The 111184-nt window shown below is 41.7% G+C and overlaps 3 protein-coding genes across 7 annotated transcripts; 1 reads left to right on the top strand and 2 right to left on the bottom strand.

The window, feature by feature from the left end:
* Positions 1 to 1340: 1340 nt before the first annotated feature.
* dennd5b (DENN/MADD domain containing 5B) lies at positions 1341 to 74751 on the bottom strand. 5 transcript variants are annotated; one of them, XM_070991961.1, is made up of 24 exons: positions 74412 to 74731; positions 46296 to 46355; positions 38755 to 38864; positions 35124 to 35817; positions 25464 to 25651; positions 21340 to 21930; positions 20357 to 20588; positions 17265 to 17415; positions 16950 to 17040; positions 16540 to 16650; positions 15499 to 15630; positions 15049 to 15201; positions 14596 to 14677; positions 14435 to 14516; positions 13440 to 13568; positions 12253 to 12374; positions 10206 to 10351; positions 8929 to 8970; positions 8133 to 8251; positions 7602 to 7789; positions 6510 to 6592; positions 5884 to 6010; positions 5350 to 5518; positions 1347 to 5134 (listed from the first exon to the last, which is right to left on the bottom strand). In XM_070991961.1, exons 1-24 carry the CDS (start codon positions 74518 to 74520, stop codon positions 4951 to 4953), a joined length of 4095 nt encoding a protein of 1364 aa, XP_070848062.1. In that variant the 5' UTR covers positions 74521 to 74731; the 3' UTR covers positions 1347 to 4950. The 5 variants fall into 5 exon arrangements, with proteins under 5 accessions (XP_070848066.1, XP_070848062.1, XP_070848063.1 ...); XM_070991962.1 differs by lacking the exon at positions 8929 to 8970; XM_070991963.1 differs by lacking the exon at positions 16540 to 16650.
* A 3284-nt stretch (positions 74752 to 78035) lies between these two features.
* Positions 78036 to 80100, bottom strand: LOC139350925 (THAP domain-containing protein 2-like). Its single transcript, XM_070992602.1, has 5 exons — positions 80012 to 80100; positions 79419 to 79523; positions 78878 to 79070; positions 78641 to 78730; positions 78036 to 78532 (listed from the first exon to the last, which is right to left on the bottom strand). Exons 1-5 carry the CDS (start codon positions 80098 to 80100, stop codon positions 78293 to 78295), a joined length of 717 nt encoding a protein of 238 aa, XP_070848703.1. The 3' UTR covers positions 78036 to 78292.
* Positions 80101 to 80186: 86 nt separating this feature from the next.
* Positions 80187 to 100813, top strand: ttll12 (tubulin tyrosine ligase-like family, member 12). The gene is made up of 14 exons (XM_070991973.1): positions 80187 to 80363; positions 81183 to 81337; positions 81683 to 81881; positions 82020 to 82179; positions 82828 to 82961; positions 85151 to 85227; positions 86072 to 86188; positions 94123 to 94317; positions 94450 to 94561; positions 97127 to 97278; positions 98003 to 98084; positions 98658 to 98726; positions 99207 to 99345; positions 100366 to 100813. Exons 1-14 carry the CDS (start codon positions 80223 to 80225, stop codon positions 100515 to 100517), a joined length of 1884 nt encoding a protein of 627 aa, XP_070848074.1. The 5' UTR covers positions 80187 to 80222; the 3' UTR covers positions 100518 to 100813.
* The last annotated feature ends 10371 nt before the right edge of the window (positions 100814 to 111184 follow it).

Raw genomic sequence — 111184 nt, 5'->3', positions numbered from 1 at the left:
ATGCCCAAATAAGGAATGATATTTACGCGGGAAAATGAGGTTGAGCTAGTTCCTATAGAGAAGGTGCGGGGCAGCTAGGCTGCTCTGAGGTAGCTCTGATTACACGTTTCATTTGATTCTTCTTACATTTAATTTAGCTTTATGAAGGATAGAATCCTTCATTGAATACAATGTCTTGTATACAGGAGAGCAACTGGTCTCCAGTATGTGAAATAATCTGAAGAGCTACTTGCAAGTTGTTGAAGAGATAAAAAAAAAAAAAAATCAAATCAAATCAAATCAAACCTAATAGAAAAGATATGATTAGATTAGAAAGATTACAAGTACCTAGTATATATATATATATATATATATATATATATATATATATATATATATATATATATATATATATATATATATATATATATATATATATATATATATATATATATATATCCATCCATCCATCCATCCATCCATTATCTATACCGCCTATCCCTTTCGGGGTTGTGGGGGGCTGGAGCCTATCCCAGCTACAATGGGCGAGAGGCGGGGTACACCCTGAACCGGTTGCCAGCCGATTGCAGGGCCACATGCAAGGACAAACAAACATTCACACTCACACCTACGGACAATTTAGAGTCATCAATTAACCTAATGAGCATGTTTTTGGTCTGTGGGAGGAAGCCGGAGTACCCAGAGAGAACCCATGCATGCACAGGAAGAACATGCAAACTTCACACAGAAAGGTCCGACCCGGGGATCGAAGCGGCGACCTTCTTGCTGTGAGGCACGCGCATCTTTGTCAGATTATACTGCTGAATTGATTTAATCAGAAAAAGCAATGCAATTTCCGCTGGATCTATTTGGAATATTGATCCCATCTTAATTTTTCAAAACATGACAGCCCAATTTGCAATGCTGTGTTCTTATTTGTGTGAACAAATACAAAAAGCCTCATGTTATACTAGTCTCTTTTACTTCTCATAACAAAAATGTTGAATAATTCATTCGTAATATTCAGTATAAAAAAAACCTTCTCCTTCCTACAGTGCTTCACTCACCCCCACCCCCCCACCCCCATCATTTGTATCTGTTAAAGAATATAAACACTGTCCCAAATGTATGCTGCTGAAGTTTGATCCATATGATGTAACTGCCTTTGCAAGAATAAGGGTGTCAGTCCTGATGCTATAACATGCAGGTTATGTAAGGGGCATACAGTGCTGAACAGGACAGGACCCTGCTGCTACACGTCTACATAGAGCTGGCTCAGATGAACCCTTATATATAAATTCAAGCCACATCAAAAGAAATATCACATATTATGCAGAAATATCACTCCAATTGTTCTATTTCTAAATTTATTTTGCATTTGAACCCAAAATGTGAGCTTGTGTAGGAAACTATTTTTCAACATTGTGTCTTTAGAAATTCATGCAGACCAAAAAAACCATATATTTCAGCTGCAGTTAAATGTACACATTCATATTTAAATATAATAATTTCAATGATGCCAGAGAACTAATATCTACTTTTCTGTGTATGATAACCATTTCCAAAAACATGTTTAAATAAACAAGGCCATTTATCACATGTGAAGCACACTTCCCATGTGAAATATTCCATTGTAATAATGTGAAAAGGGTGTGCTATTTTCACATATTTCACATGTGAAATGTCAAAGATCACATTTGAAAACATCAGTTTTACATATAATACCATCTGAGATACATGTTCACCTCCGATAAAATCACATACAGGCTTCTGGACATGCATGAGGTGTCATTTATGGACACAGACACAAACACCTTTAACACAGTGGGTGTTTTTATTGAAATAGGCAAAATAAATATCAGAGCAGAGCAGTCAGTCCACCACAGACATGACCCTCTATTTGTCTGGTGGTATTCTTTCCATCAGCATGACGTACAGCCACTGCTGTCATGGCTGTCAGTTGCATTTCCTGTTTGAGCACATCCACTCAGGATCGATAGCACTCGTCACAGGAGACGTTCATGTAACAAATCCACCCAGTAACCAAATTGTGCAGTAGTCTAAGGAGGGATCTCAATAGTCCACAAAGCATATCCCCCTGCAGAAGTCTGCCCCGTAGTCATCAGCAAAAAGAGTTTGTACATAAACAAATCCAGACGAGACAGAGGAATCTGTTCTTGTGCTTTGGAGCTGTGGATAGCCCTGTAGGTGAGGCATCGAGGGCACAGCAGCAGGAGCACAAGGGGTTAAAACGTGATAAAAATGCATGACGTGATAGTGGTTACAAGACATGAATGTTTCCAGTCCACAGGCTTCATCAACCTTAAAATACCAGTGCTGCTGTCAGCCTGCCATGGATTAATACTAAATTAATAAATACATGAAATCAAGACATTTGAAACAAACCATGACAGGCTGTGTCCTTCACAGACTCAATACTGGAGACAGCGAAAATACTACAGGGAACTGGGTTTACAAAGACGTCCACTTTTTGATCCCTCAAAACTCATCGAATTCATTACAGAAGCTCACAATAAATACAGCTCAGTGAATGTCAACATGCATGAATGAGAATATTTACACCATATCTCAGAGGGGATTCAATTAGATGGCGGTAAGTGGCAACAGTGGAAAATCTCATGCAGCAAAAGTTGAAGGGGGAATATCCATCAGAAGAGAAATAGTTTCCATCCATCTCTGTTGGCTGCTGCCTAAATAGAAGAAAAATATACACTTTGTCTGTGATTGATGGAGGAGGGCGTTGAATTCAATTCATTAATAACATAAATGCCAAGCAAGAGCTGTTCCTTCCTTTTTTACAGTATCTGATAGATGTCATGATGTGTCATGTAATATGCGGATTAAAATGCTACCACAGTTCTAAAAAAGTTGGGACGTTGGGTAAATCCTGATCGACCTACATTCAACTGAACACAGTACAAATACAAGGTATTTAACCAACGCTACCAGTTAAGTGTTTTCGGAATGTTGCTTTTTTGGATACTCAGTTGTTCAGAGATGTACTTTGTTTTTTCCTTTGGACAGAGCCAGGCTAGCTGTTTCCCCCTGTGGCTAGTCTTAATGCTAAGCTAGGCTAACCATGTCCTGACTCCATCAATCTTCTCATCTCACTTTTAGGAAGAAAGCTAACGAGTATGTTTCCCATAATGTTGAATACTTCTTTTAAAAACAAATTGAAAATTGCGTGCAGTGTATTGTGGGACACAAACACTCACAAAATGTAGCATTTGTTTATGTCACGCTGGGAAGCAGGATTAAAAAAAACAAGTCCATCATATGACATGAATGGTACATTATTACTGTGAAGTTATTTCTATGGAAGGATTCACTCAGTGTTTTCCAGAAGTAGATCTAAATGCATGTAGTTTACTCACTCCAAGCGTTCTGCTGTTAGCTATTCCAGTGTTAACTATGTTAACTTAGAGAAAGGAACATTTTGCTTGCTTGCATGAAAGTTCGTTCTTGACCTTTGGAATGACAGCTTGACAAAATAATCTTCACTCAAGGTTCACTTACTGCTTCCCACCAGAGCTTTCAACCTCTCCCATTTAAACCGTGTGATGACAGCTGTCAGCTTCATGCCAGCTGAGCACAATGCAGCTGAAAGCTCTGGGAAAAGCTGGTAAGTGCACCATGACTTCATATTACTTTGTTGTAGCTATTGCTGAAGTGACTATTGGCAAAGTGTTTGGAAATTACAGCTGAATGTGTATGTGTGAGGCATACATGAATCACACACACGCACGCACGCGCGCACGCACACACACTTACGCACTGTGTTACAGTGCACTGCAGAAGTCAGTAGATCACTTTGAAAATGCTAAATTGGAAGATATAAAAATAAATTGGCAAACACCCGCACACATGCACGCACACACACACCAGAGCACATAGATGCATGAAATATGACACAGTCAACCCCAAACACACGTGGACACAGCTGTTAACAGCCAGGCTGATGCCTGTCGTTGGGTAGGAATGTCCATGCAGTCACAGTTTAAGCTCCCTCTCTGAACCATGTCACTGAGATCAGCTTTTGTGTTCATCCACAGGCTAAGAGCAGAGAGAATGCCCAACAAAATCTAGCGAATTAAAAGAAAGAGAGGGATGGAGAGCGACTCCACAGCACTGCACTACGTGAGAGTCAGTAGGTTATGGAACAGAACTCCATCGCCGTCTGTCATAATCCTCGTTCCAGTGTGTCAGTGATCGCTCAGTTTTCCTGAGGTGGTCTCCTCTTTCCACATCCCACAGGCATGCTTGCTAATGCTAATGCTAACTAGAGTGTGGGGATAGTGGCATCATGACTGCCAGCTGCAGGTGAGGAAAGAGACTTTATCACACAGTTTATCTACTGAGGGAGGGCTACGCTACACAGCCAGTCCACAGGCAAATAAGTATGCTGCTGTTACTAAAACATTAAAGAACCACACCAGTGGTTCATTCACCCTGTTTATCTTCGTATCAGTGTGTATTACTGTCAGCAATTTTCCACAGTGTACTCAAATGTACTCAAAGTAGATTCCTAGTTTAATGATAAAGTGAAACCAGTGGCTAACTGGAAGGTAGAAAATCACCCAGAAAACAAAAAAAAACAAATGCATGTCCTGGAAAATTGAAATGTAATGTATTTGGGATTTGTAGTTACTGAAATAAAACATGATTAAGAACTGGTTGTAAATTAATTAGAAAAGGTCTTTCAGAACCACAGGTAGGGTGATAATACTGCATCCATGTTTATGGTTGATCCAAGCCTGGACTTCTCATATCAAGCAGTGGAATTTTTTATGGAATTTAGTTTTTATTTCTTGTCCCTCACGTCGTCCTTCCTTGTCCAATCCCAGAGCTAACTGGCTATAGGTTGAGCAGTTGGTGAAGTTGGCGGTAGTGAGGGGAGGCTTTGAAGGGAAATGTAGAGCGGAGTGAGGGCTCAGTGGTCCCTCTTCAGGGCTAAAGGTCGATGCCTTTGACCAGCGAGGCTTCCAGTGTGATGGGGAAGTCGTGGAGTGTCTCCAGGACTCCTATGAGGGCGTTGACAGTGGTGCGGTCTCTCAGCAGGGCCGTGTCCTCGTACATCCGCAGAATCACAGGGCACTCCACCAGCAGGGGGAGCCACTGGGGCAGCAGGCGATCCCTGCAGAACAAAGGGTAAGATGATGTTTCCACATCTGAGGCAGGACGGCTAAATCTGATACGGACCCTCAGTGCAATAAACAAACAGCTAGAAGAGCCACTTATTGTCTGGCAACATATTTCATATATTTCCAACCCGTGTTTGCTGTGAATACTACTGTATATACCCAGACGTCCAAGTTACATGAGTACCAGCACTGTTCTCCTGAAACTGACCTGGCTCCGAGGCAGACCAGCAGCTGGAACTTTCCATCCTTGCCGATGTTCCTGGGAGTGGAGTTGATTGCGTTGACGTAGTGACAGAGTGATTGACAGGTCATCCCCTCTGCGGTCTCCTGAAGGTCTCCCATCTGGTCAGCTGACTCCATGTAGGCAACAGCCTTCTCTGCAGAGGGAGGGGAGGACATTACAGTTTCCATTCACATCTCGACAGCCTGAGAGTGTTTACCAGCTCAATAAACTGCTGTAAATTAAGAATACTGAGCTTGAAACATATAGTGTTCTACAAATGTTCATTTTGCTTTTATATATATCTTTTCTGAAGACAAGCAGACATGTTTCAGTTGTAATACTATTTAATAACAAATAAACATTAATGTCACAAAAAACTGGGAAAAGTTGGAGCTCTATAAATATTCACAAAAGCTTCAAATCAAACTTCAATAAGTAAAATCTGATAAAGCCTAAAATGGGTGAAATTGAATAGTTCATCTCAGCGGCGGGTAGATGGCGCTGTCGCTCCACACTCACCCACAAAGTCCCACACAAACACAGTCTTCTGGAAGAGCCGGGCAGACTTGAAGCCGTGATGGAAGAACTGCTCCAGAGCTGCCACCAAGCTGCTCTCACCACAAAGCAGGACAGTCAGGCTGCCCCTCTGCATTAAGACAACGAGGACACAAAACATCAACACATGGAGGCCGCAGGGGACAGACGTCAACATGATGAAGGACAGCTGATCCTGCCTGCTCTCCAACCGTAGGTGCGTTTCCATCCACCTGTTTTTATGTGACTCTTCAATTTGAAAAAAAGAACTTTCTTCTGCAGATTTTCTGAAAATTCTGGTAAAATTTGCTTTCCATCTGGATGGAAACCTGACCTTTCAGGGCTGCGTGCATCACTTTATTCTCTCTCCATCAATCTAACAGAGGGCACTTAAAGTGTGCGGGATAAAACTGGCTGTTTCCCTTGTGGGGTCAGGAGGACTGCTATTGGACCAGTCATAAAATACCACTTTACTGACTCAAACATTAGAGACAGAGAGAATTTAATCCACACACTTTAGTGATGTGGAAGGTTCAGAGAAAGTTCAGCAGTGACAAAGTGAATAACAAATGAGTTTATTCACTTGAGTGAGAATGAGAACAGTCTCTTACCTCTTTCTCTGGCTTGTGGAAGTGTTTGACGATGTTGTTCACAGCCTCCCCGATGGCCTCTTGAATCTGGGCTGAAGTCGGTTCTGAAATCAAGAGAACAGCTGCATTAATAATGTACATAAGCACAGAAAAGTGTCATTAACACATTCTGAGTGTTACTGTTAACAGGGCCACACTTACATTAAGAACACTATGGTCACTTCCTTGGTATTGTTTCTAGGTTTTTTTGGGACATTTAATAACTTACACATGGTAGGTTCAGTTTACAGTTTGTTGACTTGGCCATAATTTAATTCTTGGCAGAGTGAGAGAGAGCTTTGAAATATCATGTCTGGAGTATTCTACTGGAATAATTAAAGTCACTACAGTGTTGAATTATTATTAATCAAACTATTCCATTTCAAAAAGAACTGATTACTAACATTTGCATTTAAAAGGTGGAGTAAAACATTTAAAATAACAAAAGTAATAAAAAGATAATGTAATTTGCCAATTAGTTCAGTTTCCTTATTGTTTTTAAAAGTCTACTTTTGATTATTTCGTTTACATATTTGTGCATTTACTACATTATCACATACCAAAAAGTCAAGTTTAAAAGCCTTAAAGAAAGAAAAAGTAGGTAAAAAGATATTATGATGATTTCCCTGTGTGTTTATTATTTAAAAGCTAATTTAACAAACATCATTAAAAAGTTTTTTAAAGTGTACTGAGCAAAGGTTTGTCTGGTGGCACACTCTGGATTGCATATTGAAACAAATTTTATGTTGGAAAATAAATCAGGAATGTCTCACAGGTCTGAATAATTTAAGAGTAATTTCCCACAATGTTTCCTGATAAGAACTGCGCGTACTGTAATTTGGGACTGATCATCAGGGAAAACAGTGACAAAATTCTCAGACAAAACTTGGTTAGTTGAGTTTTAAGCAGCTGTTCTTAGAATTACTGTTCCATTAAAAACGCACAGAAAATCCAATGTTGTAGTTACAAATAAGTGTGACTCTACAGCTGCCACGGCTGCAAATCACTTCACGTATGTTCCCCTGATCTGACCAGCTCCCCGCCCTGCACAGCTGCATCCTGACAGATACTGACTGTAACCTCGTCCAGACAGAGATGTGATGCTGATGCGTCTGGTCTGGGATGGCGAGCGCTGTAGCGGGGGAGTACGACAGCTTCTCCCAGAATCCTCATCTCCACAGGGCACCACCAGCTCACCAATCAGGACCCTCTCCAGGCTGCCGTCATCCACGCCTTTACCAAGCCACCGACCACACGGAAACCTGGAGGCGACGGAGACAACAAGGTGATGGATCTGTTTTAGTCTTACTGATTGATCACCTGTTTGCTTTCTTTTCCTTTTGTCCTCACTGTGTTTTCTCTGCAGGTTCTTGGAGACCTGCATGTAGCCAAGACACATACTGCTGATGTCTGATAAAAAGTTAGGGGATCACCATAGTCATAGAATGTATCTGGGAGCTTGAATATCTGCTGTAAATTTCATGCCAATCCATCTAATAACTGAATTTCCTAGAGGAAAGGTCAGATGTTTACCAATCTGGGCAACAGCAGTGGTCCGATCGACATTGCTGCTAGCCCGGCTAAGAATACACAGCCTCCACTCACCTGTAGGTGTGTCCTGTGATCTCATTGCGCACCATGACACAGTCCACCAGCCATTTAGCCAGAAGTCCAGCGTTATCGTGACCCAGCTGCACGGTGGTCAGCTTCCCCAGGTTCTGACACTAAACACAGACACACACAGTGGAGAGAAAGTCTAGTTGCTGCAAAGTATTTTGATGAATCTCATCCTGCAAAATCAAATCCTTCTTCCTATACTCTGAAGACTTCATCAGTGTACAAACACCTGATCCACAGCACAGCTACAAGCACCATTATTAGTGCTGCCATCTTCACATGAATGTAAAAATGCCTACTTCCAGATTGATTATACTTTACTGTCTTCAATTACTTTAATGTAATTATGTTTTTAAGCTTTTTGTCACAGTTCTCTGATTCTGCCTTCATCTTATTTCCCTGCTTAATTCATGGAAATCCATGGAAACAAGAATTAGTTGAATTAAATCCTTCATCCTTTGCTATCCGAGTACGACTGGGCTCAAGTTTCCATATTTGTGGAAATAATAGTTTTAAGTAATGCTAAGAATTACAATATAGGCATGAAATAAAACACAGAGCAGCATTTGGATTCAAAGGTGTGACTGTAACTGAATTACAGGTGGTGTTCCATTGTGAAAACACAGCAGGAGGATAGGCCAACTACGACCCTGTCCAAACTAAACGAGGCTGACTGCAGGACAACGGAGCCTACAGGGACACAGGCAGCAGGACAGCTAAAACAGAAGCATTTCAAAGAGACAGAGGGGCATGATGAGAACAGGGAGCAGGGGCTTCCTCTAACCTTGAACAAGGCGGAGATGTGCGTGTGAGGCCTGAAAGCAGACTGAGGGAGATGGAAACACTTGTTAAGACACAATGGATGGACAATAAAAATGGTGGGGTGACGATCTCAGAGGCACAACAAGAATATCATCCATCATGCAAACGGACCAAAACAAACAAACAAACAAACAAACAAACAAACAAACAAACAAACAGTGCAATCATGCAGTCAAACAGACATGAAGTGTGAGGAGGACAGCAGTAAGTTTGGAGCCTCATTCAAACTGCATTTACATCTTTCTGGGAGGTGTAGAGGAGTGATTTTAACATTTCCTGCTCTGGTCAGTGGTGTTGGCTGAATGTCTACCATGCATCAGTCTATCACATGTATCATTTTGCTATATTTAAAATGCTGTACAGTACAATAAGGACTTTACCAAGGAGCAGAGGGAATTTTAACCCCCCCTCGCTCTCTCATGTTTATCCTGTCCGAATAGGGCTTTAGTATCTTCTAATTAATGTCATCCTCTGTTTCAGCTCTTCAGGCTTAAAAGGCTGGGAGTGGTCCAAAATTTAAAGAAATGTGTAGCATTCAAGCAAGCAAGCAGCATTTAGAATATGCTTTGGAAATCTTTTTCATTGCAGACTATGACGTTGACCAAAGCTTCACATATAATCCAGACTAAAACAATGGTGGGGGGTGGGAGCATCTTTTCATGAATTTTGAGTTAGTCAGTATTCAGCAAGGTTTCTTGCTTTAAAAAAGGCATTCAGGATCAGAGATAGGGCTGATGACTGTGTGACTAATTAGGGTGGTTATTCGTGTTATTGATAGATACAAGTACAAGTAGTACTTTGTTCAGATTATACTGAAGGTAAATGAAAGGAGAACTAGTACATCATATTGGATGGAAGGAATGTATAGAAAGCAGCACAGCTAAGATCTGTGTATGCACTTGCTTTCACTCTGCTTCACTCAGATTTGGATGCAGGTATATACCTACATGCATGTATGTATGTATGTATGCATATGTGCTACAGATGATTCACCTTGTAATACCTGTTAATGACTAAAACAAGTATAACTACTTCTTAATATACATTCTGCTGGCATGCAGAGTGTGATGATACCACAGTGACAGAGGAGGTGAACAGAGGGAGAGTAACTGAAGATCATGCCTGAGTGCCCAACACACACAAACCCCCCCAACATCACTCAAACTACACTCAGCTCAGCAAATCACAGTGACTGACTGTGTGCTCAGCTCGTGAGAGGTCAAAGGGCACATTACTCACATCGAAGGTCATCTCCAGGACGTTCTTGGGGATCTGCATGATGCCTGAGTCTCCCAGCTCTCCTGACACACACACCCAGGGGTTGGAGGTGGTCATGGCGTTGCTCAGCTTCTTGATGGGGATGATGACGACTCTGTACGGGATCACTGCAGGGGAACACAACAAGTCAGTGCTGGAATGGAAAAATAAACACTAACGTGCTAATTAGACTCATTGCAGGTTATCTAACTGGGTCAATTTCATTCTGAAACCACAGATTCAGGGCAAGCACACTGCAGCAGAGAGGCAACAGAATAACAGATCAGATCGCACAGCAGCAGAGACTAGAAATCACCACCTGAGCACACCTCACACTGTACACTCACTGTACGCACACTGTACACGTCTGCATGTCTACAGTCATTCACCTGAAGAGGCTTAGCTGCTCTGTGTGCAAACACCAAGATGAATAATACAGTGTGTTTTAAATCTTTGATTAAATTGTACATAGACCCTCGTGGTTTATTCATACTAGCTCAGCCAGTCATTGATCCACAGTCAGCTTCATCCATCCTACAGCTGACATTAAGCGAATGACTCAGAAGACCAAGAAGACCAAGCAAGTAGTTTGAGTTTGAGAAACATGAAAGGCTTTAGATTAGGGCTGTCAAAAATATCATGTTATTAACGCATTAACGCAAGTCGATTTTAATGGTGTCATGTTTTTTTTATCGCGAGGTTAACGCTCTTTGTGACCTAGTGAACTTGTAGTTTTTTATAAGCTGTGGCCACCATGGACAAGAACAACTACAGGATCTGATTGTGAACCGGAAACAAAACAATAGGCACGCCCCATGCGCTTGTTTGGTCTTGCCTGCTCGCTAGCTGTAAAAGAGTAGCCTATACTGGTTTGTGTGGATGTCAAGTGCAAAACCTGAATTGGATGTGAACAAGATTCTGAATGTAAAGTTTAGTTTCAAAAAGTTGCCAGATGGGTCGACTGACAAGACCAAAGTTATCTGTGTGTATTGTTTGTGTGAACTGAATTATCAGCGTAGCACATCCAGTCTGAAATACCACTTGATGGCCAAACACACAGCTAATGCGAATTCTCTGCCGCCTCCTTGTTAAAACCAGGCGACAATGGATGGCTTTCGACAGAGGTGTATGGATGCTGTTATGTTCAGAGGAAACTTAAGAAAGGAAAGTTTAAGCCATGGTTTAACTGCACTATAGCCTGAGTCCTAGTTTACAATGACGTGCACTTTATAACTTTATTTTGGATCACCCTGTTTTGATCTCTTAGAAAGGCTTGTTGAAGGGGCTTTTTTGTGTTGTGTTGTTTATTATTTTGTCATCTGTTTATTGACAGTGTTAGATTGTGTGAGATTTGATGCATTCAAATGTGAATGACTGCTCAAAGTGAGAACGTTAGTGTGAAATATAACACTACACATTGTTTTCAATAAAAAAAACATTTGCACAAAGCAAGCCTGTCCACTTTTCCATGTTGATAAGAGTATTAAAATGATAATTCAAGGGACATTTAGAATAGATGAAAATGTGCGATTGATTTGCGATTAATCACGAGTTAACTATGACATTCATGAGATTAACTGCGATTAAATATTTTAATCAATTGACAGCACTACTTTAAATACTTCACAGGTGGGATGTGGTGCTTTATAGATGCCCCCATTCCACACGTTTACAAGCTACAACTTGTTTTTGTTCTTTTTTCCTAAATACCTTTTACTCATCAATTTCATTGCACAAACACAACTTTAACATGCTCTGCATTACAGAACTATTCGCCAGGGTCACTGTAGTTGAGTGAACACAACATTTATTCACACAATTTCTTGGCTTTAACTTCTAAATCAGAAGCTAAGATGAGTGGCTCCCCAGCTTTTGGGCTAGCTGCATTCAAAAATAACGTAGATTTTTTTAATGTTTGTTGTCAAAACTGAATAAAAATAAGAGCAAAACCTTTGTGAATTGCAAAGAAAAGAAAAAGCTTCGCTGTGGTTGAACAGAGGTCAGAGGTCATGTGCAGCTGAGAACTCACTGATGGTGGTGAAGACGCTGGTGAAGCAGAAGTAGTCGACGGCATTGAGAGAGAGCAGGTGGAAGAGGAACTGCTCCTTCTCCTCCTCACAGCGCAGGAAGGCGTACCGCTTGTACAACTTCCTGTAGACACAGCACACCACAGCTGGCTCAGGTCAGGCTCAAATACAGGAAAGTATCATCTCATGTTTGAATATGTTCAAACTCCTCTGTCTTTGAGACACAGAGAAGCCAGTCTGTGCCACTGATGACTTGAGACTGGACCAGAAAGAGGAAATGAACTATTCCTCCTTTCTAAACTGACTCCTAGCGTACTGCTCAGTGGCCGCAGTGTACTGTTGTATTAAGAAAACGTTGTGATAAAAAAGAATACTCCAAACCTGGCAGTATACTTTTAACAATCTTCTAATTATCTAATTATCTAATTTGCAAAACGGTGGATTTATGTCCTGACTGGAGCAGTTCGGATATGGGCTGCACTTTTCTACCTTAATGGACAAAGCACTTTATAATTGGTCTCATTAATAAAGTCTGTCTCTCTGTCTCTCTGTCACCCACCCACCCACCCACCCACACACACACACACACACACACACACACACACACACACACACACACACACACACACACACACACACACACACACACACACACACACACACACACACACACACACATATACACATACACACACACACACGCACACACCTCCATCTCCACACATCCGCCTCCTGAATGCGGTGCTCAGCTGAACTTCACTCATTTAATGTTGCACAGGACACTGAAGCTTGCAATGGGTCCTCAGCATTATGTAGTTGTTCACATCACCCCCCGCACTTCTCTTCCACTCTGTTTCTGTAATTTCAGTTCTTGAACTAGATAACTACATAAAGTGACACATCCTACTTGTAAAGATTTTTCATAAAGCATACACGTCACCTCTGTGTGGCCTGTCTACGATTGTTTTGGAGAGCAGCTTAAATGTGCACACCTACTGAACCTCCATTGGGTGGCAGCAGTGAGCACATTGCAGGCTGGTGAACCACAGTAAGACAAAGACGACGCCACACTCAAAAGCTTACTCAAAAGCAACACAAAAGTGATCTCACCTACCAAACGCACAGAGTGAGTGGGTGTGTGTGTGTGTGTGTGTGTGTGTGTGAGACATCTGATCACATGAGTGCTCACTTGGTTAAGGCTTGTCCAGACAGCAGCTGTTTGAGGTGCTGAGAGAGCACCTTCTTCTCCAGGGACAGACGGATCCAGGCTCTCGCTCGTCCCACATCTGTCTTTATCTCTGACATGCTCTGGATATGCCTGAAGAGACACATGATTGAGGGAAGGGAGATAAATGAAAGCTCATACAACCAGGCACACTGGCATAACAATCCAGTCTCAGTGCACTCTCAGGAGTTGAGTGATGAACTGCTGTAATTGACTTTTTGGTGTCCCCCACCTCCAGTAACTGGTCTGATCTGCCCTCACTTCAGTCAGTGTGTGTATGTGCAATCTGTCCTCTTTCCAGGCCTCTGTAGCACAGAGGAGGGTTTCTGGTGCAAGTCCTTATCAGCACAGTGGCTCAGTGGTTAGCACTGTTGCCTCACAGCAACAAGATTTGGTTTTGAATCCTGCTTAGGACAGGGTGCTTTCATGTGGAATTTGTATGTTCTCTCACCATCAAAAACATTGTTTGTTAGTTCTCCTGTCAGCCAGAACATTTGACCAAACCAAAGTTGGTGACTGTTGGGGCAGTGGAAAGACTAACTAATACAGTTTTGATGCATTTTATTTAGCTTCTGTCGAGTTTGAATGAAGTGTATCTTAAATGATCCACAAGGTAAAATGAATGGTTTTGTCAATGGAATCTGATGGCTTTGAGAAGAGAATATAACAGCTGTCTCTGGTTAGGGGGAAGTGTGGGCAAACTGCCCATTTGTTTTGGTCTGCAATGCTTTTGCTCTTGTGAAACATCTAGTGGAAATGAATGTCATATGTAGATTCTTTAAACAGTAAAGAACTCAGGAATGTGAGGTAGAGACGGGAGACAAATTAAAGGAACCATCTGGAGCATCCAGTGTGTTACTGCAGCTACTTTTGCAGGCCACTATCCAAGGACAAGTTATGGATTTCCAATGCCCACCTAATGAGACATTTTGCCATTACTAGAGGACAGCAGCACATACCTCATATCCTGTATGAGAGACACACGAAGAGACGGCATCGCTATGGAACAATCAGACTTCCTCCTCTCAGGAACATGTGACACTGTTGAGGAGAAACACAGGACATGGTGGCTTTGTTACACAGAAATGTGTGTGAGACAGTGCAGGGCAAACAGTGCTACCTGGTGACTCTGCCTGCTGCTGCTCTAGCTTCTCCTCTCGGGCCTGGTGGTGCAGCAGGTGGGACCACAGGGCCGACTTCCCCTGAGAGGTCAGAGAAGTGTGTGTCAGAGAACAAAAATCACAACACGCAAACACACACAAACATGCACATAAAGACAGCTCACTGATGAAGAGAGAGATTATACACGCACAAAGAGGATTTATCAGGCAATAACCTCTTAGCCTCAATATCCAATATGGTCATACCTGATGAACCACACATTGTGTTGACACTGACAGCACGAGCTGGTGTGTGCCATCAGATCTGCTTTATTAAAAATCTGTTTAGGAAATTTGTCATGCATGTGCACCAGTTTGTGACAGTGTGAGGCTTCACTTATGTTTCTCTGCGTGTTTCAATATTCCTCTGTGTGTGTGTGTGTGTGTGTGTCGGTGTGTGTGTGTGCCCTAACCTGCTTGACCTGCAGCCCATGGCTCCAGATCCTTTCCAGCAAGTCACACAGGCTGGCGATCAGAGTATTCTCCTCCAGTCCAGTGATGTTGGCCTCACCGTGGCCCAGCTCCACCGCCTCCCGGCCCATCTTTTCCACCAGCATACGCTTGGTCTGAACAAAAACACATCATTAGAACAATCACTAGGGATACTTGATACATTTGGTTTGAAGGTCTGTTTTTGTGCTACTTCCAGGTATTGGGCTGCTGGTGATTATCTAGAATAATTATTATTGTTTCTTTTGTTGAAGAATGCTGGTGTACTCTGGTACACAACATAATTCAACTGTTCAAATTAAATGTCAAACTGAGCGCTCTGAGAAAAGGTGTCAGGAGGTCAGTGAATGACTATATTAATATACCACAGCTCATTCCTCAGTGCAGGGGCATGCTGTGTGCGTATGTTTCACCTTCATGCGACACTCCTTAAGCAGCCCCTCCACAAACTTCCAGTTGGTCTGGGCGATGACAGCGGGAGACAGATCAGACAGTTTGGGTTGTCGAAGGTTCTTCCCCAGGCTGCGGGCCTCCTGCATGTACTTCTGAAGATCAAACAGAAGCAGTTAGCGAGAAGATGCACTCTAATCTATTCTTTACCACACACATGCTAATGGCTGAGACATTAAACCTCAGAGCAGACACACTCCTGCTGTAAGTTAACACCATGTGTTAAAAATGCTTGCTTCCATCTGACACAGATTTATCTGATTCAAGGAGTGGAGTCTGACTGTCTGATTTCCTGCTGTCACTACAAATGACATGCTTCATGATGACAAATAAAAACCACCAGCAACCTTTTTTTTAACATTATTTTTCTTCAGTGATGATAATTTAATTTAGGAGCAAAGCTCTGGGAAAAATTGTGTTTTCACTGGCATCATTACTAACAGCTCACAGTTTAAGAGCATTATTGTGATCGTGAACGTAGTGTAAAGTGAGAAGCTGTGAAAGTCCAACACTTCAAAGGACTGGATCTATGTGAGTTAACAGGAAAGGTGTGACACGGAGAGGAGTGAAAACCAGAAGGTGTATGTGTGTTGGGGTGTGTTGGGAGGAGCGCAGGGTTCCCACTGAAGCCATAGCTGAAGCACAGTTTTTCCATTTTCCATAGCTCAGAATGTTTGTCTAAAATACAAACTTTCTTTCTGCTCTGATTTTCCTCAAATCAGGACCAACTTCTTCATGGAAACAACTGGAAACAGCACAAAGCTAACATCAGATTTCGGACAGCGGCTCAATGCTTGTTTGCTGTAGAATTAATCACACTTGCAGTTACTATGGTAAAAATGAAACTTTAAATTCCCAAACTGAAAAGAATCAGTGGAAAGGAATAAGAGAAGAGCTGTTTCAGCAAAACAGTCAGAGCCTATTAACAGGAGGGAACCCTGCATAAGAACGTCAGGTGTCGGGTGGAGGTTGGGGTCCACAACACAGGCAGCTCCTCCACATACCAGACAGGATGCAGAGGCTGATTTTTTAGGCGGTTTGATAGGCGGAGGGGACGCATTGTCCCACTCCCAAAACGCCATGGAGTTCTGCAGGACCAGACAGCCCTCCACCTGCTGAAGAGGGGGAGGAAGAGGGGTACGACCCGAGCCCCGACCAACCAGCACAGGACACACGATCGAGCAGGAAAAAAAGAAGAATGGAAAAGAAAACAGGAGGCAGCATGCACGTGAAGAATGAAAAAGAAACAAGAAAGTTCAAACAGGAATTCAGCTGCAGAACAAAACTAAACAAAAAAGACACCATGAGACAAATGGAGAGACATGCTTGTACACTACATAATGTTAGACAACTGAGGAGGACACAGGGCCTTCAGAAGACAGGCTATGGGTTGATTGAGAGGACATTTTCAGACCTCTTTCAAGTCGTTGTCGAGGTTCAGATGCTCTGTTTGTTGTCTGTGGCGGTCTTTCCTCCGCTGAGTGGTTGCTGTCCTGTGAGACCACCTGCAGTTCAAACAATGTAATCACACTACTTTATAAAGGCTTTTAATACCATTCACAGAAACAGATTATCAAAGCAATGCTTTCTCCATCACCAATGTTTGATGCACCTTAAAAGAATAGCCCAACACGTGAAGCACCAGAGGAGAAATCAACCCAACAAGTGTGCAAAGTGTTGGTATTGAGTGCTGACTTCATCTGCTGCTTTCGCATGGGGGCTGACTCACTTGTTATTGGTCGGCCCTGTGTTGAGCACGTCGGCCTGCAGTTTGGGGAAGTATCCCTGCTCATATCTGCCCTGGCCAATCTTCATGTCCAGCAGGTGTGGGTGGATGGCAGTGTGGTCAATCTTCATCAGCCGCTGCTCAATGGTCTGAGCTGTGAGGGAGACACAATCCATTCTGAAGTGTCATAAACAAATCAACATTTGAGCACAGTTTTACTGCATACGTTGGGTTTTAATGCAGTCCATGCAGTCACAGAAAGTCAATGCTGATAAAAACTTAAAGGATAATTCCAAGAAATTTGGTCTAATCTTCTGTGTTTTATCCATCTTTTCTATCTGTCTGTCTGTCTATCTGTCTCATCAAAATAAGTAACCAAAGCTGAGATCTGAGATCATAGTAACATCACTCAACATTTCTATGTCAGATGCTTACCCAAACTGCATGTTGAACACGTGCATCATCTTCTCTTCCAAATAAGTAAAGGTCTAACAAGATAGTTTTTTTACAACATGATCATGTGACAGTTCATGTTTCCTGCACCAGCAGGTCTGTTTTCAGACATGTCGTCATGATCCTAGATCTCAGCAACTTGGTGAGTACAAGCAATGCTGTGCAAAATTCCAAATGTGAGACTGAAGGTGTAATAAACTGGAGCTATCCTTTGATTCGACTAAGATGGAAGCTGGTGTGAACACGGGAAAGAGGATGCTGTGGCAGAGTGCCGCAGCCATGGCTGATGAGGAGATGTAAAAATAAACATGTGTCACCTGTGAAGGATAACTAATGTGATTTGGAACATTTCAGCTGTAGTGTGTGAATGAAACCAGAGAGACACACATACATGTTAGGTTTTCATCCCTTTTAGGGACATCACATAGACTTACATTGAATTCCTTGAGACTTACCCTAACAATAACCATAACCACTACTTGGTTAACCTTAACCTTAACCTTTACCTTAACCTTAACCTTAACCTTAACCTTAACCTTAACCCAAGTCTTCACCCTAAAATTGAATGATTTACATTATGGGGACCTGCATTTTATTCATCACAAGTAAACACAAACACTCCCACACACACACACACACACACACACACACACACACACACACACACACACACACACACACACACACACACACACACACACACACACACACACACACACACACACACACACACACACACACATCCTAGCCTGGTGAAGGAAGCATAATATGCTCTAACAGCTGCTCATTTGCCAAGAAGAAAAAAAACTGGCTGGACTGCAAAACAGGTTGTTTACATCATAAATCAGAGATGAAGCATGGCGTTCTCTCATCTTTCTCTCTCTCGCTCCCTCTGGCCTTTCATCACTCCCTCTCTTGTCCCAGGAATCCACAAACACACTTCTTCTGTCATGCTCCTCAGTCCTTCACCTGCTTTATCTTCACCTCACGCAACAGCAAACAGTGCATTCTTATCGGTCTGTCAGTGTAACTGTGTTTGTTGTTAAACGGTCTGGGTTATGTTGCCCTGACGGAATACAGAACTTGTTTTGTGTCTGATTGAACTCCACCGACAGGAGATGCAGTATTAATCTCAGTGAGCCGTGAGCTGAGGCACCAGAGCGAGTGGCCACAGGGGAAGGCAGGTGAAAGGAAAGGCTGGCTATTGTCTAGGTAATTGTGTATGTGCATGCACCATCACACCCAAATGAGCTCACCTTCAGCAAGTAAAGCTTTACCTCAGCCCATTAAATGAATTAAACAGTGCCTGTCAAATTAGACGACATTCATGGATACAGACTAAAACAAAGGAGAGAGAGCAGGAAAGAACTCTGGGTGAAATGATAATTCTGATTGTTCTTACAGAAAAGAAGCCAAACTGGACGTTGATACAATCACTGTCTGTTTTGTCATCCAGAGCTAACAGCTGTTGATCTAAAGTTTAGACTAAGAGATCAGCGTCAACCATCATAACATCTCTCTGAAATATCAGTCCAAAAAGTTAATAAAGCTTCAGTATGTATTTATAATATTCCATAACGTCATATTCAGCAATTTTGTGTTCATTAGGCTTGATGGTCAACTTGACCCCTGTTGCTACAGTCAACACTGCAATATTTCAGACAGACAGTAGTTCACATTGGAAATACAAAGCACACACGGTGTATCTTGTAACAGTGTGCGTAGTTAAAGAAATTGTTCAACATATTTGCTCTCTTGCTAAGTGTGACATGAAAAACTCAGTATCATTCTCGTGTCTGTGGGTTAGAGTTATGCTAATCAATATTTCTATATTAACAATGGAAAAAGCCACTAATGTGAAAGATGTGGTGAACTCAGAAAAGCTACACCACCTTTGCAGTTCGCTCTTAGCTCACTGTTTCAATTTTACCAAACCAAATTTACTCTCTCACCGCTCTAATCAACATCATATCCACCTGCAACAGGCAGCTGTTGAGAGAAAAAAAAAGCTCTACCCAGCTAAACCCAATATTATCTGCCTAGCACCAGTTTCTTGATGAACAAGTTTAATACACTTGGCCTTGGTTATGACTTTGATATCAATTTTCTCAGCTCACTCTCAGAATGAAGAGTTTTATGAACATCAGTAAACCAAAAACAGGCATGTAGTCTTGAGAAAAAAGAAATGACCAAACAATCTTACAGAGTGTGTACTGTGCTATTGTGAGAGAGAGTGATGGATTGTTTGCAGTGTTGTGATGTAGAGAAATGAGAAGTGGGGTTTTCTGGTCACTGGGGAGAGCTGAGCTGCTTCCAGACGATAAATGAGAGACAAGAGGGAAAGGAGAAATGGAAGAAAAGGCGGAGAGATGGAAGCAGAGTGTCTATGTGTTTTTAAATTGCATGGTGCAGTGCAATTGTGTTTGACCTCGGTTAATGGAAGACTGGTATGCTTTGAAGGATGGACAGACACGTACAACATGCTGACCAATGAACTCCTTTTCTGCTGCCAATTAAAACTACAACTTGTCTGATGTGGATAAGCCTCTTCAACCACTTCTGTTCCAATTTTAATCATGTTGTCTGTGAAGAAATATGCACTCGATCATTTGACCATTCACACCTCTTCCTGCTGAGCTTACCAGACTCCTTGAGGATGGAGCACCTCTGGTAGCTGGAAGATCGGAGGCTGGGAGCGCGGACGTTGTAGAGGCGAGCTTTATCAATGCGAGCGTCAAAGACGCGGAGCTGCAGCTCCTTCTCCTCCCACTGGGACATGATCTTGTTGTCAATGAAGGTGGCGAACATCTGTGTCTCAATGAAGTGGGACAGGAAGGGCAGGTAGGGCTCTGGCTGGTCGGACAAGAACGAGGCCTGGAGCAAACATGAGTGTTAAGGCAAAGAAATATAGTGTGGTCAGTTTTCTAATGTTAGTCAGAGGGGCAGCCTGTTCAGTTTAACTACAGACAACATAGAAAAAAAACACCAAGCATTGACATCATTGTCATCATCTAATCAACATTTTCTGCTACTTCACTATAAATGTCTTTCAGAGAGGAGAAATGATTATGTTGACTGAACTGCCAGGCAACTTTTACTATGAAGCAGATATAGGAAGTTTGGGTATTTTAAATATTAACTGAGAAATAATGGCCTGTCCCAAATAAGTGTTATTTCACTTACACTGATGCAAATAACTGCTACATACTGAATTACATAACTGAATATATACACTACAAATTTTCATCTATTCACAGCAACAGACCTACTTTCAATCATTTGCAGTAGCTGACATTTTCAAAATTCACAAGAAACATGCTGCATGTTGAATGCAAACACTGTCATTGACAGCCCTGACACTGCTCTGAATGCAGGTCATAAGTCATCACACAGCACATAAAATGTCAAACTGAATTTGTTTCCAGTGTTGTATGCATCCACCCACTCAATCCAATTTCAACCTCATAGATCAATTCAGATGAGCAAGTCCCAGGTGTCCCTTTTTGCTCTGTCTCAGCATGGCCACAGTGTGTCTTTGAAAGGAACCTCGCTTTGGACTAAAATGGACCCATGGAAAAAAAAAAAGCCTACAAAGAACTCAATATGTTTGTGCTTGATTAGTCACCTTGTCAAAGTTGTGCATCTGCTCCCTGTTGGTCAGCCAGGACTCCAGGTCAGGGGCGCTCTGGATGACAAAGGCTTCGTAGTCTGCAAACATGGTTGTGAATCGGCTGGCGAACACCTCCCTCAGCTGGACGTTCAGCTTGGCGTTCTTTAGCTCCTCCTCTTCAGCTGCTGTCCGTTCCCCTTGCCCATCAGTACTCTGAGCTTTGACTCCGGCCCTCAGGGCGTCCACACGTGCCACCGTCACGCCAGTGCGCTTGGTCAGTGCCTGTAGTCTCTCCAGGGTGGCATTTCCCTGCAGTAGTTCCAGCACAGCCAGCTCCTCCCCTGCCAGGTTGCCATTACGCCCATCGTCTTCTAGCTGCCGGAGAGCAACGGTCTTACGCTCTCTACCAGGGGTGGAGGGGGTGCTGCCAGGAGTGCTGCCGGGACTGGTGCGGGTCCGTGGCGGGGCCCCTGTGTTGGCAGAAATGCCATAGCTAAGCAGCACTTCGCTGAGCTCCTGAATGAACTCTGTCTTGTTGGGGAAGTGGGGAAAGTCTTCTGGAAGCTCGATGTAGTGGTTATCAATGTCCACAAAACACAGGTTGGCCTGCAACAGAGAAAGGTATATTATATCTATATTATATTACAACAATATCACTCAGGATTAGACATGATTCCTATAATTGATATTATGCTGTGATTTATGGCACCACAAAAACAAAATCAAATCTCTACATCACAGACATGGCAATGTCCTTTGGGTGCTGCTGACAGCAGAAACAGGTGTACAGTGAGTCCAGAGCTAGAACAGGTATTATTGGGAGGCATATTGAGGACAGATTGGTCTTTAGGAGGTATAATGGGGCTGGGAGATGTAGAGTGTAGGGAATGTAGGTCAGTGTGTGATTGATAATAGCACATTGTGGGGGATCAACCTAAATCTGACATAATGGAGTTAGCATCACACCCTCATATGGGATTAAAGCAAAACCTCTGATAATACTAGAGCTCTAAACCACTCAAACCCACAGAAATGGATATAAATTCTATATTCAAAATAGAAGTGACAGAGGACCTCCAGATTGAAATTTGGAGGTCAGACCCAGCGTGTGGTGTGTTCATGTGCTGGTGGAATCTTCAACATCAAAATATGGGCTGCTAAACAGAGTGCTATACAATAGTTACATTGTCAGAACACTGAAGCCATTGGACATGGACATGGATAAAAAATAAAAACCAGTCCCACTGGAAAGCATGCACAAGGAGCTTCAGCTGTAATGTGGAGATTGAGTTGAAAGTGATCACATCCAAAATGTCAGTACTACTCTACAATTCCACTAGAATACTGTGTGAGCACTACCACAGCAAGTACAGTCACAGTTGAGGTAGGGTTAGTTAGTTTGGGTAAAAATTTTAATTGCTTTTCAAATAAATTTGACTAACTTGGAGGTTTGTTTGTCTGCTCATCTGACTGCTCATGTTTCTTGCCCAACTGGATCTATTTTCAGCAAGATCATAACATTCCCAGATCTCAGTTACTGACTTCAATCAGTTAATGAATCACCATTAAACTACAGAAATAAGGACCTTGTTAATAAACTAGAGCTACACATTTAAATATATTGAACACAGACAGCAATAGGGTTCAGACAAAATATGATATCTGCACCAGGTACCTCAGGGTTGTGCCTGAACACACATCAGGATGCCGCACATAGATGCATTTGCTGCTGTTACACCTTAACTCTTCCATAAAGAAGACTACTGTCATGTGCATCAAAGCTCTCAAATCTGGGTTTGGTGAAGCTCATAGTATACTTTCTACCTCTATGATCTATCTATATTGTTGTTGCAGCAAAATCCTACAAAGAATGCACACAAACACAACACAATTCACTAAAATGGCATGTGCAAAATAGCAAAAGATGGCTCTCTCAGGTTTGGATCTTTCCCTGCTGTGTGCTTTTGGGTGCAGGACTGAGTCATTGTGACTGTCTCAGTGATACAAACTCATCTGTGTCCAGTTAGATCTAAGTGCAGCTTATTGAGCCACTCAAGGACAGGAGGCCGTTCACTGATTTGGGAGATGATTTAAAAAAAAAGAAAAAAAGAAAAAGAACCCATGCAAAATCTGCATCTCACAAACATTTTTATCTCCACAAAGAATGGCCTAGTTTGGATCTAAAGCCTGCAAGGAATACTTGAACATACACAAGGAAAGAAAGCAGATAATAGTGCCACGCAATCCGCAATGCAATAACAAATGTTAACATTTGACATCAGCTAAAAAGAAGAAGACCAAGACTGAAGCGCAGGGTTCAAAAAGGCAAACCTTGTCTGGCATTAATTCCCCAATTAGATCCATATTTTCCCTCTCTCATCATCTCCTCCCTGTTTTGCTTTGAGACATTCTTTCATCATCAGTCCATTTCTGGGGCACTGCCACTTCAAAGGATCATTCAGAAACATAGGGAGATTCACTAGCCTAGCAGGGGGGAGCACCCCGTGTGGGGGAGAGGCAGACGGGCTTGTGGGTGCTCCATGGCGGCATCCAGAGCTGGCTGGGATAATTAGCATCCATACGGAATGTGCCGGATTAACGAGCGCTGGGAGTTGGGGGATGTAAGCAAAGCCGGAAGCCGGCAAGCCTGGATGTTCCGCTTTGTTGGGGCCTTATCTCACTTTACCACATGAATACACACACACATTAACTGCAACCCTGCACTGGGCTAAATACTGGTTTAAATCCAAAGCACATTCACCTCCTCGCTGTCTGACAAGTGTTTGGGCTAAAATAAAAAGGAGAAGAAGAAAGAAAGAAAAAAGCAGTGACTGAAATCCACTTCAGACTCACTTTGCCTTGAGGTGAATTTGTAGACGAACAATAGGTAATTCCCTGTCCTATTGTGTGTGTGTGTGTATGTGTGTAAGGTTGCTCAGAACAGAAAGGTGTTTTTTTGTAATTTCCTGTCTCTCTGAACAGGAGCCTGGTAGTCTGCCGGTGTGTGTGTGTGTGTGTGTGTGTGTGTGTGTGTGTGTGTGTGTGTGTGTGTGTGTGTGTGTGTGTGTGTGTGTGTGTGTGTGGTGCTGTTTTCAGTTTTGGCCTTGGACAATGTACTGTCAGCAGCAATGAGCACTAACCGCAAAGTGCAGCAGCTTGTACATACACACACTTACAGTAAATGTGTTTTACCACACTTGTGGGGTACTTTCCACTATAGTTTATACAGTCAACAAATCTTACCAGAATCTAAACGTAAGGCTCTAAACGTAAGGCAGACATTGCACCCTAAGTTTTACCCCTTAATCCCAGAGTCTGAATTTCTAAACATATCAAAGGCCTTTCACACTTGCTCACCTGAACCCCACTGAAAGCTCAGGGGTAACAGCCTCTTTTCAAACTTGTATTAACCCAAGGCCCAGGTTCAAGATTCAAATGTGAACATTACATTACATTACATACAGCACAGCATGTATACAAATGGGTGCAAATTAAAGGAAAAATCGCAACTAATGAGTGTAGAAGCATAAAAAAATGCAGAAGCTTCCACATTCGCACAGAACAAGGGCGCACGGAAAAGTCTAATGAGTCTGAAAATGATGTGAGTCTGTTCCGGGTTGTTCTGAAAGCCTCCTAAAGCTACAATTAAGACCCAGCAGGCTTCAGGGTTTTGTATTGTTATAGTTAACAGGTTTATTTAGACAGAGAGGAAACTTACCTGCCCTCCTTGTTTTGAAAAGTAGCTCAATGATGTGGCTTTTTCGTCGTTATTTGGAGATTAGCTACTCCTCCTCATCTGACTCATTTTGTACACTCGTTAAGATTTGGAGTCCCCTTAGTGATTATATCAGAAAGCAAATCAAGACGAAAAAAAAATAAAGGTTGTCTTTTCGTCTTTTTTTTTTTTTTTTAAACAGCTTGAAACTAAGTATTCATGTACAGACGTGTCCCTGAGTGTCTCGAGCTGAGAAACAAATTACTAATTAAGAGACGATTCTACTTTGTTATCCAAAGTAACATAGGAAGTCTCACCCTATTCAATGGCTTATTGTTTTCATTGTGGATAAAAACTGCTTTGAATTTTAAAAACACATTTCCCAAAGTGGATGTTTTGTCTCATACACAGGTTGGCTGTGTACCTCTTGAGGAAGCTCCAGTTTGGAGCGGTCGGCGCCCTCTTTGGACTGCAGACCCATCAGATAGGGGACAGGAGCGTCCAGGAAGTGGAGGAGAGAGGCGGGCAGGATGGGAACATAGACGTGCTGCCACTGGAAGGGAAACAGCAGGGTGGTGATCCCCTCAGCCACTGTCATCAGCCGCTGGTAGTCTGAGAGAAGGAAACATGATAATATGAGACAACCGACAAGCTCTCTTTGTTTCCTGTGGCTTCATCTTGTAGGAGGGAGGAAGACAAATCCCATAAAACACAGTGACAGTGCCCTATTACTGTGCACAGATGGAGGAGCTCTTTGATTAAAGGTCATAATGTTGAACCTGAATCCAACATCGCAGATACTTCTGACATATTGGAAGGAGACTGCTACATCACTCTGATCTCTTCTGATTCTGACAAACCAGATGAGCAATGAGGCATTTTAATGGTGGTTTCTAGAGTGATGAGCCTCTTTTTTTGTAATTCCATGCTTTGTGTGTTAGCGTCCTGAAGTTTCTGTACTGCACTTCCTAGTCAATTACCTGTTTAGTGTTCACACTGATATCTGTTTATTAAAAGAAGAAATTAGTATTACTTTTACAAAACACATTATCTAACAATATCCACTTTACTTTTAGGAAAAGCAGTAGTTAAGTGTTATTCTGTTTATTCTGATTGTTGAAGTGTGTTGGTTCCTGAAGGTGAATCTTAAAAACAACTGGTGACTGTTGTTTTAAGCCAACAAATAGTGTGTTTGTTGACATATTCAGGGATGAATAATAATAATAATTATCATTATACACTTTATTTATATAGCATGTTTCTTAACAACGTTACAAAGTGCTTCACAAAATAAAAATAAAATCAGATAAGGCAGATAAAACAATAAAAAAAGGACAAGGACATGAGCACAGGGAAATATAAAGACAATAAAATCAAGTGAATAATATCAAATAATTAGGAATTAAGAGGCATGGGAATTAATCCATATGTCAGTGAAGGAACTTGCCAATAGTGAAACAATGTGGCTCACTAGTGTGTGTTTAATAGTTTCTCTCAAGCTGAGAGAAAGAGAGGCAATGATCCATATTCAGATTATTACAGTACATTAAGGTCTTTCTACATTGTACAAGAAAATAAGTCAGTGATGTGTTTTCAATGAACTCTTCTACCATGCAAGTATGATTTTAATGCACTATATAGACCCTCAAACAGAGTAGAGGGAGACAGAGTGAGAGATTTATGAACTACATATACATATGTGAGAATCCTGCTGTGCAAGAGAGACTTTAATCAAGTGATTCAAATTGAATCTGAGAGTGAGTTAGGGTTCAGGACAAGAGGAATTACTTTCTGATGGATTCTTCTCAATTGCGTTTTCACATGTGGGTGTGTGTCTGAGAGCGCTGCCTCTGCTGTTCTCTAAAACAGATTAAGGCCAGTGGTTGCAGGCTGGCTTCAGTATTGAGTTCAGCACGTTTTTTCAGACGTTATTATGATGGCCAGAGTGAAAAAGCCTGCACAATCTCGAGGAAAGGGGAAAAAAGCAATAAAAAATAACATACCGTTATACCGATTTATTCAATCAGTGGTTCTCTTCTTCATGCACCCCCTCCCCCTTTGTCAATCCCTTTCATTCCATCTAGCTCAGTCATGTCATGCCCTCCTATCTATATGTTCACATACTGTATAGAATGTACGCACTTTCACTGAACATGCATTAGGCTCTCCACTGCCTTAACCACAGACTACACTGATTTATATTCAACAAGAGAAACTTGACGAGAAGCAGCCGCTGAAGAGAACGTATAAGTGTAAATGTAGTGTGTTAGTGTGTGCATGTTGTTCAAACAAACACCTAAAATTCATACAAAGCCCTGTGACTTTGTGACGCTGATAAGTGGGAAGAACACTTTTTATGCTTCACACTAACAAGATCAGATTCATAAATGCAGAGTACACACACACACACACACACACACACACACACACACACACACACACACACACACACACGCACACAAACACAAACACAAACACACACACACACAGTCCAGTAAATCACTGCTATCACTCGTTCTTTTCATTCATGTGTTTGAAGAAGTGACAAATGCGTGTGTGTATATCTATTACGGCCATTACACATATTTGCACTTGCACCTGCAGTGCGTCTCTGTTCAATGATTACCAGTGCTTGTAAAAAGGCCAAAGAACAAACAAGTCATTCAGTTCATGGATGGAGAGATGAATGATTGTATTCCATTTGTCTGCAGGCCATCTAGAAGCATCGGGCATGATGACAGACAAACAGGCAAGTTGTGACAGGAAAACAGAAAGTGAGTGTGTGTGTCAAATTTAACTGCTTCACTTCAACATGTTTTCTCACAGTATTCACATTTATGAAACTTTATGAACCCACTATCCAGTCAAATCATTTGTGTCCTGAAATCTTACCTAATGATTAAACAGGCTACATTAAAAGAGTGGTTATTGAAAGCTACAGATGCAGTTTGACTTCAGAGTTTGTTGCCTTTGACCTTCCTCCTGACATTTCAACCCCTAAACAGTGTCAATTCAGCATAACATCCACAGAAGCACTTAATCTACATAAAGGCTCTTAATGCCATGAGTGCATGACAACTTCCTCTAATACATACTGAGTGAACCTGTACAATCCTGTGTCAACATGCTAGTCAGCAGCCACACAACCACACACTTTCACTCCCACATGGCATAAAGTAGCCTGACTGAGAGTCTGAATAATATATGAAGGGAAACCAACAAAGATTTTACAACTCGACGGAGGACAACTGTACATGTACAATAAGACAGTGAGAACATTTTGGGGTTAACACATGCAAGGCAAACTACTGATTTGTCGCTCACTCTCACATTTAAATACCACCTACCTGTGGTACTTGAAGGCTTTCCCCTCTTTTTTTTTGGAGCCATGCTAGTTGTGTGGCTCCACTGTTGGCAATGTCAGTTACTTAGTTTCACCACCTTGGTCTGGACTGGCTATCCTGTTTACTTTTAATTAGTAAATATTAACATGCTAACATACTAATCTAAGAAAAACAAACAAACAAACAAAACAAGAAACAAACAAAACAAAAACATAAACATTATACCAGCTAAAAAGCACGTTACAGTAGCATGTTAGAATTCTGGCACTGGCATTAAGCTAATATATTTTATCATATTAGCATGATTAGGCTAACTATAGCCTCAGGGAGCTGCGAGCAGCTGCAGCACTTAAAGGACTGTCTATAACCTTCCCCAAAATGAACTGAAGTGTTTTCTGTATTGTATAAGAATGCAGAAATGTTGACAGTGAACATAATCCATCCAGCAAACACATCACCTACATTTTCCTGAATGTGTTTGGCTAAAACCTTTTAATAGTATAAATGTAAAAGCAACATCATCAGCTCAATATTTTAATTTTTCGAATACTCTGGTTCATGACCAAATACCTTGGAAATTATTTGCCATCAGCCTCAGCTGTATTTTGTGTTTAGCACCAATTAACAAATAATGCCAAAATTATCAAAATGAAAAATAAATAAATAAATAAATAAATGAATAAAATTCCAAATTATGATGATAACCATGGTTAACATGATACTGTGCCTGCTATCACCACGCTAGCAGTGTAATTGTGAGCATGTTAGCATTCTGATGTTAGCATTGAGCTCAGATATTTTTACCTTTACCACTACAAAAGATAGTATTCTGTACAAAAGCTCACAGAACTACTAGTGCGACTGTAGTTTTTTCAAGATGTGATGCATATCACTCTTTTTGTCCATCTTTCCATTTCACTGTTTGAACCACAGAATTTTACATCCATACTGCACAAAAAGAAGATAGGCCAATCAGAGCCATCTCACCTCTGTGTGTGTGTGTGAGTGTGAGTGTGTGTGTGTGTGTGTGTGTGTGTGTGTGTGTGTGTGTGTGTGTGTGGGCGTGAGTGTGTGTGTGTGTGTGTGTGTGTGTGTGTGTGTGTGTGTGTGTGTGTGTGTGTGGGCGTGAGTGTGAGTGTGTGTGTGTGTGTGTGTGTGTGTGTGTGTGTGTGTGTGTGTGTGTGTGTGTGTGTGTGGGCGTGAGTGTGAGTGTGTGTGTGTGTGTGTGTGTGTGTGTGTGTGTGTGTGTGTGTGTGTGTGTGTCCGTACTGTATGTTTAAGCGTCTATTTGCTTTCTGTCAAGTCTGAACAGGCTGAAAGTGTCTCCTACACGCCCTCTGTGGGAAACAGTGAAAGAATCTGGCTCAAACACTCCTGTTTCTCTTTTCATGTTACAGCAAATCCTTTCCTCGCCGTTCCTCTTCCCGCTCACATGACGCCAGGATAAGTTTAGCCTCTGCATCTCAGATGGCTTCATTAACACACTTGCTGTTATAACCTGACATGTCTCGAAAAGTGCTTCCTTTGTGCGATACTCTTTCACACCACATAAATTTCACCCTCTTCCCCTTCCTCACAATGACACACATCAAAGCTCACACAGCCAGGCCTCATGAGGAAAAACAAGCAGACGATGAAAAATGAGTCTAAAAGCGTCTATTTCTTTTCTTGTTGAACTTAGCTGAACTACAATGTAATTCGCCATTTTTATTACACATAGAAATAGCTAAAGGTGCTCCTTTCTGAGGGGTTGATTCATATTTGACAACATTTGCTGCACCGTCAAAGAAACTCCCTTTGAAATTATGACAAATACAAGTGCTGGGTGAGCAAGCATGCAATCATTTAAAAAGAAACAAATCTGATATGACAAAGTGTAGTGCTGCAGAAAGCCCCAGCAGAGACAGGGCTCAAGGATGCTGAAAAACAGGACGGGACATGTCATTGTGAAACTGTAACAGTGCATCAGGGACTGATAAACACGGCCAGCTCAGTCTCACAAGGGAAGAAGCTAGCTATCTGCGGTAAACAGCTGACATAAGGCAGTCTTCAAATGCACAGATGATAGACTTTAGTTTAGCTGCACCCTGACAATGTTATGATATAATAAAAGAGCCAGAAAATTGCTGTTTGGAGGGAAGATTACAAAGAAATCAAAATGAAAGAGGCTTAGAGAAGCATCTTATTCCATGAAAAATGAAAGAAAGACACCAAGAAATCACTCATTCTGTGTGAAACCATGGTCAACTATTGGGCAACACAAAAGCAAACCAGAACAACCTACAAAAATCGACTAAATCAAATAAACCTTGACTATGACACATTGACACGCCATGGGGAAAGACTGCCAATATATGACACCATATATGACTGTAGGTGAGTATCAGGAGTAGGGGTACTGCACTTTTGTAATCATGTGGTTAACACTGTAACACAGCCACCATTTGCTTTGGTTTAGGCACAAATACTACTTGGTATAGTTAAAGAAAAGATCACGTTTGGGTTAAAAACATTACTGCTATCTTGTGGCTGCGAGTGAGTGTGAAGAGTGAGAAGACAGCCATGCAGCAGGCTTTCATAAGGCTGGTCACTGATGTTAGGTGATATGGCAAAAAAGCTGACCTGGTTTCAACTTTTGCCACAACACAACCCAACGGCATCTAGAAAGATTCTGCATTGGCAAATCACATACATGCTGTCACACACTCCTGCTAGATTATGTGGCAACATTAATACTACATTTCTGTAATGTGCTCCCACCACCATAACCCCTTGTGTTGTTTTAGTGTGAAAACCTGACTCGCATTCTGCACTCCAGTTCACCCCAAAGATGTTGGAGGGGACTGAGTTCAGGGCTATGTACGGGCCAGTCAAGTTCCTCCATACCAAACTGGGAAAACCATTTCTTTATGGAGCTGGCTTTGCATATGAGAGCACCATCATGTCAACTTTAAAACAGGAAAGGGCCAAACACAAACTGTTCCACAATGTTGGATGCATGCTGTTGTCTACATACTGATTCACTGTATGCTGTAACATAAAGATTCCCCTTCACTGGAGATAATGTGCTTATCATGTACTTTTGGCCAAATAGTGTGCAGAAGCAGAAATTTAGCGAAACGTTCCTTTACATATCAGCTTCTATTGGAATTTATACACATACAGTATCAGTTGCCTCTGTGTAATGATTGGCTGTCAGGCTCAGAGACGGCTGCCAGGAATGTAAATTAACTACACTGATTCTCATATAATGACATTTCTACATGCCCCAAACCCACCCCCCACTGTGCCTAATGATTGGCGAAGGCACCCGCCTATCCCTACCTGTCACAGCCAATAGGTCTATGAGGAAAACAAGGAGGGGCTGAGGGTCTGATGATGCCTCTACCTGTCATGCTGTAGTTGCTTGCTGATTGATCAGAAGGAGTGTAGGACCATATGGTGAGGGAGAGTCTCATTAAGGGATGTTCTCCATCTTTTCCCTTCTATCATCTGCCTCCAGCAAAATGGCACTTCATGCAGGGCTTTTTCCCCTCATTATGAAGAAATTAGGGCTCACTTGGACAGACGTGTCAAGCAATCAGAGATCTGGCTGAATGCAAATGGTGATTCTCGATGACAAATGAAGACTTGAACAAAACAGGGATGGTTTCACTAGAGTGAGTTCTGGTTTTAATTGTTTTCTCCAGGAGCGATGGCCTTCGACACAGACAGTGATGAATAAAACAATGAGACCCATTTTTCATCAAAGGATGATGGGATGAGGGAGAAGAATGCATGGAGGTGGAGGGCCTACTTTGTTCTTGGTCCACAGTCACTGCGTTCAACTGTGCTTTGGACCCCAGACTCTTCAGCAACTTAAGTCATGTATCAAGCAAGAACAGGAAAAATAATTCACATTCCAAATTTCTGTCTTCATTTCCCAAACTGAGTGTTTTTAACAGAAAAAGTGATATGATATAGTGGTAAACATGACCCTGTCCCAATGTTTCTGAAAGGTGTTGCAAGCATCAAATTCAGAATGAGGGTAAAATGAGGCAGAATGAGGTATTTCTTTAAATGAAAATATCTGAGATGATGATTACTTTTACACTGACCTTTCACAGTTTCAGTGCAGTTCTTAACAGCAGTGCTCCAGTAGTACAGTATATCCTACTAGTCAAAACACAGTCTGTCCCCAAGCTGCCTTCTAATCTCAGCCTGTGGCCTACTGACAGACAAAACGCACTCCCTCTGAGCTGAGCCACTGCACTGCAGCACAGTACAGAGCAAGACAATCAGCCAATCAGATTACAGTGTCTAATCCTCAATCCATTTGGTATCACTACAAGCTGTGGCTCCAGTGACACACCTGGAGTGGATGAGTTGATCGACAGACACCATACAAATACTCCTGAACTCTTGGGAAAAAAGAGGGATTGATCTTAAGTAACAGACTGTAATCGACACTCATGTTCACTAACCTGGCCAGTCTGTGACACACTGAAAGACAGCATTTTATTGTCAATCTGCCGCTGTCTGTCTGTCTGTCTGTCTGTCTGTCTGCCTGCCTGCCTGCCTGCCTGCCTGCCTGCCTGCCTGCCTGCCTGCCTGCCTGCCTGCCTGCCTGCCTGTCTGTCTGCCTGCCTGCCTGCCTGCCTGCCTGCCTGCCTGCCTGTCTGCCTGCCTGCCTGCCTGCCTGTCTGCCTGCCTGTCTGTCTGTCTGTCTGTCTGTGTGAAAGTATCACTGTGTTCACTGAACTTCCACACCAGAAGAGCTCCTAGACTCATGGTCAGAACAGACGCCACTCAAATGTTTCTCAAAACTAAAAGGAAAACTAGTATAACATACAAACGAAATCAGACTGACAAAAGATGCTAGCCAAGCTGCACATACTGTACTGTTCTCATTTAGTTATCTGTGGTTATCAAGCCTGAATGTGGTGGTCTTGTTTTAGCTGGTGTGGGTTAGTGTGGGTGTTACTACACATACTTTCATCTGGTTAGTAGCTGTTGTCTAATTTGAGTACTAGATCCACGAGGGAGACTCGACAGACTGCTACGACCTACGAGGTGGGAGACACGTGCCAGACAAAGGTTATCAGTCAGTTTAAGAAAGCAGGTGACAGGAAAAATTATATTGTAAGAAAGTAATCAGCAAAGCATTGAACACAACTGTCCTTGAAAAGCTAAACTCATGCAAATGCAAACACTCTGTAAAATATAAAAACGATTATGAGATTCTCAATCTAAATTAAGACCTGTAGCAAGCCAGCCTCCTTAAATATGATCATAAATATTCTTACAAACACAACTGTGGTACAGGGTTTTACAGCTTAAGCTGTCAAAGTGACAACCATGCTTTCATTCATTGTGACGTTGTCCACATCACAATCCTGTTTGGGCAAATACGATGAAAGTCCTCATTCAAAGGACACAGTTTAAAATATCTTCCATCCGTAATTTCTGATTTCGAGTGAGTTATTTTACCCCTGTTTTAAATACATTTATTTATTTGTGGTGACCCGCCATTGACCCCCACATATTGACTTTTTATTTTCTAAATCTTTAATATGGGTAAAACTGTGTGTGCAGCACATTGATTTGTTCAGCCTGTTCGCTCTCTCCCTCACAAACACACTGACAACAGACCCATCTACAGTGTTTCCCACACACAGACTTTACTTGGGCTGCCCTGCTATATCACCGGCCACTGAAGCATATTTGCTGACCCATTTTAGCAGATACAAGATAAACAAACATGCTGCAGAGAAAGTGTTCCACACTGTGCTGCAGACTGGAGGAGGCACAGAGTGAAACTGAGAAAGAGTAGGCCAGAGGAATGTAGGACGAAAGGTGATCTCAGTCTGCAGAGTACTTCAAAGTGTTTGCTCTGTGTGTGAGGGTAATATGGAGCAGCACAAGCAGCACCAAACATACCCCTGTCTCACTGCAGCTGTGAATAATGGATGAATGGAAACCTAGAAGGAGGAAAATCTGATCGCTGTGCATCTGTTAGCTTCAAATGTAGCTGAAGCTTTAGCGCACTTCAGAGATTCTTCGTGATCACTTGAGACCATTTTCTCAATTTCTCTTTCTCTCTGAGTCACAAAGTTTTGATGGGACACTATGTAAGAGTTTTTCCTGCCTCACAGCAGAAATGTGCATAGAACAGAACAGCCTGCGTCTGGGTTTGAACAAAACTTACTCCCACTCCTACTCACATATGAACCACACTGAAAAATGGTGCTATGAAGGAAAGAGTTTCTTATTCTCTCATATGTTTTGTCTCCATTAGAAGTTTAGGTTTTAACTTTTCTCTTCAGCCGATCCCCCTGCTGAACTGAGGAGTGTGACTGAAGTGAATGAGGAAGCCTGTGTTTTTGGACTCCTGATCTGAGACTTATTCTAACATTGTACTCTTAGGGCAAATTTAAGACTTTTCCTTTTGCCTTCTTCTAGTTTCATTATCAGTGTTTTTCTTAGGTATTTACAGCATAGCTATGTGAAGTACTATGAATTGAAATTGGGCTTCATAAATACTAAGATAAGTGAACTTAATCAAGTCTTGCCTCTTCCAGTAAACAGAAGTGGCGCACTCTAAAAGAGGGAAAAGTCGTGAATGGATTTGAGATATGTGTATCACTGATGACTTTGTAGTGACAAATCCCTGATGAGTCAGATAGGTATGTTTGACAGGCATGCAAGTGTGTATCTGTCTGACTGGCTATGATCCTGACTTTATTCATGTGCATCCTTACCCTGCGAGTACAGGAGGATCTGCATCTCCAGCAGGGTGCAGGTGAACACCTGGACCAGGTTCTCCACTCCCAGCAGACTGAAGGCTTCTGCGAGGGGGAAGTCAGCCAGCGGCAGCTCCCCCAGCCCGGGCCTCTGGCAAACGATCGGCTCATATACACCATGAAACTTGAGCGAGCGTCCCGGAGCAGGCAGCGGCACCTCATACAGGATGTTGTGAACGTAGCTTTCCAGCGGCAGCGGTGGGGCAGTGGCTGCAGTAACAGCCCTGTGCAGCTGCGACAAGAAGCGGCGGCAGGCGTGCATGAAGGGCATAGGTGTGATCAGACACAAGGCCTTGGACACGTAGAGGGTGTCCCGTGTTGAGTCATAGCCACCCACCCTGCGAGAAGAGGATAAGGTGGATGACGAGGTGGGGGAGTCGGCCTCGTCTAAACTGCTGGCAAGAGAGTCCATGCTGGAGGAGGAGGAGGAGGAAGAGGAGGATGGGGGGTTGTTGGATGCGTGCTCTGCATTGTGCATCTGGTAGAGGGTCTGCATGGCAGAGCAGATCTGTGGGCTGGTCACCTCCTCATAGAAGGTGTGGACAAAGCCGTAGGTCCGAGAGCCATCCTCCTTTGTGATGATGAAGGAGTGGAACTGTGGATCACGCTGGTCTGCCTGTGTCCTGAACGACAGGCCTTTAGGCATACAGAGCTGCAGGGAGAAGAGAGGGAACAGGAGTCGATCAGCAGCGCAAGGAAGACGATTGTTAATTGTAGTTCTAAACCATTTTTTTTAATGATGACACCATCTTAAAAATTATTGAAGACATTTGACAGACAGCAGGATCAGTGTATAAGTGTATTTTTATGATTATCCAGATCTAGGCTTGCTACTGTTGTATGATCACCATTTTTTATTGAATGAACCAGCCGACATGGCCATCGGTAAGGCCAATGTGCTGTCATAGCTTAAAATAAGACGACTGTAATGACTGACTGCAATCGACCAAAACATTTTGGTCAGAATGAAGCTGATCACTGTACTGGTACAAAGATAATCCACTTGATTCAAGAATATTGTGATTTCTAACCTGACAAAAGATTTTTTACATTTTTTAAAACCACTATTTACAAGCTTAAATGATGCTAGGACTGATATTGATGGTGTGTGCTTGTGTGTGATGCCTTCACAGCCAAACTCTGAGCCAAATCCCCATAAGCTATGAACAGTAGTCAGCAGAAACCTGCAATAAATCTGACTTATTAGCCTCATTATGTTTATTTGGCTGCTGGGAGCTGAAGAGGAGCTGCTCTGTGCCAACACAAAAAACCATGCATTCAAGGTGTTTGTGCTCACTGCTCTGCAAACACATGCCACATACATATGTATGAGCTTCAGAGTCTGCAGACATGAAAAAACTCATACATTTACATTAATATGCTTGTTTTTACATTTATTTTTCCTTCAATAAGAGAAATTTGGAACATTTTACCCAGTTTTCCCAATTTGTTTTTATGAACAACAAATAAAAAACACACATGAAACCTGATTGGATTATGCACGAGTCATGTGTCTCACTAATTAGCACTGACAGATTGTCTCCCCTCTACACTCAGCCTGTGTCTGACATTAGTCATTACTCCAACCACATTCTTTATTGAGTTTCATTGTCTAGAAAACAATTACACTTCATGTGTTTCACCTCTCAGCACCGCTGAGCTGAGGTAAGTAATTAAATTAAACAGAGCGGTGAGAAACATGCTGTGAACCTCACACGATGATGCAGTGATCACAATCACTCAGCAACATTGGTGAGAAGCAACAACGTGACAGTCCAGGCATGATGAAGGAACACATGTATATTTGACCTCCATGATGCAGCAGTCACAGTACAAAATGACCTCATTCAGCTGTCTTCCTGTTTGTGTTGTTCATGTGAAAAAGGAACGGGGACAAGCAGCATAGGAGGTGAATATAATTAGCTGTTTACAGTGCAGGAAATCTGATGAGGCCTTAAACATGAAGAAGTTGTCAGCTTTATCGGTTGGTACAGAGCTTAACAGGAGCACTCAGTGTGGAGATGTGGCCGAACTTAAGGGGGAAAAGGAAAAGAAGATCATCCAGTGGAGAGATCTGAGCCATCAATGTGCTGTACACTTCAGATCTCACACAAACACAAACACGCACACACATCCGTGTGTGTTTGGTTGGGGCTGTTGGCATTTGAAAACAATCATCTCAGGAAGTAGGCTTACACTCCCCTAACCTCCTCGTCTCTCACCTCGCAGCAGGAGGAGGAGGAGGAGCTGGGATTCCTGAGAGGAGGAGAGGATGGTTGGATGACAGGCTGATGGAGGAATGGAGGAGGGGGAAGAGGGGGAAATGAGGGGCTGTGGAAGTCACGAGACAAAGAAAGAGAGAGAGAGAAATGATGCCGCTTCTACAACATGTCTCTCAACTGTCACCCTCAACAGCTCGCAATCATCTGGTGTCAGGTTTCAGACGCCGCACTGCTGCATAATGGCCCGTTTCCATGCCGACGTAAGGCGAGAGCCACACGTGAATTATTCAGCAGTGCTGACGCCAGGGCAGGTGGAAAAAATAGGTGGTGACCTTCCATCACGAGAGGCACCCAGAGCCCCCCCCCACCCAGACACACACACACACACACACACACACACACACACACACACACACACACACACACACACACACACACACACACACACACACACAGATAAAGCCTGTACATCCACATGGAACATTCACTCCCGTTGTTACTGTCAAGGTCACCGTGCTGATAGTCTCACATAGCCAGACATATCTCCACACTTCATTTTTGGACTGTGCCAGCGCTGGAGAAACGTTTGGCTGAAAACATTATCATTCTGGTATCAGAGAAAAACCATGCTCTGGGTTCTTTGTGTTTAAACAATGGATAGTCATTGGCACATCCAAACAACATAAAAGGCAGCAATGAAACCATGAGAAAAGGTCTGCAGACTTCTGCTCCTTTGAGCTACAGTGTGCAGACCTTTCTTTCATGTTTTCTTTGTATTTGAACCAATCACATTTGTCTTGACGTTTTGCTAACCCCTGGATGCAGTGATGGTGCCCATGCAAAATAGCGTGGGGGTAAACTTGTTTTGGCGGAACATTTGCGTGGGAGGCGAGCTCTGGTATTAAAACGGCTAACAAGAAGGGATGCAATGCTCCCCTGTGAGAAACTGCCTACCTAAATTTGCCTCTTAATCCACCTTTTATCCAGCTTCTTGACATGAAACATCTAAGTTGAGACAGCAAAATGGAAATAAGAAGATGTTGTCAATGCAGCCCTCCGTGCAAAGCGCTCTGGGTAATTGCAGACAAGATGGGAGAGGATTTATCATCGCTCAGTTACCCAGGATCCCTTGAGAAGGCACTGTGTGTCTTAATTCAGGGCCTCTGCTCAAACATGTGGTTGCTTCCTTAAGAGGTAGTGTCTTTTCCTCAAATTGCTAGTTTAAATAATCCAGTGTCCTCTGTTTTCACTCAATGATCCCACTCGTCTCTTCCTGCCCTGCTGGAGGTACTGTTGGACTCAGTTCATCCAGTTTAGTCTCAACCATCTACTCATTTTCCCCCCATTGCACCATACAATCCACCTACCATATTGACGGCATCCTGGTCGAAGGGGTTCCACTCCACGTTCTCAGGGTAGCGTGCCAGAACTTTGGACTTGAACGTCCTCTTCAGGGGACTCTGCTCAAAGTTTTCACCTGGACAGATGAGGAGACAGAGAGACAAAGGCAATGATGCAGCGGTAAAGACAGCAGTTCAGCTTCATGACTACCAGTTGATCATGTGATGTCTAACAACAAGCTTTAAACATCCACTTTTCCATGTTAATGCACAGTTTCTATCACTGTTGGGAAATTGAGATAACTCAAGCGTGCGTATGTTTCTGGATGTTGTGTAAGGGTCCCACAGAAAAACTATGAAAGAAACCAGGAAGCATGAAGCTGTGGGGGGTCGGGGTTGCTGGCTCGGTGGCTTCCACAGGGCCAGAAAAAGCAGCACTGAGAGGATGACCTCATGTACAGTATGTGTCACTCTGGATGGAGCTTTTCACTAACAGCCACTCTGACTGCATGCATGAGATTCCTCTTTGTCAGCAGCTGGACTGCTCTATGTTTCCCCCATGCCCCATATCAACACACACCTCACTGGACACACGCACACAAACACAGGTCTAATAAGCCTAAAGTAGCATGTCTGTTTCAGTCTGTTTCTCCCATATCTTCATTTGAAACATGTCATGTCTTGTAAATGATGTTGGAACGTTTTTAACCTCATCATTCCAGTTTTGTTAAATGTGTCACTTCTAATCCCGGGAACAGAGACAACATTATGTCTTTCCTTCAACCAAACAACGCGTGCAGTATTTCATGACGCAAGTGAAGTGCAAAGGTTATGGGACAGAAGGGGCCACAGACAGACTTCAGGGTGCCCCCCTGAGGATCAAATTATACTTTCTGTGACTGAGTAGCTTCGTCAACAACGTCACAGAGGATGTGAGACAAGCGAGAGAATCTGACAAGCTAGTCCTTTTGTTGAGGTTTTTGAAGTGTCCTAGATTCCACTGTGACACAGTACATGAGCTAAAATGACAAATTGTCATGCCTTAAGTTTACTTTTTTTCCAGGACTCCCATGTCTGCTGACATCATTTGCAACAAACAATTTTGACCTTAAATTATAGTGCCGCAGTTAGGCTAACAGGACTGAGAGTCTACAGCAATCCCAGACCTGCTAGCACACTCACAATAGCAATGCTAACATCATGATGTTTAGGCCGTGTTCATATCATGGATGGTAGAGGTGGGGAGGTGTGTTCATGTCATCAAAATGATTATATGACTGCAGAATTGGTTGTGTGAGGGTTAAAATACTGTAGATTAATACAGCAACACAATGATTTCATTTTGACCTGATAATGGTTCCAAATGAAAAGTCAAGGAATCAGCAAGGTGAGTTCAGTTCATTTAAAGGAGGACATAAATGTCTGCACCACATGTCATGACAATCCCTGCAAAAATGATGTGCAACAGCTTCCTCTGATGGTTTCCTACTCTATTATATTTCTATAGTATTTTGTATTGGATCTGTAGAGGATGTCAGGATGAAGCTTTTGTTGCAGGAAGGTCTGGAGGGATTTACACACTCCCTTCAACCTCGGCAAGAACAAAATACTGCAGCACACTCTTTAGCACTGTTTCACTTACAAAGTGTCACTGAAATAATTTTTTGTGTAAAAGACAGTTCTGCTCACATCACAGCTGCCAGCATTGGTGGATTTGAGGAACAATTTGCACACATACATGCACAGTGTCTGGGTTATGCATCTTACAGAATCCAGGCTTTGAATTAAATAAAATGCAGCGTTGAACTTCTTCTAGAAGAACACTGCATGCGTGTTCTTCGTCTTTGGCGTCCCTCCAGCTCGTGGGGTCCTAGGTGAGTGCCTAGCTCACCTATACCTCAACTGTCCTGTCTTCTCGCATCTATTGAGATTTCACTTTGCATGCATATGTGTCTGTGTGTGTGTGCTCATGTACTACTCACACTGTTGGGAAATAAATCTGTTGACACAATCACAATGTGGGGACTCACCTTCCTTAAGAGGGCAAAATGCAAGTCCCCATAACATGAATCATTACATTTTAGGGCGAAGACTTGGGTTAGTGGACAGGTCTCCAGGAACACTACTATATGTGTGTGTGTGTGTGTGTGTGTGTGTGTGTGTGTGTGTGTGTGTGTGAGAGAGAGAGAGAGAGAGCGTGCGTGCGTGCGTGCGTGTGTGTATGTGTGAGAAAGACAGTTGTCACAGCAGCATAGAAGACATATACTGTGTCTAATGTAGGCCAGATAACAGCTGCTCAGGACCCAACAGCCATCCACCAGAGCTGGTTATATGATCTACTTTCTCACTAGAAGAGAGGCTAATCTTGCAGCATAATTGCTTCACTTACTTTTCTCCACTGTGTTCTGGATATGCACCATTGAACTACAGTCACACTATTGCTCTTGCTGATTGAAAAGTACAAGCTTATTGTGCCGCTGGGCTTATTCTAAATCGGTCTGAATCACAGCGCCAGCAAAATTCTTTACATGTAAAATGGAAAGGCTGAGGAGAAATTGTCTGGAAAATTCAAACTGTTTCCCTCAGCTGTGTGGTGACAGGAGGGATTCACACAGGGGAGCCCAGAAAAAAGCACAAAAGATTCAGATTCAGATCAACTGTATTATTAGGGAATTCATTTGGTCTGGTGCTCCATGTTAAAAACAGCTTCAAATCCAACCTTCTGCGCACTTCACAGCAAACTGCTCATCTACTTGATCAGCAGAGCTGACCCCCTCATTTTCCAGCTCCTCCACTATGAGTTGAAGTTGGATGGTGTTGAATGTTCTCCTGAAGTCAATAAACACGATTTTCACAAGACTGTTTGCTTGTTCTAACAGTTCATAGTTAGACGATCAATAGCGCGTCCTTGATACCTCGTGAGACTCAATATGCAAATTTGGTAAGTGACTAGCAGGGGTGAGACAGAGAGGAGGTGTTCCTTCATGATTCACTCCAAGCATTTCATAGGGACCAACATACAGTAAGGGCTGCAGGGCGGAGGTCATTTGTTTCTTTTGGCCTGTTTTATTTGTGTACCGGGATAAACTTCCTCCATAAGTCTGGAATTATCCGACTCTTCAGCGACAGCTGGAACAGTTGCTGGAACTGTGATGAGCTGCTCTGCGTAAACCCTTGGGACCTTGCTTCTGTCACTGCTTCGACATGTTCCATGAAAATCAATATATCAACAGCTGGCGTACTGTCTGTACCGTCCAATGCTGCTTTCTGTTGCAACGAAAGTAAGGATATTATCAACAGTCTTGAGTTTTTTGGGTTTGTAGCCAGTAGTAGTTTGGAAGCATTGCTTCCTGCTTTCATTTTGTTCCACTTTGTAGACAGCCTTGCACAGTCTGATCCTGTCTTTCCTCTGTATGCGTTTCCTTTCCTCTTTGCTAGCTCCTGCCACAAATACTCATTCCCTGTGATTGAGGAAGCACTTTAATTCCTGGGTTACCCATGGTTTGTTGTTTGGAATGATGTTTACCATCTTCTTAGTGATAACAAGCTCCTCACAGAAACAAATGTAATCTGTGACTGACTGTGACTGTGCTGCCTCCTCTAGGTTAGCAGCGCTGTCCATCAGTGGACTCAAAGCAGTCCTGGAAGGACTCAGTAGCATCAGGAATCCAGCTCTTAATTTCCAGCCTTTTTTCCTTCTCCCATCTTCAAACCTCTGAGATGTGGTGGCAGCGCCTTGACACTTGACATGTGGCACATTGGTGATAAGATGGTAGGATTCCAGATAGACGGCTTGAATTAAAGTCTATCATAATGAGCTTTACTGCACTGGGTGATTCAGTCTTAGCCTGGGACATCAGGTCATAGACTGTGTTGGCTGCTGTACTTGTATCAGCAGATGGGGCTATGCAGAGAAGGACCAGCAGGACCTGGTTTATTTCCTGTGGCAGGTATTATGGCCATATTCTAAGAGCCAAGACTTCAATGTCTTTGGTGCAAATCATGTGGTTTGTTGAAATGTGGACTGGATTACAGTACTTCTCATTAAAGAACAGGTAAACTCATCCACTTTGCTCTTACCAGAGCTGGAGTTTTGGTTCATGTCTGTCTCCATAGTGGTGGAAGGGTCATGCTCCAGAAATGTTTTGGCAGCTGTAGATGTAGGTTTATATGTTTATTATGTTTTTTGTATATTTTGTATATATTACAGCTTTAGGAATCTTTTTTGTTTATTTGTTTTTTTAGAATGTCTCTTTTTTTGATTTTACAGGTATGTAAGTTTCCTGAAAAAAAATTATAAGGAAAATTTCATGCAATTTCTATATTCACCCCAGGGTCAATTTAAAATATCACAAAGAGACAAAGTGCTGCAGGACACTTCAGCAGGGAAAACACTGTCTGACTCAAAGGCTCAAACTTTTGACTGGTGAAATGCTGATGGAGCACTGACACTGGGGTCATATTATTGACTCTCTGTGGGCGATCAAATCTCACTACTCATTTACACACATTTCATTTCCTTTCAGTGACCAGATCTCAAACAGCTACAAGGTGGAGACAATCCTTCATTGATTTCAGATAAGTGAATGGGCTCTGTAACTGGGAGCACTGGAGTGTTAACTGGAGATAGTTTGGGCTTTTTTATGATTAAATGGAGGTCAAAAGGTTACTGATGAAGCGTGCATGATAAAGGAGGAAGGCCAGACTGATCGTTTTGAACGTTAAATGATTGATCATTCCAGGAACACCAATGCACATGGAAAGAAAGGCCTGGGAGAGGCTAAGAAAGGGAAAATCCTGCCATTTCCTGTTATTCAGGATGTTTTTATCTGTTGATAAATGTATTTATTTCAGTGTGCAGACGTGGGGTGTATTATATACAGACCTTTGAATGTGTATTTATTCTTGTGTTGTATAATATGCTTTGATTCTGTGCTTTCTATCTTGTAGAGTCACTGTGTGACTTCAGTTTGGAAAGGAACTGATGCTTTGATTTATCCTTATTCAATAAAGGAACATCATGTTACTCTTTGATGTGTATTTATATTTATATTGGATGTGTATTTTATATTTGGTCTATGGGAAACTGTCTATCTGATGATTGCAACACATCTAAAATCATAATTTATCTACAATGATTGAAATTAATTAAATTAATTCAAATTGAGATTAATGATGCTTATGTTTTGTGTTAATGTTTAAATAATGACAGTGGATCTAGTTGAATGTGATAGCAATGAGTAGTGGTCAGTGGAATAACTGTTGGTTTCCATTTGTGATGCTGCTGACTGAGATAAGGGATGAGATTAAATAGATCCTGGAACTTAGCCTGGTCTGGAGCAAGCTAGCTCCACAGAATAAATCTCCATGGTAACTTATCCCATAACATATCCCACTTTCCGCTATCCTGCTCTTGTGCAACCAGATCACGGATAAGTTGAGCCAGGATAACCAACATATCCCGGCTTAATCCCTTATCCTAGTTTTGTGCAACGGGCCCCAGGAAATAACGCTGTGGCTCGTTGTGTTTTTGGAAAACAATGGAGCTCTATGGCACAGAGGAATAAGATATACCATGCTTTGATACAAACACAATACTTGCTGGTGAGGTACATCCACTGTTCAGAGTGGATGAAAGGTTGAGAGGAAACGCCAGACGAATAATGAAAAGGTGACATTTAAGAAGAACAAAACAACTGACTGACTCCACTTCTCTGATCTGCATCTGTACACTCTACATCCCACTGTGCGTAACAGACGAGATGACATTTACAGCACCTGATAAAGCCCTGTTTCATTTATCTAAGCCTGTAGAAACAGCAGCACAATGGCCTCAAGTTGTTGTCAATGAATTCAGGAGGACATGCAGCAGACATACACTGGACCTCTCTGTCTATTTCTTTGTCTTTCTCACACACACACACACACACACACACACACACACACACACACACACACACACACACACACACACACACACACACACACACACACACACACACACACACACACACACACAGATCCAAATACAGTCAAACATACAGAATGATTTCACTACTTGGCTGTGTGAGGTCCAGGGTTTTGTGTCCTCTCTGCAGGCACAGGAAGATGACTGAAGCCCCCTGAGGCCCTTAACCATGACAAACATAAGGTGACAGGGAAGGGATGAAGGGAAGAAAAGACAAAGGAAAGAGAGAAGAGAAGAGAAGAGAAGAGAAGAGAAGAGAAGAGAAGAGAAGAGAAGAGAAGAGAAGAGAAGAGAAGAGAAGAGGCTTGCTTTGTTTCAGGCTCCATCCTCTACCTTTATTAACCTCCAAAACAAACGAGACAATAACCTGAAGGCGGGGAAATAGAGCGAATGAATTTCTTTCATCAGGGTTCTGAGGAGGAGAGGAGCGGTAAGGTAAAAATAGTCTGCAACAACCAGGGACAACAAGAGCGACTGATTTGGATAACAAGCTGAGAGAAAGTTGACCTGAACACTGCACAACAAAGAAAGGAAATGAGAGAGAGAGAGGAAGGCCAACGGGATGAATGGACTGAAGGCTGTAATCAGGTGGAGGTGGGAGAGGCGGGGGGATACACAGGGATCCATCGAGCACAGAGGTGTTGTCAGCCTTGCACAAACATAGCCTGACGCAATATCTCTATGGGGGAAAATGAATGGGGTTGGGTGGCAGGTTCAATTCTACTATTTCTGTAAATGTAATACTGGAAATAAATAAAGATATCAGAGTGTGTAAAAAGGTTGTTGCAGCAGATAGTATCAGGCACCATCTTCTTTATATCAGACAGTTAACACCAGCATTTCCACACTGGCATTTCTAACTATATATATGATAAGTTTATATATAACATGAAACTTAAACTGGGACTATACTCGATCACACTCGATCATCTGACATTCTCAGCTGCTTGCTGATTATTGCCGATTGCTTGGTGATGATGTCAGTTTCAGACTGGGTTCTGATAGCCAGTTCCATTCTGGATCCATTTAATCTGTGCAGTATGCTGAGAATGCTGATGTGACGTGACACTTTGGGCTGAAACATTTTCATATTCAGATCATCTGCCAGTTAATCAAGCTATTAATTGTTTTGATTGTACTTGAAATAATTATGGATAATATGTATATATCCAAAAGGACTCAATACTGTAACTGACTTTGATAAAATGCTGTAAAACTCCACCCTAAACGCTTTCATTTAACTAAATTGCAGGCAACCTTTCAGTTGTTGCAGGGGTGATTAAGAGTGCAACTGTAATGGCATTTAGCTACACTGCTGAGGAGCATGAATTGTAACCCAGGCCTTAGAAGATGGGGTTACAGGTTATAACATTTAAGTGTGGAAAAGTGTGATAACCACAGTCCATGTCTGAGGTGATTATGTGAAAATTATGTGAAACGTAATTTCTCCAGTGAAACCACTTTTGACCTGTAAATCTTCATATTAGATCACGTAGCTTACACGATGAAAGGGAGCGGCTGACTGACGAAAAGCAGGCGTGCATGCAGTGAGAGGTGTAGCACTCAGTTATGAAGGAGGTGAACAGTTGATGGTTTTTACCTGTGGCTGCAGCATCAGGATCCCTGCCATGGCGGTCTGCTTCTAGCCATTGGTACAAAGCTATGGACGAGCCACATGCAGGAAAAACATGGAGCAAAAAAAACAAAGAAAAAAGGAGGCAATGTCAAAACAAATGCACACAGAAGCAAATTAATCAATGAATGAGAATGAGGAAAGCATGAACGACATACAATATCAATGTCACAGCAGAGCATGGCATTTCAGACAGAACACACATGGACTTGAAAGTGATTATTAGCATATTGAAAGTTTAAATGGCCTGAGAAAGAGGCAAAAGCAAATGTCACAAAATGCAGACACTTGAAATGTGTTGTGGGCCATTGTTAAGTGTTATAAGACTTTTTAATAAGTGGGTAAAAAGTGCCATTAAAGCGGTGCAAGACCCACTGAAAATGTTGAAGCAGTGAGTGAAGTCATTGCTCGTGGTTTAATGTTAGTGAGCAGCAAACTCTTCTGAGTCAAACCAAGCAGCAGCATTTGCACACAGCGACAAACATTTTCAGGAGCAGCAAAACGCTGACATCATATTTAGATCTCAGTCAAACTCCACAGAAGCTGCAGAGATGATGTGTGTATCTTGTCTTAACATTTTTAATCCCTCCAGCACACAGTGGATATAAACTCATCCAGTGAAGTCAAACCTTGTTCAAATTCACAGAACTTTGTTTTAAATAAATAGTGGACAGTTCAAAGTTTTCAAAGATAATGAATATGTGAATTTGGGAAATATATGTCCAAAATGATGCATAAGACGGTATATTTTGTGCTCAGTAAAAAAACATAGATCTGATTTTTCAAACTAAAGGGGAATTTGGCAGCTAATGGATTAAAGGGGCCCTCCAGTGCTTCAGTGGTGCACCTCCATAAAGTTGGTGTACTAACATGAGACAGATAAGAGCAAAACGGCCAAAATCAAACCAGCAGATGCCTTACAGGGACTTTTAGTTCTTAGTACAGGTTTACCGTCCCATTATGCAACTCAACACCATCGTTTTGTTCTATCCTCCCTGCCCAGTGAAAGCCCACTCCTTTCAAAGCCCCAGTTCGTGAAACAGACTGTTTGCTAAGTGTGAATTTGTTGTCATTGAGCTCATGGTAAGATCAGACTTGACAAAGCTCCTCCTGAGCCACACAACACACAATCCGACTTTGACGGGTGAGTAGAACCTCTGGGATGACTAAAGTGACCTTGATGTGTGAAATCTGTGTTTTCCAGCTTAAAGACACTGTAACCATATTTAGTGTAAACTGATTTACACTGTGTACTATAAATGTCTAGACTACACCAGGATAAAACCAAGCTGATCTATCTGTTGATGAAGGTACTCTGTGAGCACACTGACAGTAGGTTAATCCCTGGGAGAGAAGTTCTGATCTTGTGGTTGGACTCACCAGACCCAAGATTAGCAGCCTTAATCAGCTGTCTCTCCCAAACACAAAACCCCCGAGGAAAAGCAGGGTGCCTTACAGTCACAATGCTGCTTGAGGTACCTTCGTCCAAAGTGCCTTGAGCACAGCATAGGGAGAAAGGAAGGAATCCTGGCAGTGTTTGCCATAATCTGTACAGGATTGTAACAGCCATGGTTCAGTGAAAAATGCTGAGCAAGGTCATCTCTAATGTTTGTGGTGTTGTTAATGGTGCAATAATGTGCACTCTAGCAGAAGCATGGATAGTATGGATAGTGTACTGTGGGTCTGTACAGACAAGCATGCACACATGCACGCATGCACACACACGCACGTACGCGCGCGTACACACACACACACACACACACACACACACACACACACACACACACACACACACACACACACACACACACACACACACACACACACACACACACACACACACACACAGATAGCAGGGGCTTGGATTTCACTGGATTTCAAGGTCATTATGTTGACACAAATGTTTTCATGCAGCTGGTAAATTCCTAAAATAGACTGAGAAGTGCAGACTGTCTATGAGTGTGTGTGGGCTGCTCTCTCTCTCTCTCTCTCTCTCTCTCTCTCTCTCTCTCTCTCTCTCTCTCTCTCTCTCTCTCTCTCTCTCTCTCTCTCTCTCTCTCTCTCTCTCTCTATCACACACACACACACACACACACACACACACACACACAGACAGGGACAGAACTCCATACTGCTGACCTTTATGACAGACAGACAGACAGACAGACAGACAGACAGACAGACAGACAGACAGACAGACAGACAGACAGACACACACACACACACACACACACACACACACACACACACACACACACACACACACACACACACACACACACACACACACACACACACACACACACACACACACACACACACACACACCTCCCTGTCAGTATTATGTAACTGTAGAACATTTATTAAGTGTGCTATCGCTGCAGTCCTCCTTGCTGTGGGCCTCTTACATCATTCTGCTCCTCATGTCTCAGACGGTGTCTCCTCTGGACAGTTTCTTCAATCAGCTCACTTACTATCAGTAAACATCTTCAGGAACTGCTGTTTGTTTCTCTGCCTGACACTGCAAGAAGTAGCACTGTGCTGTCATTTTTAAAGGTGAATTTAATTACAGATTTATGTTTTACTATTTACTCTTCACCATGCCCATGTTATATATGTACCGGATCTGCAGATTAGACTCTTTTCTTCTCTGTCTCTGAGTTGTTATATTGTTATAATAATCCAAGCACAATGCATGACAAAGTATACAACTGAAACCCTAAAAATGTGGCGCCCCCCTTCTTTCAGAGCAGCCCATCAGTGAAATAAATCCTCCAAAACAAGTGCAAAATGGTCAACAGGATTTTTATTATTTTTTTTTTTTTTAAATCATCTGGCTGAATGATGCTGCAGGTAAAAAAAGAGAAGAATCAGGAGAAAAAGAAAAGGAGAATCACTTGAATGCAACATGAGGCTGAACATGAACATTGCAGGTTAAAATGGAATCCATCAATGTGAACAAACAATTGCTATTATGTTCTGAGTTATTAGTCAACTACAAGCAAAACCCTATAATCCTTCTGATATTAACACTGATTTTCTGATAATATATTTCTTCCTATGAAATCTTGGATGTTGGAGAGTCCTTGAATGCACCACAGAGGAGTATTCCAAAAATGGTTCTTGCTTGAAACTGCAGCAGAGTCCTGCACCAGGTGTGTACCTGTGGGTGCAGACTGAGTTTACAAAGTTGGACGTGGCCCAGTACTAAATGAGACTTAAATGACAAAAAAAAAAGAATTTTTGCTGTGATGGATTCGATCAAAAGTGCTTTTCAGTCAAAAACTACAACATAATCCACTGGTATGGTACTTTTATTCCTCAAACCAAAGTATTTCTACAAAAGAGTGTATAGCCCCTTCTGCCCTGAGCTGTAGCAGGTACATGACGGACAGCCTCACATGGACAGATTCCATCAGTTTCATCATTGTGCACAGGACAGGTTATTTCTTTCTCTCGGCTGCTGACACCACGGCGCCTGGGACTGAACTGAAAGTCTCAGCAGTCTGTGAAATGAGGTGTCGATTGGTTCAAACGGTGAATAAGTCAGAAGTGAAGGAAACATTCAGCTGCTGAGTGAGAGGAAAACCACACACACAGCACTGCTGCTGTTATCTGCTTCTTTCAACAGTGCACCTCCGTCTGTTTGTATGCTGCCTCTTTACCCTCTTATCTGCTGATTTTCATACTTCAGATAAAATCGCACGTACGCACGCACGCACACACACACTGTGAAAAGATGCAAAAATACATTGCGGACATATTGGGGACCATGTAATCAATCTTCCTGCTTTAAAAGAGGTCTTGAACAAGCACACACTCACATCCATCGATGCTTCTATATATGGATAGCACAGAAGACCAATGTAGCAGTTTTGAGTGATTGCAATGATCAGAATGAGATCAATGAGCTTCAGTATTAAGCTGATTAGCTATTGGTTGGCATGCAAGGTGATGGATTTGCTATTGGTGGTGCTTAACATCCAAACAGCACTAATGTTACTTTGATATTCTTCCAGCTCAGTCCTACAAATCTATTTTACTGTGTGCAAAGGGATGAAATCTAATTTCGATAATAATGTCTCATTAATGTCATGTGCACAGCCAAACCAACAATGAATATACCCTATTAGCAGTATTATGAGTATATCACACTGTTGCACTGGGGAATGTGTCCCTCCATTACCATGAACACACACGCTGCAGTTTATCTTTGCTCAATCTCACACACACCCACCTGAAAATAGTTCCCAACAAATGCACTATTTCCTCCTATTTGAGCAACATTTGTGAAAAAGCGAGTGACAAGCTGTTAAAGGAAATTACTGAGCCTTTTTAAATGATAAAAATATACATTTGGGAATTTTTAAAGATTCAATCTTCAGTCCCATATTGAGAGATGGACTATTCAATGAACACATTGTTGGTTTTAGGGCTTTAACGCGAATAAACACAGTAAAATGGGAGAGAAGATTACAAATATATTATAGGAGAAACAGGAAAGATTTGACTTTTTCCTGAAAAGCACAAGCTGTATCAGAGCAGGATCTTCCCCAAGCAGCTCACTGTAGAGGAAACTAAAGCAATTATGTTGGTGAATCAGCGTTAACCCCACGACCCTCTGAGACCCTGTATTGATGCAGAGGATTGACTGTTTTCAGCCAGCTTTATATTTATAGTAATACACTCATTACTGCCCTCAGTCCACACTATAATTTCATTCCCTGGGCACCCAATTTAATCTGAGCTCTTTCTTCATTATGATGCAGTCTGTTCGACCAAGTGGTCTCCAACCTCATCCATTTAGCTTTAGCCCTGTTGTTGTTGTTTTCTTTGTTTTGTTTGTACTGCTCATTGTTGTGTGGTTTTCAATTCAACCAACACATAAGAAACAATTGTGATAATCTTAACCGGACTAACTAACTAACTAACTAACTAACTAACTAAACCACACAGCACTAAACTAAACACAAGACATCATAACAGGCGTTAGATCATTAGTCTCCATTAGTCGAGAAGTCAATAAAACATTGCTATCCTTAATTCTTTTATTAATGTACACATTTAAATGACAAGATAATTTAAGTGCGCATTTAAGTGGCATTTAAATAAAATTTGGTCATTGAAGAAAGTGATTAACGGTTTCAAATGGCTCTTATAATATATGGAATATTATTTCAGACATTGTTTAACCTTCTAGATTAAACTGTAAAAAACTGTTAACTATAGTCGACTGGGCTGCTCAGATTTTGTCTGTTAGAACAAGGCTTTTTTTTGCTTGTGCACTGTATGTGTTATGTTCAATATGACCTTTACTTTCTAATGGGATTACAGTGCAGAGATTAATGCAGCCGCACACACACACATTGGTCAAAATTCAGAGATCTGTCAAAACAGCTTTGCAACTGGACTGTCCTCAGGTCTCAGTGAACAGCTTAATATACTATGTCCTTATGTGGTCCAGTCAATATCAGGACAGAGTTGCATGTCTCTTAACAGAACAGAATTAACCCAGATAAAGCTGTCATCATCATAAAATTGTTACAAACCCAATGCTGTGAAATATCAATATACCTAACCAAATAATTTGAAATAATGTTACCACAAACTGTATGTAGCAGCAGACTACAGAGGAAAGAGAACAATAAACATACATAAACATGAGGGAGTGTCTACCTGCAGGCTTATTTTATGCTTAGAGGACATCACTTAAAGACATCTGCTGACATCCTTTTCACCACCAATTACAGACAAATATTTCATATTCAAAGGTGAGTTTCTCAAATCAGGTCCAGGAGGATGATTGTTGAACGTGGGAAGGATGAGACCATGTTCCCGCGTTCCTCAACAACATCGAGGTGTAAGTCTCTGGCTGCCATTGGATACTCTGGGACTGAGAAAGTAGCCAGCTGGAGCAGTTCTACCATTAGAAGTGAATGAGTGTGTTAAGAGTATGCGGGCTGTTTGGGCCGATGTGGACAGCCCTCACTGCTGCCTCCCAAATTGAATTGCAAAGCTGCAGCCGGGCAACAGTTCAGCAACAACAGATCAATGAAGCCTGTGAGTGTCTGCGTGCCTGCTCTGTCTCTACCTGGCTTTGTCTCTTCCTCTGCTGTTCTCTTACATAGTCTCGTTATAAATCATCACACTTCTCTCTTCCACTGGATACCACTTCACACCGATTGCTGTTAAATGAAGACATTTATCCAAAGAGCTTAATGCAGGATCTGTCATTAAATCCCAATCTCTAGAAAAAAATAATCTGTGAGAAAAACACACAGTGTGTTTTCAGTACAGCAGGGAAAACAAAAAAATGCAGACAATGATATTTTTATCATTATTTTGAATTATAATGTAAAGATTCAGCAGTGGCTTATTAGTTATAATTTTTACTCGAACAGTTAAGGCCCTCAAATGCTGGCATGTTGTCAACTAGAATTACTGCTTCGTGGTTGTATTCTTTCACCAGTCAATTTGCAGTGTGCATCCGTGTCTGTCCAGAATCAGGTGCAGTGAAATTGTTCTACATGGACATGCATGATTCCAGTGAATAATTTCCAGTGAAAAACATGCTTGCTGTCTTCAATTAGAGACTATTTTTACAGAGGACTGATAGAGAGCTTCATCGCTTGTTGCAACAATGATCATCTGCAACATCAGCGAAACCAATGAGCATGTGGGGGAGTAACAGTAACAGTGCTGTGTTTACATGATTGAGAAAGGGACGGCTAGACATACGGACTACCCAAAAACATAATGCTTTGGGCCACAGCTGTCACTGGTATAATAAAAAAAAAACAACAACAAACAAACAAACAAAAAAAACCTCAAATGGCAGTCATGATCCTTCATAAGACTGTTGATAGTTCCTGAACAACTTGTGCTCCTTCATACTGCACAACGCATGGACTGACTGCACACATGAAGGCACATTGTGGCATAGCTCAAGCACTTTTCTGTATTCTGTAGAATGAGTGTAGTCACATACCTGCAGAGTTAAACATTCTTGTAGCATTAGTTATTGCTCAGATCTGCAGTTAGAGGCTGCCAGCGCGCTGAGGACTGGCTCTCCAGTCTGTCTTTGTCTCATTCACACATTCAGGTGATGCTGTTCTAAATGACCTTTGAAGTTTTTCCACAAAGAAAAAGCAATGTCTGCACACAGTTTGACACTAATCATTCTCCATTTTTTTTAACTACCCGGGAAACCATACATACATAGTAAGCTGACTAGCATGTTACAGCTGATACAGAACAACTGGTGCACTAAGACATCCCAGGTACATGTTCAAGCAGCGTGGCTACGCAGTCAAAGTGTTGTGTTGCAGGCATCAAATTCAGAATGAGTCTATATTAAAAAATAATGACGCTTAGCAATTTGAACACTAAACATCTTGCCTTTTGTACTGTATTTCATTAATTATGGGCTGAGAATACTCAGCCCATAATTAAAATAATTGCATTCTGTTTTAATTTACATCTCCAGCAATCCACCTTTTTTCGGAAACATGGTTGCATCATGTGCCAGATCCTGCATTTATGTTTTGACATCATTCTCAGTATTCTCTTTGGATTAGTTGCTTGTAGTGTGAATGGTGAAACAGCCAGAGGTTGGTAAGTCTCCATTCTCTTAATCCTATCAAGTTAATTATTGAGCTTGTCAATCACATGTTTTATGTATTTAATGCAGCACCCAAATAAGAACTGGCCACGGCGCAGTGGTGGAAAGCAAATGAGTACATTTACTCAAGTGCTGGACTTAAGTACAAATATGGGGTATAATAGGTCACACACTGCATCATTAGAGCCACAAATCACTTCATGCACCTCTAATTACATGTTATTGGCCCCAGGAGGATGTCCTCAAAATACAAATACACTAGTATATGAATTCACAAACACAGTGTGAAGCAGCATCTCATTACACAAAATATGTTAAATCTCAGCACCTTACCAAGCACAAAAATGCCCAATTACAGCACACCCACACATATACACACTTATTAGGTTTTCATCACTTCTGGGGACATTACGTAGACTTAGATTTATTTCCTGGAGCGTTACCTTAACCATAACCATCGCCACTACTTGCTTAACCCTAACCTTAACCCAAGTCTTCACCGTAATATTTAATGATTTATATTAGGGGACCTGCATTTTGTCCCCACAAGTTAGGCAAGTCCCCAAAATGTGACTATGTGACACACACACACACACACACACACACACACACACACACACACACACACACACACACTGGCAGACAAATACAAGAAAGACGGAGCAACTAATTGTATGTTGGCTGCAGGCACTAATGCATAATGTATGTGGATCCTGTTGCCTTGTAAGGCCAGGTGATCAGACAGTCGGCTCTAGAAGAGTGTGTAAGAATCAGTGTGTGTGTGTGTGTGTGTGTGTGTGTGTGTGTGTGTGTGTGTGTGTGTGTGTGTGTGTGTGTGTGTGTGTGTGTGTGTGCGTGGACTCTGCAGTCAGGAAGCATGACTGACTGACTGACAGGCTTTGTTGCCCTGTTTCAAGGCCCTGCAGATCCACAGCAGTGTGTATGGGTATGCTTGTATGAGTCCTTTAGTAGCAGAGAGCAGACAGACAGAAGAGCAAACTGCAATCACCAGCCGACTGAGAGACGAGGTTGTCAGTGTTTCACCTGCAGCGTGAAGGTACAGACGTGTGTATTCAGGGCTTTGAAAGCAGGCCTGTGGTCCTGATCATTCACAGTCCCCTGGGCTTGCATGTCTCGTGTTACTTCAAATGCATCTGTCTGCACATATCCTGAATATCTGCTGAATACATTAAATCATACCCCTCAACGCACTGAGTCAGTCATGCGTGAAAGAAACGATGCATTCTGGGCACAAAGAGCATGTAGAGTACACACACTCACCACAAGAAGTGGCGTGGAAATATAGGCTCAACCAAACAAACAACGTCCTCATAAAGCACTCAGGTCTGCTTGGAATCTTAACAAGTAGAATCACATAACAGAATCACAGCAGACACAAACTGACCCATTAATCATTCATGTGCCATCAAGACAGATTTCACACATTTCTGTCCATGAGTCAGCAGAGAACATAAAACAAGCCTCTATACAAATATCTCAAACCAGCCTGAATCTTGACTATCACAGCCTAGAAACTGAAGCAGCAGAGGCCATCAGCATGTGTGGTAGGTCCCTTGAGTCATTCATCCATGATTAAGGCTGATACAGGATAATAGATTCATTGAAAGAGAGAATGGACCAATGAAATATTAGCTTTAATAATAATAAAAAAAAATAATAATAATAGTGTTGAGTGTCATTGACGGTGTTGTAAAAGCTAATCTAAAAAGGGTAAATGTAGAAGGCATTGAATTAGTGGGAGAAAACAATACTCATGTGAACAAGATGAACTCATTTTCCCAGGTTTTCCTCGTAGTGCAGCAGTTATGAAATATTTTTTTCGTGGCCAAAGTCTCCCTACAAGTCAGCAGGAGTTGATCTACTGCTCCCATAACATTCATAACACATTCCACCACCCAGTGCTCCACCAGCATCACCTGTTACAACTGGGCAGCCAGCCTGGACACACACACACACACACACACACACACACACACACACACACACACACACACACACACACACACACACACACACACACACACACACACACACACACACACACACACACACACACAAAGCATTCAAACAGCTCATATGTGCACAGAACACACTCAACCTTTTCGCTCTCTCTAAATGGAGCTAGCGCCCGCTGTGCCGAGCTGGCCTGCCAATGCCTGGCACTGGTTGGGTGGGAGCAGCACCCATCTGTCTCCTTGGCAACAGGTCAAGTAAAGATGGGGGGTTGTTGTTGTTAGGGTGTTGGGTGGTGAGGAGGTGGTGGTTAACACCTTCTAATCTCTTAATCATTATGAATTATCCTTACATGATGGGGATCAGGGCTGCAGGGGGCTAGGCTGAATCAGAATGAGAAAACTGTGTGTGTGTGTGTGTGTGTGTGTGTGTGTGTGTGTGTGTGTGTGTGTGTGTGTGTGTGTTACAATGGTCCAGTGTTCCAGTGCCTGGGCTAAGCTGGCCCTATTCAGCGCTGTATTGGCTGGCAGCAGGACGCTACTGTGGTGATGTCATCATCCTGTCATGCTGTCAAACACTGCTCTGTTCTTTTATTCACTTTAAGGTGGCGAGAAGAGAAAAGGAGTGATGAAGAGGGAGAGGAAAGGAGGAGGCTGGGGCAGGAGGTGTTGAGGGTGGCGGACTCATTTTCATTCAGGCACATGCTCTGGTTGCTCCCCTGGGTCCTTCCATCATGGGGGCTTTTGTGTCCCGCTCCATGACTCACTGTCAAGTGACTATTAGTAGATTAGCAGCTGCTGTTTATCTACACCTTGTTACGAGCTCTCCGAGAACTGGCTGATGAAAGGAGCACAGACAAGCCTCACTGCACTGAATGTCATCAGTGATGGACATGATGAAGGAGGCCGTAACTCATGCAGGATGATAATGCATTGTCTGCACTGAGGGATCTGGAGGGGAAAATGTGTCCCCACAAGTTGTGGTTGCCACAGTGGCGTAAGTCCAGAATTCTTTACTCATGACACAACCATGTCAGCAGGCAGGCTGCAAGTGAGACAAGAGCTCTGCTACGCCAACTAAAGCAATTAAAAGTGAAAACCAGCAATCCTCCTTTAAGATGTTGCACCCTGACATTCCCCCAAAACTGTTTTTTTTTTCTTTTTACCTGTAGGACTATTTATGCACCTAATGGTTTTGATGTGAGCTACAAAGATCTGGAAGTATCAGCTGTAGAGATGTCTTCCTCCTCTTGAATATAATGGAATGCATCACTGTGCAGAAGGAAGCGTGCATCTGCTCCCCTAACTTTAATCTGAGAGGTTTGTTTATAGCCAACTGACACAGGAGCTAATTTTACAGCTCAGCTAAGGAGGATACCAGGAATGTTGACATCTCACGCTGTCACAGGCACGAGCCTAACCTTCATGAGTAGATGCATGCTTCCTTTGGCTCAGCAATACGAGTGGCAGGTGTATTTTGGTAGAGAGAAAAGCTGACAGCAATCTTGAGTAATCGGGTCATGATTTCTGGAGACATGTTGAGTTTTTCGAATGTATTTTTTGGTGCTTTGACCTGAGTGCCATCTACTTCCATCATATTGAAGAAAAGTAAAACATCTGGGGCTGTAGTACATATTTTTGAAAGGGACATAATGAGTTAACTAGGTCTGTAACTTGTTCATTGTCTGTTTTGCCTTCCACCAGTTATTCTGTCTGTCCCTCACACTCATTTTAAACAGGCACAACATATGTAGCTGTCTGAACTGTTGTATGTGTGTCTGTGTACGTGTGTGTCAGCAAATGGCAGCTGTCCTCACAGCAGCTGTAAGGCTATAAGGAGGTGGTGATGGTGATGTGCCTGATGGGAATGAGTCACAAAAGATAAGTTCATTATTAGTGCAGCCTGGTGTGTCTGTCAGGTCTCATCTGGCTTTACTGCATGCATGATGACTTTTGAAAGTTCATTTAGTTTCATCCAGATGTTTCCGGAGGAGGCTAGAAAGTAGACTAGCAGAATGTCTTGTGGCTCTAGCGTTTAGGTGTCGATACTGTAAATTCTCAAATACTGGACGGGGTCATTATTTACCTCATTCCATTTTATGTAAAACAGGTTTATTGGTCTTTAGTTCTCATTTTTCCTGTTTTATGAGTAGATTTGTTGTTCTCATCTGTTCCAATTTTCTTTGAACAAAAACGCTGTCCACTCACTAATTAATTCCAGTCTGTTCTCTTTATTGTTTTTTGTTTGGTGTTAAGCTCCTGTCAATGAAACTCAAAATAACAGCACTCCTGCTCAAAGGGCATGGCCCATTCTTTCCTGCATTTTAAATGTAAAGCATGTACAAGTTACTTATTAGTAAAATTAGGTTTAATAATTATATGCTTTTAATGTAAAACATTAGAGTTTCACTGACAGCAGCTTAAGACTGATCAGAAAAAAACAATTTAAAGTAGAAGCTTTTGAAATAGAATAGTAAAGAACAACAGAAACTGTCTAAAAGAAACACTCAAAGCTGCAAATTGGTAAGTATGACAAAACTGTTGCTGTATCTGTATTTGAAAAATGATTTTATCTGAATAGATGGTAAAAGAGATTCTGAAATGTTGGAACTTCTGAGTGGATATGGATGTTGCATTATGACTGAGAAAAAAACAAATTCATCTGTAACTTTATAAGACATCTTGTTAGAAGAGATGGCAGGGGAACATGATCTCTGTTGGCAGAGCTGACAGAAGCAGCATCAAGCAGGCCCTTGTGCTGTCTGCATGAATAGAAAAGATGAAAGGAGAGTGTGACAGGGATCACATGAAAAGATGTACAGTACCAGTCCACAACAGGGAATGACTAACAGGGAGAGAAAGATACGAGCCTCGCAGTGAAGCTGAGGAACGAGACGTGTGACAGCGAGGTGTGGCAGACAAACACGAAGCAAAGGACACAAGACAGATGAGATCAACGTGAGACGGAGGGAGGAAGAGAAAATGAAGGAGAGTGGACAGCTGTGGAGAGGGGCGAGCCCAAGTTTAATTAAAAAGGACAGAAGCGATGCTGCTCCTCTAAAGCTGACACGACAACATTAGCTGCGTTTCCATGTAACTGTCAAGCAAATTTGAAGGAAACTTTTGAAATGTTGAAAAAAAGCCAAAAAAAAGTAAATTGGGCCTGTTTCCATCAATTTGTTTGGAGCGAATGAAGTGGGCTACGCAAAGTGTACTAACAGACCACAGTGCATAATCCCTCCCGGTGCTGGCAAGCTTATATTTTCAAATTGCTGCAGGAAGGGTTAGCTTTCATTTCTGGTAGCTTTTAACAGCTATGAATTTACAATTAAAAACTTTCTGATGCTTTCTTGTAAGATGTTGCTGCCAAACAGATTCTGAGAAATTATTCCACTCCTTGTTTGGCATTTGTCAAAGATGCAAACAACAGGACTTTTTAAATAAAAGCCTTTAATCAAATAATGGTAGAATGGTTTCTCCTCGCTAACAGAAATAATGCTATCATTCCAGTAAAGCCCGTTTTGCTGGAGCCCAACCTGCCTGTACTGCAGATGTTTCACATTAAAAGCCTTCCATATGCACAATCCCCTGCTGCAGGTAAACTTCTGGGCAGATGTAGGCTAAACCTCGACTCTGACTGATTATTCCTCTCTGAGCACAAAATCTAATTACTTCATAGTTGCTTGTAAAGCTTACTACACTTTCACTTGATGAATGTGTCTTATTCTTTGCTTTAAGCAAAGGCATTTTTCATTCTTAAACTGGCTCCTCAGAGCATGACTACAGGTCCTGATCTGGGGTAAAAATCCCAGTGCCTCCTTTCCCTTTACTGCCTAACAATTACAGAACCTCAAACCAGCCAAATCCCTACATTCAACCACAATGTAAATACCTCTCCATTTATACCACTCCATTTCCAACATGTAGCACGAAATGCATTGCAACTCTCACTTTCTGAGAAACTGGAAGCAGACAGTGTTTCTTGACAAATGACTTAAAGTGTCAGTGTAATGACATTATAGATTTTTTTATTGTTGATGCTATGTGCAGAGCCAAATCAGCAATGAATGACATCAGAAGGTATTGAGAGACTAACAGACTAACACATGGTTGGTTTTAGTCTTTTTACGAGAATTGTTAATAATGAAAAATAGACTATAATGGCAACCTTATTTCTAAACAATGTATACTTTTTATGCTCATTTTATATTCATACTTTTATGTTAGTTCTGGCTTGTTAAACACTTATCAAATCACTTGACCATCACACTATCTTACACGGACTAACTTGGACAACGTCTCACACCCACTTCATGATGTGATGGTCAGGCACAGGAGTACTTTCAGTGAGAGACTCATCCCACCAAAACTCAAGACTGAACGCCACAGGAAATCATTCCTGCCTGTGGCCATCAAACTGTACAACTGCTCCCTCTGAATGGCCCTTGGACTTTTTCACTGCCTGTTAGATCACACATATTTATACTGATATTATACGGATACATATTTGACCAAACTCAATTTACAAAGCCCATCCTTCTATAAATACTCTATTTTTTCTCAGTATATATATTTTGTTTTATATTTAGTTTTTTTCTATATGTTTTTTCTTTTCTTTTCTTTTCTTTTCTTTTCTTTTCTTTTCTTTTCTTTTCTTTTCTAATTTTATTCTTATTCTGTTCTTGTAAGGAGCACCTGCAACAAAAAAACAAAACAAAACAATACAAAAAACAAAAACATTTCCTCTCAGGGATCAATAAAGGAATTCTGACTGATTCAGATTTTTCTAGACTAATGTTAGTCTAATGTAAGAAACATGGTGGTTTCACAGCCTGCATGACAGCTATGCTTAATGCACGTGTGTGTGTGTGTGTGTGTGTGTGTGTGTGTGTGTGTGTGTGTGTGTGTGTGTGTGTGTGTGTGTGTGTGTGTGTGTGTGTGTGTGTGTGTGTTGGTACAGAGGGTGGGGGAACACAATAAAGCTAAATGCTTTCAAGCCTGGCCAGCTGACAGTTGATATAAATTATTGCATGTAATCAGAAGGAGAAAGGATGAGAGTAAGTTGGTGGGTGGAGGTGCAGAGATGGTGGATGCTCTCTTTAGCTCATCATCCTCATTCAGCAAAATGATTTGTCTGGCTTAAATGCTCTCTTGTCTCCATGGCAATCCCTGTGCATCCTGTAGCACACACAAAAGGGTGAAGGGCCCCTGTAATGGAGGTTACATCATCCCATTTGAACCCAGGCACATGTTAATTACGTTGCCTTTGAGAAGGCCCCTCAGCTCATCACACAGGCCTACCTGAGTGTCGGACAGGTGATTAACATTTGGCAGGCAATGCTCGTGATGTTTTATAGTGGGTACAGCCCTCTGGTTCCTCCAAAACTCAGAGGAGGGCCCTGAGGTTTAAGGAGGTTGCTTGGAAAGGAAATGATAATGGCTTGGAGCCGAGATAAAGACAGACAAAAAGTAAAAGATCGAGAGTGACAGACAGAGGCATGTTTGTTCAAACGGCCCTAAGGATGAACAGGACATTAAGGACAGTTACATAAGCTGCTTCAGCAGTACATCCCATACTTCACCCTTCAAGCAGGAGGACTGATATAATGTGAACGGAGAGATGAAAAGAAAAGAGAAGACACTGAGAGCAGAGGATGTCCTTTTGTTTCAGAAACTCACAGGAGAGAGGAAAACCTGAAGATGACATCACGCTCTGGAAAGATTAGAGCCAAAAGTTTGAATCACTACAACCACAGGACCATACTGACGTTTCTACAGTGTGTGTGTAGTGTGTGTTGTATGTCTGTATATAATTACATGTCCGTGTGCTGCATGGGGACACAACTCACTGGAGTATTTCATGCAAATGTCCAATCCGCTTGAATCTCTTCTGTCAAACCAGCTAAAAAAAAACAAAAAAACTTCTGTCTACATGATTCTAACTTATCTGGTTTGCATACAGCAGATCAAAGCTCAGATAAAAACAGCTGTGAGCACTGGACCAGGGCGCAGTAACAGTTTCAGTCCATAATTACAAGAGTGACTACTATTCTCACAGAACGTCCACGCACAACAAGGAGCTTCTCTGTGTGGTTCACAGGACACACAAGCCATTTTATCCTTTGCTAAAATACAAATGTTGATTGGTACAGCTTCTTGTGAATCCACAGTATATCTGGTGTGGTGTTTGGTTGCAGAGAGCCTTCTCAGCAGTCTGTCCATCCGTTTCTAACTGCATCATCTGCCACTAGCCAAAGTGGCATCCCGCATTATAAGTCACTGCAGAGGGGAACTGGCTTTCAGGCAATCAAACAGGGTACATTCTTCAGCTTTTAGATAGATTTATGTGCTTGACAAGGGCTTTCCTCAGGTAAGACGTGCTGCCCTACACAGCTTTGCATTCACATTACAAACATTGCAGCATGCTGTCTGTGTCAAGTTTTGTATAGTATGTCCACACTTGCACACTTTTGACTTGTCATTACCTGTATTTATCCTCACTACTGTGACTTGAACAAGATGCAGGATGGCACGGTCTCGCTCTCTCTCTTTAGCTATTGCCATTTAAAAGAATAGCTGTGAACTTGTTGCATCTAGCTGTTTGATATACAAAAGCCCTGAAATATTTCCAAATTTTGCTCTCTTTGTCCCTCACATTAGAATAACTTTTCCTTCTGTAAATCTCTGCTCCTCTCAGATTTCTAAACTCTGCTGTCCTGTCACGTTTTACCCTTCACTCCGCTGTGATAAACAATCTAGCCACTGGTTCAGAAATAGCTGCCAAGTCTCTCTAATCTGCCTTGACAAGTCCACCGATGGTCCAATTACATAACCTGATGTTGCTTTCCGGGGAGGAAAGGGGGTTTCGTCTGGGCGGGAGTGAATGCGACCCAAGCTCAATCACACACACAAAAACAGTGCCAATTAACTGGCGATGATGGAGATTTCAGCTGTTTGTTAAACACACTCTGAGGGATTTACATCGAGCGGCTGTGTGCTGTGACATAATCATGACGGGCAAATCCCTCACTGTCCTGAGCCCCCACTAATAATGCTAATAATAATAACTGATTTCATCTGGAACTCATTATTTAGTCATTTCAATTTGATGCAATGTATTGTTGGATTGGTAAGAAGGCTTTGAACGTTAAACTGAAAATGCTATTTCTCTTTTCCATCCATCACTCACTTGATAGAGCGCAACAAAGAAATGGGCTGGTGCATGACGGTGTTCTCTGTAGCTTCGCCTGCTGATTTGGCCCATTTTTGTACTCTAATTTTTATTTTCATATAGGGAACATTCATTGCCCTAAGCCACTGTTAATTTGTGACAAAGATGAAACAAATAACAGTCGATACAATCCATTCTTTCATGAACACACAGAGATTATCTCTCGAGATTATCTTCACATCACTTGCACTGACAGTATTGCACTTTGGACTGTTTGCTTCATTCACTATATTCACTGTCCTGTGCAGTCGTACTGGGTGTTCAGCTTTAAGGAAAGGGAAAGAAAGGAGGCAGGTAGAGAGAAGGAGAGACTAAGACAAAGGCAAAAAGGAGATAACTCAATCCATTCTCTGGTTTAAAACAAATTAATAAAGTTTAGAGAGTAGCATTGAGGGAGAATATGAGCTTTCTGATAGCGGTCATGCTTTGTTCACCCAGCCTTATCACACAGGCCAGAGGTCAATGGATGAGTTGGAACATAATCAGTGGGAGATCAAGGTCCAACCAAATGTCCTCATACAAACAGACACATTATTTTTTTTACGTTTCCATCCAGCAGGAGGTTTGTACTACAGATACACTCAAAATACCTAAACAGTACACACAAATTGTCCATTCATAGTGTGTTATGTTCACCAGTCCATCTAGAGACTAAGTGGAAGGTGCATTTACATGAGCTACTGGGTGCTCAAAAGAAGGTGTTTACAAGAAGCATTCATTTTCTTCTTTTCTTTTTTCCTCATTACTTGTGAAATAAAGGGCTCCGTTTAAAGTTCTTGACTTAATTTGATCAAACTGGGGCTCCAAACTCAAGGGATGTCACATATGTAGTCTGCCTTCAAGTGAAACTTCATCACATTGAGCATTGCGTGCTGACCTTACATAAAGCTTGTCAAAGAAATATGTGCATGAGAGGAGGCAGCTTAGTTTGGATGCTCGACACATTACAACGCCCCAGCAATCTCTGTCAGTCATACATGGCTGCTTCTTGTTAGCATGTAAAGCAAATGTATATTAAATACACACAAAGCATTTCAGCTCTGTAATGTTCACGCTGTGTTTCTAAAGTATAATCCATGTCCACTGTGTGTGTCCAGCATGTCTCACAGTTAGGTGATGGCCTGTCAGTCTGCAGCAGGGCCCCTGTACCACAGCGGCTCTAATCTGTCATAAGGGGCCATAGTTACCGCTGTGCAGCCTATCACAGTTATGTAAGCAGATTTACAGCCTGCCTGACATAACACTGCACTCCACGCTGTTACAATGATGATGCCGGTGTGAGCCGATGTCGCCTGAGTGTGTCACTGGGGACTCAGAGGTATTATGGCATTACATTCAACAATCAGTAAAAATTAATGGAGGGGTCATTAATCACAGCTGCTTCAATCATGGTTAGACTCTAGCTAGCTTGTTTTCTCCAGTCACAGCCTGCATCTCTGTTTTACCTGCTTGTCTCTCTCTCAATCTGAGTGAGTGTACCGTCACACTACAAACATATCTACTATTGATTTCTCAGAGCAAGCATAGCAAGTGAAAAGGGGGGGGGGCAGCTTGAAAGGGCCTATGGTGAAATAGGGAATTAGACAAATCCTTGAGGCTCAACATTACAAAGCACACTCATGATAACTGTGAATTTATAAAAATGCAATGATCAGGTTAAGACTAATAAACTAAAAAAAAAGGAAGCGCAGTGAATAACTGTGTATCACCTTTTCATTGAATATCATACATTTTCAAGCATCACAGGTTGGTTTGTCTGAAAAAAAGGACAGTCAATAGGTATGGTATTGGAACAACGTAGCTTTTTTTTCTGCAATATATGTATAGTGATCTGAAAAAATACAGGACACACCAGCACCTGGACGAGGTGCTGCTGATAACAGGAATGCACACACTCAAAAGCCACCTTTGCATAACTGAACGCATGTCCGGAGCATCCAGGAGACATTATCTGTGACAGGAGCCACGCTGTGTGCATGTTTACAGGCAGGTGGTATGCTCTGCACACACAGCGATCAGCTGGCTGCATGCTCTGGTGAAGGGGTGCACTTGACTGGTCTATCAAACAACCAAAACAGGCAGTGTTCATTCTCAGGTTGTGGTAGGCGACTAGCGGGGCCTGCTTCTGTTGTTTGATAGATAGATGAAGTGCACCTCTTCACCTGAGCACACTGGGGAGTTTCATATTCTCAAACTCAGTCCTCCTGGCTCATTGAGAAATCATTTAACGTACAGAAGCCAATAGAAGAGGCCTATCGTCCTCTTTTAATGGAGCCTACACTCCTCTGTTCAGTGAAGAGGAAGAAGCAAGAGAGAAAGGCTACAGAGTCCTAGAACTCTACAAGTAACTGACCTTGGAACAATGAATTCCTGAAAGACCAACATTGTGTTTCACAAATGGCTGCCTTGCAATACATCATTAAGGTTATTGTGTGCACAAGTGAAGTGTAGCATGCATGAGTTGTTGACCAAAGAGAACGCAGAGCTTAAAACTTCGGAACTGTCCTACAATTCACGAGGGAAAGGACAAACAAAATGATGATGAAATGATCATATGCATTGTGAGGTTTCAGGAATCATGATATGAGACTAGATTTGACTTTGCTCCTTGTTATATTATGACACAATGTTAATGCTGACATTTCCTGATGTTGTTAGCAGCATTCCAGTTGTAAATTTCTGAGTTTTAGCTCAGCTAGCAGTGAACAATACAAGCTACAAGGGAAATGTCAGTGACATTTTCATAAACCCTTGAGCGCCTGCAGGACACGATGTGACATTCTGAGACAGCCCCACAGGGAGACAACAGGCTTGTTTTCAAGACTGGATTAAGAAGCTTTTACAACTTAGAACTCTTAAATACTTTAAACACACCAGGCCAGCATGTGTGCACCAGCTTCTATACATACTATACTGGGTAACATGAGAACATTGAGATGTTCTAAAGATGAGCTCAACCCCAATCAAAAGAGGCATCCATTTTTCTTTTACATCCACTTTTGTCATTTTAAAAAGTTGGTTGGCTGCTGTCATAACGTAGACGTGCTAAATCAAAGGGTCACTATGCTTCAAATGAAAAGCAATGGAAAGCTCCTTACACACTGCAACTTCTCTCTAAGTCTCTTCAAGAGCACGCAGTTATCCACATGTGAACGATGACCGAGTCTCATCCATCTCTATGACATCAGGCCCTCAAGAATGGCGGTTCGAAATAGCAAAAGACACTCTTGGCCTTTAGACATGACATGTGGTACAAACTAGTTTAATTCAACCATGCCCTGACCTTTAATGGCTTTCAGTACGCACAATGAAGAAGACCCCAAATCTCTTCTTAATGGAAAAAGTTACACAAAAACAGAGTGAAGTTGAGCTTCCATGGTCATGTCCAGCGCCAACAGACTTGTGGGCCCCCCTAATAAACCAAAACAACGTCCAAGCTCCCTCTGGTTCCTTTGTCTCCTTCCTCCCCCATAAAAAGAGAACATATGGAGCTCAGGGTCAGAGGTCATTCTGAGGGAGGGACAGTGAAATGGCTCCTCACGCCTCCCAAGATCTGATGCTGTTGGAGACAGAGGGGCATTTGCAAAGGGATGTGACCAGTCAGCAACAGCTAGCAGCATCCTCTGAGGTCATCAGGTCCTGCTGGCTCTCAGAGGCAGACAATCCATCATTACTGCCCCCCCCCTCCTCCCCCACCCCTCAATCCTTGAACTTTGACCAGCAGCACATGGCAGCCTCTGTTCGACTGTATGGGTCTAGCATGAGACCGCACACCCCTGACACTGAACATCTTGTCAGACAGGCAGGTTCAGGGTTCTGTCAGAACCTTCAACTTAAACCTACAGGCTGCAAAACCTCAGACTGCCTGCAGGCTGCTTCGAGCCTGTTGTCTGAGTTGTCCGGAGTTCCCAAAGCTACAAAAAGCAACATAAAACTACATTAACCAAATGCTGACTGCTGGTCACTGCTGTAGGTTTTTGGCCTTGTCTGCTACATATTTAGTTTTTGTATTCTTACTTTTTGTTACTGCTTTCCTTTTTTGACAACAAAGACAAGAGAGGCATTTTACCCCAGCTTCAGATATGGCTGTCTGGTATGAGCACAAACATTATCTGCATTGAGATATGGTCAAACAACGTTGTCTGCATGAAGTTTCTTTTGTACGAGCAACAGCCCAAAACCAAAAGATGCTCAATTTATACTCACATGAATAAGACAATAGGAGCAAACTGGGGAGGCTGCAACCAGACAATATTTGGTATTATCTCTTGACAATTGCTGCCTGTGAATTCTGTGTCAATATCTTGCCAGATATTGTACAAGACATTTACTTTTATTATCGTTAACTTCATAATATGTCATTTCTTCATTTTAATGTATTACTTAATGAAAGAGGTACAGTAGATTAACTTTTTCTTTGAAACTTGGAGACCTGAACTCCACTTAAAGGAAGCCATTTCTTTTTCCTAAAATTGGTTCACAAAATCATTATTTGTCCCGTGAGGCCAAAACATCAAGAGCCATTAACAAGATGACCTACAGTGAGAGGCTTTATAAAAAAAAGACAGGAGGATGCCGCTGGTCAAACATTGCAGGAAGTAGAGAGTGGAGTCATGGTTATGAGCATGAATGTGTGTGTGTGTGTGTGTGTGTATGTGTGTGTGTGTGTGTGTGTGTGTGTGTGTGTGTGTGTGTGTGTGTGTGTGTGTGTGTGTGTGTGTGTGTGTGTGTGTGTGTGTGTGTGTGTGTGTGTGTGTGTGTGTGTGTGGAGACAGTGGTGAGGCCAGGCCTGGCCGTGTGTTACATTACAGTGATGCGTTCAGTGTAGCCTGGAGGGACTGTCTGAGTGGATTACTCTAACAGGCTTAACAGCAGCCTGGCCGGGCTAACAGAGCACGGGGCACCGAACTCAGAGAGATGGACAAAATCACTACAGGGGAAAGACAGGAGGACGGAGCTGATCAGCCATGAAAGAAAGAAAGAGTGAAAGAGAAAGAAATGAGAATCTGTAGCATAAGAAAACTTAACAAAAAAGTATTTATTGTAGAAGAAAACTATAACAATGGCAATCCTGTGATATGTTGCCAATACAGAATGAGATAAGTAGATGTTTCAATACCTCCTGAACAATAAAACAAGTGTGCAGAGGTTTTTGTTTAACTGAGCATCACACATGCCACATAGTATTATCTGCCCATTACCCTGGCATACCATTGTTCACATAAGTCCAGAGGGGCGTGCGTCAGTGTTGGAAGGCCCTGTCATCATTAGCGTATGTCGGTGGCCAGTGTTAGCATGCAGCCTTTGTGCTGATCTGACACCCAGAGCAGTCTGTGTGTGGACAGATGGTCCAGGCCATAGCAGAGCTTTAGCTGCTCAAATCCCTTTGTGTCCTGCTGCAGGACACTCCCACCTCAGCCCCTTCACACCTCTGAGTTCCAGTCATATTTAAAGCTGTACCAGCTAACTTCCCAGCTGCCAATGGCAGCAAGGGAGCTCTTTGAACAAACTGAATATTAATAGCTTGAAACAGGGTCAGACAGACCCACTGTAACTGAAAGTCTTCCCAGAGGACACTCAAACGTCCCAGATTGTTTACATTAAAATGGCCTGAGGGCTCCATACAGCTGTGATTTAAGGTTTGAAATTCATTACGTTCATCTCACGAGACCAGTGTTAAGATTATTTGCATATTCCACTTACCTAAATACAACCCTGTTCAGACATACACCTAATTACATATGTGTGATAAGCTTTGTCTGAACTGAATTAGATTAACATAAAGGCTGCAGCAGGACAAAGTTAAACATGCACATATCACATATTATTTAAATAAACTGAAAAACGCTGTTGATTTTCACATCACGGTGCAGGACAAAAGAGGACCCCTCATATTTTTAATTTCACGGAATGGCAGCTACAAGGATAAAATTATGAATATCCACCCGTCACATTACACATAGTATGAGATTAAAAAAAAAAGAAATGAGGCAAGAATCCAAACTTAATGTCATTTTATGCATGGGTACTGTCAGGCTGTCGGCAAATTCTCTAATAAATGATGAAACTACAGTATATCAGGAGACTCACTGTGAGGAGAGGAGACAGCATCCTTTATCCAAAAGACAGAAAGACATTCATTTAGAGTAGATGAAGCAAGCAATGTCAGGTATTCTATGTCTTTAAAGGGATAATCAGTCTCAAAGGGATTTACAGGCCCACATTTGACAGGAAACAAAGACGTCCTGTTCATGTTGGCAAGGAAAAACTACCACCATAAAAACACAACCAATCCTGGGAGGGAAAGTAGAATGTCCCTGTTGGACTAACAGGTGCAATGTGAGCAAATTACATTATGATTTGCTGTGACTATGCTGCGCATTAGCTAACAAGATCATTTTGGTATCATCACACACACACTTCAAGCTGCTGAATATATTAAATCAAATGTTAAAATTCAAGGTCACAAAGAAAGTAGAGAAGCTAAGCTGGTATTTAATTAATCCACAAGAGATGATTTTTTTACACAAAGTCTGAGCTGTACCTGTATTCATCTTGAAACAGACACGTTGACACTTGTAGGAAGAAAGGAAACCTTAACCACGCTAACAGTACAGGTATTATACGACAGTACGCCAGAAACTCCCTTTAGTACAGGCGTTTAGTGAAAAAAAGGGTGAACCTCAAACAAGTTACAACAGAAAATCTGCTAAATGACCATGTAAGTGATCTGATATGAGAAACAAGTTTTTTGAAGAATACCTGGAATGTGATATTAACTTTTCACTACAGAGATACTGCAAGAAAATGGACCCACAAGGGTCCTTTTACACATGTACTGTACGGCATCCAACTCCATGTCTCCTGTAAAACCCAGTGTCTGATTGACTGTGGACAGGACTGAACCCTTTGTGTGGACAAAAGACAAGAAAACATGCATTTAATCAATTCTTTTACACGGATGGCAATGGGAAATTGTGGCATCACATATTTTAGTATTTTTTTAGGACTTTTTACATGGTAGAGGAGACTTTTATGAGTAATAAACATTTGCCAGGTTTTCTGTTGCAGTTTGCTGTGTGGTTGACCCCTTTTTTCCCATGACATGACTCTACTGTAGTGGGAGTTATTAGCACCTGGCTAGGATCCATAAGTGGTTGTACATGACTGTCGATTCCCCCTGAGGTGATACTAACTCATTTACATCTGGGTTATGGGTAGTGACTAACCTGGGATAAAATACTGACAACAGCCTGTCTAATTCAGTGTGACAAAAGCAGGGGATCGCTGCTGTGGGTGACACGCAGCTGTGAAGACGAGGAGGTGTGAAGGACGGAGATAAAGAGGAGGACATGAAAGGAGAAGAGAGGGAGTATAAAGAGGAGGAAGAAGCTGATGAAGAAGAGGAGAATATGTGGGCAAGTGCTGGCAAGTTGAACACCTGACAGACCGGATCATCTGATTACTGAAACTGAGCATCTGGTTTTCAGAAGAGCATCATCATCACAGTCGCAGCTGTGAGTCTTTGTGTGTGTGTGTGTGTGTGTGTGTGTGTGTGTGTGTGTGTGTGTGTGTGTGTGTGGTGTAGGTACAGTATATATTGTCCATCTGTGTGTGTTCATGCAACCAGTATCAGTAACGATACATGCAAACAAGTATGAATGCTTTGCTTTTCCCCACTCTATCAATGTCACGGCCAGACATGACTGCAGAGTTCAAAAGGATTGTTCTATTTTGTTTGCTAACTGTCCAACAAACTCTGAACATTGTGTTGATGTATTGTAACACTGCCAACACCAGGAGGCTGATTAACTGATTAGTCCACTGATGGACAATTGAATGGCGACTACTGAAAAGTGATTAAACATGAAAGTCATTTATCAAGTTAAAATGTCAATCACTCACTGGCCCCAGGTTTGCTGCTAGACTGCAACCACCATGGTCATCAGTATGATAAAGTCTCGCTGACTTCTGTTTGCCATGCAAACTGGTGTGCAATCATCTCTCAAGCTGCTACACTGGGCTGAGTGACCGTCACCTCTCTTGCAGGGGTAGAAGATAGCAAAGTGGCACACATCTCACACTGTAGCAGCACTGACCTCATATCTACAACTGGCACACCAAACATCTCCCTCCCAAAATTAGCTCTAGTCTCCTCTCACATTTCAACTCCACAATGCTGCAGACTCTAACTGCATCTGGTGTTAGAATGTAGGAACTATTTCAGGCTCTATATGCCAGCCAGAGTTTATTTATACCACTACAGCTCAATGGCATGGCATGAGGTGGGTATCTGGACTGACAAAGTTGCTATTTATGGGAAGAATTAGACCATCTAATTAGCATTCCAGCATGGGACCAAAGAGCTCAGGATCCATAACAGAGCATGAGTAAAGTAAGTAAGTAAAGGAGTTAAATACTGTACGATGTTGTATATAGTAGACTCTCACATAGACAGAGAGAAAGAAAGAGAGAGAGAGAGATAATGCACTGTAAACCATGATGGAGCCCGAGGCAGGTCTACAGGAAGTCTGGCCCTCTGACTAGAACAATGGGCTGAGGGAAAGACGGCTACCCTGCCACACAAAGAGCAAGGAGGAGGGGAACTGCAGCCTAAAATAAGCAAAAGCCTAGAACCCCTTTTAATGTGGGTCAATGCTATTACGGCTGCCTCCAACACAGGGTACAAGACTATGCGGGGGTGCTGAGATGTACCCAAGAGCTTGAAGGAAAAGGTTTATGTTTATGAGTGCAAAAGGCAACATGTTGATATCAATCATGGCAGCATTAGTGTCGTTTGGAAGATGGTGCATCATGGGGGAGGACAGCAACAGGCCTGATCAGAATTGTAAATGATCTCCTATGAAGTGTAGAGGCTGGAGGCAGATGATAAAGAAATGGGGGTGGGAAGCTTTGGGGATGAATGGAGGGGAGGGGGACATAAAGTTCAGCTCGTGCTTGATTTATGTTAAGGCAAAAATTGAAATGTAGGGATCTAAACTCATTGATCTTGTTTGTAAGTATTCTATTAACATGTACAGGGATATGGTTGATTGTGTGATGTACTTTTGTTCTGTTTTTTTACCCAGTGAAGACCAAAGCAAGACGCACATCAGCAGTGCTGATCTTTGCTGAGATTTGGTATGTGTCTGTGTTGGCCATGAACGTATTACAAGAACCAGATAGTGGATTCCAAAATCAATTATCAAAATAGTCACCCATTCATTCTGTCTCAGTCAACTAATCATTCAATCAGCTAATCATTGCAGCTCCAATTTTCTGTTATCATTCTGTTCTTGGTCAACAGCCACACACGGAGACTCCAAAACCTCCTCGTGAGGAACTTAAGCTGTTGGAATTGTACAGCTTTTAGTATGTTATTGACCATATGAGCAGCTGGGGAGCACAGCCCCAAGCCCCCTGAGAGATGTTGTCACTTGACATGATCTCATCAATTCAAACAATGACATCATCAACATGTACACTGTATGTTATCACGGTCACATTTGTTCTGATAAAAGGTTTAATCTATAGCTATAAGGATTCGTCCATTGACAGAAAATGAATTGACTTTTCTGAGTCACTTTGCAGAAGAAATTTCCCAAATTCCCTGATCTCCACTTGTCTGGTATCAGGATTTGTGGGTTTCCTTTGTCTTCTTCAAAAGGAAACACAACATTGTGGAGGTTTGGACTGCTGGTGGGACAAAGGAAGACATACACTCTGAGAAACTGTGATGGGCAATTTTCGCTCTATTTTTACACTTCATGGACAAAACAATTGATCAAATAACGAAAATAATGGTTACTTGCACCCCTTCACTGACTTAACTTGTCCCACAGTTCAACCACACACACACACACACACACACCAAATGCTCTGCAAGTTGGGTATATGGACTCAGTACAGTCACAGCTTACCAGTGTCACCTCAGACACTTGCTACAGCCTGAAGGCAAAAAACAAACACGCGCACATACACACAATGCTTCCAAATGTGTCATTAAAATAAAATGTTTCCCACTGATACATTTTGAACACAAACCCACTTGACAGCTCACTTTCGACATACACAAACTTTGCTATTCTGAAATGTGGCCAAGAGACTCAGCTCCACAGACAGAAGCTACCAATGTGGCAGTGATGCAACACCACAGCAACACAACACTCTGCTGTTAGATCGACATCCAGAAGGTAAAGCTTGTCAGAAAGTATCTCCACTCTGCCACAATATGGAAAGGCTGATATTGGATGGGAACGCAGAAATGTGAGTCGGTAAGTGAACGATTCAACAGACAGAGAAAACATGCTGCAACACCACAGCTGCACTGGCAGGAGTCTCAGCTGACTGGTACAGTCATAGAGAAGGCAGCAGCAGGGAGGATGACCCTTACACAGAAACATAACAGCAGGAATCCTACGGCCGAATATACAGGTGTTAATCAAAGGTCCAAGCAGTGCTTGTGAAAAGAAATAAGCATCCCCTGAATCAACACCGCTGTGGAGGCAGCATCACCATCTTTGCCCACACTTGTGGCTGCCTTACATGCAACTTCTGCATCAGCAGCACTCAAACAACAAATACAAAGTGCTCAGTGAGAATTACAGGGAGACCTTGCTTCCAAAATCTCATTTTGTAAGGTTTATTTTGCAGTCAAAGTCAATTTTGTTTTAAGACAAGTAAAATATGAGTCAGATGTTATACGAGGTGACCAGAGATGATCTGGAAGATCCTGTCACTTGGAAATCACAGTGAGCAAAAACTACAGTATAGTTATGAGCAGTTGTTTCACTTTGAAGCACAGGAAGCGTAAATCAGATCAGAACATTTAGAGCAGATATTGGTGACCTTTCACTCTAATAACACACATGAAGCTCAGCCTCCTTAAATGAGAGCAGCTCATTGATCAGAGGTGCTGCTGAGGCTCCAAACACGTCAACAAACCGAACCTGACACCAAAGAGAAATGCAACTATTTCTCCTGTTAGCTTTTTATTTATGGATACATGCTGCGCTTATTTATGAAATAACTAACTCTGGAAAGGAAACCACGAGCCGTTGGTGAGTTTTTTGAGCCACTTAGTGAGTTTAAATAACAAGACTTGAAGCTTTGTCAGGTTGCTGACATGAATGTGTTGTGGTTTCCATCTTAATGTGACCGTGTCACTGATTGAAATGTGCATGTCTATAGAGGACTGCAGTGTTTTTGTTCTTGTTTTTCTACAATCACGTTGATGCCGCAGAGGAGAAAGCTCATACCTGCTAATTCGTCCGGTTCCAGTCCAGTTTCAGTGTCTATCCCACAGATAGCAAAGTAGTGGGCGAAGCGGCAGGGCGCCGCGCCGGAGACCGCTGAGCTCCCACTCATCCCGGCTTCAGTGTGCAGCGCTGTCCGCTCCTAGTTCTCCACACGACACATCTCCACGTAAAGCGGAAAACTGGCTAAAATGCTCGAAGCTGGAAAACGACTTCTGTGCGGTTCGTAGCTGTAAGAAAAAGTACTGTAATACACTGAAGTTGCTTTTAAATGTTGCTCCAGTGACAGTATCTGCGGAGCTTCCCGACACACTGCGAGCTGTGCCTGAGAGGAGACCCGAGTGAAGCCCCGCCCCTGTGGAGCGCGGAGGAGCGGCCTGGGAGGGCGGGAAACTCGAATCTAGTCCTCCAGCACAGGGGGCCAAATGCTATTCCGTTTTCAATCATATACTAAAAAGTCACAATTTACCTGGGTCTGCTATAAGGGATCGACTGACTCAAGTTCCAGTCTAATTTGGCCAATACAATGCACCCCAGGCCGCATGACAGGCATATTAATGCGCTGACACTCCTCAGCTACAGTCACGTGCTGCAGGAGCGCAGCCTTGACTGTCTGACAAGTGACATTATTATAAGGAATATTTAATAAAAGACAAAACAAATCAATTAAAAATTACATTAGTAAAATACAATATTTTAAAACATACCTATAAGAATTTATAGACAAGCATTGGTGTTTAAAACCTTAATGGAATTATAATTTTTCAGACACAAGACAAATCCATTTTTAGCTTAAATGATGTAAAGTTATTATGATTTAGATTTTAAGGGGGTAGTTCAATTAATGTATTCTAACAAATTTAGATGCCTCGGTGTTTTTTTGTTTGTTTGTTTTTCCTGCATGATTCCAGAGGGTTTTCAACCTTGAAGACTCATTAATTTATGTGGAACACCGATTAAAAACATTCAACATTCTAAATCTGGGGTCATTTCTGTAAAATTTACAAACTAACAAGGCCAACCCAAAATTTGAACCTAAAAGGAAACCTGATGCTAGTTTTAATGCAAAAATTCTGGGGCGATTGTTACGGTATTTTGTTAAGTGCATATCTTATTCCACTCAAAACAACCCATTAATAACTACTTAGTGTATCAGATATGCAGCTCATACTTAGATTTTTATGTTTTCACTTGTCAAAATAAGCACAGCAGATAAGTGGTTTGGTTTTTGCCATCTGTGTGCATTAAGGTTCTTCAGAGATTCTGTTGCAACTCTACACTTTGAAGACATTTCTAAGGAAAAAATGAGACCAGTTTTAGTGGCCCACTCAAACACACAGAAAGCTTAACCACGATGGACATGAATTCAAAATCATCTAATGTAATTTGTTTCATCATCATATATTACAGCCATGACACAGAAATCCATCCAGATATTGTGATGCAAGATGGTCAGTTACTTAAGAAAAGACAGCTGGACTGACCAAATATTGATAGGTGAGGTGTTTAGTCTCTACTGATCAACACTTTATGTTTATGTTTATGCTGGCACAGCTGCTGAAATGTACGACCCAATGAGATTGAATCACAATTTTCCAGATGCAAATTTAACATGTAGTCATGGTGAGAGTGGCAATACAGCTGCTGACACTGCTGTTCCTGTTCAGATGACACAATCTATGGTTTAACACTAGCAATAGTGTGCATAATTGGTGACAAACAATTAAATGTAGCATGTATTGCAATGTCGCCCTCTAGTGGTGAAAAAGAAGTACACATGAGCCAAACAATGAATTAATTTGAGATTTTATGCATTTCAACATCAACTATTTAAAAATGAATGTGACATTACCCATAGGAAAGAAAGAACAAAAAGAGTCAACTTAAAAAGGAGAAAGGCAGTGACATATATACATATAAAATATCTGTTTAGAGTGTAAGTTTAGACTATTGAGAGCAACAACAATGATGAGGTAGGTAAAACGAATACAGACAGCCGATATTAATATATTTACAGTATGTGTATATACACACAGTTAGTGTTAAAATACAAAATATTCAGTTTTATAGTATAAGTACAAGGTAGTCTGTCAAGGAACTATAAACAAGTGCTTTGGAAAATCAAAGACAGAATCAACTACATCTGCAACTGCTAACGTCAGCCATCAAAAACCTGTTCCTGTGGGAGTGAAACACAGCAAAACACCTTTTTTCTCAAAGATGGGGTCTTCCCTACAGTACCTGCTGGAATCTACCAATGAAAATATCAAGGAACAAGAGAAAAACAAATTAGACTTTCAGTACTGTGCAAACGTTTTAGGCAGGTGTGAAAACATGCTGTAAACTAAGAATGCTCTTAAAGATGTAAGTGGTAATAGCTTATTTTCATCAACTACCAAAATGCAGTGAATGAACAGAACAACAAGACAACAGAAGGAAATGTTTAGCTTAAGTCCATTTGGTTAAATCTGTCAACACAACAAGCACGAGGAGGCATCGGTGCATATGTTTATTGAGACTGTCTACATGACATCTAGCATTTCTTCATTAAGTGCCACTTTGATACAATTTGTTCTATTTCATTGCCTATTTGTGATTCACGTATTTCAATATCTGTTTATACATTTTCGGTGTGTGTAGCCTTTCATCGTGCAATGCATGAAATAAATAAATACCTTAAATAAAGAATAACTACATATTTGAAAGATTTCTCTCAGAAGAATGATGGTGTAAGTATACAGATAAAGTTAAAGTAATTAAATATTAAATTATTAAAGTAAAGCTATGGTTGGAATTTAAAAAATCAAAAACAATATAGATATAAAAATGATACACACTGCATGCAGAACTAAAAATGACTTGTCGCTTGTTGACTCCTCTAGATAGAGCTCCTGAGGAAAGAGCGTTTGACTGCAGACTTGGAAAAAAAATGGAAAGTCTTAAAGTTTTAAAATGTAGAGAGTTAAAAGAAGTTCAAGAGCTCGTCCTATATTTTATCCCTTTTGAAACAGACACATTTCCCTGCAGAGGAAAGAGTAAAATACTTTTAGGATCATGCTTGTATTTCTTCTGTTTATGCCCCTTTACTCAATCAGACATATTGCAGTGATGCAAGTAGACAATATTATTCATTAGATCCTAAATTTCCCATTGAAAGTGTAACAAAAAGACCATTCTACTTTTCCCTGTATTTTTAAAAATCTCAGGCAGTTTATTCCATATTGTTCATCAATGCCGTCAGAAGCGTTCCTTCATGTAAATGTAGACATAAATATGCATAGAAAGGCTAGATAGCTTACCGGCGCTGTGAGCCAATGGGGACTGACGTCGTCACACGGCGGCCATCTTGGGACAGGACCGCTCGTCCAGTCATAACATTAAAGTCAATTGTGCATGTAGTGCTGAAATAACTATATTTTGCTCAATTTTCAACCGATTTTCAAACGGCTTAGTTTGTCATAAACGTCAGAGATGTGGCTATTTAACTGCATACTTGTGAATAATTATAACCACGGAGTTTATTATGAAAATAGTATAATATTAAGTAGACTAGACAGGTAAAGTAATAGGTATACCCATACACACACAGTAATGATGTTGTCAATATTTATAAGATACATGAAACATGAAATAGTGCAATTTAGTTTATTACTAATATTTAGATTATTAAATACATGTGTACATTTATGTATTATAGAAATCTGTCTCAAGTTGCCATTCTGTAAAATAAGAGAAAAGAGATGGGTCTTTGTTTTTTTTGTTTGTTTTTTACTTAGGTCCAGATGCACTCAATTAGAAAACAGTTCAAAATGTGCAATCAAGCAAATACAAAAAAAAAAAAACATTAAGACACAATTGGACACAAAACTATCTTTCCATCAGTATCAAAGCTCTTCATTGATGAGGTTCTTGGCTTTCAGCTCCTCCAGAAGAGCCTTCATGTTCTTCTTGGCCCTCCTTACCCTTGCCAAGGCGTTGCTCTTCTCCCGCTGAAGTTTACGCACTGTTGCCATGGCTGCATCAAGTTTGGCCTTAAGAGCCTTTGGAGAGGAAGGGAATGCATACTGGTGGTCAGGGGCCTTACTCTTCCGACTCCTTTGCCTCTCTCCAGTGGCTGCCTGTGGCTTTGAAAAAAAAAATACAATAAATAATAAATAAATATATAATGAAGTTAATTAGGGTTAGGGTTAGTTCATTTGTTAGTGACATTCCTCATGTGTACAAATACTCACAATATCAGGCGGAGGTTGATCCTGCTGGGGGTCCATGGGCAGGTTTTCTCCTGCTCTTCTAGAAGCGGTTGTATTTCTTGGTGCTACCGGCTGAAAAAAATAGTTAAATATTCAATTGATCTGTAATACACCTTATGTATTGCTAAACTTGCAGAGAGTGTGACATTAAATCACATTTAAATATCGATGTATCCATCTTTAACACCTTGTATTCTAGTTGGCCGATTATACACATACCCTCTGAAGATGAACAGGGAAGTTGAAGATAGTTGGAACAGCTCCAGCTCTGAGTCTGACAGTCTGCCCTGTCCTGTCAAAATCTTCATTGCTGAAGTGCTCACTGCAGAGCAGTGATCTATCGTTAGCCACGAAACCATCCCTTCTCAGGGCACGCTTCCACTGTCTCCTGCGCTCGCTGCATTTGGGAAACCTTACAAATGGGAGAAGTAGTAGTCAGATATAAATGATTGTTAAACTTCCACCTTTATTTCCTTCAACATTGAGGGTATGGACAAAAATACAGTATAAAATATATTATCATTTTGATTCTATGTACTGCATGTATGCAAATATATGTAGCCAATGTAGATACTGAGAATTAGACATAAGAAAATAATCAGAATAAAAAGATGAAAAGTAGGTGGAAGAAACATTCTTAAAAAGCCAGGGTCAATGGCAATCTTGTAATATTGTCTCAGTCACACTGTTCCTGAGTAGCAGAACGTGTATTGTACATAACGAGTATCCTAATAATAGTCATAATATTTTCATATCTTACTTGTGAAAGGTGATCCCACGCGTCCTCGTTTGGAGGCTCCGTGCGTTGGTGCAGCCGTAGGCGGCACAAAAATCAGGCATTTTCACGATATCGTTATCAGAAGTTCTGTAAACAAAAAACCAACAAAGTAATCTAAATGTAAAGATGTTTTTAAGAAACCAAACCACTTGGAAATCATGTGTAACTCAAAGCTATGTTGAAACGAAAGACTAATCCTGCCTCTCCCACCAATTTACAATTGCTTGGTGACTCACTTACGACCTCTTCACTGCTAGCCAGCAAATAAATACAACCACGTCCACAAAATGACATTTAGACAAAAGATTAGGTTGTCAAGAAACGTTATTGGTCTTAGGAAACCTGTTAATAATTGAAAATGTCGATTTGGTATCACTTTTGAGTTGAGGGCAGCCATGAAACACACAGCTACGCTGCAATATTAAGCGTTTCTCAAAACGTGAAGCTACAATTTAAACATCAGCAGCAGCATAAATCATAGCCACGTTAATAAAGTTTGTAATAAACCAAACCGTTTGTAAATCCGTCAAGAATTCAGCGAGTTACGAGCATTTAAGTTTGCAAATATCACTCACCTTACGTCCACAGCAACAGCGCGGTCTCCTGTCCTAAGATGGCCGCCAGTGACGACACCGCCGACTCCGCCTGCGGCCTTTCTATACATATCTATGAATGTAGATGGAGCTTTGAAAAACTCTCCCACAATGCACTGCAAGCTGAGCTGTCAGACTACTTCTTCCGGGTTTGACCAGTCCACGTCCACGTGAGTGATATCTTGCTATAGTGATGTCAACAAACCGTCTGATTATGAATGGAGAGGAGGACGAGGAGTTCAAAGTGTTTGTGGCCCTCCACGCCGGGGCCCTGCAGTCCTCGGGAATACCGCAAATCTACTGGAGGAGCCTACATCAGAAAATAACCAACGAGGTGTGTCTTCTGCTAACGTTAACTATCCTGCTAACTATCTTTCGTCTGTCACGTCGCCGTGACACACATGTTAACCTGTGATAAAGTGTGATGCTAACGTTTCAAAGGCTGTAGTCCACTCGGGGAACAAGCAGCAGTTTAACATATATGGATATTTCCTCATATATTTCTCCCGTCGGTGTTTCTACCGTCTGTACCTGCTGCACAGACGGAGTAGCATTGCCACAACGTCAGTCTAAAGTATCATAAGGCTACTAGCAAGTTATTGCTACTGATATGACCTTTATTTGTGATAAACACCATCGTTTATGTTACGGTTCGATACCCGGCTAACATCTGCGAATGTTGCATGTTGCAACCAATTCGGCCCAAAAAAAATCAGATGGTTTTATTTTACCTTTATTGTCTGCAAATACTCACAACGGATAGAGCATGGCTAATAAAGTGTACCAGATCACATGTTTCCGATGTAAATTCGGCATATAATTTAGGCACCTATCTATATAAATTGTTTTGGTGAAATGTTTACCTTTATAGTATTGTCACACGCCCACCTCAGAGTGTGCAAGTGTGGCAAGTGAATTGCGAGAAGAATGAAAGGAAGTTAGGAAGATGAAACAAGTCGTGCTGAGGGTGTTATTATTACATCCGCCGGGTTCAAGTGGTCCGCTAACAATAACTTTATATATGAAACGCGTCGAAGCAGCATTGGTGGTGTTTGGTTAAGATGCTAAGCCAGCAAACTTTAAATTGACAAAAGCTTCAATGGACTCTGGTAATGACATGAGAAAATTGGCTCCTGCCCTTGTTATGTCATAGATTTATGATGCTGGGGAAGTTTTTGGAATCATGCAGCTTCAGCCAGAAGACGACGAGGAAAATGGAGAGAATGAGAAGAACACACGCTGTGCAGAAATCGGCAGTAAGGTGGTTGTGACCCGGGACAGCGGGCTGCAAGCCTCAGAGCCAAACAGGTGAGGGCGCCAGAGTCCCCAAAGACCCCCTGATGCAAGGATGGAACATTATTTTATGGGACCCACAAATAAGTCGTTTTGGCTTGGCCTCAGGTGACTGCTGAGTTATGAAATGAAATCAGACTTATTGAAATAAAAATGAAGTCATATAAAACTTTAAATTCTTAAATTATTTTACAAATCATTGTTTCATTTATATATTTTCAGTAATTTATTCATGTGTTTATTTCATAATTATTTATCTGATAATTAATACTTACATACTAACATTTAAAAAAAAAAAAGATCATTTGAATGATTTAAATAAAAATGGACTTCTGTCCATCTGTCCTGTGCTGCCTGCAGTGTTTTCCTGGTGGATCACGCTTGGACGTACCATGTGGACCACGCCCGTCAGCAGCTGGAGCAGGTCCCTGGCCTGCTGCATAGAATGGCCGCCCTCATGGGGGTGGACTTCCATGGTGAGGCTCCAGACCCGGACACGGTGGAGCTGGTGCTGGAGCAAATGTGGAAGTACAACCAGACTTATCGCCTCTCCCAGGGTGTACGTTAGAAAACATGATCCACTCTCTCATCACTTCTTAGATCCATACCTCCTCTGCAAGTAAGCGCAGTGTTGACAGTCGTCTACCTGTCCTACCCCCTCTTCAGTCTTCTCCTCCTGTCGTGTTTTCTTGTGCAGTCTGCAGAGGAGAAGGTTCCGGTGTGGTACATCATGGATGAGTTTGGCTCCCAGGTGCAGCACTCCGACCAGCCCAGCTGTGGCATGGCTCCCTTCTTCTACGTTCAGGGCCAGCTGGCCTACTCTGTGCTCTGGCCTCTACAGGACCTGCAGGAAGGAGGTGAGAGCAGACACACACCACGCAAACAGTGATCAGGAAGAATGAATTCTGTATATTTTTCATCCACAGTCTTCAATTCTGCTGAGCAGTGGGAGGTAACTAATATATATATTGTATAGATTTTTGAGGTCATTATCTACATTTATTCAAAGGTATTTTCTTCCATTCAGAAGCCACTTAAAACTAGGTTACAGTGTGTGGAGGTAAACATAAGATGGGCCTTGGAAATTCAGGACTCCATTGATAATATTGACTGAAAAACGGCATTAGCTGCCTTTTATAAAGCTGTGTGATGTGCAGCGATGTTTAAGCTTTTGGTATCTCACTGTGTCCATGCACACATGCTCTACCAAGATCTTCTCTGATATCGGATTTTAGTTGGAATAAACTTATATATTCAATAGCAATAACAGGTTTACTGAGTTCATTCTTTTATTCATCAAAGTGAATATTGACTAGAAGTACAAGTTTTCCACATCACTGCTGCTAATAATTGCACTCATGTCCCTCTGTTTGAATAACATTTGTTAAAAACTAAATGACCATCTGATTTAGGAAATTACAGGGCTGGTTTACATAGAGCCACAGACAGTTATGAGGTTTGAAAGAGTCCCAACAGCAACATGGTATATTTTACTATTTCCACAGATGAAGTAACCCGAGATTACGCGTATGGAGAGACAGACCCCTTTGTCAGGCGATGCCGCCTGTTGCCATGGATACCTGTTGATCTAGAACAAGTCAGCAGTGTCACCACTGAGCCCCCAGACTCATACTATGAGGTGAGGACAAACACAATGAAAATGATTCCACCTGTTCAGGTGGCATTTACAGGTTTGATCTGGTAAGTTAATGACCAGAATATAACCAAAGAAGAAAATGAATCAGAATTCAAGCAGTGGCTACATGAGGGTCAACAGCGCTGCCATGGGGCTCGGTTAAATTTGTATCCTTTTTGTTTCTAGTTTGGATTATTCCTTCTCAGATCCCCGTTCCTATTGTTGTAATATTGTTTGAGTGATTTTTTTATATATTTTTGCAGTTTCACATTTTATTTTGTTGTGATCATAAATGTACTTCAGAATGTAATAGGAATGGAAAGAGGACACCGGTTTCTGGGAAACTATGTAAATGAGGGGCAAACCAGAGGTACTGTGCTGTGTAGAAGATGATTTGTGCAGCTGGGAAACGGCTGGAGTTGAAGCCCATGCTGGGAGGAGTTGTGCACACACCTTAAAAGAATGCATCTTGCAAGGTTGAGTTTGTAACTCCCAGGATCAGCTTGGCTTATTTTACGCTGTCATCAGACTCATTTGACTGGCCACTATTAATATGTTTCTGAACTGCTTGAATGAGGATCTGAGCCCATCTGAATGGCCCAGTGAGATACTGTGGTAGAATTTGTTAATGCAGTATACCCTGGAAATTTTTGGAAGGTCATTATGTCCTGATACCTTTGCAGTAACAGGATATTTAACCGGCAACAACAGGATACATGTCGCACCAAATGTTCCGGTTATGGGTAAATAACACAAAAGTATTGTGTCCTGGTAATCTGCCATACCAACGCCATGTCAGGAAATATGGCCGAGGGGAACTAATGTGAGCCATTGTAAATGATTCAGGCTGGGCATCGGTGTGTGTCACATCCACCTAAAAGCCCCATGTGGGTGTGTCTATAAAAGTATAGAAACGAATGTAAGACGAGATATGACGGGACTTTGTTTGCTGTTGAACACCTGTGTCCCGCTCTGATGCCTGATGTGAATGCCTGACATGAAGGCAGTGTTTGAAGATGACGTTTACCGTCTGATCTTATCTACCTTTTGTGCAGAATGTGCAAGGAGAAAGTCGTACATTTATTTTTCTGTGCATTTGAGGTGAATTGTGGTTTGTAAAATGATAACTGGAGCGTGTAAAGTGCAGTTTGGAGGTCAGTAACAGTTTGATTTAGACAAGGAGCAACTGTATGCATACTGTAACTTTATCATCTCCATCCAAATGAATCTGATTAGTGAATTCTCACTTCCTATTTGAAGCTGCTACAGGGCAGCTATTAGATTTCAAGATGTGTTGATCACACACAGATTATGTAGATATATAAAAAAGATGTTGTTTCTGATACAGTAATCTTAATTTTAGCCATATCCTCCAGGTTTTTTTCCACATGTGAAAGTGCATTGTGTGAGTGACATATTGAACATATCATTCCTGACCCTGCACTGTTCTTCATAAAAAGCCATGATGAGTTGTAACAGAAGTTCTACATATTACTCCTGTAGTCATGTTTGAATATATTTAACGCACATATAATTCTGTTTAATTTCTACTGTGTTTGATATTTCTGAATCTTGTCCCGTGTAACCTTTACCCGAGTGAGTGTGGTTGCTCCCCAAGGTCTCATAAATGTAGCTGAGGTCTTCACGGAGTGTACGGGACAAAAAGTCTGCTCAGAGTTCATCAGTGCAGGAATATTTAACATTTTTGTCAGGGAGTGAAAGTCTAAACAAAGTTGCTGTGCGAATGGCCTGTGGGAGTAGCAGCAGCTCACAGCCACGAAGGCAAGGCCAGCACCAGCACCTTAGATGGCAGTAAGGTATGTCTCAAGAAGAGAGAGCTTTAGCTGGGGAGGGGGGAGCGCAGGCAGAAAAGACCTGATAGAAGACTGTCCCACGGTATAAAAGGTATGAATATCATGGTGAACTATTGGAGCTCCCTTTAGCTTGTGTACCATGCTCTGAACATTTAGAAAGTGTGACAATATTGTTAGAGATTTTTGTCGCTTTAATACAAAAAAGCTTGTGATGTGTCTTCCAGTCTGAAATTTAGCAGTATAAATCCTTTCAGAGCTCACTTTACCTGTGTAGCAGTGAGAGGTCATTCACAGTGAAACATTGTGCCTCCCTCACAAAGTCTCACTGATAAAAGGAAGTGTTTGACCTTCACTGTCCTCCATGTCTGTTTCTCCTAGACCATTGTTCGGGAGAACAAGGAGCAGCTTCCTGTGGAAATCCAACCATACACTGTCCCCGAGGACAAAATTCTCAAGTAAGTGTCTCTTCGCAGCCGCTCAACATTGGGGATCTAAAGCTGTTGGACAAAATACTGTAGCAGCAGACTGTTTTTGTAAAATATAATATAATTTTGAGGTTAAGATATATAGAATGAATGAGTTGTTGCTGATTTCATTTCTTGAATATCTACCGTTGGACTGTTATGATGATGATGCGTTAAGAAATAAGATGAAGATAAGATAAGAATGTCCAGCAAAGTGAGCAACACATCAGGGAAAAAGTCACATTTATACTGTGTAAATCCCCCAAACTGTATGTAATCCTGTGCATATTTCCATCATTAAAAACACTAACTGACACCAGGATCTTAAATTGATCAGGTATTTGATAACACCACATATACTGACTGTCAAAAAAGGAGACTTTGGAACATTACATAATATTATGAATGCACAGTACGTTATGACTGTGTGGCCCCTCGGCAGTCTCCTGCAGCTCAGGCAGGGGTCAGTCATGCAGGTCAGCTGAGAGCATGGAGCTTGACAGTCCAGTGGAGCACTGATTGGCTGCGAACAACTGAATATACAGCGTTCAGGCAGGTAAAGTCACCAGCCAGACTCTGGGTCTCTGCTGTAGATGGTTCAGGTGGCACTACATCTTAACGACTCGACCCAGAAATCTGTAACTTCCATAACTTGCAAGTGCATACATCACTATCTGGATCTTGTTTGTTTTTTCATTCATGCGTATTCTTTTTATTTTTTCATCCCATCAAACCATGTGAAAAAGGCTTGTTGTGTACTTCTTTTCTGTTGTTGTCATTTCACTGTTCATTCATTCAAAATATTATCTTTCTCTGTTCTGTGCTTTGTTTTCAGGGTTTACTCCGAAATGTCACAAGTAACAAACAACCTGACACATCCACGGTTCCAGTTGACAGAGGAAGAGGAGGAGGCTGATATCGTGTGGAACTTTAATCACATCAAAGACTACAGGTCAGGAGCAAAGCAACGCAACGGGAGAGCTCTTTCATTAGTCAATAATCAATACAAATTCAATGCTGCGGGAATTTAGCTTAGTTATACAGTATGAGTTATTGGTAACATACAGCAGAGCGATCATAGATAATCCAGTCTCCAGTTCATCCACAGAGCCAAGCTGTGTCCATACACAACAAACACTCAATAGTTTAGTCTATAGTGAGCCGTAAATTAAGATTTTGAACACTATGAACAGTATGTATCGTTTCACACTGAAACTTTGCACTGAACTTGCTAGAACCCAGCAGTAAAGGTCTTTATGGTTAGTGATTGAAAGGTTGAGCAACTTAAACATTTTACACATTTATTTCTTCTAATACTGCAGTACCAATGAACACACTGTAGGGGAATAAGGCCATTAAACCTTTGGGTTTAATGTTTGCACTTGTTAATATAGAAAGGGGCGCCAATCTTCATCAAATCAGAAGGATTTTATATATTCTTTTTTTATGCTTATTTAATAATAATTAATGAATTAATGGTAGATCAGTCTCATCATCTGAAGCGTAAGCTCTCGATACAGTGATCGTCTATTTCCAGCTCAAAAGGACACTGTCTGACAACGATTTTAGTGAAAAGTTTTATTTATTTGGCACAATAATGAGAATAGATATGAATAATGAATGATAGGATGAATGATATGGATCATATGATGTAACACAAACTGAACGAAGAAGCTACAGCAGGATAATAAAATGAATGAGTTTGGTGATAGTGGGAAGTAGTTTTGAAGAGAATGAGGACGCAAATGTAGTGTTGATTTCCTGAAATAATGGTTAAGGTTAATGACAGGTGAACCCTTATATTTCATCCTGTAAAAAAACATGACCTAACGGTTGCGTGCGATGCACTCATCTGCTTCTCACTGTGGTCAATCACAGAGTTTAAATGATTCATTTTCAATCACACTTCAACTTTGTTCACAGCACAACATTCTTCAATACTGATACTAACTTAAATGATAACTAATAGTATAGCTTACTAATAGAACAAAGAAACAAGGAAAGGCACATTATATTTGGTGAATTAAGCACTACTAATTAACTAATAACTGTCTCATGTCACGTATCTGAAGCCTAACTGCTACTAGTCTCTAGATGGCAGTATGGGTCCATAGTAGAAACCTGGACAAACATGCTTATGAGAGTTAGGATCATAGTTTTGTCATTTTACAAGCTAGAAACACAGGAGGTAGAGAAGAAAGCACACAGACACACTAAACAGTTTCCAGGAATGTCTGATTTACAACTTGTCAGTGTTACCTGGTTCTTGAGTCCTCTTGAGACGTCCTAATCCTGACGGTTTTAATGCCTTTACTTGGTGTGGAGCTGGAGGAAAGGATTAGCATGCAGGACTCTTGTTCTCTACAACACCTTACAAAGTACAGATGAAACAAACACTGACAGATATTACACCACAGTGCAGTGTAGTATATTTTTTTCTGACAGATATGTGATGATATGTGATAACTGGAGAAAATATTCGAACCAATGGTAGCTGATAGTAGTTGATTTGTTGAGCATGATATTGTTGTAGAAATGATTTGTTAGGATGTGATATTATGATAACAGCTGACTTGCTGAGAGTGATACCATAGTAACAGCTGATGCGCCGACTGTGACACCGTAGTAGTGTCGTGGAAAGTGCAGGCCGAATGTACAATCCACAACAGGCCAGGAACAGTCAAACTCAGCTGTCTGAGAAAAAGTGCTGAAAAAGGGTCTGCAGGAGTCAGAGCCTGAGAAGCAAACACTTTATTGCCGTGACAACAAAGGGAGAGATATCCAGAAACACACAGGGTGTAAATCTGAAGAAGTCTCTGCTCACAATGGTCAGTGCTCCGTCTTTTATACAGTTCTGCTCAAGGTATTCCCTGCCCTTGGGGCATCTTTCCTTTTTTTTCTAAGGCTCTTCTATATTTTTTACACCATTAGGTATTTCTTGGCTGCTGTCTCCTCTCTTCTCCTCTCTATTCCTCTAAGTTTACACCATTAGTTTTTACTTTTCATGGGCTCCATTTTTAAAAATAACATCAAATTACAGTTCATTGCCATAATTGCATGTAAGCGTAAAGACAGATCACATAGAGAGTGTATTAAAAACATAGCAAAGTATATTGAATCATCCCAAACCATCATTCGTTACAGCACAGTTAATCATAGTGTGATTATAAGACCGTTCAGTTCTTTTATGATTATAACAAATATTCAAACATGGATTAAATGCAGTAAGGTTATGCAAGGACACGTAGGGTTATATTAGGTCACAACAACCCTGGTCAGAAACTGGTCAGGACCGGCTAAAACAGCTGCAGAGACACCTGCAAGGCCATGGAAAGCCCCAAAGATTCATGATACAGGTGCCCTGCCCTCATAATCTCAGCTGCATGGTGTGATTGCTGCACAGAATCATCACTGCACAGCAAGCTCTCTGCTTATCTTTGCACCATGTCGTCTTGACCTTTTATGTGCTCCTTCTTTACTCAAGCAATCAAGCGATCAGTTTCTACTATCATATCAAGCTCTACAGAGCTGCTACTATTGTCTGCCATTAGTTACAGTGTTATACTTAATTCTTCACATGTCTGTTAGAAAAAAATTATACTACAGTGGAAGGAGAGAAGTAGAGAGATCATGAAATCATAGAGCATCCTTATCAGAGCTTTCTGGGATTTTCCACGACCTTGCAGCTGTCTTGGCAGCTGCTTCTCTCTGTGGCCTTATGCAACCTTACTGTCTGAACAAAGGCTTTAAGCATGTATTCTCTGATAACCCATATTTGTGTGTTTTGCTATAATCACTGATGGATTGAATGTTCTTATAATCTCACTATGATTCAATATAATCTCAAAGTGCACTTAATGACCATAGTATTGTGTGGTATACCTTTATACTTGCCTTTATAGGATGTGAGTGGAGGAAATGGTCATGTTATCTGCAGCAAATGTGAGCAGCAGCCTCAAAGCAGCATTCTCTGCTTTATAAGTAGTTTTGTGAATCTTTTTTAAAAATAATCAGTATAGGAAAAGACCAAGAAATTATGGTGTAATTTGGGAAGAATAGAGAGAAAATAAAAAGAATGCCTCCTTAGGTTGTACCTTTAATGTATCAATATGAATCTGGAAAGACAGGAGAAATCCAAGGCAGAACGGCTGTCAAAGGATAACGTAATAGTGTAAAATTGAAGTAACCCTAGAAAAAAGACAGAGCACAGACCACTGTAAGTTGGAATTCTTCAGGCTTGCATGTTGTGCATTTCTGAGCGTGTTCCCCGGCACTCGCTCTCAGGTAACCGAGCAACGTAGGGAGTAATCGCTAATCAGTCAGAGAGACACACTAACACACCAATCATGTAACATTATCAAGTTCGGTTTCACCATCTCGTTATCTTGTGTTTGATGCTCCGCGAGGAGTGAGATGAGAAATAGAAAGTGAGCGCTGCAGCAAGCGAAGAAATTGTGGATAAAACAGGGAAAGTCAGCTCGCCAGTATGGAGTTTTTTGGATTTTAGAAGTCGGACCGTAGTCAGACCAATGTGGTCTGTAACTTATGCAAGACTGTCGTCCCCACCACAACATTTTATTCAGCAGAAGGTGAATCAGCTTGTGAACGTTCTGCACTAAACCTGCATAAAAAAAGTTCTCAGGTTTCTCTCTGTTTACATTTTTACACTTTTTTTTTACATTTATTATTTGAGTGTTTTCCATGGTTGTGTTGACATTTCCTTTCTGCCTTGATAGCTGAGGGGATTATAATCAGAGGAAGGTTAAATTTAAAATAAAAATGTTTAAATTGAATGTATTTTTCTCCCGGTCCTTATTTTAAATAGGTAATAAAAATCTTAATAATTATCGATATCAACCAATATAAAACACTTATATCGCAATAGAGTTTTCTGCCATATCGCCCAGCCCTAGCAGAGGATGTGATTGTGCAGATGAATCAGTTCTGTCCTTGATGTCAGGTACACATGTATATGTATGGTTGCACAGAGCATATCAATGGGCAATCACTGACTGTCTGCAGTGGACAATACAAATATGACTAACTTTACAAACCAATCTTCATTCAGTCTGTATCACTACAAGAATACTGGTGTTAAATGACTGAAGAAGTTCCAAGAGAAAACAAGAGAATCACTGTGAAAGTTAGTTCCTGTGGGGAGCATTTAATCCTTACTAGACCGATAACGTCCAATACTCATCTGCTGTATGCATATGTGAGGAGTGTGTTGGATCCTTCATAAGACACTATGCTTACCTTCGTTAAACTAGGTCACATGCAGCACATTCTGAGAATCTGTTGAGTCTGGAGGTAGAGAACAGGATATCAGAGACAGTGCAGGCTTATCAGGACAGCTGCACTGACAGTCATTCTTTGGAGACAGAAGGTTGAGCTGTTCAGAAAGACACAGGCCATGACCTGCTGTTTTTTGGTTTGCAAATACCCGACATTGACACAGCGGTGCACTCACTGTCATATTAAGTTTAGATTTAAAGAAGGAAAATACCTGCTGAGCTGTATCACTGTACATTATATCTAAGGTAACTGGAAAAGCCTCAGAGACACTACCCTGATGAGAGTAAGCTGGACAAAGACGATAGGGGAATAAAGGATCGTCACGTGGAGAAGAGCTTTGGAATGTGGTTTTATTTCGATGGACTAAAGCTCACATGGGTCTGCATCTTGTTGAGTGTCTGTTTGCAAAATCAGAAATTGCATTTTTATATCAACTCAGAGCATTCTTTGGTGTGTTTTCTAATGACTGGACATGGAGCAGCATTGTTTCGACAGATTGTTGTGAGTCACTTAAATTGTAACTGCAGAACTGGGATTTTGAGAAGTCAAGCAGTTCTGTTCTGTTTTTACTGAAAACCACTGGAAAAAATAAATATGCTGTTTAAATTAGATTAGTTTTTGAGAGCTTTTTGTGCAGTTTCAAAAGTGAAGCCCAAAGATTAAAAGGTGTAAAACTTTAGCATTAATGTCCTTATTTTCAGAGCCAGTTTGTCAGTTTGTCACCTCTTGCATCTTGTGTTATGAAAAAAATGTGGTTATCATTGTCACTTGACCGCAAATTCAAGACTGCTGCTCACATTTGCTGCAGATGACACACCCATTTCCTCCACTCACATCTTGTGGAAAGTACAGACAAAGATAAAAAAATACAGTAGAATGTAGCTGAAATTAAATTTGTGTTGGATTGCAAACGCTAATCTTCTCCTTTTTAACAATCAAACCATAAACAATAAAAATGCTTTTCTTCCAAGAATGCTACTCGCAGGAGCATCATCTTCTCACCCCAGAGTCACCCCTTCCTGTGCAAAAGATGTGATTGCTTCCCACCCACAGATGATGTCACAGTCAAGCTGGTGGTGACCCACACTGACATTTGCAGCCCCATATCTCTCTGGTTGTTGCAGTGGTAGTTATTTTCTTTCCCTCCCCTTAGCTTAGTGTAAACCAATCATCTCTTATCGTCCAGAAACTGTTGAGCTGTGCGGCTTTGACAGTATTCAGCTCTTGCATCATCATGCGTGATGAAAAATATTTGGTTCTCGCTGTTGCCTGACCACAAGTTCGAGGCCGCTGCTCACATTTGCTGCAGATGACATGCCCATTTCCTCCACTCACATCCTGCTGAAAGTACCAACAAAGATCTGTAGCGTAGAAGCTTCTCAAAACACGAAATAATGTTGGCCGCCAGACAGGAGAATACTCAAAAAAAATCAACCTGCCAATATTTTAAAACAATTACTGCTGCTAGCTTCTTAGCTACAAAACCACACAAAAAACAATAACCACACAATAAACCAATTGATGCAGTTAGTTAGTTTTCTTATATTCAATCAAAGATTAATCAAAACATATCATGTCAATAATCAAACTCAAATGTCTCTTAATTCATAAATGTCTATTTGTAAATCACAAACCAAATTCAAATGAGATATTCAGAGTAATCACAAAAAAACAAAAGTTCTTTAAATAAATAATAACAGTTCACATCAGTTAATGAAGAATGCAAATTGTGCGTGTGCGTGTGCGTGTGCGTGTGCGTGTGTGTGTGTGTGTGTGTGTGTGTGTGTGTGTGTGTGTGTGTGTGTGTGTGTGTGTGTGTCAGAAGTGGTTAGGCAGCAGTGTCCCACATGCAGTTCAAAAATACTTCTGGATCAGTTATTGGTGTCTTTATGAAGGGTTCAAGAAATAGTCTACACAAGGTCTTCAAAGTCTGATGTAAGTTTGATTTTTCAAAGCAAAGATCGTTAGAACAAACAGCAGAGTGGACACTGGGCACAAAACACTCTCTCCTCTCCAGTCTTCTACAGCTCTTTATATGCTCTTGTTCTGGCAATTTTGTACTAAAAAGCAGAAATTCGTTCTGAGAGTTTATTCTGACACCTGCTGCCTCGAGTGTTAGATGGCAAGAAAGAGCCAGAACAGGAGGAGTTGTCAGAATATATACAATACATTGTCTTGTCAACAGGATGACTTTGTTCTTAGATCAGAACAATGTCAGCACAATAGGCACGTCATAATGTGTTGTACAATCAGGACAAAATGTTCATTTAATTCAATTCAATTCAATTCAATTCAATATACCTTGAATCATCAGTAGATAATAACATACGTGGGGTCATGGTCAGCAGATTATGACACACACACACACACACACACCTAATCACTAGTGCTGTCAGGCGATTAAAAAAATTAATCTAATTAATTACAGGATTTGTAATTAATTAATCTAATTAATCGCATTTTAATCTCATATCTGCTAAAGGTCCCCAAATAAAGAATTTGAATTCTAGGACATTACAATTCACTGATATTCACATTACAGCTGGTGAATTCTTTTCATCACTGTAGTTCTCGACGGTAGCTGGAAATTAGAGTCAGATGACGCTATCTGAAACGCCTCTTTTAGGCCCTCGTCTTCCACGATTGAAATCGGCCTGCAATCAGCAGCAACCCACTTTGCGATTGAGTTTGTCAGTTTTTCTGTCGTGGCTTTGCTCATTCGTTTTCCTAACTCAGCAAGTGTGGGTTGGCGGAGTGAGCTCACGGTAGCACTAGCGGCACTAGCAGCAACTACATGTTTAGCGTTTAAATGATAATTCAGGCTGGAGCTGCTACGGTGATAGGAAAATTCTTTTTTACACAAAGTACAAATCACTGCATTCTTGTTAATAGTCCCGTCTTTGTTCTTTTTATAAATAAACTTGCCGTTCAAAGGTCCAAGTAGGCTTGCCTCGCTCTCCGGTGTCGCATCCATGTCTGTTGTCACCCTGCTTTTGACTAGTGGCGCAGGTAGGATGCGACCTGCCACTGCAGCCTACGGGTCACTCAAAGGGCCAAATTTAAAATGCTTGCGCATTGACTTGCCACTCATGATTAATTGCGTTAATTTTTATAGCGCGTTAATTTGCAGCGTAATTAATTAATCTAATTAACGCGTTAAACTGACAGCCCTACTAATCACATGACATATTAATCACTTGGCTTTAAGACAGTGAATGCCTATGATTGAGTAGCAGAGAAGATGAACAATAAGAATTCCCATTACACTCTAGAAGTGATTCTCAACTGGTGGGGGACCTGTTTTCAGTGGGTCGCAGGCCTTTTCCAGGCCAAGAAAAAAAAAAAAGCGGAGTGCCCTCAATTTGGGTAGCAGCTAGTCATTAAAGAGTGATGTTGGGTCCTCAAGCCAGACCAGTTGAGAACCACTGCTTAAAGCCATAAGGCTCAAGTCCAAATGAACAAGTCTTTGATTAAAGTCAAACTCAAATTTGTGACTCAAGTCGACACAATTTCCAGTCCACACCTGTGGAAGTAAGTCTATCTGAAACTCCAAATGGACTTTAATGTGAGTAATGACTTCTTTCCTGACAGGAAGCTGAGTGAGGAGCGACCTCATGTGATGCTTAACCAGTTTCCCTGTGAGGGCATCGTCACTGTGAAGGACTGCCTGGCTGCCGTGGCCCGCAGAGCGAACAGTGGCAAAGCACCTGATTGGCTACCAGAAACCTTCAACCTTCAAACAGAGCTGCCACAGTTCATCAAGAATTATCAGCTGAGGCAGCAAAGGTTGGAATGTAAAGAGTTGTAGCTATCACTGATTAGGATACTAAATAGTACTTTGATATAAACAAAAATATGTCACTGAAATGCCTCAGAGTCATAATGGTCCCTGTAGTTTGATATTTCAGTGTGTTTCAGGGGAGAGGATAACCACTGGATCTGTAAGCCCTGGAACTTGGCCCGTGGACTAGACACACACGTCACCAACAACCTGGACTACATAATCAGACAAAGAGAGAGTACACCAAAGGTACCAGCACACATACAAATAGACACCATCAAAGAGTCAGTGTTCAGTTAAGAAACCTGTTATATTAAAGATTAATCAAGACATTAAGAACATCCGCATGACCCCTCTTCATGCCACTCATGTGCCATTTCATCTGTTTTAGCCAAATGAAGGCACTCTCTCATATCAGTCCAAACATCTGATTTATGTGCAGTGACTATATAATCAAGTCAGAACACATGGTTGTTGTACTCAATACAGAATTACATATCAAATGTCAATTCACCACTATAGTGTACTGTAGGAATCTCACTGAGAGATATGAAAAGAGTGAGTGATTGGATTTGAGGGAATGGGGAACAGATGGGCATGCTTGTCCTTCAACTTGTACATGTGTGTGTTGTACCAGTGGGAGCCTTTCTTCTTAGACTGAAGTGAAGGTCAAGTAATATGGTGTATTGAAACTGAAGTTCCAAGCCCCATGGACCAAAAATCAAAGTTTCAGCTGTGTTCAATAGTTCAAAAAAATCTTCTTGATGGTGTTTAGTAAAAGTCAACAGGAGTCGGGATTCTGGGTAGCAAAGATTTTTAATGCCAGGTATAAAAGAGAACGTGTTCCAAATGCACACAAGGCACCCCAGAAGTGTTCTGTTACAACGATCTGTAAAGAAGAAGAAGAAGAAGAAGAAACGTACTTTTTATTATTGCACACAGAGTTTAGTTGCACACTACACGCCATGCCTTTGTGAAATTATTATTCACTGCGTTTAACCTGCCTTGGTCCGTCCTTCCTCCATGGCAGACCAGGAGCGGTGGGCTGCCAGTCAACCGGCACCTGGGGACCCAACTGTCTGTTGTCACCACTGGTCAGGTGGTGATCTTCTTGCATGTTTTTAGTGGATTTTTTTTAAGGAGGAAACCCTGGGTGAACACGGGGAGAACATGCAAACTCCACACAGAAAGGCCCCTTTTTCCTCAAGCAGCAGGCACTGAAGGCATGGTGGAGGACACGCCACCAGCGCCCACAGCAGGATTTGAACTGGGACCTTCTAGCTGTGAGGCGACAGTGTTACCACTTGTGCCACCGTGACACCAAACCATGTGCTCTGTCTTATATTCAGTTTGGTACTGGTTTTCCACACCTCTGGGGTGTCCTCTAGCTATTTTCCAAAGACTGCAACTTTACAGGGACACGGTGGAGCAGCAGGTAGTGCATTCTAAAGAATTCCTGTATTGCACAGAATGCTTCATTTACTGTGCAATTTTCCTCTCTCCGTGTAGAACAATTAAAAAACACTTGTTTTCACAGTTGACTGGACTGGAGAATTTCTCCATCAACTTATTTATCTTTAAATCTTCATCTTTGTTTTTATCTCTCTATCATATCTTTTTTCTCCCATTGCAGAATGGGCCTTCTGCAACTCCCGCCTTTGTCTCTCAGCTGCCTAGAGAGTAGTCTATAGGGACCTATAAATCCTCTTGAATTTAGTAGTCATTCTTTCAACAGTGAAGAAACTTATAGAGCAGTGATTGGGAGGAACTGTCTACTCAGTCTTTAGACCTAGGGCTCTATTTTTTGACTCCGCCAAGCTGCCCCGCCAGCGCAGTGGTATTTTCGTGCAGTGCAGGCAGGCGCACGGCGCACTTGGTATTATGGTAAATCGAGGCGTACAGAGGTGTGCCAGGATGGGCGTTGCGGCGCAGTAGGGGGAGGTGTTGGCATAATGAGCCGGCACATTTGGATTTTTGTCCATTTCAGTCTGCGCTAGTGGCACAAAAGTGCACTGAAAGCTCGCCACCCCAGACCTGGTCAACTCTGTGCGCACTGGAGAGACAGACACATGGAAAAAACTTAAGTGATGATCGCTATCACCCACGTAATTTCATTCCAAATACAAATGTTATCATTGTAATGCTTAGTGTTATCTACAATGCTTTGAGGAGGATGAGGGGGAGGCCGAGGATTTACCATCGAAGGACCTCATATTTAGACAGAATCAGAATCAGAAATCCTTTATTTATCCCTGAGGGGAAATTGTTTTTGTTGCAGTGCTCCTTACAAGAATAGAATTAGAATAAAATTAGAAAAGAAAGAAAAGAGAGAAAACTATATATATAAAAAACAAATATAAAGACAAAATATTTATATTAAGAATATATATATAAACAAAATATACCACAAAATATAGAACACAATATAAAACAATATATATATATATATATATATATATACTGAGAAAAAATAAACAGTATATACAAACGGGTGTGCAAAATAATACAAACGGATGTCAGGAGACATGGACGTCATCAGTCTCCTCCTGGGAGAAGTTTGGGCGTCGGACACTCCCCTCTGCGGTCTCAGTCATCCAGACCTCTGTGTTACTCACTTTTTTTTTCTTTTTTTCCATTTTCTGTATTGTTGTGGTGTGGCGGTAAAGACATGCATCGCTTCATGACACTGTCTCATCAACTTCATAGCAACTGGGTTGATAAAACAGCATCAACTAATGAGGTTAAAATGCAAACAAGACAATAGTAATAGCACATGACTTCCCACTTCACAACAGTATGTGTCTTTTCTTGTAGGTGGTGTGTAAGTACCTTGAAGATCCAGTGCTGTTCAACAGGGAGGAAGTGGGAATGGTTAAGTTTGACATTCGCTACATGCTGATGTTGCGCTCTGTACAGCCTCTCCGTCTCTATGCCTACAACGTCTTCTGGTTGCGCTTTGCTAATAGGTTGGTAAAATTCACAGATCTGTTCATCTCAGCAGCTTCCAAATCCGTTATTGGATCTCTCATTAGCAATCTTTCATAAATCGTCTCTTTTGCCTCTCTCTGACACCACGGGCACAGTGAAAAAGAAGTGACATATAGAAACGTGCTAAATCAGTTGGTGTTCCCTCAACTTAAGTATTTAAAAAGTCAGGATACACTTCACCAAATAACTGAATAGTTGGTTAGTTTTGGATTGGGTTAGTCCCAGTGTGAACTTAAATTCACAGCCAGTGTTCTGGATCGATGGTTTGAGAAGGATATTAAATTCAGAGTCTACAGCTAGATAGCGGCACTGTGAGGCTGTAGTGCTTGTTGTAAAGAAAACCAAACTATTTGATAGATGTAAGTATTGTACATACATTTTCTGGGAACCATGGATATCTGAACCAAATTTCACAGTAATGGTAATCACTACAAGAGGTAGCGAGGTATTTCAGTCTGGACCAAAAATGGTGGACTAGCCAACGAGCCATGTCGCTAGTGTGACTGTTAACAATATAATACACCTTACTCCTCTCAAATTTAAGAGTTTCCTCATGCCTTGAGCTGTCATTTTGTGTGTGATCAAGGTAAAATGCAGCATGATAATATTTTTGCCAATGATTTAATCCCTAACAATAAAGTATTAATACAGAGAGTGAACTCTTTCTGGTGGCTTGAACTGATCTTTATTTCTTCTGTCTAGACCTTTCTCCTTGGACCATTTTGATGATTACCAAAAGCACTTCACTGTCATGAACTACGCAGAGGGTGTGCAGCTTAAGCAGGTACTTTCTTATTGTTGCTTTGCCTGTTAGCTTATGGTAGCACTATTGTTGAGTCACAAACTGCCGGCCTGGCAGCTCTGTCTGACATTTAGTTCAAAAATACTTCTGGATCAGTTATTGGTGTCTTCATGAAGTTTTCAGGAAATAGGCTGCACAAGGTCTCCAAAGTCTGATGTGAGGTTGTTTATTCAAAGCAAAGATAGTTTGAATAAACAGTAGAGTAGACCTGCAACACTCAAAAGCTCTCTACCTAACCTCTGACTTTCTGGTCTTTTACAGCTCTTTATATACTCCACAATTTTTGTGGCTTTGTGGGCTGTGATCACTCAACTAATGCATGATTCAAAGTTAAACATCATATTTCCAGTATTTTCCAGTATAATAGCATCGTAGTTTCAGTGTAATAAGACCTTAATAGTTCCAGTGTAACTGCCTTTAACATAAAAATCTACATAAATATCCTACAACACTATCCATCTCTGAAAGCAATCTGTGGTCACAACAACTCGAGCTTGCTATGATAATTGGTGTTGATCATGAAATTGAATGTCTGTGTTGAATCTCTGTCTCTAGGTGCACTACGATGAGTTCATTCCCATGTTTGAGGATCAGTACCCACTGTATCCATGGAAGGAGGTGGAAGTAAGTGAAACCTCTTTTAATTGTGGGAACTTTTCCAGGAACTTCTTGACATAAGGAACTAACGCTACATTTGAACACAGGAACGTGTGCAATCACAGTTCCTGGGCTGTAATACCTGCCTTTAAACTTGGGATACAGAGTTGTTGTTGGCTCTTGGGGTCTACAGTTATTAACTTTTATAAATCTTGGGATTTATATATGTAATAATAATAATAATAATAATAATAATAATAATAATAATAATGAAGTCCTGACACCTCGTTACGCCTTCTGTGTCAGAATGAGTAATCCTGGTGTAATTCACATTGGCAATCGTCCATTGTGTCCAAAGCCTCACTCAGGTTGTGAAACACAGGTTAGGTTGTCTTTCAGGACTTATTTTCATTGCTTTCATGTGTTATTCAGGTTCTCAATTTTAATCATGTCCTTTTCTACTGCTAACATTTGGCTTCCTTTCCTTCCTTTCGCCATCTCTCACAGGCGGAGTTGTTTAAAGCCTTCAAGGAGCTCTTCCAGGCAGCTTCGTCTCGACCAGCTCCCTATGGTATTGGTTCCTACCCATCATCCCGGGCAATCTATGCCGTAGACCTCATGCTGAAGTGGAGTGAAGGGCAAAATGGTGAGCATTCAGCAGTTTTGATCTTAGACCATATTTGAATGGCCACAACCAAAGGAAGAGTGAAAAAATGACAGGCAAGATGTAGAAACAGTGCACTTTAGGTCTCTCCTCAAAGGCATTTGTGATTGTGAAATACAGACTCACTGACCTCAGTCTAGCTATAAAGGATGACACAAGAAGTCTGTGGTCACTGGACAGTGCATGAGGTAGAGACAAAGATGTGCTTCCCCTCAAAATGTGTGAGCCAAGTAGCCATTTTAACCTGAGCAAACAAGAAATTCATTAGGACACTTTTGTCTTTTGTTCCACCTGCAATACCTGGGGCACAGTATATAAAACCACTGTCAGCGTCCCACAGACAGCAGAGAGTAAAGACAATAAGGAAAACACACGCTGGCGTTCAGTAAACACATGATGCACAGACAGAATGAGAGGGTTGTAGAGGACAGGTTCTTCCCACACCCACATCCTGGCCCCTCACCCTGCTCTCAAGTGCTTGTCTCTGTGTAAATGAGGACGATGTGCAACTAGAATGACAGTCACCTACTAAGATTCCTTGAACTGAGATATTTTTTCAAATATGAAATGACACAATCTTTGTCTTATAAATTAAGTGAATTTCATAATCAAAAAATGCATCCTTGATCAATTCAATACACTTGGGGAGTTTTGCTGCTACTGCCTGAGGTAGGTGTGACAGCTTTTTGTCTTTCAGACATTAAATTGACAGACATAAAAAATTATTAACTTTCAAATAAATGTAAAATTCTGTGAAGAAAAAAAAGAGGGCTTCAGAGAGGAGTTCAAAGTTAAGATTGTTATTTTTGTTTTATGTCTGTAGCCATGTAATTGTTTAATCTAGATACAGATGTACACAGGCATATTTGAATACATCTCTTTCCCCTGTGGATGTCTCTCTATAGGAATCTAACACCTTTTTCAACACTTGTTTCTGTTCTGTGTCATGATGCTAATTTTGATTTATTTATCTAATTTGTGTGCATTCTGATCCTGGGTCAGGTGAGCGGGTCATGCAGCCTCAGATCCTGGAGTTGAACTTCAGTCCAGACTGTGCCCGGGCCTGCCTCTACCACCCCTCTTTCTACAATCACATGTTCCAGACACTGTTCCTGGATCAGTCCGAGCAGTGCCCAGTCACACAGATCGTATGATCAATCAGCAGCACTAAAGAGTATGTCTCCGACATCCACTTAACCTTTTGTGTATTCCTTCTCTGTAACTGGTTCGTTTGTTCATTTGTCGTTTTTCATTTTACCATCTACTTTTCAATTGATTAGAATTATTTTTCCATAACTCAGTTCTTCATCAATCCAGTTGCCTTTTTTTCTTTTCAATGAAATGATTACAACGTGGCTCTCAACACTACTGTACAAATGAGAAGCTGTAAGTACATTGTTGGATTTGTATCATCAATGATTTGGGAAAAATAAACTTTGGTGCAATTAAACCTGGACACTTACCTCTCCCCATCCACCTTGCTGTTCATTCTTTTATTCCTGACTTGTTGCTGCATGTCAGTCATATACTTCCAAGGAGAGTCCAGGTGCCTCATGTACAAAGGGTGCGTACGCACAAAAACATGGCATAAGCTTTTTTTTCACAGCAAAGTTCAGATGTATCAAGAGCGAAATGACCGTGGAAATGTGCGGTGCTTTACGCTAACTTCATGGCTGGCGTACGCACGTTTCTACAGCTGTTGATCCTTTGGCGATACTTGGAGGTGACGCTGGGATGTGCACATCAGAGACACATGAACGATTAACACTGATGAACAATGAACACACCCACCTGTCTGCAATTACAGAGTGGATATAAAAGCATGTGATGTTTATTTCAGGTCCTCGTCGAAACAAGCAATGGTGTGATGATGTTGTAGAAAGAACTCTGCTGATACAAGCTTATGTTAAAGAGAACTATTATTCGCAAACTTAGTATCAAATCAGACGCTGGTAGTCTGATGGAGAGCCTGGGTCGAATCGGTCGGATCTCTGTCCTTCTCTCCTTGATCCCTAAATATATAGATGACATCTGAATTGAATTGAATTGAATCTGATACACACTTTTACCAATCACAGATGGTATTGCACCTATACATTGTTGTCTTCAGAACACTCAACTGTCTTTAATGTTTCAATTCTAACATCTTAATGTATTAAATCAGACACATCATACCTTCCCCTTTTCGGGACCCCTTGCGTCCCGACGAAAAGTAGTAATCAATTCATAATTTTTGTTATTGATCTCAAACACCTACTTGCTTGACAAAGTCTCCTTCAACCCATCCTATATCTAATTTTAAAGTCTTATTTTGAAAACTATTTCCATGATTGAGTCTCTGAGTCCATTTCGAGTGCAGGGGTCCCTGAACAACCAATCACTCTTGAGTTGATCTCCCCAATGTTGTCCTGGGAAGAAAAGCAAACCACTAGGAATCACTCATCCTTACATGATTACACAATGACAAACTGAATATGTCACAACATAACAAAATCAATTAAACTTGTATACCTAAAATATTTGAATGAACAAATCAACAAAGAAATAACAGTAAAAATAATAAAAACAACATTAAAACAAATGATCACCCCATGGTGATATCAAAACAATCCAAATGGATATTTCCTCCATTGTTCGATCTAGTACATTTACATGGAAGCTGAACCGAATGCCCTATTTTAACCTTAACTACAGTCTTCGAAGAACTTGAAACTTTATAAGTTGTTGCAGGTGTTACTGTCGTCTTCGGTCTTGCTGTTGTCTTTTCGCTGTTGATATCCTTCAAACCTGAAGATGCAGATTCCATCCTAGTCTTGGAAACGTTTTGGTTTGACTCTTTGTTGAACTGGTCTTGGGCTTCTTGTTCTAACTGGATCTCTGGAAGTTCCTGGAATGACATCACTGCTCTCCGGAGCCCCTGAGGAAGTATCCACTGAAGAAATTGAATCTGTTGTTCCTGGGACGTGTTGGAAATCGATGTCAACAAACTTTCCTTCTTGTTCATTGACTGGCGGGTCATCTCCGGTATCCTCAAAAGTGCGCACACCATCATCAGGAGTGTCCATGACCTGGTCAATCTCCTCTGCTGGATCTTGATCTTGAAGGTCACTTTGTACTTCTGCTTCTTGTGCACTTTCCTCTGGCTCTCTTGAGAACTCTGCATCGTGTCTTTGTGGGCGTGGCGCCTCTTCATTCGGGGCTAACACAGTGTGATAAATGATACCACGTTGGAGACCCTTTGACATGGACCGCCGTTCCAGTGCTACGAACCACTTCAAATGGTCCCTGACAACACTCATCAAACCACTTTCTTCAGAACACCTTCACAAACACCTTGTCTCCAGATTGCACTGTGTTTCTCTTTTGCTCCTCGTGCCTCTCTTGCGCCTCCTCCTGTTTTTTGCCTGTCAGAAACATACGTGTATATACTCCTGTGTAGAGTAGTCAAATATTTGATGTATGCTTTCATTTCGTCTTCCAAAAGGGACAGACTCGGACCCTTCCCACTTGTACGCAAACAAGGTGTTGGCATCCATGAGTTCGCTCGAATGACACACCATTAATGCTAACGGAAGTGCTGCTACCCAATTTAAACCTGTATGTTGACAGATTTTGACGATGCGATTTTTCAGAACATCATTCATCCTTTCGCAAGCCCCTGACTTTGTGGGTGATAAACAGCTCCTAAACGTTGTTTAATCCCTGGTTGTTGTAGGATTATTTTCACCGTTTTATCCACAAACTCTTTCCCACTGTCAGAGGATATCCGATCTGGAAGTCCCCATCTGCTTACACAAGAACTTGGCAACAGACTGAGCATCCTTCCGCTTGGTTGGACACGCCTCAGGCCATCGCGAAAATCTGTCTACGACAACCGGCATGTATCTCTTACCTTCAACTGGTTATATCATGTCAACAAAGTCCACAACTAGCTCACGCATGGGACCTTTTGGGGTTGGAATATGACCCGGAGGCACCATTACACCTCTCCAGACATTGTTTTTAAGACAGATTGTGCATCTGTCTCTAACATAATCAATTTGTTCAAGCAAATACAGTGCCCAAAACCCATACTCTTTTGTGATTTTTCTCTTCACTTCCTGTCTCAACACATGAGCTAAGCCATGGGCTTCTTGAATCAACAGACTCAGTAGGTCCGGGGGTGCCACCATCAGACCCTCATAGTTTCTCCAAAGGCCTGTAGAATCTTGGGTAGCCCCTCAGTCCGACCAAAGCTGTTTATCAAGTGCATGAACAGCTTCCTGTATTGCACTCACATCTCTGAGCATAATTTTGTCTTCCAAGTCCACTTCATGGGTGACCAGAAAAACCTTATACAATTGATCCGCTCCTGTGACTGCTTTTGCAGCCTCATCTGCCGCTTTGTTACCTTGTGTAACCCGTGACACATCTGTTTTATGTGCAGCGCACTTTGCTATGGCTATCTCTTTAGGTTTCGTCATATAACAGCTTGTAACCGCTTCATTATCTGAGCATGATGTTGTGCAGGAGAACCATCAGTTGTCTTGAACCCTCGGTTCTTCCACACTGATCCAAACAAATGACACACATTATGTGCATCCGCAGAATCTGTGTAAATTGTCACTCGCTTACCTTCTGCCAGCAGGCACACTTCAGTCAAGCCCACTAATTCAGCGAGCTGCGCTGACGCAGGCTGTGGTATCACTTCGGGCTTCTCGACCACAAAATCATTTCCTGGGCCTTTACTACTGCGTAAGCAGCACTTAATTTGTCTCTTATTTGATAACAGGAACCATCAGTCCAATACTCAAGGTCCGCCTCCTGCAATGGGAGGGCTTGCAAATCTGAGCCTCAAATATCTTTCCGCTTCCTGAACACAATCATGTGGTTCCCCATCCTCAGAAGTTGGCAAACTCTCTGCCAGGTTCACAGTTCACCTCGCTAATGTAACATCCTCTTGCTCCAAAAGCCTGTAATAGTCTCTGAATCTAGACATAGTCAAAGTGTATATTCGATGATTCACAAGATTTCTGAAACTATGATGAGTTAGAATTACCACGGGGTAACCCATAGTCACCGATGACGCCTTGTCATACATCAAATAGACTCCCACCATTGCTTTGTAGCAATGTGGCAATCCCAATTCTACTTCTGAATAGGCAGTAGAATAATAGGCAACAGGTGGAGGAGTTGTCCCCGTCCCTGTTGGCTGACAAAGAACTGCACATGCATACTTACCACCAGTGGAAGTCGACACATATAGCAAAAAGTTTTTGGAATAATCTGGCAACGCTAGAGCACAAGCCTCCTGTAGCCTCTGTTTGATCGTTTCAAATACCAAGAGACCATCCTTGTCCAGGTGAGATTTCCATGAAGTCTATCATTCCCTGTTTCCTTAATCATAGCCCTCAACGGCCCTGTCAGTCTGGTATAATCCTCCACCCAGGCTGACGAATAGCCAGCAATACCAAGAAACATCCTCTGACTGTCCTAGGCCTTGGAGCATTTCGAATAGCCTCTGAATGACTATCAGAAATACTCCTGTGGCCCTGAGTTATTGTTTGGCCCAGATAAGCTACTCTTTCCTGATTATTCTGTAGCTTTTTCTGGGAGACTTTATGTCCCTGTTCTGCCAAAATCTGCAGCAACTAAATTGAGTCTGCATGACATGTCTCTTTGTCTGGTGAACAAATGATGATATCATCCACATACTGAATAACAGTACTCTTTAGTACCTGACCTATCCCTGCCAGATCATCTCTCAAGATTTTATTGAAAACATGGGGGCTGTGTTTGTATCCCATGGGGAGCCTCTGATATTGATAGAACTGTCCCTGATATGTGAACCCAAACAAACCCTGAGATTCAATGCTAAGTGGAACACTAAAAAAAGCTCCACCCAAATCTAATTTTGTGAAGCGTGTTGCATCTGGAGGAATTTGAGCTAACAAAGTATGTGGGTCTGGAACTTCTGCCGGGAAATCAGCCACAACCTCATTCACTGCTCGTAGGTCATGCACCAAACGATAGGATTCATCTGTTTTTTTCAGTGGCAATAAAGGTGTGTTGCTCTGAGGGTTCTCTGTTATCTTCAGAACACTGACTTGCAAAAATCCTTCAATTTGTGATTCAGTCCCTCGAATTGCCTCTTCTTTTAGTGGATACTGGTTCTTCCATGGGGGTCTGGCTCCCGGTCAAAGCTCCACTTTCACTGGTTGAGCTGACTTCACAAGTCCAATGTCAGTACTATGATGTGACCACAAACATCCTGGAACTTGACGTAGCATCTCCTCTCTCAGATGATCTGAGTCTAACTTAACACTGCAAATTGACTCATGTGTCATCTGCACTGTCTGAGGTTGTCCCACTCCTTGAGCAGATGCCATGATCCTTATGAATCATTGATCTTCACTTATCCAGATGGACTTTTCTTTTGTTAGTGTAAAAACAGCTTCTTCTGCTTCTGCCATCATTGCTTCTATATGTTTCTGTTTGTAGCCTTCAGCTATCATCAATGTCACATGTGGGAGGCTTTGCTCAATGTCATACTCTTTAACAAGATAGTCATTCATGTTTATCTTCATGGCTGCTCCTTGTGGCCCCACAATTATGCAGCCTGAACTAAGCTGGACTTGGTTTGGTTGGTGATCAAGCCACTCCTCTGGATTTGACTCGGCCGCATTCTTGAAATACTTAAGCGTGCAATGAGGTGGATACTCAGGAAGTCTCACATCTGGCATGTTTGCAACAATGAACTTTTCCAAGATTTCCAATCCAAAACACTGAAGACGAGTCAATTTCCTTTGCTGTGAACAGTTGATAACACACGTCATACAGCCAGTGGCGTAGATGACGTAGGGTTGGTGGGTTTTGTAAACCCATGGGCCCTCTTGTGGTCAAACTTTTTTTTTTTTTTTTTTAAATGTAATGTCGCCGCGGTTGACCCTCGCAGCTGCAGGTAGCTCGGAGTGTAACGTCAGACTGGGTCACTGCATTGTGTTGCATATAAGGGGGGATACGAGAGCCCCCTCCCAATTTGAACTGATCCATGCGTCTATTGTTTGTGATTAGCTCAGCCGCTCAGACAGCGACCGTTATTTTTCTGGAAAAAAAGAAAGAAAAACAAAAAGCAGGGTAGAGGCAAAGATGCTTAAAAGAAAGAAGCCACCAGAGAAAGAGATGTGTGGTGCAGATAAGCGGAGGGCAAAAAAAGAAGAAGAAGTTAATTGAGGATGCGGCCAAATGCACAAAGCTGACAGATCTCTTCTGTCGTGGCGGAAGCAGCCAGGCCAGTAACGACACGGGTCCGAGCAGCAGCACGGCCACAGCAGGTAAACAAGCACTGTCTCCTGTAACACTGCGCTATCATGACCTCAGACTTGAGATTAGGGTTGTCACAAGAACCGACACTACACCGGTAATCTGAATGTGACCGAACCTGGATCCGCTCCAGCTGCTTGGTGTGGCCACAGCCACAGGTGAAGCCCATAAACATGACCCGCCATGTGTCTTTCTCCGGTCAGTTGTCATGGGAACAGGACGCTCTGATGGTGGTGCGCATTTAGACCATAATACATCCATGGTTTGGAGCAGAGGCAAACAAACGTGTGTGAATAAAACGGAGCTGAAGAATGAAACAATAAGTTGCAGTTCAAGTTAAGTTCATTGCAAATGACCTGCACCGGGCCTATCCGAACCTTGAAAAATTATATAGGATCTATCTGACTGTTCCAATAAGCAGTGCACAGGCAGAGCTTTCAGGCACTTTCAGTCGCCTTAAACTAATTAAATCATACCTGCGCTCAACGATGAGTGAGTCTCATCTCTCAAACCTGGCATTACTTTTCATTGAGAGAGACCTTACTGAGAGGGCTAACTTTAACGATGTTGTTGAGACATTTGTTGGGATGAAGAAAAGAAAAATAAAGTTCTAGGCTAAGTCAAATCATGGCAGAAATGCAAAGTTCTCAACTCATTTATTTTGTATTTTTTCAATAGCCCTTTTTGCTGTCATGCAGCTGCACTTCTATGTTAACCAACGTTTACTGAAGTTATTCTTAGATTTCTATGCCTGGTGGTGCAATGGCACCTTGAGTTGTTTATTGGAGCCAAGTTTTATTTTGTGTGTTGTATTGGGAACGTGCTGATATGCCTGTCACGGGAGTGTAATGGCACCTTAAGTTATTTTATTGTAATTTTATTTTGTGTATTTATTTGTATCGGGATTGTGTTGGGAAAATGTTAGTTATGTGTTGTTATTTATGTTATGGTGGTCATGTATGTCATTTATTTATTTATTTATTATTTTGCCTGTTTGTATAGGGTCTGGGGAAAGGGTGGGAATGGATTGCAATAAAACAAGGCAGCTATTTCAGTTCTAATCACTGTCATGGTGTATTCCTGGCTTACTTATTCCTTACTTTTTGGGCTTTTTTCTGTCCTCTATTCGCGTGTGCAATGTCGGGCCCCTTTGACCTCAAAACCCATGTGGAATACAGCCTAGCTACGCCACTGCCTGGCCTCACAAGGTTTAGTAGAAAGAGCAAACAGAACTATCAAGGAGGGTCTTGCAAAAGTCTGCACCGACACAAAGTTGACGTGGATTGAGGCTCTGCCTATTGTGTTGTTCAATTTAAGATCCACCCCTAATGCAACTCTGAATGTCAGTCCACATGAAATTTTGAAAGGAAAAAAAATGCCCTGTCCTTTCACCACAGCACCATCAGACTCACCACCTGTGGTGCTACAACATGAAAACATTTGTGAGTATGTGGAGCAACTGCATAACTCAGTGATGAGTATCTCCCAAAAGGTGACAGAGATATTCTCCAAGGAACAGGACCAAGAAACCTCACCTGTAGGAGTGGGAGACTGGGTCCTCAGGAAAGTCAACAAGTTCAATTGGTCCTCCCCCAGGTGGAAAGGACCATACAAGGTAGCAGAAACTACATCACATTGTGTTAAGGTCTGACAGATGACAGAGTGAGTAATTGGATTCATAAAACACACTGCACTCTTGCTCAGGACCCTACTGAAAGACTATTGTCTGAGGTCCGCACTGATTTACAGGCCTCATCCACTAACAAGGATGACGACTGACACTCTGGAATTGAAGAGCTATGGTAGAATGGGTCAACTTCAGCGTATCATACCCTCTAAAAAGACTCCGCTCTGGAGAATTGGATTTGGAACCCGAGCCACTGTTGCTATGTTGATTACACTAGCAGTCATAACCGTACTGCCCATCCTCTGGTGGGAAAGTCAGCCTTTCAAGAGTCTCCTTGTCCAAAAAGGAAACGTTGATTCTAATCTTACGGACACCCTCTCCTCACCAAAAACTAGAGTCAAAAGATGCATAAAGGGGGACACGTATGGAACTAACATTGAATTAGTTGTAGCTCACAATCCGGCCCCTCAGTCCTTCAAATTTGATCTGTGTGATGCCATAGTATGTGGACCTCCTGCTAGTTGGACACAGTATGATGTTTACATGTGCATCCTCCCACACGGGCTGCCTGTTCAGGGCCGCTCATGGTGCCCAAATTGGACTTAGGTGTATTGGAACACTGGACCTCTCGGTCACACTGCCACACCCATCTCAGACATCTGGCAGGAACTTAAAGATAAAATCACCATCATTCGAGATCACCAAGTTGATTCCTCGACTAAGCAAAATCTTCTGATTATCACTGTAAAGAACCTAACCTTCTCCCGCTTGCCCTGGCCACCACTCGATGATTATTTCTATTTGGCATTAGGAGTAGACGTACCCGGCAAGGATCCTTTGACAACTATTAAAATAACTCAGCAATCGGTCTCCACAGATGCTGAGATTTCGACACCTCCTTTAACAGAACCCACAACAGTAACTAAATTTAACATTAAAAATTATACCATGCCTGATGCCTTCAGGCAGAGGGTACAGGATACCAAACTGTAAGTTGAACAGGTACAAATTCTCGTTTATCCCACTATCAGTCAAGCTACTTAACAGCAGGAAGTGAAGTGGATGTGTGTTTGTGCACTGCTGTGAGAAGAGGGGAATGTGCAATAATGTGGCATAGGCCATTGCTGCTGTGGTTAATTTCTTTATAGGGCATTGTGAAATCATTTCATTTATTTCAGGATATAGTGTAAAAATTTTGTTTGAATTTATTTATCAAGAGCAGTGTGCAATATGGATTGGGGGTAATGTGTGGATTGTGTGTTGTATGACAATTGTGGTTTGATTGTATATGTGGGGCATGGATCTGGGTTGGCTGTGTGGCTGTGGCGCCTTGAGTCTCTTGTTTGTCCAAGATGAATTTCTCCCAAGGGAGACAATAAAGATTTATCTATCTATGACAAAATTTTGATTGAGACTGGATTCTCACAGAAAAACTATTGGCTAGACAGGGTTCAAAATGCTGCTGAGGTATCCACAAAGAAGGAATGCATAGTTTGCTCCTCGACTCGACCGGCTTTATTAACAACGAAACCTACTGCATGTTGCACCTGCACATGACAGATAACCCTACTGACCCTTGTAAACACCTTGAGGCACCTTACCCACTATCTCAACCACTTATGGTTCCCCCAATTTTCACCCCTGTGAGAAATAACCACACCTGTTTAGTGAGAGCAGACCTAGCAGGCTCTTTTATTGGAAACATCCCAAATGACTGGTGTGTCAACACGATTAACGTTACTGATTGGAAAAATGTTACTTTGCTCTCCCAGGCACGTGCAGATGTGTACTGGTATTGTGGAGGATAATTACTAAGAAATGCATTGCCTCCACACTGGGTCGGAACATGTACTATTCTTTCCTTAACCGCCCCAATTAAACTTGTTCTGACCACAGCAGATGAGATTTTACCTTGGCAGTCTGCATCCTTTCGATCTACATTTATTCCCCACAGGAAGAAACGTAGCTTATTTGACCTATACCACAACACCCCCACTTATATAGATGCAATTGGCGTTCCCACAGGTGTGCCTGATGAATATAAGTTGGTTAATCAAGTTGCAGCAGGTTTTGAATCTTCTCTCTTTTGGTGGGTGACAATAAATAAGAATGTTGATCGGATCAACTATATCCACTTTAATATTCAAAGATTGAACAACATGACTAGAGACGCCGCTGCCCGCCTGCATGAACAACTTGCTGCGACTTCTCTAATGACATATCAGAACAGAATGGTCCTTGACTTTCTCCTGGCTGAAAAAGGTGGTGTGTGTGCTCTCTTCGCTCAAGACTGCTGTGTGTTTATCCCTAATAACACAGCCCCAGATGGCTCTGTGACCCGAGCCCTCACTGGCCCCAGGACATTATCTGTCGAACTAGCAGAAGACTCTGGAATTGATAATACCCTGCCCACTTGGTTTGATGCTACTTTTGGCAAGTGGAGGACACTAATTGCTTCCATTTTGATGTCACTCATTGCTGCAGTAACTGTCTTCACCTTATGTGGATGTTGCTGCATACCATGCACCAGGCACCTCTGTCTAAAATGTATTACTACGGCTATTAATGATAAATTTCCACCACCACCTCATTATCAATTGGTACAATATCCTGGTGAGGCTGTTTCCATGCTTTCCCCCTCCCACTCTGAGTTTGAACAGGCAGACGCTGAAGCACAACTGGACTTCAACATGGAGGAAGATGGAGACGAATGCTGCTTGCACAACATGAATACACATGAGAAACGCTCATGGTTAACACACTCCTACATATAGCTCTTGCATTCACGTAGAGGCGTGATTGGGTTTGAATCTATTATCTCTAATTGTCATTGATATACTCAGAAACGAGACTAAGTACTCCTGCATGATCTCTTACATTATTATTGTTTTA

The sequence above is a fragment of the Chaetodon trifascialis genome, chromosome 22, assembly GCF_039877785.1.
Source record: "Chaetodon trifascialis isolate fChaTrf1 chromosome 22, fChaTrf1.hap1, whole genome shotgun sequence".
Classification (NCBI taxonomy): Eukaryota; Metazoa; Chordata; class Actinopteri; order Chaetodontiformes; family Chaetodontidae; genus Chaetodon; species Chaetodon trifascialis.
The sequence above is the reverse complement of the archived record's forward strand: the minus strand, read 5'-3'. Positions and strand labels throughout refer to the sequence as shown.

Bases quoted from the DNA above. Each gene is read 5' to 3' on its own strand.
- dennd5b (XM_070991961.1), bottom strand. From the start codon at position 74,520: ATGAGTGGGAGCTCAGCGGTCTCCGGCGCGGCGCCCTGCCGCTTCGCC. The intron at 16,651-16,949 runs GTCTGAAAATGT...CCCCCTCTTCAG, and splicing joins TCGACAACGACTTGAAAGAG to CAGGTGGAGGGCTGTCTGGT. The intron at 6,011-6,509 runs GTAAGAGACTGT...GTCTTAATGCAG, and splicing joins TCCACAAGCCAGAGAAAGAG to AGGGGCAGCCTGACTGTCCT.
- LOC139350925 (XM_070992602.1), bottom strand. From the start codon at position 80,100: ATGTATAGAAAGGCCGCAGGCGGAGTCGGCGGTGTCGTCACTGGCGGC. The intron at 79,524-80,011 runs GTGAGTGATATT...TTTTGTTTACAG, and splicing joins GCTGTTGCTGTGGACGTAAG to AACTTCTGATAACGATATCG. The intron at 79,071-79,418 runs GTAAGATATGAA...CCCATTTGTAAG, and splicing joins CGTGGGATCACCTTTCACAA to GTTTCCCAAATGCAGCGAGC.
- ttll12 (XM_070991973.1), top strand. From the start codon at position 80,223: ATGTCAACAAACCGTCTGATTATGAATGGAGAGGAGGACGAGGAGTTC. The intron at 80,364-81,182 runs GTGTGTCTTCTG...GTTATGTCATAG, and splicing joins ATCAGAAAATAACCAACGAG to ATTTATGATGCTGGGGAAGT. The intron at 98,085-98,657 runs GTACTTTCTTAT...CTCTGTCTCTAG, and splicing joins AGGGTGTGCAGCTTAAGCAG to GTGCACTACGATGAGTTCAT.